Source organism: Saimiri boliviensis, chromosome X (genome assembly GCF_048565385.1).
Source record: "Saimiri boliviensis isolate mSaiBol1 chromosome X, mSaiBol1.pri, whole genome shotgun sequence".
Lineage (NCBI taxonomy): Eukaryota > Metazoa > Chordata > Mammalia > Primates > Cebidae > Saimiri > Saimiri boliviensis.
The window spans coordinates 48,417,035-48,538,930 of record NC_133470.1 but is presented as its reverse complement, the minus strand read 5'-3'; the positions used below and the strand labels follow the sequence as shown (position 1 = coordinate 48,538,930).

The following is a 121,896-nucleotide window of genomic DNA, read 5'->3' as shown; positions in this document are numbered from 1 at the left end:
CAGGTTCTACAAATGCCTGGGAACCTTTGCAACATCTCAAGTGTCGATTACTGCTTCAGCAATTCTCTAATGGCAAGCATTCATTATTTATCTCAGGTAAAGAAAGGCAAAGCAACAACTCCAAAAGACAGTAACATTTTGAAACTTGCCATTGCCGAGTACATTGTAAAGAAGGCCCAGGGAGGATCCAAGATGGCTGATTAGGAGCAGCTCAGGACTGTGGAATACTTGTGTGACCACAAGGTAGCAAAGGATATACAATGTCATGTTGTAAAATGGAAAGGATGGCCAGGTTCTACAAGTGCCTGGGAACCTTTGCAAAATCTCAAGTGTCAATTAGTGCTTCAGCAATTCTCTAATGCAGGCGTCCCCAAACTGCGGCCCCCTGAGGCCATTTATCCGGCCCCCCGCCACACTTCAGGAAGGGGCACCTCTTTCATTGGTGGTCAGTGAGAGGAGCACAGTATGTGGTGGCCCTCCAATGGTCTGAGGGACAGTGAACTGGCCCCATGTGTAAAATGTTTGGAGACGCCTACTCTAATGGCAAGCATTCATTATTTATCTCAGGTAAAGAAAGGCAAAGCAACAACCCCAAAAGACAGTAACAACATTTTGAAACTTGCCATTGCCAAGTACATTGTAAAGAAGGCCCAGGGAGGATCCAAGATGGCTGATTAGGAGCAGCTCAGGATTGTGGAATACTTGTGTGATCACAAGGTAGTAAAGGATATACAATGTCATCTCGTAAAATGGAAAGGATGGCCAGGTTCTACGAATGCCTGGGAACCTTTGCAACATCTCAAGTGTCAATTACTGCTTCAGCAATTCTCTAATGGCAAGCATTCATTATTTATCTCAGGTAAAGAAAGGCAAAGCAACAACTTCAAAAGACAGTAACAACATTTTGAAACTTGCCATTGCCGAGTACATTGCAAAGAAGGCCCAGGGAGGATCCAAGATGGCTGATTAAGAGCAGCTCAGGACTGTGGAATACTTGTGTGACCACAAGGTAGCAAAGGATATACAATGTCATCTTGTAAAATGGAAAGGATGGCCAGGTTCTACAAGTGCCTGGGAACCTTTGCAAAATCTCAAGTGTCAATTAGTGCTTCAGCAATTCTCTAATGCAGGCGTCCCCAAACTGCGGCCCTCTGAGGCCATTTATCTGGCCGCCCGCCGCACTTCAGGAAGGGGCACCTCTTTCATTGGTGGTCAGTGAGAGGAGCCCAGTATGTGGCGGCCCTCCAATGGTCTGAGGGACAGTGAACTGGCCCCACGTGTAAAATGTTTGGGGACGCCTACTCTAACCGCAAGCATTCATTATTTATCTCAGGTAAAGTAAGGCAAAGCAACAACTCCAAAAGACAATAACAACATTTTGAAACTTGCCATTGCCAAGTACATTGTAAAGAAGGCCCAGGGAGGATCCAAGATGGCTGATTAGGAGCAGCTCAGGATTGTGGAATACTTGTGTGACCACAAGGCAGTAAAGGATATACAATGTCATCTTGTAAAATGGAAAGGATGGCCAGGTTCTACAAGTGCCTGGGAACCTTTGCAAAATCTCAAGTGTCAATTAGTGCTTCAGCAATTCTCTAATGCAGACGTCCCCAAACTGCGGCCCCCTGAGGCCATTTATCTGGCCCCCCGCCACACTTCAGGAAGGGGCACCTCTTTCATTGGTGGCCAGTGAGAGGAGCCCAGTATGTGGCGGCCCTCCAATGGTCTGAGGGACAGTGAACTGGCCCCATGTGTAAAATGTTTGGAGACGCCTACTCTAATGGCAAGCATTCATTATTTATCTCAGGTAAAGAAAGGCAAAGCCACAACTCCAGAAGACAATAACAACATTTTGAAACTTGCCATTGCCAAGTACATTGTAAAGAAAGCCCGGGGAGGATCCAAGATGGCTGATTAGGAGCAGCTCAGGATTGTGGAATACTTGTGTGACCACAAGGTAGTAAAGGATATACAATGTCATCTTGTAAAATGGAAAGGATAGCCAGGTTCTACAAGTGCCTGGGAACCTTTGCAAAATCTCAAGTGTCGATTACTGCTTCAGCAATTCTCTAATGGCAAGCATTCATTATTTATCTCAGGTAAAGAAAGGCAAAGCAACAACTTCAAAAGACAGTAACAACATTTTGAAACTTGCCATTGCCGAGTATATTGCAAAGAAGGCCCAGGGAGGATCCAAGATGGCTGATTAAGAGCAGCTCAGGACTGTGGAATACTTGTGTGACCACAAAGTAGTAAAGGATATACAATGTTACCTTGTAAAATGGAAAGGATGGCCAGGTTCTACAAGTGCCTGGGAACCTTTGTGAAATCTCAAGTGTCAATTAGTGCTTCAGCAATTCTCTAATGCAGGCGTCCCCAAACTGCGGCCCCCTGAGGCCATTTATCTGGCCCCCCACCACACTTCAGGAAGGGGCACTTCTTTCATTGGTGGTCAGTGAGAGGAGCGCAGTATGTGGTGGCCCTCCAATGGTCTGAGGGACAGTGAACTGGCCCCATGTGTAAAAAGTTTGGGGACGCCTACTCTAATGGCAAGCATTCATTATTTATCTCAGGTAAAGAAAGGCAAAGCAACAACTCCAAAAGACAGTAACAACATTTTGAAACTTGCCATTGCCGAGTACATTGTAAAGAAGGCCAGGGGAGGATCCAAGATGGCTGATTAGGAGCAGCTCAGGATTGCAGCTTACAGCAAAAGCACGGAGGGTGAGTGGACAACGCATTTCCACATGGATTTTTATTACCCACCAACCAGGAGATTTCCAGGTGGAGGAGCCCCATGGGTGAGCAGCGTAGCTGTTTTGGCTGGCGTGGTGGGTCTCTGCAGAAAATACATTGGTCCGGATGCCATTTTCACTGGCGACTGGAGCTCGTGGGAGACCAGAGTCACCCATTCAACTGATGAAAACGGGACTGAAACAGGGAGCCAGGTGAGGAGATTCCCGGGTGAAAACGTGCCACAAATCGCCAGTGTGCCTGTTTCAGCCAGTGCAGGGGATTGCTGCTCGGGAAATTACACAGATCCAGGCACCTTTTCAACAGGTGACTGGGAAGCCTGGGAGATAAGAGTCATTCGTTCAACTGAAAAAAATGGACTGAGACAGGCAGCCTGGCCAGGAGATTCCCAGGCAGAAAAGCACCACAATCCCCCAGTGAAGCTGTTTCAGCTGGCTCAATGGGTCTCTGCGCAAAATCTCACACAAATCCGGGTGCCTTTGTAACTGGCGACTGGAACGCCTCGGAGACAGAGTCGCCCGTTCAACTGTAAAAAAGGGGACTGAAACAGGGAGCTAGGCCAGGAGATTCCCTGGCGAAAATGTGCCACAAGTCTCCAGCGGCTGTTTCAGCTGGCGAAGTGGGTCTATGCACAAGAAATCAGACAAATCTGGGCGCTGTTTCAACTGGTGACTGGGATGCCTGGGATACAGAGTTGCCTGTTCCAACTGGAAAAAAAAAAAAAAAAAAGGGGGGGTGTCTGAGGCAGGGAGCCAGATGATCAGGCTTGGCTGGTCCCATCCCCACAAAAAACAGCAATCTGAAACGCTCTGGATTGAGAGTTTCACAGCAAGCACAGCTGAACCTGGGACAGTCCAGCTCTGTGGGAGAGGGGTGTCCATTACCGAGGCAGTCTACCATTACTGAGGTAGTCTGCCATTGCTGAGGCAGCCTGCCATTGCCGAGGCAGTCCACCATTACAGAGAGTCTGCCATTACAGAGGTGGGCTGCCATTGCAAAGGCAGTTCTAACTATACCCCTATAAACAGGACTGCAGGGAAGATTACATGGCAGCTCGGCAGAGCCCACAGCAGCTCAGCAAAGCCTCTGCAGGCAGACTGTGACTAGGCTGCCTCCTTGCTGAGCAGGGCAGCCATGAAAAAAGGCAGCGGCATCAAAGAAACTGATAAATAAAGCCCTAACTCCCTGGGACAGAGCACCTGGGGGGAAAGAAAAGGCGTTTTTGAGTTCTGCTGCAGCAGACTTAAATGTACCTGCCCAGCAGCTCTGAATGAACAATGGAGCTCACAGCTCAGCACCTGAGCTCCTATAAAGGACAGACTATCTCCTCAAGCAGCTCCCTTACCCCCATATATCCAGAGTCACCTCATAAAGGAGAGCTCAGACTGACATCTGGCAGGTATCCTTCTGGGACAAAGATAACAGAAGAAGAAACTGGCAGCTACCCTTACTGTTCTGCAGCCACTGCAGGTGATCCCCAGGCAAGCAGGGCCTGGAGTGGACCTCAGCAGTCCCACAGCAGAGGGGCCTGCCTGGTAGAAGGCAAACTAAGAAACAGAAAGAAATAACTTCATCATCAACAAACTGGACGTCCACTCAGAGACCCCATCTAAAAGTCAACAACTACAAAGATGACAGGTGGATAAATCCACAAAGATGGGAAGAAACCAGCACAAAAAGGATGAAAATACCTGAAACCAGAACGCTTCTCCTCCTTCAAGGGATCACAACTCCACACCAGCAAGGGAACAAGCCTGGATGGAGAATGAGTCTGATGATTTGACAGGAACAGGCTTCAGAAGGTGGGTAATAAGAAACTTCTCTGAGCTAAAAGAACATGTTTTAACCCAATGCAAAGAAACTAAGAACCTTGAAAAAAGGTTTGATGAAATGCTAACAAGAATAAACAACTTAGAGAGGAATACAAGTGAATTGACGGAGCTGAAAAACAACACGAGAACTTCGTGAAGCATACACAAGTTTCAATAGCCAAACTGACCAAGCAGAAGAAAGGATATCAGAGGTTGAAGATCAACTCAATGAAAAAAAAAGGGGAGGCAAGATTAGAGAAAAAAGGGTAAAAAGAAACGAACAAAGTCTCTAAAAAATATGGGACTATGTGAAAAGACCTAATCTATGTTTGATAGGTGTACCTGAATGTGACAGAGAGAATCAATCCAAGTTGAAAAATACTCTTCAGGATATTATCCAGGAAAGGGCCCACCTGCAGACTTAGACTTCTACTATACTAATGAAGCCAAACTAATTCCTGGAATCAGCTTAGTCAAGGAAGCTGTCTTTGGTTGCTCATGCACAGATTGCTTCTTTGAAAAATGCTGTCCCGCTAAAGCTAGAGTTCTTTTGGCTTATAATAAAAAACCAACAAATTAAAATCCCATCTGGTATCATATATGAATGCAACTTAAGGTGTCAATGTGGACCTCATTGTCCCAAAAGGATTGTACAGAAAGGCATACAGTATTCACTTTGCATCTGTCAAAACAGCAATGGCTGTGGCTGGGGTGTAAAGACCCTTGTGAAGATTAAAAGAATGAGTTTTGCCTTGGAATATGTTGGAGGGGTAATCACAAGTGAAGAAGCTGAAAATGGGGACAGTTATATGATAACAAGGGAATCACATATCTCTTTGATCTGGACTATGAATCTGATGAATTCATGATGGATGCAGTTCAATACGGCAATATATCTCATTTGTGAATCACAGTTGTGACCCAATGCTGGGGTCCATTCCACAGACTCCAGCTGAACGACAGATGAATAATGTACTCAAACACTGATATTCAGTGAAAGAATGGACTAGGAGGCCAGGCCACTGACTGAAAGCATTGTAGTAGCCGCATCCCACCACCAGCCAAGCTCACATTTGTTTAGTACAGATTAAATGACAAAGGTTTAGAGTAAATACCACTAGAAGGTAATTAACAATGCTGACCCCTCAAGTAGAAAGCAATCATCCACCCGCAAATGGTCGAAGGATCACATGAGTAAACAAGATATTTAGATAAATTCCCTTACATTCCTTTGTTATTTACCCTTGCTATTAGCTCAAACAGGATTAGGCTGCCTTCAGCTATAACTCTATCCTGAGGCTTTTAGCAAACCTTCCAGCCTTCCAAGAAGATGTGTGCCTATTTTACAATTTCTCCTACCATCCTGACTGAACACTTACATCTCCCCCTTTTCTGTTTTCTGCATCAGGCCTTACTGATTAAAGAGTGCAGATGTGTGCAGCAGCAGGTCTGTCAGGCATGGCAGTCATTGCTCTTATTCCGGCTTTGTGTCCTAGAATTAGTAAATAAGACAATAATGAGTATAATTAGCAACATTCTTTTCCAGTCAAACAGTGACCTGTAATATTACTTGGCATCTCAGTTCACTGTATGCCCTTAATGAGGAACCCCACAGGGTTATGTTAATCACTCCTAGCCTAGCAGTCACGTCGTTAGAAGCTGGGAAGGGATGTAACAGGCAGAAAAAAAAGGCAGATTAGAAGATGGATTTGATAGAGTATAGCAGGTACAGGTTGTAGGCAGAGTGAGAGAATAAAAAAGGAACAAATTATCTGGAGTGAATGGTGTCTGCACCCAGAGCAGGATTTACTTTGCCTCTTGAGTTCTCTTCTTCAGCATCCCCCAGGTAACGTCCAGGGCTTGCGTTGTTCCTGGAAGCCACATTTTCCGGGGCTATGGGTCCTGTAGGGTCTTTCCTATTGTGGCTTGAGTTTTTTCTTCTTTCCATCCTTTGATGAGGACGTAGTCTCCAGGCTGGTGGTGGTGTACTGGAAATTCTAGGGGTGGTGCCTGTGCTAAGAGAACTGTTAATAGTCTTTGTTAAAGAGTCGGTTAGTGCTTTAAGAAAAACCTGTTGTGCTTTATGTTAATGTTTAGTTTACAGAAGAACTGGATAATATTTCTTTAACTTTAGTCAATATGTTTACACATAGAATTTCTCTAATATTTTAAAATTTGCTTAGACCTTAAAAACAAAAATTACACATTTCTTGAACATTTTTCATGACTTTCACAATCTTCAACATGCCTTTTCTTTGTTTTATAAACTTCCTTACTAAAGGTGCATTCTTATACCTCTAACTTTAATCTTTCTTTCTCTTCTTTCTACTTTCTCTCCTTTGTCTTACTTTTTGTCTCTCTCTCTCTCATCTCTGTCTCTTCTAGGCTGTCTCTTACTCATTCCCTCTATTTCTCTCTCCAATCTTTCTGTTTCTGTCTTATCTTGGAAGCTAAGCAGGGTCGAGCCTGGTTAGTACTTGGATGGGAGACCACCTGGGAATACCAGGTGCTCTCAGGTCAGTTTCTTCATTTCTGGTACCAGGCTGGGTCCTATGTGTGCCATGGCATGGTTTGATGCATCATGCTGGAATACAAAGAGGAACTGAGGGGGTCTGAACACAAGCATATCCTCCTCCCCATGTTAGTAAATAATTTGGACCACATCATACATTACTGTTTACATCTTTCCATAAAACTGAAGGTTTTATGTCTTCAGAGGTTTTAGCAAATTGCTTTTCTACAGCTGATTGAAATTTATCATCTAAATTTTAAAAATTAAAGGTATATAAGGCTTGTTCCAATAGTGTTGCAGGGTCCTTACCCATACTCCCCTTTTGTGTTTTGAGCATATTTTTAAGGGTGGAGTGGGCACATTCTACTATGGCCTGTCCTTAGGGGTCATATGGGATGCCTTGTGGAATGTTGGATATTCCATGTGTGACAAAATTGTTGAAATTGTGAGCTGGCATAGTAAGCTGGACCATTATCAGTTTTCATTTTTGTGGGCTGCCCCATAAATGCAAAAGTTAAAAGAAGATGCTTAATAACATATTGGATGGACTCTCCAGGAAAAGCATGAGTGCTAATTAAATGCGAATTGGTAGCAATGAATACATGTACATATCTTTCTAAATTCAGGGATGTCTGTAATACCTATTTGCCATAATTGATTAGGTTCTAGTCCTCAAGGGTTAACACCTGTTGAAGGAGGGAACGTGCCTGTTAGCTGGCAATCTGGGAACTGTAAGATAATTTGTGTAGCTATTCTTTGGGTATGTTGAAACTGTTTAGATAAGTTTCTCCAATTTTGGTGGAAAAACTGATGCAATTGGGTGGCTTGGTCAAGCAGTGATGTCATAACCTGAAGTTCTGCTTGTTCACTGCCATAAGCCAATGGGCCAGGCAGTGAGCTGTGGGCTCAAATATGTGTGATAAAAATAGGATGTGTGCGTTGATCCAGCAATTGCTGAAGTCGAAGAAAAAGTGCACACAGGGTGGGCTCGAGCGTAGAGTTTATGAGGGGTGTTTGAAGGTTCTGCAAAACAGAGTAAGCAGAGTCACTAACGATATTAATTGGCTGAGTGGAAAAAGTTTCCAAGGCCAATATCAGGGCCCCAATCTCAGCTGAGTCCAGATCAATGAGAAAATTATGTGGTCTCCACCAGACTGCAGCTTTTCCATGTTTACCCAAACCATCATTAAACAGTGTTAAAGCATTAGGTATGGGGGAGTGAACTATTTTTGTAGGTAAGATAACCAGAAATATGAGACAAGAACTAAAGGAGTTTATCAGCAGGAAGGGCATCCTCTATTTGACCTGTGTAATTGGAGAGTGCTATTTGCCAATCTAATGAGAGGGGCAAAGTTGCTTCGAATAGCTTTTTACTCAAAGGAATCCTGATGATATCAGGATCATAACCTAGAAACATTGCATCATCTGCAGCCTGAACACACGACTTTACTGATTAACTGGATATAGGGAGATAAATGTTTTAGTCCCGGTATGTGAGCAAAAAACTCATTCTAGAAAGAAGAGTTCTGGGGTCATCTATCCTATTAACTCTGTAAGGGAGTGTTTGGTGGGAAAATCAAACAATTGAATTGAATACAGTGGATCGATGTGATCTAGTTGCCTTTGAGAGATAGCTTGTTGTATTTCCTCCATTTCTCTTTGCTGCAGGGGTTAAATATTTGGGAGAATCCAGAGCTGTATTGCCCTTTAAGACAGAAAACAAGTTTTACAACTTATAAGCAGTTATGTCCTTAACTAACTCATGGGCTTGTTGTAATTTCTCTCCCTTTAGAGGCTATTTTTCTACCAAATTGGACTTTGAGAGAGCCATGTAGGGGTAGATTTGGAATAACAACAATGGCCATTGTTATAAAGGGGTCTTACAAATTCTAAAATTTTACTTAAATCTTAGCAGAGAATTATAATCTGGGACATTACTTGTAAACAAGGAACATACAAAATTTTGCTATGGGCCACCCACAAAGCCAGAGGGCAGCAGTTCTGGGATGGTGGCCACGTTGCACTTGCCTGGGAGCTGCCTTTTGTCTGTTCTGCTTTTTGTTTGCACCGCTCCCTCCTCCCTCCGCTGGGTAGCTGCTGCCAGCCTGGGCAGTTCCTATTGGCCTGGGGTGCCACGAGCTTCCTTGCCACTGAGCCTTGTCTTCTGCCCACTTGGCCATGCAGTTTTGGCCTCTAATGCCTTTTTTCTTATCTTTTTATAAGCGTACACCTGATTGTTTTGATCTTGCATTACCAGGCAAGCTAAAAGCTCCTCTTCTAATGCCTTAAGCCAAGGTCCCAGCTGTAGCGTATTCCTTGTCTTTTCTCCTATCTATTGGAGGAGGGGGCTCAGGCAAAACCTCTGTTTCCTCTTATTTTGGCCCAGTGATAGTAGGGCTGAGGGACTTGGGGGTGGTGAGGTAGGTGACGATTCTCCCTCTTTCCCCTTTTTAGGCTCTTCTGTGTGTAATGGGACCAGAGCTGCCCTCACTAAAGCCCACAGCATTAGAGATGATACTGGGGCCCATTGCCCTTGAGCATGATGTTGTTTAAGAGTTCTTCCCATTTGCTTCCAGAGCTTGATGTCTAGCATGCCTTCTACTGGGAATCATGGGTTATGGAAGACAACAGTTTGCATTAGGTCCCTTAATTGAGCCTGTGAAACCGAGGCTCCACTGGCTTTAAGCAGCTGTTTCAATACTTTTATGTACTGTTTCTGTTGAGCTGATTACTGTTGTCCCATGACGAAACCCTAGCCTGAACAATCCTCCCAAAGTTGGAAACCCCAAGTGGGTGCCAATGAAGTACTGACTCACTGACTGCACAGTCATTTTCACCTTCTTTTTTTCGGGGTTCCATGGCAATGCTTTGTAGCATTTATCACATCAGGGTCACCACCTGCCAGAGTCCATCCTGCAGACCCCAGCTGTACGACAGATTAATAATGTATGCAAACACCAGTATTCAGGTATGAATAACGTATGCAAACGCCGGTATTCCATGAAAGAGCGAACCAGGAGGCTAGGCTACTGACTGAAAGACTTGTAGCAAACGTGCCCGATCCACCAGCCAAGCATGCATTTATTTGGTACACATTAAATGACAAAGGTTTAAACACCACTAGAAGGTAATTAACGATGCAGACCCCTCCCACCCCCACTGCCCCACTGCCCAGTAGAAAGCAATCATGCACCCCCAGATGGTCAAAGGTTATTCTTAGGGCCACATGAATAAAGAAACTATTTAGAGATACTTCCTTACATTCCTTTGTTATTTACCCTTGCTATTAGCTCAAAGAGGATTAGGCTGCCTTTAGCCATAACTATTCTGAGGCTTTTGCAAAACATTTCAGCCTTCCAAGAAGCTTTGTGTCTATTTTACAATTTCTCCCACCATCCTGACTGAACCCCTACAACCCAATCTTCAGGTATTCAGTATTTTCATTGATACTGGTACGGCTCCTATGAGTGGAGGAACACAAGGATTCTTGGTCCTCGTGCCAGTTTAGATAAAATGACATGGACATATGTGGAGTTTTAAGGAGTGAAGAGTTTAATAGGCAAGAAGGGGCAAGAAGGGAGAAGGAAGCTCCCCTGTACAGAGACAGAGGGGGGCTCCAAAGCTGAGAGAGGGAACCCCACCTGTCACAGATACCAACTAGGTATACATACAGAGGCTGGAAGAGGTCATGTCTGATTTGCATAGGGCTCAGGGGATTGGTTTGACTAGGCATGTCATTCACATAGCCTGTGAAAAAGCTAGCCCTCCCACCCTGGCCTTTTAATGTGTAAATGCAGGGCACCATGATGTGCTACACACATGGGGATATATGGGGGTGGCCATGTTGCCAGGAACATGTGGGGACAGGGCAAGAAGGCCATGGAAATTGCCATGTTTGGGTGGACCCAGTTTCTAATGGCTTGTATTTGCATATCAAAGGTTGCAAGCCAGGCTCTAAGAGCCGGGGGCTTTACAAGAAAGTTTTTGGGAGATGCTTTAAAAAATGAAAACTTCCCAAGGCCCCCTTTTCCTCTCTATCTGCCTGAAATAATTTCTTAACTCCTACAACAATACTCGTCTTCTCTGAATTGCATTGTTTTCCACAAGAACCGTAATTGCTGGAGAAAAGCTGACTTATGATTATCAAATGAAAGTGTGACATGGTAAATGCCCCATAAACTGCATACCTCGACCATGCCTCGGATTTCCATTGAAACTGCTCTCTGTAACCCTAATGTGACAGGCAAGCAATCAAAAAACGCCATTTTGGCCCATTTTAAGACTTGTTATAAGTAACTAAAGGTCTTAATTTCCACCCTACCCAGACAATGTGTAAACTAACGCTTACGTTGACTTCTGTAAACGACTTAAGTAACAATCGGAATGTCCAAAGTCCCCTGGCCCTCAGAATGTCCAAAGCCCCTTGCCCCTGCCCCCACCCAGGAGGTGGTTTTATGGGCATAAAAGGTCTTGACACCCTCCTTTTAGGGCCACAGGTTAGAGAGACATGAGTCCTCCATGGCCGCTGGCAATAAAGAACTTGTAATTTGGCCTAGTCTTTGTCTCAGTGGTGATTTTGCGCTCACTCAGTTACAACATTTGAAGGCCCCAGCGAGATTTTCCATCATCACTCAGAGAAAATCCCTGGACTCTTGCCTGAGTGGCCGCTCCCACCATGGGGATCTCTAGGGGAGGTGCCCCCGAGACATTCCAAGGCCCCAGAGTTCCAGCCCCGTGATGGACCAGTGACTACTCAGCCGACATTCACCCGAAATTCCTCAGGGTTACGGGAACCTCGAGAGGTAAGTTAGGTCTGGAAATCGGGGGGGGCCAGTCCGTCAGGAGCCTAGGTCCGGAGACCGGACACGGTCATTAATCTCTGATGAGGCAAGCCTACAATGAGACATCACTGGAGGCTCGGGTAATTCAGTTTTCGGTTGTCTTCCATAACCTCTGTGTGAGTGTGAGAGTGAAAGTGTGTATGTGTGGTCCCACGGCCAGAGGGCTATGGGGCCTGTGTGGGCCTTCACCCACGGTTCCACGGAGGCATCATAGGGCATAATGGTGATTCACCTCTGTGCTGACCAGGCCCAGGGTTTATATGAGTACACCTTAGCCAAGATGCTCTGAAAAATCCCTTCGGGGATGTGGCCAAGCAGGCATCAGGCTGGTCTCCCACGGGGGACACTCACCCTGTGTCTGTCTTCCTTCCATAGTCTTGTCTTCCTTCTATGTGGTCCTGTCTTCTTTGTAGGTTTTCTGGTTTTTTAAGACATTTAGTGGCAGACCTACAGTGGTTTAAACCTGCCTCTCTAGGGCCAGATGATGTCCTTAACTGGTTAAATGATCACTGGCTTCAGGGAACTTTGGCCGAATTTTGGCCCCTAGAAATAACCCTGTTCTCCTCCTTCTTCTTCTTCTACCACTGAATGCCTATTCTCCTTTCCCGCTCCTCTTCTAACGTCTGAAAGAAATTCTGTCCTTGGCGGCTCGGATGTAGTTTTTTCTCTGTCCTTGGGAGCCAGGCACTAGGAAGGGAATTACTGAGACTTTGTGCCTGCCTAGGATGGAAAAGGAGTAATTACCTCTTTTGCCAAAAGGAGGTTTGGTGTTGCTACAGAACTTGTTCCGATACACACCCCAATTCGGTGTTCTGGCACCATACTGACTATTGGGAAGTGGGTTGCCACGGCACAATGCAAACTGACTGGCAAGAGTTCTGTGATCTTTTTAAGACATGGTGGATTCAAAATTCACATTCAGTGGACCTTCTGGTCCACCTGTTCTGCCATTTGCCAACATTCCCCAGGCCTCTCAATACCAGAGCACATCCCAGGGAGGACCACACCCAAGCTGCGTTTAGCCTCTACGAGGTCTATCATCAGCCCTTGTGATGTGGTTCAGGGGAATCCTATACCCTCCCTTGGCGCCTTCCACCTGCTCCCTTACCTCAGGCCAGGGACAGACCCATTAAGCTAGGCATCCCCTCATTACAAGATTTGGCGACTGAGGCCTGTTTAAAGCCAGTACTGGAAAGGGCGAAGTATGAGTATAGGGTCTTCCACAACTGGAAATATAAGAGCAGGAGAACCTGAGTGGCCACCACAAGTAGACTGAAAAAGAGGCAGAACAGATGGGGTCGTCTGGTTCCTGCACCCCACTCCAGTGCATGACGGTCAATTTCAAGGCTGGATATGGGGTAAAACTAACCCCCAAAAAACTCCACACCCTGTGTAAATTGGAGTGGCCATCATTTGGGATCACCCATTCTTTGTTCACATCCCCTTCTCATCAAGTGACTTACATAACTAAAGGCTCAACATCCCCCGTTCTCTGAGAAGCCCCAGGCTTTGACAGGGCTCTTGGAATCTGTACTCCAGACTCATCGCCCCACTTGGGACGACTGCCGACAATTATTACTGATTCTGTTCACCACAGAGGAAAGAGGCAGAATTAGACAGGAAGCCCTGAAAGCCATCATAGGTCCAGGGGGAGGAACAGTAGAAGAGAACCAGGACCGAATTGAAGAGGTTTTTCCCTCTACCCGATCCCAATGGGACTCCAACACCTTGGGGGGTCACTAGTCTGAACACTTTTCACTGGTATGTTTTAGCAGTGGTTAAGGGGGCGTCTAGGAGGCCCATCAACCTCTCCAAGTTAGGAACAGTGACTCAGGGCCCACAGGAGTTGCCAGCTGCTTTCCCGGAACACCTACAAGAGGCATACCGTACCTATACTCCTATAGACCCTGAGGCCCCAGAAAATCAACGGGCCATTAACTTGGCCTTTGTTTCCCAGTCAGCCCCATATATCAGGAAAAAGTTACAAAAACTAGATGGATTCCAGGGGATGAATTTGACCCAATTGCTAGAAATTGCCCAGAAGGTTTTTGATAGCAAGGATACTCCTGGAGCCACACAAGACAAAAAAGTTACTAAGGCAGTAACAGCAACCCTTCGGGAAACATGAGTCATTCCATGAGGGCAGGGGGCCTTGCAAAAGGGATCCCGGAGTCCTCCACCCCCATTATAGGAAGAAATCAATGTATGTACTGTAAACAAGAGGGACCCTGGAAAAATGAGTGCCCCAAGAGAAAAAGACAAGTAACCGCTCAGGAAAAACCACCGAGGACTATCCTCAATTTAGAAGGTCAGGATTGACAGGGCTGGGGCTCTTATCTGTGAAGCCCCCAGGAGCCCAGGGTTACTTTAAAGATTGGGGGCAAACTTATCAGTTTTTTAGCGGACAGTGGGGTGGCCCACTCAGTCCTTACTCAGCCTCTGGGACCAACTATCCAGTTATCCAGGGGGCCACAGGAAAGACCACGACAAGTTCATGGACCACAAATCGAATTGCTGACTTAGGAAATGGCACCGTTACTCATTCCTTCTTAGTTCTTCCAGAATGCCCTTACCCGCCATTAGGGCGGGACCTACTTCACGAACTTCAAGCAACCATCTCCTTCTGTGAAAATCAGGCCTGCCTCTCTATTCCTGCTTTGCCCTCTGTATCAAAAGCACCTCGGCAAATCCTCAACACTTGTGCTCTGTCAGATGAGTATCTGCTGCAGGAGCTTTATCACTGGAAACAAATCAAGCATCAACGTCAGACCTCCTCCGCCAATTCCAGAAGAGTGTACCTGGAGTATGGGCTGAGACCAATCCCCCAGGTCTGGCAGAACACCATATCCCGGTTGTGGTCCAACTGTTGGTGACAGCAGCTCCAGTCCGGGTATGGCAATACCCAATGAGTCAGGGAGCCAGGTGGGGAAATCGCTCTGCATATAACAAGACATAACAATTCCTGGAAGGAGGAATTCTCACCACCTGTAAGTCACGCTGGAACACCCCTCTGCTCCCTGTTCTAAAACCTAGCACAAAGGATTACCAGCCAGTACAGGACTTAAGGGAAGTAAATAAAAGAGTGGAAACTGTCCACCCCATGGTCCCAAATCCATATACCCTCCTAAGCCTCCTGAATCTGAACCACCATTACTATACTGTCCTGGACCTCAAGGATGCATTCTTTTGCAGCCCACTGGCCCCAGTCAGCAGACCCATATTCGCCTTTGAGTGGACAGACCTGGACACTGGGGTCCTGGGGCAACTCACGTGGACCTGGCTGCCTCAGGCATTCAAGAACTCTCCCACCCTATTTGATGAGGCACTTAGTCAGGTTCTTGCCACCTTCCGAGCTGAGTTTCCTGAATGTACTCTACTCTAATATGTAGATGACTTACTTCTAGCCTCAAGAACCCAAGAGGCCTGCAGGGAAGCCACCCAGTCATTACTGTTGACCCTACAAACTCTGGGATATCAAGTCTCAGCCAAAAAGGCCCAACTCTGTCAACAAAAGGTTACTTACCTGGGCTATATCATAAAAAAGGGCAACCGGGCGCTGGCATCCAGCCAAGTCTAAGCAGTACTACAGATACCCACCCCTACCACAAAACAGCAAGTTTGGGAGTTCCTGGGGGCGGTAGGGTACTGTAGGCTATGGATTTTAGGTTTTGCCGAAATAGCCAGGCCTCTGTATGCCTGCACAGGAGGGAATCAGCCCCTAATTTGGACAGTAGTAGAACAACCGGCTTTTGATAAACTTAAAGCTGCTCTGACCTCAGCCCCATTTCTGGCCTTGCCAGATATTTCTAAACCCTTCTGGTTGTTTGTATATGAAAAGGAATAGCAAAGGGGGTGCTCACCCAGACATTAGGACCATGGTCCAGGCCGGTCACCTACCTATCAAAAAGACGTGATCCTGTAGCCTCTGGGTGGCCAGGCTGTCTCCAGTACATGGCAGCAACAGCCCTGTTGGTAAAGGAGGCGGACAAACTGACTCTGGGGCAGACATTAAATCTAGTGGCACCCCATGCAGTAGAATCACTACTCCGCGGGGCTCCAGGAAGGTGGATGTCTAATGCCCGCATAGTACAGTATCAGGATCTACTCCTGGACCAGCCCGGCATCAAGTTCCTCATGACTACAGTCCTGAATCTGGCTACACTGCTGCCTAATAAGCAAGCCAGGAGGACCCATATATGACTGTCAACAAATAATAGATGTCATCCAAACCGCTCGACTGGACCTCACCGATATCCCCTTACGGAACCTGGAAGAGGTACTATATACGGATGGCAGCAGTTTTACAGTAAACGGAGTCAGGTATGCAGGGGCAGCTGTAGTAACCCAGAGCAGGTCATCTGGGCCCAGGCCCTTCCTCATGGGACTTCAGCCCAAAAAGCTGAACTTATAGCCCTGATAAAAGCCTTGAACTGAGCAGACAGAGAGAATGTCACTATTTATACTGACAGCCATTATGCCTTCACTACAGCTCATGTACATGGAGCAATATATAAAGAAAGAGGACTACCTACTTCAGAAGGAAAAGCTATTAAAAATAAGGAGAAAATTCTAGCCCTGTTGAAGGCTATATGGAAGCCCAAGACTGTGGCACTAGTCCATTGCAAGGGACACCAAAAGGGGGATTCACCAGATTCACCAGGGGAAACAAGGCTGCTGACTTACAGGCCAGGCAGGTAGCCATGGGGCCAGTGAAACCACTGACCCTCCTTGTAACCCTGCCTGCCCCAGTTCTGCCCCCTCCTCCCATGTACTCCTTAGGTAAGAAGGACTTTGCAAAGGACAGGGTGCCACACAGGACTCCACAGGATAGTGGATACTGCCAGACCAAAGGATTGTGGTCCCCGAGGCTCTAAGAAAGGCCCTAGTTAAGGACACACACTAGGCCACTCACTTAGGACAGACCAAACTAACTGAACTGCTAAGAGCCAAGTACTACATTCCCCATTTACATGAACTTATCAAGGAAATCACTACTCGGTGTAATGCATGTGCCCGAGTAAATCCGGGAGGGAACAGATCTAGCCAGGTAGAAGTGAAACTCAGAGGGACTAGCCCTGGGGAGCACCGGGAAGTAGATTTCACTGAAATAAAACCCCCAGTAAATCGCTATACATACCTCCTTGTGTTTATAGATACGTTCCCTGGATGGGTTGAGACCTTCCCCACTAAGTCCAAGACTGCTTTGGTGGTCACAAAAAAACTATTACAGGACTTTGTTCCTCAGTTCAGCCTCCCTCTAACGCTGGGGTCGGACAATGGGCCCGCCTTTACTGCACAAATTTCTCAGGGCCTACCCAAGGCCCTGGGTATATCCTGGAAATTATACTGTGCCTATTGTCCCCAGAGTTCAGGACAAGTTGAACGAATGAACCGGACCCTAAAGGAAACCCTGACAAAGTTTATCCTAGAGACCAGTGAAAACTGGGTCAGGCTGCTTCCTTTTGTCCTGCTCCGCGTCCGATGCACACCCTATCAGAAAGGCTTCTTCCCTTTGAAATCATGTTCGGCAGGCCCCCTCCTTTACTCCCCAGACCTGCGGATACCATGCATGTTGAAGTCCATTACTATACACTCCTTAAGTCCTTACAGGCGCTCCAGTCTGTTGAATCTCGGGTACACCAGCTCATTAAGGACATCCATGCAACCCCATTGGACCTCACAGACCAGCCGACACACTCCTTCCAGCCTGGAGACTCTGTCCTTGTTAAAAGATTTGCCACCTCTGGCCTCACTCCTCACCCCATTGGAAGGGACCCTACACGGTTATCCTGACCATGCCCACTGAACTCAAGGTGGACTGGATTCATCACACCCATGTCAAGACTGCCCAACTGTAAAGACAATAGAGCATCAACCATTCATTCCCCAATTCACTAAAGCTAAGACTTGTGCGCTCTTCGGGGTCACCGCCCTTGCCAGCCTAATCCATGCTATAAATCCCTATAGCAAACACCCCTTAGAACCCACCTACTACCAATGGGTCCTCACCGAGGGCGCCACTTGAGGATATGTTCGTTCCTTAACCGGAAAGGGATCCACCCTAGTCAACCTAACCCTGGAGTACACTCCGAAGACCCCCATTATCTTTTCCCTAGACCTCTGTGCCCTCCTGGGCCCGTTCCTGACCCCAAACATAAATCCTAGGACAAAAGATATTATAGCCAGGTGTGGCAGTGCAAGGGCAGAGCAACAACTTCAAACTTATGGATTATATCTGTGCCCAGGATCCACCCCACAAAAAAGATGGAACTGTGGAGACTTAAATGAATTCTTTTGCCCCCACTGGGGTGAAACTATCTCCACTATATCAGGGTACAGCAAAAACACAGACTCCCTCATCTCTTTTAACCAAGACTCTCCCCCATCCCCATGCTACACCAGGTCTTGTAACCCATTCGGGATAACTGTAACTACCCCAGATGGTAGATAGACAATGGGGCGAACCTGGGGTCTGAGGGTATATATGAGTCTCAGGGTGTGTGTGTACACACATATATATATATATATATGACATTTACCAACCAGCGCATAACCCTGCTCCGACCCAACCGCCCTATAGGACCCGTTGCCCAGGTCATACAACAAGAAGCACCCCCCCCCAAAATATCCCCTAAAAGCCCCCTCATCCAGACAAACAATACTCCCCCCTCAACAACCTTCCCCTACAACCCCAATTCTGCTCAAAGAAGACACACCCTGCTAACCTTGTTGTCCTCAGCTCACCACCTCCTCAACAAATCTAACCCAGATTTAGGGAAAGACTGTTGGCTCTGTCTAAACCCTCAACCACTGTTTTATGCCGAGTTGGCTTCCCAATTACCTGCCAACTTGTCCATTTCTTCATGTCCCCAATCCACACTCCATTTAAACCTGGGAGACACAGAAGGGTCTGGGCACTGCTACCACTCCCCAAATTACACTCTTGTAGGTTCTCCCTATGGACACTATTGTAATGTCTCCCACAATGGAACCTTTTTTTTTTTTTTTTTTGATACGGAGTTTCGCTCTTGTTACCCAGGCTGGAGTGTAACGGCGCGATCTCGGCTCACCGCAACCTCTGTCTCCTGGGTTCAGGCAATTCTCCTGCCTCAGCCTCCTGAGTAGCTAGGATTACAGGCACACGCCACCATGACCAGCTAATTTTTTGTATTTTTAGTAGAGACGGGGTTTCACCGTGTTGACCAGGATGGTCCCAATCTCCTGACCTCGTGATCCACCCGCCTCGGCCTCCCAAAGTGCTGGGATTACAGGCTTGAGCCACCGCACCTGGCGGAACCTTTAATGGTACAAACCTTTACTATCGGGCCCCAGATACCACTTGGTTAGCCTGCACCTTTGGTCTCCCCAACTGCATTTCCACATACCAATTCGACGGCTCTACTGCCATACTGTGCAGCCCGGTATACATCTGCCCAAGAGTAAACATTTATGATGGTCAAAAGGGACTTAACCTCCTGGCCCCCTCAGATGTTATTACTGCCTGATGGAAGCGAGTCCCTACTGTCATTCCTCTACTAGTTGGATTAGGTATTATTGGCTTCACTGCAGTTGGAACATCAGCTCTTCTAACTGGGGACCAAAATTTTAAAACTCTCTTAGCACATAGACAGTGATTTAAGCCACTTGGAAAACTCCATTTCCCAACTCACTGATCAGGTTGAGTCTTTGACTGAAATGGTCCTCCAAAACAGGCGAGGACTAGATTTGTTATTGTTAAAACAAGGCGAGTTATGTGCTGCCCTTAATGAACAATGTTGCTTCTATGCTAATAGGTCAGGTCTCATCTGAGAGAGCCTCTCCCTGGTCAGACAAAATCTCGAAATCAGAAAACAACTTCCAGAGGCTTCAGAAAGTTGGTATCAAAAAATGTTTTCCTGGTCCCCTTGGCTCACTTCCCTCCTCATGGGCCTGGTGGGACCTCTAGCCCTACTCTTACTGGGACTCATGTTTGGCTCCTGCCTCCTAAATCAACTGCTCAGGTTCATTAAATCTAGGGTAAACTCTGTAAAATTAATGATATTAAGGTCTCAATATGGACCCTTAGAACAAACAAACAATACTGACCTGCTGGAGGAATCAATATTATAGCCGGGTGTGGCAGTGTAAGGGCAGAGAGGGCAAAATTTATTTAATTTCTGTAAATAAAACAAGGGGGGAATGTGACATGGTAAATGCCCCATAAACTGCATACCTCGACCATACCTCGGCTTTCCATTGAAACTGCTCTCTGTAACCCTAATGTGACACGCAAGCAGTCCAAACCAATGCCATTTTGGCCCCTGTGCCATTTTAAGACTTGTAATAAGTAACTAAGGTCTGTAATTTCCACCCTAACCAGACAATGTGTAAACTAACGCTTATCTTGACTTCTGTAAACCACTTAAGTAACAATCAGAATGTCCAAAGTCCCCTGGCCCTCAGAATGTCCAAAGCCCCTCACCCTCAACCCTGCCCAGGAGGTGGTTTATGGAATGTCCAAAGTCCCCTGGCTCTTGGAATGTCTGAAGCCCCTTGACCCTACCCCCCTCAGGAGGTGGTTTACAGGCATAAAAGGTCTTGACACCCTCCTTTCGGGGCCACGTGTTAGAGAGACACGAGTCCTCTGTGGCTGCCAGCAATAAAGATCCTGTAATTTGGCCTAGTCTTTGTCTCAGTGGTGATTTCGCGCTCACTCAGTTACCAACAAAAGGTTCTGGTGATATATCTTCAGATTCTATTGACCACAACCCAGCCAAAAAGAAGGTCAGAACTGTATGTAAATGTGGAGCTGTGACTTGCAGAGGTCACCTCAACTGAATTTTCAAGAAATAGATCTGATGATAACTATAATTCATTTTTTTCCCCTAAAGTTAAATTTTTAAAAATACATATTTGGGACTCTTATTATCAAGACTGTACCTATGTCAATTTACAATTCATGATTCTAGATATTTGCCAAATGCATTACTGATTCCTCTGAAGAGAGGGCCACTGGATCACATAGGCTGACTTGAAGTCTAATTTTTTTATTTTTAATAGAGATGGAGTTTCACCATATTGGCCAGGCTGGTCTCGAACTCCTGACCTGTGATTCACCGACCTCAGCCTCCCAAAGTGCTGGGATTACAGGTGTGAGCCACCGTGTCCAGCCCTTATTTCTCTTTTAGTTCACCAATTTATCTTAGCAAAATAAATTTAGTTTGGTATTTGATGTTCTACTAAAAAAATTTCCAGTCTTGAGCTAGCTTAGAGACCGAGAACACCTTGAGTGAAGGGGAGAGTGAGTCTTCCTTAAGAACCCCAGAAAGGCTAGCTTAGAGACCAACCATGGAAGGCAGACTATTTACAGCTCAGTATTTACATACTTAAGACCATGTGAACAGAGAAATGCCTCCTGCAGTGCTGAGCTGATAATGTAACTAACAACTGCTGAGAGAACAAACATTCGACTTGCCATACACCTCAAATTTGGAGAAATAGAGTTAATTTGGGCATATCTACAAGTTTTTGTTACCATACTGTCATTCCTGTTTAATACTCACTGTACTTGTATTTCAGACAAACAGGTGATACTGAATTTTATACTCTATTTTCTACTTTTTCATTAAAACATTGGCATCTTAATGATATAGAAATTTAAGGCATAAAATGAAATAAAAACATTTCAGATTTATTTCATATTTTGAGGCAACTGAGACTGTTGTGGTGTATGTCTGAGCCTGTAATTCTTAAAGATTTATTACTCTTCTAGAAGAAAAATCTCCAAAGACCTCTCTCTAGAAGTTCAGAATGGTTGGCCATCATGCTTCTTTGAAAGGACAGGGCAGTGGGATCAGAACAGTTTTTTGGAGTACCAAGCAAGGGAAAGGGTGCCTTTTAGTAACATGAATTAGGAAATCTGTGTTGAGTACCTCTGGTCTAAACAGTAAAACAAGCTGCCTGTAGGGCAGCTGTACCTAATGATACTGTAATGTACATTAGGCAGGCTGGTCTCAAACTCTTGAGCTCAAATGATCTGCCTGCCTTGGCCTCCTCAATTGCAGGCAGGTGTAACGGTTCCTTTCTACCAGATTTAATTATTTTTGTATTTCCTGCACGTTCTTCTTAAAAAGTAATCTATATTTTTGAACCGATACTTGTTTTATACATGACTTTTTTTTTTAGATGTGATAAAGCTAAACTTGGCCAAAGTGTGTGCGTAAATTATGAGACCTTTTTATTAGTAGACCTATGAAGACTGAAATGGAATATACTGGTTTTCAGGGAGGTGGGGGGCGGGTTCCAGCATAGTATCGAATCTCAGTCAGGAAAAACTATGCTTTCATCTCTGATTCTGGGATTTTAAATCATGTTGTTCAAAACGAAGACAAATATAGCAAATAAATCTAGCTTTCAGTGTTCCTAATTAAGTTTTACCTGAGGTCATTGCTCTAGGCTTTGATTACCTAAAATAAGCTTGGGTAAAACGGAAATGACTTCAAGAATGCAGCACTACTTAGTCTTTAGCTCTTTCTTGGGAGAAGCTATACTTTATTGTTCATTATACTGCTGTCATGACTTTGTTCTTTCATAATACAGGATAAACTGTTGACATGTTTGAAGCCTCAGAGTCTGTTAACTAAGACTGCAGAGTGTGTCAAGGAAAAATACACTTTCTTAATGACATTTCTGTTTTATGAAAAATCAGTTACATAGTGTCAGTGTTAAGAAAGGATCGAAGGTTTATAGGCCGTCCCCAGTGGCCATACTTTGAATTATGATTCTCATGGGTTTAAAGATGTAACTTTTAGAAGTTAGTGCTTTACCACCTAGTTATTTGATCTTGTCCACTTTTTTGTGTTTTAAAAAAGTGTAAAACTGGAAGGCAAAGAAAAAAGACTATTTTTAGTAGATACGTAGTTTTGTTGACATTATTAATAGAACGCAATGGGCCTCTGGGATCTTAAGTACTTATGTTACCTTTGTTATTCAAATGCTGAACTTAAGCAACGAAAGGAAGTTATTAAGGGGTTTAACTATTTTAAGTCGACTTTTAGCTTTTTCATATTGGTTTCTTTTTTTTTTTTTAGAGACGGGGGTTTCTCCATGTTGGTCATGGCTGGTCTTGAACTCCCGACCTCAGGTGATCCACACACTCTGGCCTCCCAAAGTGGTGGGATTACAGGCGTGAGTCACCGAGCCTGGCCCATACTGGTTTCTTGAAGATGTCAGAATTTGTTTCCAGTGTAAGACAAATACTCAAAGGTAATAGATCAAGTTTAAAATGTAAATCCACTGTATGTATTATTATTGATACCATCATTTTCAGAATCTACATAAGAGGACTGTGATACACAATTAGTAATCTCAGGGTTTTTCCTCATATATCTAAAATTTAGACTGTACTTATTTATTATTATTATTATTTGAGACAGAGTCTCTGTTGCCCAGGCTGGAGTGGAGTGGAATGGCACAATCTCAGCTCACTGCAACCTCTGCCTCCTGGGTTCAAGCGATTCTCCTGCCTTAACTTCCTGAGTAGCTGGGACTATAGGTGTGCGCCACCACACCCAGCTAATTTTTTTATTTTTAGTAGAGATGGAGTTTCACCATATTGGCCAGGCTGGTCTCGAACTCCTGACCTGTGATTCACCGACCTCAGCCTCCCAAAGTGCTGGGATTACAGGTGTGAGCCACCGTGTCCAGCCCTTATTTCTCTTTTAGTTCATCAATTTATCTTAGCAAAATAAATTTAGTTTGGTATTTGATGTTCTACTAAAAAAATTTCCAGTCTTGAGCTAGCTTAGAGACCGAGAACACCTTGAGTGAAGGGGAGAGTGAGTCTTCCTTAAGAACCCCAGAAAACTATCTAATCTCTATACTGTATCTTTCAGTTTTCACCGAAGGGTCTATAGCCTTTAGGATAACTGCATTGAGGAAAAGGAAATAATCAGATCTTTTGGGAATTGCTGGACACTGGCTTTGACATTTACTCAATGAGACCCAAAATGTTACTGTAATCATGTCAGAATAGTGGCTTATGGAGGTCATAGAATCAATGGAATTTTAGCTTATGTCCATTTCACAGTGGACCTAGTGGGTACCCATGCCTATGTTGTGGTTATTTCCCCAGTTCTGAAATGTGTAATTGAAATAGATATACTTAGCAGCTGACAGAATCCCACATTAGTTCTCTGACCTGTGGAGTGAGGGCTACTGTGGTGAGAAAGGCCAAGTGGAAGTCACAAGAACTGCCTCTACTTAGAAAAATTATATATCAAAAGCAATACTATGTTCCTAGGGGACTGCAGAAATTAGTGCCAACGTTAAGGACTTGAAAGATACAGGAGTGGTTGACAGAGCAGGAGTACTGCCATCTTGAACAAGCACTGTCATTTTAAAATTCACCTTAATCAAAAAACACCGAAATCCAAACGGCATCAGCCTAATGGCTAAGGTCAGCACGACCATAAACCACAAACATCTCCAACCAGAAACATTCTGAACTCCTCCCTGACCAGAGACATGCTAACCTTGAGATAAAACCCTCTGGCTGGGAAGATGCCAGCCTCGAGATAACCCCACTTTGGCCAGAAAGATGACATACCCAGTATAACCTCCCCTCTGCCCAGAGACATTCCAACCCCACCATAAAACTTTTCCCCTCACACAGAAAAATTCCAGGCATGTAATAAGCCCCCTCACCCTAAAAGCAACATATACTCTTAGTCTGTAAGATAAAGTGCTCCTGGCCGGGCGCCGTGGCTCAAGCCTGTAATCCCAGCACTTTGGGAGGCCGAGGCGGGTGGATCACGAGGTCGAGAGATCGTGACCATCCTGGTCAACATGGTGAAACCCCGTCTCTACTAAAAATACAAAAAATTAGCTGGGCATGGTGGCGTGTGCCTGTAATCCCAGCTACTCAGGAGGCTGAGGCAGGAGAATTGCCTGAACCCAGGAGGCGGAGGTTGTGGTGAGCCGAGATCGTGCCATTGCACTCCAGCCTGGGTAACAAGAGCTAAACTCCATCTCAAAAAAAAAAAAAAAAAAAAAAAAAAGATAAAGTGCTCCTGACTGAAAATGGCCAGGAGCCCCTCAGATGTGTTTTCTCTAAATCTGTCTTTAACTATTAAGCCACATTTCGTCTTTCCTCTTTCTATAACTCTTACAGTGGTGATTCCCACCACATCCCCATTGAACCCTTCTATTTGTCCTGTGCAGAAGACAGATGGATCTTGGAGGATGACTGGATTACTGTAAGTTTAACTTGGTGGTGTCTCCAATTGCAGCCATTGTGCCAGATGCGGTTTCACTGCTTGAACAAATTAACCCATCCCCAGGTATCTGGTACAGCGACTGATCTGGCAAATGCCGTTTTCTCCATCCCTGTCCATAAAGTCCATCAGAACCAGTTTGCTTTCATTTGGAAAGCCCAGAAATACACCTTCACTGCCTACATTAGGGATACCTCAACTCTCCAACTCTATGTCATAATTTAGTTCACAGGGATCTTTTCTGTTTTTTGAGATGGGTCTCACTCTCTTGCCCAGGCTGAAGTGCAGTGGCATGGTCAAAACTCACTGCAGCCCCAACATCCCAAGCTCAAACAATCTTCCCACCTCAACCTCCCAAGTAGTTAGGACCCCAGGCATGTATCACAAGTGGCTAAGTTTTAAAATTTTTTTTTGTAGAGACAGGGTCTCACTACATTGCCCAGGCTGATCTTGAACTCCTGGGCTCAAGCGATCCTCCTGCATCGGCTTCCCAAAGTGCTGGGATTATAGGCATGAGCCACTGCACCCAATGGGATCTTGATCATTTTTCCCTTTCAAGAGATATCACAAACTGGTTCATAACATCAATGAGATTATACTGATTGGCTTTAGTGAGAGATAAATAGTACCTACTCTAGACATTGGTAAGACATGTGCATGACAGAGAGTGGAAAATAAATCTGAAAAAAAATCCAGGGGCCTTCTACCTCAGTGAAATTTCTAGGGCCTGAGTGGCGTAGGGCATATCAAGATATTCCATTTGACTTTTTTTTTTTTTTTTTTTTTTTTTTTTTGAGACAGAGTCTCGCTCTTGTCACTGGAGTATGGCACAATCTGGGCTCACTGCAATCTCTGCCTCTTGGGTTCAAGTGATTCTCCAGCCTTAGCCTCCCAAGTAGCTGGAACTACAGGCACATACCAACACGCCCAGATAATTTTTATATTTTTAGTAGAGATGGAGTTTTACCACACTGGCCAGGCTGACCTCGAACTCCTGACCTCAAGTGATCTGCAATGCCTCCACCTTCCAAAGTGCTGGGATTACAGGCGTGGGCCACTGTGCCCAGCCTGACTTTAAAAATTTTTTTTGAGACAGAGTCTCAGTATTTTGTGCAGGCTGGTCTTGAACTCCTAAGGTCAAGTGATCTGCCTGCCTCAGCCTTCCAAAGTGCTAAGATTACCGGCATGAGCCACTGCACCTGCTCAAAAATATTCCTTCTAAAATGAAGGGTAAGTTGTTTCTTCTGGCCTATCCTAAAACCAAAAAATGAGGCACAACAGCTAGTAGGGAGATATGGTTTGGCTGTGTCCCCACACAAATCTCACCTTGAATTATAATCATCTCCATGTGTCAAGAGTGGGGCCAGGTGGAGATAATTGAATCATCGGAGTAGTTTCCCTCATACTGTTCTCATAGTAGTGAATAAGTCTCACAAGATCGGATGGTTTTTGTTTGTTTTTTTGAGAAAGAGTCTAGCTCTGTCGTCCAGACTGGAGTGCAGTGGTGAAATCTCAGCTCACTGCAACCTCCGCCTCCCAGGTTCAAGTGATTCTCCTGCCTCAGCCTGCCAAGTAGCTAGGATTACAGATGCATGCCACCATGCCTGCATACTTTTTGTATTTTGTTTTTAGTAGAGACGGGGTTTCACCATGTTGGTCATGCTGGTCACGGATGCCTGACCTCGTGATCCTCCCGCCTCAGCCTCCTGAAGTGCTGGGATTATGGGTGTGAGCCACTATGCCCAAACCTGATCTGATGGTTTTATAAATGGGAGGTTCCCTGCACAAACTCTCTTACCTGCCTCTGTGTAAGACATAACTTTGCTTTTCATTCACTTTCCACTATGATTGTGAGGCCTCCCTAGCCATGTGGAACTGTGAGTCAATTAAATCTCTTTCCTTTATAAATTACCCAGTCTCGGGTATGTCTTTATGAGCAGCATGAGAACAGACATAGAACCTCCTTGGATTTTGGAGGCAACGTATTCCTCATATGGCTGTGTTACCCTGGCCCCTTTATGAAGTGACCTGAAAAACTGCTAGTTTTGAGTGGGGTCCAGAATAAGAGAAGGTTCTGAAACAGGTCCAGGCTCCTCTGCAAGCTGCTCTGCCACTTAGGCCATATGATCCAGCAGATCCAATGGCAGGGGTACTTGAAATGACAGTGGCATTTAGGGATGTTATTTGGAGCTCTTGGCGGCCCCCATAGGTGAACCAAAGCTCAGGCCCTTAGGATTTTAGAGCAAAGACTTGCCATCCCCTACAGATAACCACTCTCCTATTGAGAACAGTTCTTGATCTGCTACTGGGTTTTAACAGAAACGACACTTGACCATAAGCCACCAAGTTACCACATGACCTGAACTGCCCATCATGATCTGGGTGTTACCTGACCCACCAAGCCAAAAAGTTGGGTGTGCACACCAGTGCTCTATCACCAAATGGAAGTGATAAATATGTGATGGGCCTGAGCAGGCCCTGAAGACACAAGCTACATGAAGAAGTGGCCCACATGCTCATGGTCTCCACTCCTGATACACTGTCTTCTCTCCCCTAGCCTGCACCTGTGGCCTCATGGGGCATTCCCTACAGTCAGCTGACAGATGAAGACTCGGGCCTGGTTTACAGATGGTTCTGCATGATACGTAGGCACCACCCCAAAGTGGAGAGCTGTAGCACTATAACCCCATCCTAGGACGTCCCTGAAGGACAGTGAAAGGAAATCCTCCCAGTGGGTAGAACTCCCAAGCAGTGCACCTAGTTGTTCTTTGCTTGGAAGGAGAAATGGACAGATATGCAATCACATAAGGATACGTAGAGGGTGATGAATGGTTTGGTTAGATGGTCAGGGACTTGGGAGGAATATGTTGGAAAATTAGTGATAAGGAAATTTGGGGAAAAGGTATATGGATAGAATTCCTTAGATGGGTTTAAAAAGGTGAAGATATTTATGTCCCATGTGAAACCTCACCAAAAGTGACCTCAGCAGAGGAGGATTTTAATTTTAATAATCAAGTGGACAGAATAATCGTTTCTGTGGATACCAGTTAGCCTCTTTCCCCAGCTACCCCCTCATTGCCCGATGGATTAATGAACAAAGTGGCCATGGTGCCAGGGATGGAGGTTATGCATGGGCTCAGCAACATGGACTCCCACTCATGAAAGCTGACCTGACTCTGACCACTCCTGTGTGTCTAATCTACCAGCAGCAGAGACTATCACTGAGTCTCCAATATGGCATCATTCCTGGGGAGATCTGTCAGCTACCTGGTTGATTACTTTGGATTGCTTCCATCAGGGAAGAAGCAGCGTTTTGTCCTTACTGGAACAGACAATCTAGATACTGGGTTGCCTTCCATGCACACAAAGCTTCTGCCTAAACTATCATCCATGTCTTACAGAATTCCTTATCCACCATCATGGTATTAAATACAGCATCGCTTCTGGTTAAGGAACTAACTTCACAGCCAAAGAAGTACAGCAATGGGCCCAATCTCATGGAATTCACTGCTCTCATCATGTTCCCCACCATCCTGAAATAGCTGGCTTGAAAGAATGGTGGAATCGCCTTTGGAAGACTTAGTTACAGTGCCAACTAGGTTACAATACCTTGCAGGGCTAGGGTAAGATTCTCCAGAAGTCTGTATATACTCTGAATCTGTATCTAATATATGGTGCTATTTCTCCCACAGCCAGGATTCACAGATCCTTGAATCAATAGGTGGAAATCAATGGGTCACTATCACCCCTAGTGACCCACTAGCAAAATTTCTCCTCCTGTTACGGAGACCTTACGGTTTGCTAGCCTAGGGGTTTCAGTTCCAAAGGGAGGAATGCTTCCACCAGGAGACATGATTCCATTGACTAATCAATGTTAAGGCAAAGAAGGGAGTTGTGGTGTTGGCTGGAGTGACTGATTTTGTCTACCAAGGGAAAACTGGACTACTACTCCACAGTGGAGGGAAGGAGGAGTATTCTAGAATACAGGAAATCCTCTAGAAAATCTCTTAGTTAAAAAAATAAAATAAAATAAAGAAAAAAGAAAAATTAAAAAAAAAAAAAAAGGGCCGGATGCAGTGGCTCACGCCTGTAATCCTAGCCCTTTGGGAGGCTGAGGTGGGTGGATCACCTGAGGTCAGGAGTTCAAGACCAGCCTGGCCATCATGGTGAAACCCCATCTTTAACAAAAATAAATAAATAAATAAATAAAAGAAAATCTCTTAGTGTTACCATCCCGTATGATTACGGTCAATGGAAAACGACAACAACCCAATCCAGGCAGGACTAATGGCCCAGATTCTACCGGGTTACCCTACCAGTAAAGAACTGTGACTAGCAGAGTTGCTTGCTGAAGGCAAACAGAATATGAAATGGGTAGTAGTTATAAATATCAGTTATCATGTGACCAGTTACAGAAACAAGGGCTGCAATTGTCATATTTCCTCCTCATTTTGTTATGAATGTATTTGTGTGTATGTATCAAATACTTTTGTTTTTTTCCCTCTTATCCCCTTATTATGTAACATAAGATGTACTGGTTTTAAATAATAGTATTTAAGAATTGTTAACTTTACATCATACTATTTAAGTTACAAGGATATCAAAGAAAAGAGTAAACATCAGTGAAAAACTTTACCTCTTTTTCTGGGGAAATGGTGAGTGCGTTTTTGGTTGTAGGCAGAATAGTTTTATCATGTTAAGTGTTATGACATCATTATGGTCTTCATTCAAAGATTACACATGGTTTCAGGAGGAGTGTATGGGTGCCAAGTTCACAAGGTATGGATTTGTGATGATTAATTTTATGTGGCAACCTGACTGAGTCGTGGGGTGCCCAGATATTTGGTCAAACATTATTCTGGGGTTTCTTTGGGTATGTTACTGCGTGATAGGAACATTTAAATTGGTAGACTGAGTAAAGCAGATTGCCCTCCCTGATGTGGGTGGGCCTCACTCAATCAGCTGAAGGCCTGAATAGAACAAAAAGGATTACCCTCCCCAAAGTAACAGTGAATTCTCCTGCTCGACTGCCCTCAAACTAGAACATCAACTTTTTCTTCCCTTCAGACTCAAACTGAAACATTGGCTCTTCCTGGGTCTTGAGTCTGCCAGCCTTTGAACTGAACTACAACATTGGTACTCCTGGGTCTTCATCCTGATAACTCACCTTGCAGATATTGGGACTTGTCAACCTACACAATCATGTGAGCCAACGTCTTACAATGAACTTTTCTCTTTCTCTCTCTCCATACACACACACACACACACACACACACACACACACACACCCCTCCTATGATTCTGTTTCCCTGGAAAACCCTAATGCAGATTTGAAAATACGTATTTGTATAAATATACATTAAATCTATTTACATATGAAGTTCATATTAGTTATATTGCCTGGGCTTGAGTACAATGGCTATTCTTAGGCATAATCATCATACATCACATCCTCAAACTCCTAGACTCAAGCAATCCTCTTGCCTCAGCCTCCTAAGTACTTGGGACTACAGGTGTGGGCCACTGTGTTGGGCTCAAAAATTAATTTTGGCAAGGCTTGGTGGCTCATACCTATATCCCAGCACTTTGGGAGGCTGAGGTGGGAGGATCTCTTGAGGCCAGGAGTTCAATACTAGTTCTGGCAACACAGAGAGACTCAGTCTCTACTAAAAAGAAAAATTAATTTTAAATGTTAAAAAATCAATTTAAATTTTATTTTTATTAACCTTCCTCTCACCCCCTCAATTTAAATTTTAAATGCATTAAGAGTGCTTTAAAATAAATTGCATTGAAACATTTTTTTCAAAAACCCAGGTATAATCCTGAAATCTATAAATTCACCTATAGTTCTTTTTTTTTTTTTGTAGATGGAGCCTCCTTCTGTAGCCCAGGCTGGAGTGCAATGTCGTGATCTCGGCTCACTGCAACCTCCACTTCCTGGGTTCAAGCAATTCCCCTGCCTCAGCCTCCTGAGTAGCTAGGACTACAGGTGCATGCTACCATGCCTGGCTTTTTTTTTTTTTTTTTTTTTTTTGTATTTTTAGTAGAGATGGGGTTTCACTATGTTAGCCGGGCTGGCCTCAAATTCGTGACCTCATGATCTGCCCACCTCAGCCTCTCAAAGTGTTGGGATTACAGGAGTGAGCCAATGTGTTAGGCTAAATTCACCTATAGATCTATAGAATATATAGATCTTGAAATCTATAAATTTATCTTACTGTACAATATGGATTAAAAGTACCTGAGACATAGAGAGACTAAGAGATCAATAGGATAGAGACTAAGGCAGCTGCCTGGAGATTTGGATCCACTAAGTGGCTGAACTGAGATTTACATGGGAAAGATTAAATAGTAACTATCTCATATGAGAAAGATGAAAATGACATGAAATAAATTATGTAAGGAACACTGGTTTGAGACCAGCCTGGCCAACACAGTGAGACATCTCTACTAAAAATAAAAAATTAGTCAGGTGTAGTGGTGCACACCTGGGGTCCCAGCTACTAAGGAGACTGAGCCACTGTATTCCAGCTTGGGCAAGAGCAAGACCCTGTCTCAAAAAATATATATAAATATACACTACTATGATTCACCATATAATTGGTCTAAAGGAGAAAAGCTGTAAGATTATCTTAACTGATACAGAGAAAAGGCACTTGATATATTCCTTTTATGTTGAAGTTAGTATACTATCTTGATTTTTAAAAACTATGTGTGTACGTGGGTTCCATTACTACTGAATTCCATTGGGGCTGGGTGTAGTGGCTCACACTTGTAATCCCAGCACTTTGGGAGGCCAAGGTGGGCGGATTACCTGCTTTGGCAGTTGGGAGTTCGAGACCAGCATGACCAACATGAAGAAACCCTGTCTCTACTAAAAAAATACAAAATTAGCCGGGCGTGGTGGTGCATGTCAGCAGTCCCAGCTACTTGGGAGGCTGTAGCAGGAGAACTGCTTGAACCCAGGAGGCAGGGGTTTCAGTGAGCTGAGATAGCACCATTGCATTCCAGCCTGGGCAACAGAGTAAGGCCCGTCTCAAAAGAAAGAAGACACTGGGTTTGATGAGTTGAGAGATTTACTGCTCTCAGGTGACACTGCAACATCCTGAGGACTATCAGAACACTGTCTGTTTCCCTTAGAGACAGCGGGGCCTGAATACTGCTCTGTGAGTTGACCCACGGTTTGAGTGAGAAGCCCTGAGGCTGCTATGATCCAGTTCCCTAAGTAAATGAAGGGTGTTCTGTCACCGGGACTCAGTAGCCTCAGACACTGTGAGTAAACCAACTAATGCCCTACAAGCTCAGATTTCCTTGAAGGTAGTGTCATGAAGGTTGAAATACATTCTGACAGTCCATCTGCCCAGGGTGGGAAGAATCAATGTAACCTGGGAAGGGACAGTCCAAATTATCTGTTGTTAGCCGGGTGCAGTGGTTCACGCATGTAATTACAACACTTTGGGAGGCAAAGGTGGGGAGACTGCTTGAGCTTAGAAGTTAGACACCAGTCTGGGCAACATAGCAAGACCTCATTTCTGCTAAAAAAAAAAAAAAAAGAAAAAGAAAAAAGAAAAAAAAATTTGCTGGGCCTGGTGGCTCTCACCTGTAATCCCAGATACTCAAGAGGCTGAGGTGGGAAGATCCCTTGAGCCCAGGAGTTTTGAGGCTGCACTGAGCCATGATCACGCCACTGCACTCCAGCCTGAGCGACAGAGTGACACCCTGCCTCAAAATGGGGAAAAAAAACACCCCAAAACCAAACAAGCCGGGCACAGTGGTTCACACCTGTAATCCCAGCACTTTGGGAGGCTGAGGCAGGCAGATCACCTGAGGTAAGGAGTTCAGTACCAGCCTGACCAACATGGTGAAACCCCATTTCTAGTAAAAATACAAAAATTAGTCAGGCATGGTGATGTGCAGCTGTAATCCCAGCTACTCGGGAGGCTGAGGCAAGAGAATCGCTTGAATGCAGGAGGCAGAGGTTGCAGTGAGCTGAGATCACGCCATTACACTCTAGCCTGGGCACCAAGAGTGACAACTCCATCTCAAACAAACAGACGAAAAGAAACAAACTATCTGTTGCTAGTGGTGGGTAAAAACAGAGTTTTGGGGAAATGGGGTATCCTGAGACAGAGAAATAGTGTTGGTCAGGTCAACCCCAAAGAAGCCTGAACTGGATTCACAGAAAGGATGATGGTAGGTTCAGAAGTCTGGGATGAACAGGGGTGACATAGGTTAACTAATGTGGTATGAGTCCTAATCATGATGGTGGATCCATCTGCTCTTAGAAATAAATTTTGCTGACTTTCTTACTAGAAGGATAGGGATGTTGTATCAATTTCCACCTCCTGGGTTCAAGTGATTATAGACTCTGGGTTGGCATTAAGACACCCAGGTTGAGGAGGACATTGATGATGGGCTCATTTTCCTCTTCTGCCAGTAAGGAAAGTGGACACCGGGGCAAGAAGATGGCAATAGGTACTGTGTGATTTTGATTTTAATGGGAGCACCCTAAGCAGCTGCCCTCCTTTATTAAGGTCGGCTGTCCACAAGTTGGCTAGGACTTCTGTATGGGCTCAACCTATCAAGTCAGCTATTGTGGGTCGGACCAGGGTGATACAAATGGCATGGGGAGGTCCAGTTATAGTCCAACTGGCCTGCAGCACATTACTATGTTTAGTTTGCAAGAAATATGTCTACCCAGTACGTCCGTAGACATACAAGGTTAGGTAGGAAGGCACAGACCTCAATGAAGCATCCTATGGTGAAATTAGCTTCATTTCATAAGAGCTAATTGACATGATCTCAACTATAACTGCAGTCCACAGCAGATCTGGTGAGGCAACCTGAGTGCAGACACAAGGTAGAATAGGTGGTCTCAGTGTTGAGGGGAAATATCTATTTGCCCATCAGTGGAGATACGGACACTAGGATTGGGTGATAAAAGGAGAGAGAGTGTGGCTAGGGGTGACCAAGGCACATGTGACTTACTTTGGCCAAGGGCAGACTCAATATAACCCCCAGGATTTTTTTCTAGTCTCAGGATGGGTGAAATTCAATCAAGCACACATTTTTCCAATACCCAGGTTTTTGTTTGTGTTGAAACTACAGAGGGAATTTCCAAGACATGGTTCAACATGAGACTGTACTTCTAAGGTATGAAGGTTTTGTCTTTTGCTCCTGTAGGGACATGAGTTCAGTCCCCTGCTTTCTCCACTGCCTTTTAAGTTTTACTGTTAAATGGGCTAATGAGCCAAGGGCCACATTTGAAATCCTTCCGGAATGTCGGGAAGCAATCCCAAAAAAACTTTGGAGAAATGACCAGCTTCTGAAGGAGGCTTCAAAATCCTTCACCTCAGAAAACTTACTGTGGCAATGACTTAGTTGATTATAACAATCTTTTAGGTACTCAGGTGATTTAAGTTTGTACCTGTTGGTTTTGGATCGATCAGATTTAGTACGATCAGGTTTGTTGATCACATTCAATATTTATTTTTCCTTTGAATCTCAGGTGCAGAAGGTGGAGGAAACTATACTCCACTGGTCATGTTACATTGTTATCTTTGACCAATAAAATGTGTATCTTTTTATTTACTTATTCACTTATTTATTCCACTATATCTTCATTCCTCACTCCCATTTCTAACACCCACCCCATCATAGGCAGATATTGCAATGTGATTATTGTCATTCTCTTTGATTCTATGTGTTCTGATAAGTGCAAACGTAATTAGGTTTGAAATCTCTTTGTGTTCTTTTCAAACTTTTAAATGTTTTCAACATAGAGAAAGGTTTTGAAAACCTCCATGTACAGTTTAAAGACATGTAAGAAAACACCCATCTACCCACCAGCTGGCTTGAGAACTAGAACATTATAGTGTCTGAGAAGCCTCCTATGGATCCCTCACCTCCTTCCCTTGCCCAGAAGAAACCACTACTTTTGACTTTTATGTTCTCATTTCCTCGATTTTTGTGAAAACAAATTTTTTTTTTTTTTGAGACGGAGTTTCATTCTTGTTGCCCAGGCTGGAGTGCAGTAGCTCAATCTCAGCTCACAGCAATCTCCACTTCCTGGGTTCAAGTGATTCTCCTGCCTCAGTCTCCCACATAGCTGACATTACAGGCACACACCACCATGTCTGGCTAATTTTTGTATTTTTAGTAGAGACGGGGTTTCACCATGTTAGCCAGGCTAGTCTTGAACTCCTGACCTCAGGTGATCCACCCGCTTTGGCCTCCCAAAGTGATGGGATTACAGGTGTGAGCCACCATGCCTGGCCTGCTTTTTAGAAAACTTCACCTCGCATGTATGTATCGCTGAACAAGGTATTGTTTTGTTCTGAAAACGGAATGGCAAGCACGCACCTAGCTGGTTATGAAAAAAGGCAGTATTGGTACAATTAGTTGAAGAGGCCCAGGAGAGGATAAGCTGAAGAGAATTTCTCAGTCACAGTGAGTCTGGATTCAGTTTCCCTAAGAGTTTACAAGAGCTGCTTCTGGGGAAGTCAGAGGGTAAGGTTCTGAATGGGGCCAGGAAAATACACCCACGTCTCAGCACAGTCAGGGCACCGGCAGGGCTATTGTGCAAACCAGAAATTAGCTGTCTGGTTACCACATGGTTTGATGGGGAGTGGGTTGCTCTGACTCTCTGCTTCTCATCTCTCTATGACCAGCCCCCACCCTCAATAGTAGATCACAGCAGGCAACTTCTGTGGGGTGAAATGCATGTCCACACCTGCTCCAGGCAGCTGCAGTGCTGGTGGGAGGGTGTGCAGGAGCTGGGGCAGCACATACTCAAAACCAGCCAAGTACAGCCTGTCTGAGCCAGACTCACCTGGGCATTCTGGCCTCAGGTTAAGAGTATAGGTGTGGCTGTTTCCTCCTCAGTGAAGAGCAGGCTCTAAAGGATGAATGCCATGAGGAGTAGGTGACTAGGCCAAGGGAATAGACACTTTCTGCTATTTCTTCTCCTCCCCCTTTCTCTTTTTTTTTTTTTTTTTTTTGAAACAGGGTCTCACTCTGTCACTCAGGCTGGAGTGCAGTGGTGCAATCTTGGCTCGCTTCTGTGACTGCTGGGCTCAAGCAACCCCCCACCTCAGCCTCCCTGGTAGCTGGGACCACAGGCACATACCACCACGCTTGGCTAATTCTGTATTTTTTTTGTAGAGATGAGGTCTCGCTATGTTGCTCAGGCTGGTCTTGAACTCCTAGGCTCAAGTGATCTGCCTGCCTCGGCCTCCTGAAGTGCTGGGATTACAGGTGTGAGCCACTGTGCCTGGCAATTCTACCGCCTTCTTGTTTTATTTACTCCCTGTCATCCATGCTCCCATTCCTCCCAACTCCCCGACATAGGCATTTTTCAAATGTGTTTAACTTATATCCTTTTGTGTGCATTTCTGTAAGGTGTTTATTTGGTGTGAATGTGCATATATTTGTAATTTGTGAGTAGTATTGTTATATGGTTCATTCTTTTCCACTCAGTACTACGTGTCGAAGATCATAGTGTTGCCCTATGTACATCTAACTCACTGGCCTAAAGGTTAAGAGGTCCTCTTTGGAGTGCACCTGTCACTATTTCCCTGTGTAGTCCCCTGGTGATGGACATGCAACATGCCTTCAACTTCCCACTGCTGCAAACCACACCATAATGAACACTTACCTACATGACCCTTTATGGACCTGTGTGAGACTTTCTTTGGAGGGCCCATGGGGATAGTGAATTTGACTAAGTACTGCCACATTTATCTCTGGAATGGCTGCCAAAGTCCCTACTCTCAATGTATGAGGATCCCTATGTCCCCGTATCCCCACTAAAGGAGTTGGCATGATTGAGCTTTTTAAAATTTTGTCTGTCTGTGAGATCTAAAGTGAAATCTCATTGTAGTTTTATTTTAGACTTTTCTGTTAATACATATGAACATCTTTTATTATGCCTGTTAGCTTTTTGGGTTTTCCACTTCAGGAAATTGCTTGTTCCTATCCTCTGTAGACCTGTTTGCAACTGGAGGCGCTGCGACTATTTTTCCTCTCTATATGGGCTCCACTGATAATCCTAATCCTGTGGGAAGGCTGGACCCTACCCAGGGTTTTTACACAGCATACCAGGCTCTGTAGTACCTTTCCATATGAATTTTAGGAACAGTTTATCAATTTCTTCAAAAAGACTGCTGAGATTTTAATAGCAATTACACTTAAACTATAGATCAATTTGGGGAGAAGTGACATTATAACAGTACTAAGTTTTCCAATGCACGAATGCTTTTCATTAATTTTACTCCTCTCTTTCAACAATATAAGCATACAAGTCTTCCACATCTTTTGTCAGATTTATTCCTAAGTCACATTTTTAGACATTATTGTAAATGGTATTTAAAAATTTTCTGTATCCAACTGTTCATTGTTAGTATGTAGATATACAACTAATTGTTGTATATTGATCTTATAACCTGCAACTTGCTGAACTCACTTAGTTCTAGTAGGGTTTTATTTTTGGTGGACACAGTCGGATTTTCTACATAGCTGATCACATTGTCTGTAAATACAGTTTAACTTCTTCCTTTCCAATTTGGATGCCTTTTGCTTCTTTTTCTTGCCTGACTGCACTGCCTTCTACTTCAGTATAATGTTGAATAGAAGTGGTGAGAATGGACATCTCTGTTTTGTTTCTGATCTTGGGGGGAAAGCACTCAGTTTTTACCACTAAATATAATGTTAGCTGTGGGTTATTTTGCAGATGCCCTATATCAGATTGAAGAAGTTCCTTTCATTTCCAGTTTGCCAAGAGGTGTTTGTTTTTTAAAATCAGGAATAGATGTTAGATGTTGTCAAATGCTTTTTCTGCATTTATTGCAATAATCACATGGGTTTTCTTTTTTGGTTTCTTAATATATTGAATTACGTGATTGATTTTTTTTACTTTTACTTTAGGTTCTGGGGTACATATGCAGATCATGCAGGATTGTTGCATAGGTACATACGTGGCAAGGTGGTTTGTTGCCTCCATCCCCCTATTACCTATCTGGCACTTCTTCCCATGTTATCCCTCCCTAACCTCTCCACCCCCCACTGCCCCTCCCCTGGTCCCCCTCCCAACAGACCCCAGTGTGTGATGCTCCCCACCCTGTGTCCATGTGTTCTCACTGTTCAACACCTGCCCATGAGCATGATTGATTTTTTTTTTTTTTTTTTTTTGAGACAGAGTTTCGCTCTTGTTACCCAGGCTGGAGTGCAATGGCGCGATCTCGGCTCACCGCAACCTCCGCCTCCTGGGTTCAGGCAATTCTCCTGCCTCAGCCTCCTGAGTAGCTGGGATTACAGGCATGCGCCACCATGCCCAGCTAATTTTTTGTATTTTTAGTAGAGACGGGGTTTCACCGTGTTGACCGGGATGGTCTTGATCTCTCGACCTCGTGATCCACCCGCCTCGGCCTCTCAAAGTGCTGGGATTACAGGCTTGAGCCACCGCGCCCGGCCAAGCATGATTGATTTTTTAATGTCAAGCCAATCCTGCATTCCTGGAATAAATTCCATTCCATTTTGTTATGATACATTATCCTTTTAATACATTATTGGATTTGATTTGATAAAGCTTTGTTTAGAATTTTTGTATCTCTTGAGCTTTCCATTTTAATACTAATGGCTCCTCAAATTTGCCTCCCCACCACGCACCTGTTTTCCGTATGACCCACTCCGCCTGCTCATATCCTCTGGACTGTGTCTGGGATGGTTACTGAGGCTGAGACTTTCCCCAAACCTAGGGAGGGCCAAAGAAAATTTAGAACAAAGATTTGAAAGCATTTTTTACGTGGTCAATCCTACCTCTGAGAATGTGAATCAACTCCTGGCAGCAGTTTTGCCTCTTAACAAAGGCATGTCCCCAACCTGAAGAGCTATCTTCAAAGCCTCCCAGTACCTGACAGGTTAGTTCTTAAGAGAAAAGCATTATTAACTGCTTAGGAGATCCCCTGACCCTAGATTATCCCCTCTGTCACTGCTCCCCCATATGGTACTGCTCTGCTCCAAAAAGGAAATATCCAATTCTTCCCACTGAAGAATTCTATCCCATTCTGACTGCCTACTTGATAGCCCACACTCTAAGGGCCCAAATAACCCCTTCAAATTCCTGACCTTGTGTTTTTTTTGTGGATGGCTTTTGTTTCCAAGACATTAGAGGAACACACAGGGCAGGATATACTCTTTTCCCCATTGCACCATAGAAGCTCTTCTTCCTTCAATCCCCTCATTGCAAAAGTAACAATGGTAGTAACAGCAAACACATAAACAGTGCTTACTACATGCTGTGCATTATTCTAAATACTTTATGTAAGCTAACTCATTTAATACCCTCAATAATCCTATGAAGTGCATATTATTACTATCCCCATTTTTGTTTTATTTATTTTTTAAAGGGGCTTTATGGCAAAACCCAGAAAGCCTGCTAGGCAAATTCTAAAAGAGTTATAACACCACTATCCCCATTTTTACAAAAGAAACTACAGAAGATTGAGGTCAAGTGACTTGACCAGCTCTGGGATTTGAATTCAGGCAGTCTGGCTCAAGTCTACTGCACTATCATACTCGCAAGTGACAGAATTGTGGCACCGACCCATGTTTGCACACAGTAGAGGGGGGTCCCTCTGCCCACCATTCATACAAATTCTAAGGCTTTAGAATATGTCATACATGTGTTATCTCTGGTGCCTTTGGCCAAATCTGGTGTCAGTGAGTTTCTCACTGCTGCTGACAACCACATATATATGTTTGGAAACAAACATTATGTAGGGATGGGCGTGGTGGCTCATGCCTGTAATCCCAGCACTTTGGGAGGCCAAGGGGTGTGGATCATTTGAGGCCAGGAGTTTGAGACCAGCCTTACTGACATGGTGAAACCCTGTCTCTACTAAAAATATAAAAATTAGCTGGGTGTGATGGCAGGAACTTGTAGTCCCAGCTACGTGGAGGGTGAGGCAGAAGGATCACTTAAAACTCAGGAGGTGGAGGTTGAAGTGAGCTGAGATTGTTCTACTGCACTCCAGCCTGGGTGATAGAGTGAGCCTCTAAAAAAAAAAAAATGCAGGGAAAAGAACACTTTAAAAAAAGACATTATTATTTAATGTCATCAGAGCCACAAGAAGAAAAGAAGAAAACAATGCATTCATGAAGCAAGATTAGGAAGCTGTAAAAAGGAACACTTGCAAGACAACACCAACTAAAGAGATCTTAGAGTCATGCAATAATCAAAGGACCTTCAAAGCAGCCAGAGAAAAAGAACACCTACAAAAAAAACACAATTAGAGTACAGTAGACTTTGCAACAGTAATCATGGAAACCAGACAAGAGTGTCCTCTTAGTGTCAGTGTTTAATATCCTTCTAAAAAGATACTTTAGAACTGGGTACCTATCAAACCTATCTTAAGAAGAATAAAAGGAAAAAAAGGCATTTATAGATAAACACAGACTAAGACTTTCCAATTAAGTGATCTAACTAAAGGATCTTCTAAAGTTCTGTATATATTTCAAGAAGAAGAAAAATCACCCAAAAAACAACAGTTGAGGTAAAAGAAGGTAGGCAAATAAAAGGTAAATGAGTATTTAAATCTAAGCAAGCAATGTCTGCATAAAATAACGATATTGTTAGTGTTGTCCTTAATAAGGGAGGACAAAACAGTAGACATAATAACATGTAAATTGTGAGACATTAAAGATTTATAAAGTCTGTGAACTGTTTGGGTGGGGAGTAGGTTTAACTTTGGAATTTAGGTTAAATATACATGGTAAGCTTTCAAGGCCAAGGCCAATTGCTAAATAAATAAATAAATAAAAATAAAAAAATCTGTGCTTTTTTTTTTTTTTTTTTTTTTTGAGACAGAGCCTTGCTCTGTCACCAGGCTGGACTGGACTACAGGCAGTGGTGCTATCCCAGCTCACTGCAACCTCCACCTCTCGGGTTCAAGCGATTCTCCTGCCTCAGCCTCCCAAGTAGCTGGGACTACAGGCATGTGCCACCATGCCCAGCTAATTTTTGTATTTTTAGTAGAAACGGGGTTTCACCATGTTGCACGATGGTCTTGATCTCTTGACCTGATGATCCGCCTGACTTGGCCTCCCAAAGTGCTGGGATTACAGGTGTGAGCCACCATGCCTGGCCTTAAAAAAAAATTTTTGGAGGGACTAACAAAAAAAAACTCCACAAAACAGAAAAGGCACAAATATGAACAACATAAAAGATACTGCAAAAAAATTTAAAATAAGAATATAATTAATTTGAAAACTTAGATGAATTGGACCAATTCCTAGAAAACTCATGTATTTATTGAATGAGATCACTATAACCTTAACCAGTCAAATACAGATGGCTAAAGATGCAAAAATCCTAAACAATTTATTAGCAAACCACATCCAGAATGAATAAAATAAGATTTAATACAACATAAAAATATTGAGTTTAATCCCAGAAATGCAAGAGCAGTTTAACATTAGAAAATTCCCCTAAGGGCTGGGTGTGGTGGCTCACACCTGTAATCCCAGCACTTTGGGAGGCCGAGGCGGGAAGATCATGAGGTCAAGAGATCGAGACCATCCTGGCCAACATGGTGAAACCCTGACTCTACTAAAAATACAAAAATTAGCTGGGTGTGATGGCGCACATCTGTAGTCCCAGCTACTTGGGAGGCCGAGGTAGGAGAATCACTTGAACCCGGGAGGTGGAGGTTGCAGTAAGCTGAGATTGTGCCACTGCACTCTAGCCTGGTGACAGAGCAAGACTCTGTTCTCAAAAAAAAAAAGTTCCCTTAAGAAGGTGATTCTATGACTCTGAGGGGGCAGCTTGGTCCTCTTTGATAGACTTAGAAGAGGCTGAGGAAGAGGTAGGTCCCCGGGGGAGGTGTATTTGAAGAGGGCAGGCTGGGGAGGGGCCTGGGATCTGTGAAGGCCCCCACCTTGCATATTATACACTACTATAATCATACACAAATGATTCTAAGCTAGGTACATTCATCTCATTTCACAAATGATACAACTAAGGCTGAACAAGGCCAGGAAATTCAACCAAGGTCACAACACTAGTAAGTAGCTGAGCTGCAATCCAAATCCAGGTTGGTCTGGATCTACAGCTCATGCTCTCACCACTCTCCCTTTAATAGCGTCAGTAGTAGGTGTTCAATAAATGGTGGCCTAGGGCCAGGTACTTTACATATGCTTTAATATCCACAACAACTGTCCCACGTGGGCAGCCCCTTTTACTGATGAGGAAACTGATGCTCAAAGAGAACAGGTAACTTGGCTAAGGTCACAAAACCAAGATGTGGGGCCTCCCTACTTTAAAACTGGGCCTGCCAGACTCCACAATATACTTTTCCTGGATTAGTGTGGGTGTGAATGCAGCTCAAGGAGATGAACCCCGGTATCGAGGACAGGATGAGCAGGTCCTGTCCATTCCCTGAAAAATGAGGGTTTCTACTCCACAGCCAGTATCAGAAGTCAGGAAAACTCCTCTTCACAGTATCTCCACATATGGGGCCAAGGGAGACCTCATAACCACCAGGACAGTGGGAGTAACCGGAACCCCATAGGAGGTCTAGAGGAAGCCAGTCACATTAACTTCAGAGTCTAGGCAAGGAAACCAGGGACATGGGAAGCTGATATGGACAAGCTTGTGGACAGTCACGTCACACCAACTTTCTATTAATTTTATGAATAGTTATCATATTAGCATGTCAGGGAAGGTCCCAAACTCATGTCTGCATTTTAGTAGTCTCCTAGGATGGGGTCATGGAAGGACAGACAAACTGTGAGTGTCATTAGGCAGGTTGGCACACACCACGCTGCTTCTCATTTTTGGGCCTCTGCCCATGCTGTACTCTGTGTGTGATGGTTAATACTGAGTGTCAACTTGATTGAAGGATGCAAAGTCTTGTTCCTGGGTGTGTCTGTGAGGGTGCTGCCAAAGGAGATTAACATTTGAGTCAGTGGACTGGGAGAGGCAGACCCACCCTCAATCTGGGTGGGCACCAACTAATCAGCTGCCAGCACAGCTAGAATAAAGCAGGCAGAAGAACACGGAAGGACCTGACTTACTAAGCCTTCCAGCCTTCATCTTTCTCCCGTGCTGGATGCTACCTGCCCTTGAACATCAGACTGCAAGTTCTTCAGCTTTTGGACTCTCAGACTTAACATGAGTGGTTTGCCAGGGCCTCTCAGGCCTTTGGCCACAGACTGAAGGCTACACTGTTGGCTTCCCTACTTTTGAGGTATTAGGACTCAGAATGGCTTCCTTGATCCTCAACTTGCAGATGGCCTATCATGGGACTTCACCTTGTGATCGTGTGAGTCAATTCTCCTAATAAACTCCCCTTCATATAGACATCTATCCTATTAGTTCTGTCCCTTTAGAGAACCCTGACTAATAACACCTTGCCTGGATTGCCCTCTCTTCCCTTTGTTCATCTAGAAGATTCCTCCTAATCTTTTAAGATTTAGTTCATATGCCATCTCTTCGAAGAAACCTTCCTTGGTCCCCTGAGCTGGGTTGTATATTCCATAGGGGCTTTCACAATCTATTCTACCCACCAGTGTTACTGCACTGACCACACTGCCCTGAAATTATGGTTCTGTGTCTGGAAACACACCTTATTCATCTCTTTGTCTTCAGTGTACAACACAAGGCCTGACACACAGTTAGTGGTCAAATTTTGCTCAACTGAACTTATAGCTAGTTGGATGGTTAAACTCGGTGTGCTAATGATTAATAAACTGATGTTGGCCTAGATAGGAAGGTCTCTAGTGGCATGCCACAGGGATCTAATTATACATGGCACTCTATATAATTCTGATGGCATTCTGATGAAACTAGTGGGTGACAAAAACAGGAGAGTAGGTTACACATTAGATAACAGAATTAGTATACAGAGCCGTGAGCAGGCAGAAACACCGGAGCCAGGCTAGGCCCCAGTAGGGTTAGGGGCAAAGTCAGCACTAAAACTCCACACAGCCTGTTGTCACTTTGACAATGAGAAAAACTCTTTTTAAGCTGTAACTTACCCTCCCAGGTTGTCTCCCATTATAACAACACTTACTATGAGCCCAACATCATACCACCTTCCATGCTATCCCCTGCACTGCACTCCCCTGCACCAAGTACCACAGGTAAAGTATTATGAGTCAGCTCTGCTTGGCCAGGGGACCAGGAAACAGTTCCTCACAGTGCAAGAGAAAGGGGAATGATAGCTAGGATTAGAAAGCTCGATGACAGTTGGGGTTTTGTTGTTCACCAGCTTAATAGGCAGCATGACAACACAGCAGTTTGAGAGCTATTTGAATAAGAAGGCCTACCTTCAGGAGCCCTAGGATGTACAGCCAGTCAAAGAATATGGGGCTTTGCCACAACGCTACCAACTGATAACTTGCTTCCCAAAAGAACCCAGGAGCTATTCTCACTGCTTCTTCACAGCCCCCACCCTTCTAAAAAATGACATCCAAGTTCCTTAGCATGGCATTAAAGGCCTTCATGCCTAGCCTACTCCTCAAGGCATTTATCTCTATCTTCCACATTAATCAATTAAGTCATTCATCCATTCATTCAGTTTATTTCACAAACATTTATTAAGTACTATGCACTGTTCTCTTTTGGCACTGGCAATACAGCAGTGAATAAAACAGAAGTCCCTGCTTTGTGGAGCTTACAGTCTACTGGGGAGAGACAAACACTAACCACAATATATAAAATATACCAGGCAGTGATCAGTGCTTTGTAGAAAAACATATATAAAGTAGGATAAAGAGATAGAAAATGCATGGGATGGAGCAATGTTAGATATGTTGATCAGGAAACACTTCTCCAGGGAGGTGACATTTGAGCACACTGGAAGTACTAGGGCAACTCATCAGATTATTTGGGAGGAAGGGTGTTCCAGGCAGTGAGAAGAACAAGTACAAAGGCCCTGAAAAGGAAGGGTATCTAGCACGCTTGGGAAACAGCAGGGAGGCCAGTGTGGCCGGAGAAGAGTGAGTGATAGTTAGAGTGATAGGAAACAATGCAAGAGAGGTAAAGGGAACCAGATTATGTAGGAACTTTTGGGCCATGGTGAGGGCTTTGGCTTTTGTTGAGGGTGGTGGAAGCCATGGGAGAATTCTGAATAGTGAAAGGACATGATCTGATTTGGACTGTATAAAGAATTTCAGAGAAGAATAGTAGTAGGTACTAGAACATTAAGCAAAAGAAAACAAAATACACAATTATTAGCTCCAAGGAAAATAAAAGGGTAAACAACAAGGGATATGTAATCAGAATATACTATGTAGTTTAGATGTGAACAATATTTACAATGTCATACTCATGCAAGCAGTGACTGTTGGTTGAACAAAAATTATATAAAATGTTTTAAAGAAGTAATAACAGATTTACATAATCACGAAGATGACCAAACAATAAGAGTCTATTAGGGATGACTAGGCAGATTAGCAAGTAAAATATATGAGATTTGTACAAATGAAAAATGTAACTTTTGAAATAAAAAACTCAATGGACAGATTAAAGAGCAGATTAGACATAGTTGAAGAAAGAATCAGTAATCTGAAAGATATATCTAAAGAAATTATCCAGAATGAAGTGCAGAAAGGCAAGGAGATAGAAAATATCAGAGATGTTATGAGATACTGAGTATAGAATGAGGAGGTCCAAAATATGACTAACTCTATTCTGAGAAGGAAAAACTAGAAAAAATGAAAGAAAGGCAGTATGTGAAGAGATAATGGTTGAGAATTTCCCAGAAATTATGAAAAGCATGAACCTACCGAGCCATGAAGCATGATATTTCCAAAATATATATATAAAAAAAAACATATGTAAATGTGCTAGAGTAAAACTGCAGGAACCCCTGCACATTCTACTCCACACACACACTCTTACTCACCAAAACAAAAACAAAACCAGCAATTAGTTTGATAGTCAACTTCTTATTAGCAACAAAGTAGACTTCTCAAAGCCAAAAGAGAATGGAACCATATCTTCCAGGTGTTGAGTAAAACTACCTGTAACAAACTATCTTTTAAGAATAAGGATAAAATAAAGATATTTACATATAAGAAAGACTGGAAGAATTGAACATCAAGACACCCTTACTTAAAAAAAAAAAAAAAAAAAAAAAACCAAACAAACAAAAAAAACCTCTTAAACACTATCTTCATAATGAAAGAAAATAATCCCAGAAGGATGGTCTGAGATACAAGAATGTGTATGCATGTAAATCCAAACAAACACCGTCTATATAAAATAATACTGATAATGATGCATAATTGTGAGGTTAAAAAAAGGAACAAACTAACATATTTGAAAACAATAGTATGTGGTCAGAAGAGGAATGAGTAGAGTTTAAGGTTTCTAAGCTTCCTGCATTCTTCAAGAAGGGGACTAAAACGCTATTTAACTATATACTTTATAAGTTAAACATATATGGAAAATACCAAGAATAACCACAGTAAGAACAGAAAAAGAAATATGAAAAATAGGGAGAAAAAAATTGAGTAAGAAAACAAATCTCAAAACTAAAAAAGCAGATGACAAAAAAGAAAATGAAGCATAGAAAAGGTAGTGATGGTAAACAGAAATAAAAAAGTATGATGGCAGAAACAAGCCCAAATATATCACAGTAAATGTAAACAGACTAAACTTGCCAATTAAAAGAGATCATCAGATTAGATTTCTTTAAAGGTCCAGTTACATGTTGTTTCCTAGAGATATAATTAAAGTATAACAGTATGAAAATGCTCAAAAGCAAAAGGATGGAAAATTATATACTACATAAATCCCAACAAGAAAAGCTTGTGTTGTTACATTAAAATAGATTTGAAAGAAAAATGCATTATCAGGAATAGAGAGGGTCATTACATATTTATCAGGAAGATATAACAATTCGTAATTTGAATATTCCTAATGAAATACCCTCAATATATAAAGCAAGAAATGAGAAAGAATTATAGGGAGAAATTGCCAAATCCACCATCACAGTTGAATATGAACACACCTCTTTCAATTATTGGTAGATCATGACCAAAAAAATCAGTATAGATAAGTAAACGTTGAACAACAGTTGACAAACTTGATAATAGACATATGTAGATCTCTGTATTCAACAATTAGAGAACACACATTCTTATAAATTAGCACATAGGAAGCATTTGAAAATATTGGTCACATACTAAGCCATAAAACAAGTCTAAAAAATTTCAGAGTTGTTATCACGCGAACCACATCTTCTGACCATAATGCAATTAAGATAGATTTCAATAACAAAGAGATAAATTTTTAAATCCCCAAACATTTGGAAATCTACATTTCTATATAGCTTACAGGTCAAAGAAGTAACTTTGATGTAAATGAAGAACTCATAACTGAACAATAATGAAAATACTACATATCTAAACTCGTGAAGAAGCAGTATTTAGATGGAAATTATATCCTTAAATACACAAATTAGAAAATGGGCAATAATAAAAATTAATTAGCTCAATGTCCAGTTAAAGAAATTAGAAAAAGAACAACAGAATAAACCCAAAAAATGTAGATGGAAGGAGATCAAAAAAGATAAGAGCAGAAATTAAAGAAATAGAAAACAAAGATACAATAGAGAGGAGCAACAAAGCCAAAAGTTGGTTCTTTGAAAAGACTAATAAAATAGATAAACCTCTGGTGAGATTGATCAAGAAAAAAAGTGAGAAGGCACAAATAACCAATATTAGTAATGAAAAAGGAGACATCGTTACAGTTTATATACAGCAGAGAATAAAAAGGAAACTTTATGCCAATGAATTTGAAAACGTAGACAAAATAGACCAACTCCTAGAAAACTGTATCTTATCAAAATCGACTCAAGAAGAAAAGGAAATCCTCAACAGTTCCATAGCTACTAAAGGAATTACAGCAGTAGTTAAAACTCTTCCCACCAAAACAAACAAACAAAAAATAGCAGGCAGATTCTTCCACTTGTTATGTGGATTACAGGTAGGTGAAGAGATATTGATTCCCTCAGCCCTAGAAGTGCCGGGCAGGACCTGAGGCAGTGGAGACCCTAGGCAGACCACTTCTCTCTATGCTGACAAATCCCTCTGCAGTTCCTGCAGGTGGTGAGCACAAATAAGTAGCATCCAACTCTGCAGTAAATGCTAAGCAGGGCCAAGAAGGTGCTCTATCACTTGGACGGCCTCTTCAGTAGCCAGCTCCTGTAGTCTTCTGCTCATTGAGGACAAGGGACCTGTGGAGCTGCTGGAGGAGTCTGTGTTCCAGTTTCCAAGAAACACCACGCACAGCCCAACTTGTGACTGGTTGGGATGGGGCTGGGTGCAGGGAGACCAAGGAGGGGCTTCTAGAGGGTGTAGCTCCAGGTAGAGACCCTGAAACTGTCTTCCCGAGTATCAGATACTTTTATCCATTTGCAGCTTGCAGCTGATGAGCCCTTTTAATGGTATCCAAGCTAGCTGCAGGGTGATGGTTCTAATAATGATGCATGTTCTGCAAATAAGAGCTTCATCATTATTTTGAAATTGTTAATATGAAAGCGTTTAACTGGATTTGAAATCTATTCACATCATCATGAGAAGTTTTAACAATATACTTGTCAGTGAAACAAAAAGAAAAGCTGTTCGATATCATTCCAATTGTTAAACATCTTTGAAACATTTAAAAATTGGCTTTAAATATTTTATCACCTACTTATACAAAGAAAGACGTTTATGGATAGCAACTGTTAGAAATGTGAAGAACACATCATTAAAAAGTCTTGCTCAGGATTTGTGTGTAGCCATTTCAAGCATAAAGCCTTATAAAATAAACATGGAAGCAAATTTCAACTTTCTCATTTACAATTTTTTGAAAAAATTCTAATTTAGAAGTTTAATATTAACTCGATATTAAAAAGGAAAACACTAGACCAAGATGGTTTTACAGGAGTTCTACCAAACCAATCATTCCAAAGTTATACAGCATCTTCCAGAATATTGTAAAAGAAGGAACACTCTGACTCATTCTATACCAGCAGAACCTTAATGCCAAAAGCCAATAAGAACAGCCTGAGAAAGGAAAAGTAAAGACCAACTTTATTCATGGACACATGCAAAATTCCAAACTTTTGTCTACCAATCTGAGTCCTGCACTATATAAAAAAATAAAAGGCCATGACTAAGTCGTGTTTATACAAGAAATGCAAAGATGGTCTAACACGAGGAAAATCTATAAATGCATTTACCACATATCAGATTACTGGAGAAAAAAACAATCATCCTAAGAAACAGAAAAGGCATTTGGTAAAAATTCAACACCCTTTCATGATTAATAAAAGCCTCTCAGTACGGAGTAATAAGATAGAACTTGTTTAGTCTGATAAAACCTGTGGGAAATCTATAGCAAATACAGTATCATTCTTAATAGGGAAAAGTTAGTGGTGTTTCCTCTAAAATTCATAAGACATGGATGCATGCTGTCATCACTGTCCTGGTCATCTCAGTATGACAAGAAAAATAAAGGTATAATCATTGGAAAGGAAAAAGACAAAACTGTCATTATTTACAGCTGATATGGTTGTCACTACAGAAAACATAAAAGAACATACAGACACCTTAAAAGGAACCAGGGCTCCTTGGAGAAATGGCTGATTCCAGGACTAAGGGAGGAAAATACAAGATGAGTCTGGAGCATCTCCTTGTGCTGGCAAGCAAAGCAGTGCTCAAAACCAAAGGATGGGATTATGTAAAATGGACATAGGAGCCAACCTGCAAGAGTCCCCAGTGGCCAAAACTGGACTAATTTGGCAACAAAACAAAGAATACAGTATTAGATTTATAACTCAAATTTTAAAATAAATATGCATGATTTCATACGGATATAAATAAGTGACTGAATAAATAAAGGATAAGAGACAAAGCTTTACAGAAGAATTACAAATTATATATATAGATATACCCTCTTCCAGGAGCTGCAGCTCAATTCTTCCCATCTCCTTGAGGGTGGGCTATTTCTTCCAAAGAACAGACTATGAAAAGAGAAAAGCAGCCACTTGCCAGGGGAAAAACCTGGCAAACACCACCTTAACCAAGGGATGAAGGCTCACAAAACCAGGGATGCCAAGTGGATACCAGTACCTCCGATACAATCTGATAAGAAAGGCATTTAAACTCTGGTGTTCTTTCCAAAAACAATCCCAGTCTAAATATGAGCAAAACTTCAGACAAATAGAAATTGAGGAACATTCGACAGTATTCCTTAGAACTGTTAGCTCATAAAAAACAAGAACATTCTCAACTTAACAGACTTAAAAAAAACCACGACAGACTGAGAAACTGTTACAGACCAGGGGACACTATAGAGACATGACAACTAAATGCAATGTGATATTTTGAATTGGATCCTGGAAAAAAAAAAAAAAAAAAAAGAACACTAATGGAAAAACTGATAAATCCATGCATGCAAAGTCTGATGTTTAGGTAACCGTAATATATCAATGTTGCTTTCTTACTTTTGATAAATGTACTACAGTGAGGAATATACAGGAACTCTCTGTATATCTCTTAATCAACTTCTCTGTAAATCGAAAACTATTCCAAAATAAAAACTCGCTTAAAAATAAGTTTAGGGCCGGGCATGGTAACTCAATCCTGTAATCCCAGCACTTTGGGAGGCCAAGGTGAGAGGTTCACCTGAGGTCAGGAGTTCGAGACCAGCCTGGCCAACATCATAAAACCTCATCTCTATTAAAAATACAAAAACTTAGCCGGGTATGGTGGCACCCGCCTGTAATCCCAGCTACTGGGGAGGCTGAGGTAGGAGAATCACTTGAACCTGGGAGGCAGAGGTTGCAGTGAGCCAAAATTGCACCACTGCACTCCAGCCTGGGTGACAGAGCAAGACTGGACCTCAAAAAAAAAAAAAAGTGTAATAAGGCAAATGGTTATAATACTAATATACAAAAGCCAACTTCATTTCTATATGCCTGCAGAAGAGATTAAAAATACAATAAAAAGATTCCACTTATAACAGCAGCAAACCCATAAAGCACCAATAAATAAATCTAACACAAGATATGTAGCCCTTATGCAGAAAAATATAAAGGTCTGCCAGCTGGGTGCAGTGGCTCACGCCTGTAATCCCAACACTTTGGGAGGCTGAGGCAGGTGGATCATGAGGCCAGGAGTTCAAGACCAGCCTGTCCAAGATGGTGAAACCCTGTCTCTACTAAAAATACAAAAATTAGCCAGGCGTGGTGGTGGGTGCCTGTAATCCCAGTTGCTTGGGAGGCTGAGGCAGAGAATTGCTTGAACCCAGAAGGTGGAGGTTGCAGTGAGCTGAAATCATGCCACTGCACTCCAGACTGGATGACAGAGTGAGACTCCATCACAAAAAAAAAAAAAAGCTCTGCCAAAAGACATTCAAGAATTTATTTACAATAGAGAGCTATGTTATGCTCTTAGTGAGGAAGACTCAATACCATCAACATATCAATTCTCTTCAAAATGATCTACAGATGCATTGCAATTCCAACCTTTTTGTAGAATATGACAAGTTGATTTTGAAATGTTTTTTTTTTTTTTTTTTTAAAAAAAGTGGGGGCCAGGAGTGGTGGCCCCTACCTGTAATCCCAGCACTTTGGGAGGCCAAGGCGGGAGGATCACTTGAGGACAGAAGTTCAAGACCAGCCTGGGCAACATGGCAAAACCCTGTCTATACAAAAAATAGGAAAACTAGCTGGGTGTGGTGGCATGCCCCAATAGTCCCAGTTACTTGGGAGACGGAGGTGGGAGGACTGCTTGAGCCCTAAAAGGTTGAGGCTGCAGTGAGCTGACTGCACCACTGCACTCCAGCCTGTTTGACAGAGCAAGACCCTGCCTCAAGTAACTAATTAATAAAATAAAATAACAAAGGGGGGGCCAGGCGAGGTGGCTCATACCTGTCATCCCGGCACTTTGGGAGGCCAAGATGGGTGGACTGCTTGAGCCCTGGCATTCAAGGCCAGCCTGGTTAACATGGGGAGACCGTCTCTACAAAAAAATACAACAACTAGCTGGGCATGATGGCGTGCACCTGTAGTCTCAGCTACCCAGGAGGCTGAGGTGGGAGAACTGCTTGAGTCCAGGTCAAGGCTGATAAGAGCCAAGACCACAACACTGCACTCTAGCCTGGGCAACAGGGCAAAAACCTATCTCTAAATAAATAAATAAATTTAAACAACAAAGGGCTGAGAATATATGATACTTCTGATGAAAAATAAGATGGGAAGATTTTGCTTTACCAAATGTCAAGATTTATTATGAAGGCAAGGTAATTAAGGCAGTATAGTACTGGTTCAGGAACATAAGGTTGGCCAACAGCAAAGAGAGGCCAGAAACAGATCTATATGGATATGGAACTGATGCTCCAGGCCAGAGGTGGCTTCTCAGATTATGTTATCCATATGGAAAATAATAAAACCAGCTCCCTACCTTATACCACACAAAAACCAATTCCATTTGGACTTAAATGTGAAAGGCAAACTTTTAAAACTTTGAATAAAGAACATGTATATGACTGTAGGTTAGATAAGACAAAACAAAAAACTGCTGGCTATAATACAGAAAAGATGGATTTGTTCAACTCAAAAATAAGACTAGCTTGGGCAAAAGGGAGACCCTGTCTCTACAAAAAAATTTAAAAAATTAGCCAGGTATGGCTAATTTACAGGCATGGCACACGCCTGTAGACCCAGCTACTTGGGAGGTAGGAGGATCATCTGAGCCCAGGGAGGTCAAGGTTGCAGTCAGCTGTGATCCCAACACTGCACTCCAGCCTGGGTGACAGAGTGAGATCCCGTCTCAAATTAAAAACAAAAAATTAAAAATAAGAATTTCTGCTCATGCAAAGACACCATTTAAAAAGCCTCAAAATTACATAAACTATTTAACACACACAACTGACCAATGATGAGGATCCACATAAAGAATGCCTACAAATCAATAAAAAATGATTTAGGCACAGTGATACACATCCATAACCCTAGCTACTTGGGAGACTGAGGCAGGAGGATCCTTTGAGCCTAGGAGTTCCAGACCAGTCTGGGCAACGTAGTGAGAACCCATCTCAAAAAAAAAAAAAAAAAAAAAAAAAAAAGATTTAATTTTTAAGACAGAGTCTGGTTCTTCCACCTAGGCTGGTGTGCAGTAGCATGACGTCAGCTCATTGCAGCCACCACCTCCTGGGCTCAAGCCATCCTCCCACCTCAGCTTCCCAAGTAGCTGGAACCACAGGCAGGCACTACAACACCCAGCTAATTTTTATATTTTTTGTAGAGATGGGGTTTCATCATGTTGCCCAGACTAGTCTTAAATTCCTGGATTCAAGCGATCTGCTTGCCTTGGCCTCCCTAAGTGCTAGGATTACAGGCATGAGCCATTGTACCCAGCCAAAAAAATTTTAATATGCTAAAGACATGAATAGGCCTTTCACAGAAGAGGAAACGTGTGGCTAAGGACTATGAAAAAATGCTCGACCACATTAATGACTAGGAAAATGCTAATATGTCCACAGTGAAATATCATTTTACACTTAGCATAATAACAAAAATTAAGGAAGACAATATCAAGTATATGAAGATGTGGATCAATAGGATCTCTTATACATTTCTGAAAGTAGTATAAATTGGTACCATCAGTTTCGCATAATCCTGTGAAGTCAAATTTTTGGATGTTCTATTAACCAACAATTGCATTCCTAGGTCTGTATACCTTAGAAAAATGGGTGTGTGTGTGTCCCAGGAGACATGCCTAAGAATGCTCATAGCAGCAATGTCCATAAGAGCAAAAAGCTGGAAATGACCCAAATGTCCAACAACAGATGAATAGACAATTTGTCTTATGGTCACCCAAGGGTTGTACAGCACTGAGAATGAACAAACTCTAGCTACATGCAACAACATAGGTGAATCTTAGAAATGTAATAATATTCAATGAAAACAGTTAAGTCTCAGAAGACCACATACAGGGCTAGGCATGGTGGATCATGCCTGTAATCCCAGCACTTTGGGAGGCTGAGGCAGGTGGATCACCTGAGGTCAGGAGTTCAAGACCAGCCTGTCCAATGTGGTGAAACCCTGACTCTACTAAAAATACAAAATTAGCTGGGTGTGGTGATGCATGTCTGTAATCCCAGCTACTCGGGAGGTTGAGGCAGGAGAATCGCTTGAACCCAGGAGGCAGAGGATGCAGTAAGCCAAGATCATACCACTGCACTCCAGCTTGGGCGACGAGTGAAACTCTGTCTCAAAAAAAAAAAAAAAAAAAAGACCACATACAGTATGATACTATTTTTACAAGGCTCACAACTGAGTCAAATAAACAATGTATTGGTTAAGCATCCCCACAAATTTAAAAGAAATTCCATATATCAAAAAGGGTAAGGGAATGTTAAGCACAAGACTTAGGAAAGTAGTGATTTTAGGAGTGGAGTGGTAGGGAGGGTGAGGGATGTAACAGAAAATGACACATGGGTAGACACTATCATTAATGTTCTTGGGTGGGGTTGTGAGCTCTTGGGTTTTCATTATATTATTATAACTCATGTGTATAATGTATATACTCTGGAGGCTTTTGTTTGTTTTTGAGATGGAGTCTCGCTGTATCCCCCAAGCTGGAGTGCAGAGGCGTGATCTCGGCTCCCTGCAACCTCAGCCTCCTAGGTTCAAGTGATTCTCCTGACTCAGCCTTCTAAGTAGCTAGGATTACAGGTGCCCGCCACCACACCCAGCTAATTTTTATATTTTTAGTAGAGACAGGATTTCACCATGTTGGCCAGGCTGGTCTTGAACTCCTGACTTCAAGTGATCCGCTCACCTTGGCCTCCCAAAGTCCTGGGATTACAGGTGTGAGCCACCGCATCCGGACTATTCTTTTATCATATATCTAATATATGTCATATGAACAAATGGCAAATAGGAAAAGAGTAGAGAAAGTGAGGAATGAAAACTCTTGAAGAGTTTTGCTGTTAGGGGAATTGAGAAATTAAGTCATAACTGCAAGGGCTTGTGAGATAAAAAGGATTTAAAGGTTTTTTTTTAAAAGACAGGAATAACAGTAGATAGATGGAATGGTAGAGCAAGGACTTTGATGAATTCACTTTCCCTCTAAAACAGTGAAAAGATACAAACAAACTCAAATCAACCATTTTAGAACTCTGGAAATTAACCAAAGCCACAGAATGAAATGAAAATCATCTATCCAAAGAAACTATTCAATATTGGTAAGCCAGTGGGGTCTATGACATTTCACCTGTGTTCCCATCCTCCCTTCCTGTCCTTCCCTAGCTCAGTGGTACAGGATCCAAAAGGTGACCAAATTCCAGACAACAGAGATTTCACCGCCTTTCACTCCAGGCCTGCCTGGCAGTCTCAGTCTCTGGAGCCACCCCAGTGCCAGTCAGCCCCCACAGACTCAGGTACCAGGTTTCTTCCAGGCAGAGGCCAACCCAGTTGGCTGTGGGTCCCAGATCACCCTCAGCATGGGCTGGCCCCCATGGCCCAAGATTTCAGGCCCACTCTACCACCAGGCCAGTCCCTGAAGCACTAGGCCAGCCCCCACAGCACTAGTCATCAGGCCAGCACCTGCAGACCCAGCATCCAGCAAGAACCTGTGGACACAGGCTCCCGGCCCACCCAGTGCCAGGCCACAGGGCATGTGGTCCCAGGCTCCAGGACTACCTTAGGTTCCAGCCCAACCCAGAACCAGGTCGACGTACATAGTCCTGGTCCGCAGGCCTGTCCTAGCACCAGGAGAGCACTTCTAGATTCAAGTACCAGGCTGGCACCTGCAGACACAGACTCTGGGCCTGTCCAGTGGCAGGCTGTTCTCTGTGGCCCCACCCTTCAGGCTGGTCCCTGCAGCTCCATGCTCCAACAGATCCGGGGCCCAGGTACATCCCAGTAGATCCCTGTGCTAGCAAATCCAGGCTCCACACTGGCCCCAGCACCACACAGTTCCCAGGCTTGAGGCTGGTCTTCATGGCCCCAGGCTCCAGCCGACCCAGAGTTCGGGCCTACCCTAGTAATCTCTGGTGCCAAACCAACCCCTGTGGACTGAGGCTCCAGGACCACCCTTGCAGACTGAGGATCCAGGCCCCCATAGACCCAGACATGAAACTGGCTCCCACAGATCCAGGAACCAGCTGTGCCCTTGTGGACCTAGGCTCCAGGCCCACCGCCACATACCCAATGAACAGGTCCATCTGTTTGGATCCAGGCTCGATGCCAAGCCCCATGGACCCAGACGTCGGTCCACCCACCTGCTGACCCAGACACCAGACTAGCATGCCTGAGGACTCCATCAGCAAGCCCACCCACAGAACATGCCAGATGGCCAGTCCAGCATCTCTGGACAGGCTGACTGGTGAAGGGCTTTCCCAGACAAAGCCAGTCTGCAAAGACCAGAATGAGTCTTCACTTCTTCAGATGTGCAGACACCAATGCACAGCCACAAGGATCAAGAACAATCAGGGAGGCCAAGCACAGTGATTCATGCCAATAATCCCAAGCACTCTGGGAGGCCGAGGTGGGCACACTGCTTGAGCCCAGGAGTTTGAGACCAGCCTGGGCAACACAGTGAGACCCTGTCTCTATTTTTTTAAGGAAAAAAATTTAACTTGTCGTGGTGGCTCACGCCTATAATCCCAGCACTTTGAGAGGCTGAGACAGGTAGATCTCTTGAGCTCAGGAGTTCAAGACCAGCCTGGGCAACATGGCGAAACCCCATCTCTACAAAAAATTAGCTGGACGTAGTAGTGCACATCTGTGGTCCCAGCTACTTGAAAGGCTGAGGCAGGAGGATCGCCTGAAACCGGGAGGCAGAGGTTGCAGTGAGCCAAGATCATGCCACTGCACTCCAGCCTGGGTGACAGAGGGAGACTCTGTCTCAAAAAAAAATTTTTTTTTAAATAAAAACGATCGGCTGGGTGCAGGGGCTCACACCTGTAATCCCAGCACTTTGGGAGGCTGAGGCGGGTGGATCACTTAAGGTCAGGAGTTTGAAACCAGCCTGGCCAACATGGTAAAACCCTGTCTCTACTAAAAATACAAAAATTAGCCAGGCGGTGCACGCCTGTAATCACAGCTACTTGGGAGGCTGAGGCATGAGAATAGCTTGAACCTGGGAGGCAGTTGCAGTGAGCTGAGACTGCGCCACTGCACTCCAGCCTGGGCAGTGACAGAATGAGACTCTGCCTCAAAAAAAAAAAAAAAAAAAAAAAAAAAAAAAAAAAAAAAAAAAAAAAAAAAAAATCAGGGAAAGGAAAGGGAAACACACCACCACCAAAGGAACAAAAGAAAGTACCAGTAACTAACCCTAAAAAGAGGAGATTTATGAACTGGCTTACAAAGAATTCAAAATAATTATATAAAGGAAGCTCAGAACTTCAAGAAAATATGCAGAAACAATTCAAAAATATCATGAAAAAAATGACTAAAATGGAACATTTAACAGAGATTGAAATTATTTTAAAAATTAGGGGGTTTTTGTGTTTTTTGTGTTTTCTGCTGTAGGCTTAGTTGATTGCTGTTGAAATGGGAAAGTTCATGAAACCTGGGAAAGTGGTGCTGGTTCTGGCTGAATGCTTCTCTAGACAAAGCTGTCACCATCAAGAACACTGATAAGGGCACCTCAACCTTCCCCTACAGCCATGCTCTGGTGGCTGGAACTGACTGCTATCCCTGCAAATGACAGCTGCCCATGGGCAAGAAGAAGCTTGCCAAGATAAAGTCTTATTGAAGTCCATAATTATAATCATCTCATGCTCACAAGATACTCTGTGGATATCCCTTGAGTGGGATATCCCACTCAGAACTGATCAAGCAGAAAAAATAACCTATGAACCTGAAGACAGATTATTTGTAAATACACAGTCATAGGAGGAAAAAAAGGAATGAGAAGGAAATAAGACAGCTTATGGGATTTATAAGATAGCTTCAAAAGAGCAAATAAAAATTTCAAAAGAATTACAGAATTCATGAAGGAGAAGACAAAGACAAAGGAACAGAAAGTTTACTTAAAAAAGTAGTAACAGAAGGCTTTCCAAGTTTGGAGAAAGATACAAATATACAGGCATAGGTCAAAGTTCTACAATCAAATTAAATGCAAACAAGACTATACAAAAACATATAATCAAACCATCAAAAATCAAGGACAAGGAGAAGATCCTTGAAAGCATCAAAAGAAAAGCAGCAGAGACAACAGATGCTGGAGAGGATGTGGAGAAATAGGAACACTTTTACACTGTTGGTGGGAGTGTAAATAGTTGAACCATTGTGGAAGACAGTGTGGAGATTCCTCAAGGACCTAGAAATAGAAATCCCATTTGGCCCAGCAATCTCATTACTGGGTATATATCCAAAGGATTATTAATCGTTCTACTATAAGGACACATGCACATGAATGTTCACTGCAGCGCTGTTTACGATAGCAAAGACCTGGAACCAACCCAAATGCCCACTGATGATAGACTGGACAGGGAAAATGTGGCACATATACACCATGGAATACTATGCAGCCATAAAAAAATGATGAGCTCGAATCCTTTGTAGGGACACAGATGAACCTGGAAACCATCATTCTCAGCAAACTGACACAAGAACAGAAAATCAAACACCGTATATTCTCACTCATAGGTGGGTATTGAACAATGAGAACACATGGACACAGGGAGGGAAGCATCACACACTGGGGTCTGTCAGGGGGAAATAGGGGAGGGACAGCAGGGGATGAGGAGTTGGGGAGAGCGAGCATGGGGGGAATGCCAGATATAGGTAATGGGGAGGAAGGCAGCAAATCACACTGCCATGTGTGTACCTATGCAACAATCTTGCATGTTCTTCACATGTACCCCAAAACCTAAAATGCAATTTAAAAAAGAGAAAGAAAGGAAAAAACAGGTACAGGAGTTTTAATAAGGCTAGCAGCTGATTTCTCAGCAGAGACCTTTATAGGCCACGAAAAAGTAAAATCATGTATTCTGTGTGCTAAAGGAAAAAACTTCCAACCAAGAAGACTGTGCCAGCTAAGCCGCCCTTCAGAAATGAAGAAAAAAAGTCATTATACAAAAAAGACACTTACACATGCATGTTTATAGCAGCACAATTCACAACTGCAAAAACATGGAACCAGCCCAAATGCACATTGGTTAACAAGTGGATAGGGAAAGTGTGGTGTGTGTGTGCACACACACCCCACGGAATACTACTCAGCCATAAAAAGGAATGAAATAATGGCATCTGCAGCAACCTGGATGGAATTGGAGGCCATTATTTTAAGTGAATAACTGAGGAATGGAAAACCAAACATTGTATGTTCTCACTCATAAGTGGGAGCTAAGCTGTGAGGATGCAAAGGCGTAAGAATGATACAGTGGACTTTGGGGACTTGGGGGAAGGGTGGGAGGGGGTGAGGGATAAAAGACTACACCTTGGGTATAGTATACTGCTCAGGTGATAGGTTCACCAAAATCTCAGAAATCACCACTAAAGAATTTACTCATGTAATCAGCCATCACCTGTTCCCCTAAAACCAACTGAAATACAAAAAATAATTAAAAAACAAGAAATGAAGGAGAGACAAAAGACTTTCCAAGATAAACAAAAGCTGAGGGAGTTCATTGCCACCAGATCTGTCTTACAAGAAATGCTAAAGCTAGCTTGTCCAACCTGCCTCATTTTGTTGTTGTTGTTATTCTGTTCTGTTTTGTTTTAAGCTTTCCAAAGCCTGAAGCCATGGTTTTTAGTTTCTGTCTCTACTGGTAAGCAGTAAAGGAAGGGGCTTTATTGGCTCAACCAGAAAAAGAAACTAAGAACCCATGACCATATTCTCTCCCTTGGACACCCCTGTGCTAATTTTTCAAGCTGCAAGAAAAGTATGCTAATTAGTAACACGAAAAGATATGAATATAAAACTCACTGGTAAAAGCAAGTGTACAGTCAAATTCAGAATACTATAATACTGTAATAGTGTATAGACTGCTTACATAGTATAAAGGTTAAGAGGTAAAATTATTAAAATACTATCTACAATAATGTGTTAACAGATACACATTACAAAAAGACATAAATTGGGCCAGACACCATGGGTCACGCCTGTAATTCCAGCATTTAGAAAGCCCAGGTGTGTGGATCATGAGGTCAGGAGATTGAGACTATCCTGGTCAACACGGTGAAACCCCGTCTCTACTAAAAATACAAAAAATGGCCGGGCGTGGTGATGTGCGCCTGTAGTCCCAGCTACTCAGGAGGTTGAGGCAGGAGAATTGCTTGAACCTGGGAGGCAGAGGTTGCAGTGAGCTGAGATTGCATCACTGCATTCGAGCCTGGCAACAGAGCAAGACTGTCTCAAACAAAACAAAACAAAAACAAAAACATAAAACAACTGTGAACAAATAAATTCAGTAAAGTTGCAGGATATAAAATCAACATACAAAAATTAGTAGCGTTTCTACACACTAACAACAAACTATCTGCAAAATAAATCAAGAAAGCAATCTCATTTACAATAGCTATAGAAAAAAAGTAAAATACTTAGGAATAAATTTAATCAAGGAGGTAAAAGACCTGTACCCTAAAAACAATTAAGACATTGATGAATGAAACTGAAGATGATACAAATACATGGAAAGATACCCTGTGGTCATGAATTGGAAAAATTAATATTGTTAAAATGTCCATACTACTCCAAGTGATCTACAAATTTAATGCAATCCCTACAAAAATTCCATGATTGCTGGGCATGGTGGCTCACACCTGTAATCCCAGCACATTGGGAGGCAGAGGTGGGCAGATCACCTGAGGTCGGGAGGGAGACCAGCCTGATGAACATGGAGAAACCCCATCTCTACTAAAAATGCAAAATTAGCTGGGCGTGGTGGCACATGCCTGTAATCCCAGCTACTCAGGAGGCTGAGACAGGAGAATCACTTGAACCTGTGAGGCAGAGGTTGCGGTGAGCCGAGATCAAGCCATTGCACTCCAGCCTGGGCAACAAAAGCAAAACTCTGTCTCGAAAAAATAAATAAATAAATTCCATGACTTTTTTACAGAAAAAGGAAAAACAATACTAAAGTTTGTATAAACCACAAAAGACATCAAATGGTCAAAGTAATCTTGATCATTACCGGCAAAAAGAACAAAGCCGGTAATCCCAGCACTTTAGGAGGCCAAAGTAAAAGGACTGCTTGAATCTAGGAGTCTGAGACCAGCCTGGGCAACACAGTGAGACCTGTCTCTACAAAAAAAATTAAAAATTAGCCGGATGTGGTGGTGTGCACCTGTAGTCCTACATACTTGGGAGGCTGAGGTGGGAGGATTGCTTGAGCCCAAGAGTTTGAGGCTGCAGTGAGCTATGATCACAATGCTGTGCTCCAGCCTGGATTATAGATCAACACCCTGTCTCAAAAAAACAAAAGGAGCTCATGCCTGTAATTCCAGCACTTTGGGAGGCTGAGGCGGGGTGATCACCTGAGGTCCATAGTTCCAGACCAGCCTGGCCAACATCGTGAAACCCCATCTCTAGTAAAAATACAAAAATTAGCCGGGCATGCTGGTGGGTGCTTGTAATCCCAGCTACTTGGGAGACTGAGGCAGGAGAATTGCTTGAACCCAGGAGGTGGAGGTTGCAGTGAGCTAGGATTGCGCCACTGCACTCCAGCCTGGATGACAGAGCAAGACTCCATCTTAAACAAACAAAAAAGGCATTCAGATAGGAAAGAAAAAAGTGAAACTGTCTCTATGTAGAGATAACATGATCTTACATATTAAAAAATTCCAAGGAATCCACCAAAAAATGATTTGAACTAATAAACAAGTTCAGCAATGTCATATGATAGAGGATCAATAAACAAAAATCAATTGTGTTTCTATACACTAGCAATGAACAATCAAAAAATGAAATAAAGGGCTGGGCACGGTGGCGCTTGCCTGTAATCCCAGCACTTTGGGAGGCTGAGGTCCAGTGGACCACCTGAGGCCAGGAGTTCAAGACCAGCCTGGCCAATATGGCGAAAACTCATCTCTACTAAAAATACAAAAATTAGGTGGGTGTGGTGGCACACGCCTGTAGTCCCAGGTACTTGGGAGGCTGAGGCACAAAAACTGCTTGAACCCAGGAGGGAGAGGTTGCAGTGAGCCAAGATCGGGCCACTGCACTCCAGTCTGGGTGATAGAGTGGGACTCTGCCCCCACCCCTCAAAAAAAGAAAATTAAGAAAAAAATCCAGCCAGGTGCAGTGGTTCACAGCTATAATCCCATGAATGGGCTGCAGTGGGCTATGATGGAGCCACTGCACTCTAGTCTGGGCAACAGAGCAAGACTTTGTCTCTATAAAACAAAGCCCTGCCTCTGAGATAAAAGCATGAAGAAGTTAAAAAAAAAATTTTTTTTTGAGATGGAATCTTATTTTGTTGCCAGGCTGGAGTGCAGTGGCGCGATCCCAGCTCACTGCAACCTCCGTCTCCCAGGTTCAAGTGATTCCCCTGCCTCAGCCTCCTGAGTAGCTGGGATAATGGGCTCGCACCACTGGCTAATTTTATGTATTTTAGTAGAGAAGGCGTTTCACCATGTGGCCAGGATGGTCTTGATCTCCTGACCTCATGATCCGCCCACCTCGGCCTCCCAAAGTGCTGGGATTACAGGCATGAGTCACCGTGCCTGGCCTAAAATTTTTTATAAATTAAAAAAATCAAAATTTAAAGCAGTATCAAAAAGAATAAAATGCCCAGGGATAAATTTAACAAAGGAACTACAAGACTTGTAGTGAAAACTATAAAACACTCCTGAAAGAAATTAAAGATCTAAAAAAAATCCCATGTTCACAAACTATTAAGACAATATTGTTAAGTGGCAATACTCCCCAAGTTGATATATAGAGATTCAACATAATCTCTATGAGAATTCCAGTTGTCCCCTTTTCTTTTTTTTAAAAAAGAAATTGACAAACTGCTGAGTGTGGTAGATCATGCCTGTAATCCCAGCACTTTGGGAGGACGAGGCAGGAGGATTGTTTGAAGCCAGGAGTTTGATACCAGCCTGGGCTAAAAAGCAAGACCCTTTCTCTTAAAAAAAAAAAAAAAAAAAAAAAAAAAAAGAGCAAAGAGGATCACTTGAGCCTAGGAGTTCAAGGCTGCAGTGAAGTATGATCATACCATTGCACTCCAGCCTGGGCAACAGAGAAAGATTCTACGTGTAAAGGAAAACAAAAGAAAGGAAAAGAAAAAAAGAAAGAAATTGGAAAGCTGATCCTAAAATTCATATGAAAATTCAAGGACAGCCAAAATAATCTTGAAAAAGAACGAAGTTAGAGGACTCTCACTTCCTGATTTCAAAACTTACTACAATTACAGTAATTAGTAAGACAGTGTGATCTAGCATAGTGACAGACATACAAATCAATGGAATAGGAGTCCAGAAGTAAACCTTTATGTTTATGTTTTTTTTGTTTTGTTTTTGTTTTTGTTTTTTTTGAGACGGAGTTTCGCTCTTGTTATACAGGCTGGAGTGCAATGGCGCGATCTCGGCTCATCGCCACCTCCACCTCCTGGGCTCAGGCAATTCTCCTGCCTCAGCCTCCTAAGTAGCTGGGATTACAGGCACGCGCCACCACGCCCAGCTATTTTTTTGTATTTTTAGTAGAGACGGGGTTTCACCATGTTGACCAGGATGGTCTCGATCTCTCGACCTCGTGATCCACCCGCCTCGGCCTCCCAAAGTGCTGGGATTACAGGCTTGAGCCACCGCGCCCGTCCTCTATGTTTATGTTTTATGGTTAATTCTTTATTTTTTTTTTTTTCAGAGATGGGGTGTCACTATGTTGCCCAGGCTGGCCCTGAACTCCTAGGCTAAACTGATTCTCCTGCTTCATCCTCTACTAGCTGGGACTACAGATGGGTATCACCATGCCTGGTCTATGGTCAATTGATTTTTGATAAGGTTGCCAAGACAAACCAATGGTAAAAAGAGTATTTTTCAACAAAAGGTGCTGAGAAAACTAGATATCCCTGTCCGAAGAATAAACTTGTACCCCTATTCTCACACGATACATAAAAGTTACCTCAAAATGGACTGAGTACAGTGGTTCATGCCTGTACTCCCAGCCCTTTGGGAGGCTGAGGTGGGAGGATCACTTGAGCTCATGAGTTTGAGACCAGCATGAGCAATACTGGGAGATCTCATCTCTACAAAAAATACAAAAGTTAGTTGGGTGTGATGGCTCACACCTGTAGTGTCAGTTACTCGGGAGGCTGAGGTCGGGGGATCACTTGAGCCTAGGAGGTCAAGGCTGTAGTGAGCTGTGATCACGTTACTGCACTCCAGCCTGGGTGACAGAATGAGACCCTGTCTTGAAACAAAAATAACTCAAAATGGATCACTGTCCTAAATGTAAGAGCTAAAATAATAAAATTCCTAGAAGAAAAGATAGGAATAAACTTCTGTTACCTTGAGTTAGACAGTGATTTACTGGATATAACATCCAATGCCCAAGTGACAAAAAAATAGGTAAGCTGGACATCACTGAAAGTAAAAACTACTGTACATCAAAAGATACCATCAATAAAACAAAAAGACAACCCACGGAATGGGAGAAAATACTTGCAATTCATATTATCTGACAAAGAACTTATATTATATCCAGACATATAAAGAAATCCTGGCTGGGTGCGGTGGCTCACACCTGTAATCCCAGCTCTTTGGGAGGCTGATGCGGGCAGACTGCCCGAGCTCAGGAGTTGGAGACCAGCTGGGCAACACAGTGAAACCCCATCTCTACTAAAATAAAATAAAATAAAAAATTGACCAGGCATGGTGGTATATGCCTGTAGTCCCAGCTACTTGGGAGGCCGAGGCAGGAGAATTGTTTGAACTCAGGAGAGGCAGAGGTTACAGCGAGCCGAGATCACACCACTGTACTTTAGCTTGGGCGACAGAGCAAGACTCCATCCCCCACAAAAAAAGAAAGAAAAAAAAGAAGTCCTGCAACTCGGTAATAAAAAGACACATAATCCAATTAAAAATGGGCTACGAATTTGAATAGACATTTCTCCAAAGATATACAAACACATAAAAGAACATTCAGTATCATGAATTATTAGGGAAATGAAAATTAAAAGTATAATGAGACACCATTTTCATACTCACTAGGATGGCTATAATAAAAAAGACAAAACAAAAGGCGTTTATGAGGATATGGAGAAACTGAAACCTTCATACATTGCTGGTAGGAATGTAAAATGGCATAGCCACTTTTGCAAACAGTTTGATAGTTCCTCAAAAAGTAAAACGTAACACCAGGCACCATGGCTCACACCTATAATCCCAGTAGTTTGGGAGGCCAAGTAGGGCAGATCACTTGAGCCCAGAAGTTCGAGACCAGTTCGGGCAACATGGCAAAATTCCATCTCTACAAAAAAAATACAAAAATTAGCCAGGTGTCGTGGCACATGTCCATGGTCCCAGCCACTCAGGAGGCTCAAGTGGGAGATCACTTGAGTCCAGGAGGCGGAGGTTGCAGTGAGCCAAGATCGAGCCACTGCATTGCAGTCTGGACGACAGAATGAGACCTTTTCTCAAAAAGAAAAAAAAAGTTAAACACAGAGCCACCATATGACAGCAATTCTACTCCTAGCTATCCACCCAAGAGAAAACAAAACATATATCCACATAAAAACTTACACACAAATGTTCAGAGAAACATGAGTCATATTGGCCAGACATGAAAGCAACTGAACTGACCAACTGAGGAATGGATAAACAAAATGTGGTAGATCCATACAACAGAATATTATTTGGCATTAGGAAGGAATGATACATGCAACAGCATGGATGGACTTCAAAACATTATGCTAAGTGAAAGAAGCCAGCCATCAAGACCAGTATCTTGTATAATCGCATTTAGATGGAATATCTAGAATAGACAAATCTCTAGATAGAGACAGAAAGCATATTAGTGGGTGGCTAAGACTGGGGAGAAGACTAACAGGAAGTGACTGCTAATGAGTATGAAGCTTCTTTGGTGGGGGAGGGGGACGAAAATGTTCTAAAATTGATCATGTTTGGGAGGCAGAGGCGGGTGGAACACTTGAGGTCAGTAGTTTGAGACCAGACTGGTCAAAATGGCAAAATCCTGTCTCTACTGAAAATACAAAAATTAGCCGTGTGTGGTGGTGCCCGCCTGTAATCCCAGCTACTTGGGAGGCTGAGGCAGGAGAATCACTTGAACCGGGAGGCAGAAGTTGCAGTGAGTCAAGATTGCACCACTGCACTCCAGCCTGGGTCACAGAGTGAGACTCTGTCTCAAAAAATAAAAATAAATAAAGCTACTAAACAGTATACTTTTATTTATTTATAACAGTATTTATTATTTTTAACAGTACCCTTTAAAAGGGTGAATTTTACTCAGGAGGTTGAGGCCAGAGGATCACTTGAGCCCAGGAGTTCAAGTCCAGCCTGGGCAATATAATAAGACCCTGTCTCAAAAATAAATAAATAAAAGGTGAACTGAATGATATGTGACATATATCTCAATGAAGTTGCAACGAAAAGATGGAAGAAGTAACAGAATGTCTATGTGCTAATGAGAATGATCTTGCAGAGAGAGGGGAAAACTGGTGGAACCATGTCCTCAAGTAGGTCAGAGACAATGGGATCAAGTGGCAAAGTAGAGACAGACAAGATTTTTTTTTTTTTTTTGAGACGGAGTTTCACTCGTGTTACCCAGGCTGGAGTGCAATGGTGCGATCTCGGCTCACCACAACCTCCGTTTCCTGGGTTCAGGCAATTCTCCTGCCTCAGCCTCCTGAGTAGCTGGGATTACAGGTACGCACCACCATGCCCAGCTAATTTTTTGTATTTTTAGTAGAGTTGGGGTTTCACCATGTTGACCAGGATGGTCTCGATCTCTTGACCTCGTGATCCACCTGCCTTGGCCTCCCAAAGTGCTGGGATTACAGGCTTGAGCCACTGCTCCCGGCCTGAGACAGGCTAGATTTTGATGACAGTAGGAGCAGCTTATCTAGAACAGAGACGAAGGCAGAGTATATGTATGTGTACAGATGCTGTGTGGTGGTTGGATGTCATGGTGGGAATCGGTAGATGTTTTATTCCAATGGTTTTCATTTTTTTTTCAGTCAAGTAAGAAGCCTGAGTGTAAGGATGGGAGAGGAGATGTTGAAGATGTCAGGAGAGAAGGTATGAAACAATCTAGGAGGGCAGGAGAAGAAATGCAATGGAGCAAACAGAGAGCTGGATTTAACCAAGGCTGAGGCTACGCTCTGTAAAGTGGATGGTAAGTACACTGAAGTGACAGAAGGCAAAGGGAAGTGAGACTGTCTGTCCAGGAATGACTGTAACAGTGGGCCGTGGAATCTAAGCTGATTAAAGGAGGAACATGGGAGCATGGGGGAAGTAAAGGAAGTGAAAACGTTCAGTCCCAGTGGGGTTGAAGGACTGCTGGAGCTGGAGTACTAGCTGAGGTGGGCTAGAAAAATAGGAGGTACTGGCTAGAGAGCAGGATGCCTGAAACCGAGAATATGGAAACAATGCAGTCACAGGTACTGATAAGATCAAGGGTCAGGCCCGATGTGGTGGCTCACGCCTGTAATCCCAGCACTTTGGGAGGCTGAGTAGGGTGATCACTTGAGGTCAGGAGTTCGAGACCAGCCTGGCCAACATGGTGAAATGCCGTCTCTACAAAAATATAAAAATTAGCTGGGTGTGGTGGCAGGCACCTGTAATCTTAGCTACTCTGGAGGCTGAGGCAGGAAAATCACTTGAACCTGGAAGGCAGAGGCTGCAGTGAGCTGATATCGTACCACTGCACTCCAGCCTGGGTGACAGAGTGAGACTCTGTCTCAAAAAAAAAAAAAAGTCAGACTATTGGAGTAGGTAGCTGAGGTGGGAATGAAAGGCAAGATCATTGTGGGGTAGCAAATCACAGAACTGATAGATGAAAATACTGGAAGGATCAGCTATAAAGATATTAAAATCACCAAGAATTAGGACTGGACCAGTTTTAAAAAGAATGACAGTGAGATCATAGCTAATGTAGAAATGGTAATGACAGGGGCAGATATGTGTGTATGTATATGATGATACAGAGTAGTAGTTGATGGTATATTCTGATGATTTGAGATTTACAACAGGGTGGTTGATATTTATATAATCTCAAAGTATTAAATCACTTATTAATCATGAAGAAAAAAAGAGGAACTACAGTGGAAAAACCTGACAGACACCACCTTAAACAAGGACTCAAAGTGAACAAAACCAGTATCAGGACAAAATGATATCACGTGCCTCCCGATAGGAAGCGCTGAAAACATAACTTCTCTTCTGCAGTATTCTCACCGAAATTACATAACTTGAATATAATCACAGTGAAACTTGAGACAAATCCAAATTCTATGAAATAACTGCCCAGGACTCTTATAAATGGTCAAAATCATAAAAGACAAAGAAAGACTAAAGAACTGCTCCATATTGTTAAAGCCTAAGGAAGCATGATGACTAAATGTAATGTGGGAGTCTGAAAGGAAACCTTGAAAAGAAAACTGGCACTAGTGGAAAAACTGATGTAATCTAAATAAACCCTGCAGTTTCATTAAGAGTACAAGCAATAGCTCATTTATTATGTTGCACTTTATTGCACTTTACAGATACTATGTCTTTCACTAATTGAAGGTTTGTGGCAATGTTATACTGAGCAAATCTATTGGTACCATTTTTCCAACAGCATGTATTCACTTAGTGTCTCTGTCTTACATTTTGGTAATTTTCACATTTCAAACCTTTTCTTGTATCTGTTATGGTAATCTGTGATCAGTGCTTTTTTTTTGAGACAGGCTTTCAAGACTGTTGCCCAGGCTGGAGTACAGTCGTGTGATCCCAGCTCACTGTAGCCTTTGCCTCCTGGGCTCAAGTGATTCTCCTGCCTCAGCCTCCCCGAGTCGCTGGGACTAGAGGCACATGTCATGACGCCCAGCTTAATTTTTGTATTTTTTTGCAGAGACAGAGTTTCACCATCTTTCCCATGCTGGTCTTGAACTACTGAGTTCAAGCAATCTGCCCACCTCAGCCTCCCAAAGTGCTAGGATTATAGGCGTGAGCTACCACACCCTGCCTAGATCAGTGATCTTTGGTGTTAACTATTGTAATTGTTTCAGGGTACCATGAACCGAACCCATATAAGATGGCAAACGGGGCTGGACGCGGTGGCTCACGCCTGTAATCCCAGCACTTTGGGAGGCCGAGGTGGATGGATCACAAGGTCAAGAGATCGAGACCATTCTGGCTAACACGGTGAAATGCTGTCTCTATTAAGAATACAGCCGGGCGCGGTGGCTCAAGCCTGTAATCCCAGCACTTTGGGAGGCCGAGGCGGGTGGATCACGAGGTCCAGAGATCGAGACCATCCTGGTCAACATGGTGAAACCCCGTCTCTACTAAAAAATACAAAAAACTAGCTGGGCGTGGTGGCGCGTGCCTGTAATCCCAGCTACTTAGGAGGCTGAGGCAGGAGAATTGCCTGAGCCCAGGAGGCGGAGGTTGCGGTGAGCCGAGATTGCGCCATTGCACTCCAGCCCGGGTAACAAGAGCGAAACTCCGTCTCAAAAAAAAAAAAAGAATACAAAAATTAGCTGGGCATGGTGGCGCATGCTCCTGAGCTACTCGGGAGGCTAAGGCAGGAGAACTGCTTGAACCCGGGAGGCAGAGGTTGCAGTGAGCCAAGATGGCGCCACTGCACTCCAGCCTGACAACAGAGCGAGACTCTGTCTCAAACAAACAAACAGAAAAACAAAACAAAAAAACCAAGATGGCAAACTGAACTGAAATATATGTATGTTCTGACTACTCCACTGACGGGCTATTCCTCTGTCTCTCTCCCTCTCCTCAGGCCTCCTTATTCTGAGACACAACAATATTGAAATTAGGCCAATTAATAATCCCACAATGGCTTCTAAGTATTCAAGTGAAAGGAAGAGTCTCAACGTCTCTTATTTTTTATTTTTATTTTTTAGAGATGGGGTCTTGCCATCTTGCCCAGGCTGGTCTGGAACTCCTGGACTCAGACAATCCTCCCGCTTCAACCTCCCAAACAGCCAGGATTACAGGCATGAGCCATTGTACTCAGACTTCAACATCTCTCACTTTAAATCAAAGACTGGAAATGATTAAGCTTTGTGAGGAAGGCATGTTGAAAGCCAAGAGAGGCCAAAGGCTAGGCTTCTCATGCCAAACAGTTAGCCAAGTTGTGAATGCAAAGGAAAAGTTTTTGAAGGAAATTAAAAGTGCTATTCCAGTGAACACATGCTGATAAGACAGTGAAACAGTGTTATTGTGGATATAGAGAAAGTTTTGGTGGTCTGGCTAGACATCAGACCAGCCACAAAATTTCCTTAAGCCAAAGCTTAAATCAGAGCAAGGCCCTAACTCTCTTCAATTCTAATGAAGGCTGAGAAAGGTGAGGAAGCTTCAGAAGAAAAGTTGAAAGCTAGCAAAAGTTGATTCATGAGGTTTAAGGAAAGACGCCATCTCCATAACATAAAAGAGCAAGGTAAAGCAACAAGTGCTGATGTAGAAGCTGCAGGAAGTTATGTAGAAAAATCTAGCCAAGACGGTTGATGAACCACAGATTTTATTTTTACTATTATTATTATTATTATTTTTTGAGACGGAGTTTCGCTCTTGCTACCCAGGCTGGAATGCAATGGCGCGATCTCGGCTCACCGCAACCTCCGCCTCCTGGGTTCAGGCAATTCTCCTGCCTCAGCCTCCTGAGTAGCTGGGATTACAGGCACGTGCTACCATGCCCAGCTAATTTTTTGTATTTTTAGTAGAGACGGGGTTTCACCATGTTGACCAGGATGGTCTCGATCTCTCGACCTCGTGATCCACCCGCCTCGGCCTCCCAAAGTGCTGGGATTACAGGCGTGAGCCACTGTGCCCGGCCTATTATTATTTTTTTAAGACAGAGTTTCTCTTGTTGCCCAGGCTGGAGTGCAGTGGTGCGATCTCGGCTCACTGCAACCTCCGCCTTCCAGTTTCAAGTGATTCTCCTGCCTCAGCCTCCTGAGTAGCTGGGATTACAGGCACCCGCCACCACGACTGGCTAATTTTTCTATTTTTAGTAGAGATAGGGTTTCACCATGTTGGCCAGGCTGGTCTCAAACTCCAGACCTCGTGATCCACCCGCCTCAGCCTCCTAAAGTGCTGGGATTACAGACGTGAGCCACTGCACCTGGCCAACAGATTTTCAATGTAGATTAAACAGCCTTATGTTGGGAGAAGATGCCATCTAGGACTTTCATAGCTAGAGAGAAGTCAATGCCTGGCTTCAAAGTTTCAAAGGATAGGATGAATCTCTATTAGAGGCTCATGCAGCTGGTGACTTTTAACTTGAAGCCAGTGTTCATTTACCATTCTGAAAATCCTAGGATCCTTAAAACTATGCTAAATGTACTCTGTCTGTGCTCTATAAATGGAACAACAAAGCCTGGATGACAGCAAATCTGTTTACAGCATAGTTTACTAAATACTTTAAGCCCATTGCTGAGACCTGGTACTCAGATAAAAAGATTCCATTCAAAATATTACTGCTCATTGACAATGTACCTGAACACCTAAGAGCTCTGATGGAAATGTACAAGGAGATTCACGCTGTTTTCATGCCTGCTAACACAACACCCATTCTGCAGCCCATGTATCAAGAAGTAATACTGACTTTCAGGTCTTATTATTTAGAAAATACATTTTGTAAGGCTATAGCTGCCAAAGACAGTGATTCCTTTGATGGATCTGGGAAAAGTAAATCGAAAATATTCTGGAAAGGACTCACCATTCTAGATGTCATTAAGAACACTTCTGATGCATGAGAGGAGGTCAAAATATCAACATTAACAGGAGGGTAGAAGAAGTTAACTCCAACCCTCAGGGATGACTTTCAGGGGTTCAAGACTTCAGCAGAGGAAGTAACTGCAGAGATGGTGGAAATAACAAGAGAATCAGAATTAGAAGTGGAGTCTGAAGAAGTGACTGAACTGCTGCCATCTCACGACAAAACTTTTTTTTTTCTTTTTGAGATAGAGTCTTGCTCTGTCGCCCAGGCTGGAGTACAGCGGTGCGGTCTCAACTCACTGCAATTTCCACCTCCTGGGTTCAAGAGATTCTCCTGCCTCAGCCTCCTGAACAGCTGGGACTACAGGTGCCCACCACCACACCTGGCTAATTTTTTTTGGTATATTTAGTAGAGACAGGGTTTCACCATGTTGGCCAGGCTGGTCTTGAACTCTTGACATCGGTGATCTACCCGCCTCGGCCTCCCAAAGTGCTGAGATTACAGATGTGAGCCACTGCACCTGGCCCATGATTAAACTTTAATAGAGCCTGGGTAACAAAGTGAGACCCTGTCTCCACAAAAAATTTTTGAAAAATTCCTGGGCATGGTGGCACATACCTGTAGTCCCAGCTACTCCAGAGGCTAAGGCAGGAAGATTGCTTGAGGCCAGGAGTTAGAGATTAGCCTGGACAACATAACAGGACTCCACCTCTGCAAAATTTTAAAAATTGGCTGGGCGTGGTGGCACGCACCCATAGTTCCAGCTACTTGGGAGGCTGAGGCAGGAAGATTGCTTGAGCCTGGGAGAGCTAGAGTGAGCCATGACTGCGCCACTACACTCTAGCCTGGGTGATAGAGGTGAGATCCTGTCTCAGAAAAGAAGTTAGTAGATGAGGAGTTGCTTCTTATGGGTGAGCAAAACAGTGATTTCCTGGGATGGAATCTACTCCTGGTGAAGAAGCTGGGAATACTGTGGAAATGACAACAAAGGATTTAGAGTATTACATAATCCTAACAAAGCAGTAGCAGGGTTTGAGAGGACTGACTACAGTTTTGAAAAAAGTTCTACTGTGGATAAAATGGTATTAAACAGCATCACATGCTACAGAGAAACTTTTTGTGAAAGCAAGAGTCAATGCAGCAAACTTTATTAATGTCTTATTTTAAGAATTTGCCATAGCCACCCCAACCAGCAACCCCCACCCTGATCAGTCAGCAGCCATCAACATTGAGGTAAGACCCTTCACCAGCAAAAAATTACAACTTGCTGAGGGCTCAGATGATCATTAGCATTTTTTAGGAATATAGTATTTTTAAATTAAGGTATATACTTTTTTGATACAATGCTATTATACACTTAATAGACTATAGTACAATGTAAACATAACTTTTATATGCACTAAGAAACCAAAAAATTCATCGGACTTGCTTTATTGTGTTGGTTTGGAACTCAACCTGTGATATGCCTGTATGTACCAATGTTAATTTTGTAGTTAAACTGTAATTACATAATTTCTTTTTTTTTTTTTTTTTTGAGATAGAGTCTCACTATGTCGTCCAGGCTAGAGTGCAGTGGTGTGACCTCATGTGATCTCAGCTCAAGAGTTTCTCCTACCTCAGCCTCCCAAGTAGCTGGGACTACAGGCACATACCACCAAGTCTGGCTAATTTTTGTATTATTAGTAGAGATGGAGTTTTACTATGTTGGCCAGGCTGGTCTTGAACTCTTGACCTCAGGTGATCCACCCGCCTTGGCCTCCCAAAGTGATGGGATTACAGACGTGAGCCACAATGCCTGACCCAGTTTTTTTGTTGTTGTTTTTTTAAGACAAGGTCTGTATGTCACCCAGGCTGGACAGAAGTGGTGTGATCTCAACTCACTGCAACCTCCTCCTCCCAGGCTTAAGTAGTCCTCCCATCTCAACTGCCCAAGTAGCTGGGACCGCAGGTGTGTGCCACAACACCCAGCTAATTTTTGTATTTTTTGTAGAGACAGGGTTTCATGTTGCCCAGGCTGGTCTCGAACTCCTGGACTCAAGCGATCTACCTGCCTTGGCCTCCTAAAGTCCTGGCATTACAGGCATGAGCCATCACACTTGGCCCTGTTTGGGGTGCACTTTTGACTGTGACAATAACTGGAGATCATCAGTGACAACCCGGGCTACAGATCAGGGATGCTCAACCCTCTGCAGTGTAAAGGATAGCTTCACGCCACAAAGAATCATATCACATCCCATACACCTTTAGACTATCTCACCAGACAGTCATGTAGGTGAAAAACCTGTTCATTTATGTTTTTATTCATTCAACAAACGTTCACTGAGAGAAAGTCTACCAGGTGTCAAGCACTATTTCAGGTAATAGGTTTATATCAGAGAACACAAAACACAAAAATCCCTGCCCTTCTGGAGCTTACAATTGAGTGGGAGAGTCAGACAATTAACAGCAAACATACTAAGCAGTTAATGCTACACTGTGAAGAAGGTGTAGAATGCCACAGAACAGATAGAGCAGGGGCATGATAAGAGACAGCTGCGATTTTAAACAGGATGGTCAGAGGGGCTCTCTGAGAAACTGACAGCTGAGTAGAGAGGCCTGAAGGAAGTGAGGGCCTGCGCCTTGTGGATATTTGAGGAAAGAGCATTTCAAGTACACAAAACCCTCGAGGTGTAAGCGTCCCTAAGGTGTTCAAATAATAATAAGGAGGTCAGCATGAGTGGACAGAGTGAGCAAGGTGAGCAGAGTGAGCAGAGTGGTGGGAGATAAGGTCAGAGAGGTTAAGAGGGTCTAACCATGGATATTAATATATACTGATTTTTCCAGAAATTCAACAACCATATAAATTGAGAAACTATTCCACATTGTTTTGTTTAGAACTTTGTGAAGAATGTTCATCATTTAGGAAATGAACATTGGTGGCTTCTGAGCCACCAATCAACACACACGTAGCTGTCACTATCATTAAGTGTAAGACCATTTCATTATGTCTTCTAGTGGAGTCATATCCCAGTCTTTAAATACATATTATGTAATATGCAGTAATGTATATGTGATATTATATAATAATTTTATATATTACTCCTCCTTTACTACTCCCTATATTACAATTAGGGCATTGCATTGGTTTTCAGGGAATTATGTGTGTAGATAGATTCTATTTTCCATGCACTTCAATTTAGAATAGTGAAGCATTCCAAAATATACCATATATATATATACATATATATATATATATGTAAGCAATGTTGGGTCCAACAGGTATGAGAACAACCAAAACACAGCAAGAAAATAAAGGGAGTATTCAGAAGCCAGGATGAGAATGGAGGGAATTTTGCTGATAACTGAAGGTGAGTTCCTTAAGGCCTGGTCAAAGGATTTCAGGATGGAAATAGAAAATAGGATGTCCAGGGCTGTATGGAGATGTAACCAGGAGATCTGTGGGCTTCTTGTGGTGACTAACATTATATAAGGGGCCATTAAAAAGTGGTTTTTAATCTAAGTTGCTGCCCAGTTTGGGTGTCTTTACCTGTTTAACAGAGTAGGCTGGGGAGCAAAGAGAGTTCTCTCCTCAATGAGACCTGAGGTAACCCAAAGCCAGGCTCCATTTTTCACCCACAGCACAGGTTGGAGCCCCGGGCTAAGCTCATGTCCTCGGGCCAAACTTATTGCTATAAACTATGCACCTGTAGCCTCTTTAGGGTTAAGAAAGAAACAGGTAAAAAGAGGAAAAACAGTAACAGAGAAAGACAAGCATTCAGAAAGATCCAATGGAGGACAGATCAGAGACAGAAAAGACAGAGATTAAGAGAGACAATATGCTTTTGAATCAAGATAGTCATTATTTATTGAAAATTTTCTAGGGACTGGGTGCTGGGCAAAGTAACGCACATGCATTGTCTCAGGTACAGATTATCAGATCCCCATATAACAGATGAGGAAACTGAGGCCCAGGTGGGTGAAGGAGATGGCTCAAGGTCTCATAGCTGGTTTAAACTGGTCAGGTCAGCGTCTTATGTCTACTATGTCTCAAAAAGGGAGACAGACAGAAAGAGACAGAAATGGGATAGGATATGCAGACAGACACGAACGCAGACGATCATGTGAGCGGCAGGCCCGCACGGAATCATTTCGAAAGACACTGAGGGTAGCAGGTGGGGCCGCGGAGGACAGCATCGGGCACCGAGTGTTCTGCAGGGTACTCACTTGGTTGCCGTCTGGGAGCCGCAGGACTACTTGGCATCTCTGCCACCCGCACGATCCTCCGCAACCAATTGACCTAGGGTTTAGACACCGCCCAGTTAAACGCTTGCGCAGGCCCCATCCCTCGCGCGCTCCAGCCGGCCTCTTCCCGCTGCTACTCCCCCCAACCGCCAAGATGCCAGGATGAGAATAAACAGAATTTTGCCGATAACCGAAGGTTGAGTTCTTTAAGGCCTAGTCAAACGAGCTCAGAATGGAAAGAGAAAATAAGACGTCCAGAGTTTCTCACCTTACACCTCCAGCCGTCAGCGTCGGTACAAACGCTCCGGACGCCGCCGACGCCGACGCGGGCCGCCGCCGACGCCGCCGACGCCGCCGACGCCGCGCGCGCATTGATACGACAGACTTGCAGCATTAACTGGCAGATAGACCCTTCCGCGGGCTGGAGCGCGAGCAGGGGCACGGACCTACGCCGCTACGAACGGCTCCCTGGCTCCCATTGGAGGATTGCCCTTCTGCCTTTCCTGGGATTGGCTGGGGATGGAAGCACTTTATTTTTGTCCCCGAGGCTTAGATGCAAACTGAGGAAAACTCTGCCCCTTCGGAGGACTTTGGTTGGTTTAAGAGCCAAGCCCACCCTTTAACAGGATTGGCCAGGAAAGGAGTTCTTGTCTTTGGCCGTTTCCGGTCTATTTGACAGAGTTGGTGGGGGGCTAGTTGGGAATACGCAGGCGCGAAGCCGGAAGCCAAGCCAGGCGCGAGTCACCAAACAATCGAGATGCTTGGCTTCTTTGACGTCTTACTCTCCATAAGCCACCTTGCACTGCCTCCGTTCTGTTAAGAGACGCGATTCGCACCCAGTTTCCCACGGCTCCGCACCCAGTTTCTCACGGCTCCACACCCACCTTCAGGGATCCCTAAGCCAATTTTCTCTCTCTCAAAGTGAGCAGAGTTCCTAATTCCACATGTGTGGAGGATGAGGTGGTTATAGGGATGTGGCGCGGCACCCACCGGTCCCTGATACTGAGACACTGGTCAAGTGACAACCTTGCTAGGCGTCTCAGTTTAACCATCTGGAAATGGAAAAATGTTTTGAAATTTTCCTCGGAATGTGTGAGGATAAAATGAGAGGGCATATATAAATCAGTTGCCTGGGGGATAAATAATTAAGTTCTCTCCTCCCAGTTCTTTCCCAGTGCTCAGGCGGACAGAACTTTCGACCCAGAGAGGCAGACTAACTTATTTGAAGTCACACAGCAGGCCCCACCCCTTGCGCACTCTGGCCCTGTCTCTTCCCATTGTCACTCACAACCAACGACCAGTCTTTAAGGCGTCTCACCATACACCGCCAGCAGTCGGCGCAATAAGACCCAGAATAAAACCCAGGCCTTTCGTCTTCCAAAGAAAGCTGTTTAAGGAAGGAAAGAAGGGACGGACCCTCCGATTTGCAATAGTTCTTAATTTGGATTCTACAGACCTCTAATCGAGTCTGGGGACACGGTTTGGAGAAGTCCTTGAATTTGAATGGGAACAAATTTACATCTTTATTTTACCTCTCCTCTAACGGAAATTTAGCATTTTTTCAAAAAAGAATGTAACTAGCCATAGTAGCAGTAGTAGTAACAGTACTGATTGTCACTGATAGAAACCAGAGATTTTCATATCACATTGTAGATGTTGCAGATCTCTTGAAAATCATAATCTCGGCCGGGCGCGGTGGCTCAAGCCTGTAATCCCAGCACTTTGGGAGGCCGAGGCGGCTGGATCACGAGGTCAAGAGATCGAGACCATCTTGGTCAACATAGTGAAACCCCGTCTCTACTTAGAATACAAAAAATGAGCTGGGCATGGTGGAGCGTGCCTGTAATCCCAGCTACTCAGGAGGCTGAGGCAGGAGAATTGCCTGAGCCCAGGAGGCGGAGGTTGCATTACACTCCAGCCTGGGTAACAAGAGCGAAACTCCGTCTCAAAAAAAAAAAAAAGAAAAAGAAAAAGAAAATCATAATCTCTATTATTTAAAAATCATGATAGTCATTAGACCCTCCATTAAATCTTATGATTTAATGGATGAATGGGGAGTACATATACAATTATACTATAGTACATATATGCTTTTTCCATATTTTAATAACTAAACTTCAATATAACCAATTTCTTTTGTAATCTAGATATTTTATTCTATGAACTTAAACGCTTTTTTTTTTTCTGTGAAAAGGTCCAGCTGGGCGCAGTGGCTCATGCCTGTAATCCCAGCACTTTGGGATATAGAGGTGGGCAAATCACCTGAGGTCGGGAGTTCCAGACCAGCCGGGCCAACATGGTGAAACCCTGTCTCTACTAAAAATACAAAAATTAGCCTGGTGTGGCGGCAGGTGCCTGTAATCCCACTTACTTGGGAGGCTGAGGCAGGAGAATCACTTGAACCCAGGAGGCAGAGGTTGCAGTGAGCCAAGACCACCCCATTGCACTCCACCCCAGGTGACAAGAGCAAGACTCCATCGAAAGAAAGAAAGAAAAAGAAAGAAACAAAGAGCCAGGCGCGGTGGCTCAAGCCTGTAATCCCAGTACTTTGGGAGACTGAGGCGGGTGGATCACGAGGTCAAGAGATCGAGACCATCCTGGTCAACATGGTGAAACCCCAACTCTACTAAAAATACAAAAAATTAGCTGAGCGTGGTGGCACGTGCCCGTAATCCCAGATACTCAGGAGGCTGAGGCAGGAGAATTGCCTGAACCCAGGAAACGGAGGTTGTGGTGAGCCGAGATTGCGTCATTGCACTCCAGCCTGGGTAACAACAGCGAAACTCTGTCTCAAAAAAAAAAAAAAAAAGAAAGAAAGAAAGAAAAGAAAGAAAGGCAGGAAGGCAGGAAGGCAGGAAGGCAGGAAGGAAGGAAGAAAAGGTCCATAGGCTTCACTAGATCACCAAAGGGGTCCATGGCACAAAAAATATTAAGAATATTTGTCTTGAACCCTAGGCTCCAGGAGGACAAAGACTTGCCCTATCTTCTTTCCTTTCTATATCCCTTTCACCCAGTTCAGTACTTCAGGCACACAGTAGGTACTCATAAGTGTTTACTGAATGAATAATAGGATTCCTTCTCAAACATTCTGCACACCCCCAATTGGGGAGCCTGTGCTGGTCCTTTGGATCACCTAAGAATGGGGGACATTCTTGAATCTGGTTTTGTCCCTGCCAATCTGATTCTGCTCACAGAAGTGGATGGCAATTTAAAGGTCTGGTCCCGGGAAATCCCAGGAACCTCCCACCCAGGAGCAAGGCCCTCTGCTGCAAAGGACTGAGGGTAAGCTAGAAAGAATATGAAGAAGTAGTTTCAACATGGGAACAGGCCCTAGGGCACATCTGGCCCATGACTCTTTATCCTCCTGGTTTCTGTTTAAGGTCTTAGCCAATAGGTCTTGTCTTCTCTGGCCTTCAGCGAAGACAAAATCTTGGAGCTAGATGTGACCTTAAAGACCTAGAACAGTCCTCCCTTTCAGAGGTCCAGACTGAAGAGTGAGGGCACAGGGAACAAGATGTTACTCTGGGCAAAGAACATCCTGTCCTCCCATGCCTCAGCCAAGGACATGAGCACCCTGGCCAACAATATTAGACTCCTACGATTGACTCTTAAGAGCATCCCTGAAGAGGAAGACCAGAGGCCATCTCTAACAGGGTGGGTGAAGAAGAGTCTCAAATGCCAGGATGAAGGGCTGGGGATTTAATTGGGGAGACAGAGAGGAACCAGGGAAGAGCACAGTGAAAGCCAGACTTCAGAGACCCACTTCAAGGCTAGACTCTGTCTTGAGAATTTAGGCAGGTTGCTTCTCCTGGACTCATCCCCTAGCATGATAAGCCTCAGTTTACAGAGGGAAAACTGAGGCCCTCTAGAGAGGACAAGGAGAGTCATGTTGTGAGGTAGGGCCAACTGAGGCAAGAGTAACCAGGCTGGCTACTCTGGCTCTGATTGGCTAGGATCCTTTGGCAGGCTGACCTCTTCCTGGCCTACTCCAATGCCTTTGCCCCTGCTGCTTTCCCCTCCGCTCCTCTTCATCGCATGCTCATTGGGGTTGGCTCCAGATATTGCATGTAGATGTCTCTTTTCTCCACACAAGATGCTTTGACTTAGGATCCTGCACTTTCATCTCTGGCCTTGAGGTATTGCATTACTTTGCGCAAGACATTCCCCTTTCTGAGCCTCAGTCCTCCCTACCCACCTCTGACAGCGCATCGAAACCTCCATCTTGTCCCCAAAACATTTATTAGAATCATGGAGAGATATGTCCAGGATCTGGTATTCCAACCATCTCACAGAGGAGACCCAGAGAGGGAATGGGCCTTGCCAAAGGTCTCACACCAACCTGGCAGTCATCTTGACTCCTCTCCTTCCATATCTAAAGCCTGTCGAGTCCAACATCTTGAAAGCTCTCATGGAATAGACAAACTGCTCATGTGGAAGAATTCCAACTAATTTATACCCATACTTCCTTCTTAAGGAAATGGAGCATAACTCCTCATTCCCTAAGCATGGGCTGTGCTTAGCTTGCTTCCTTCCAAAGAGTACAGCTTGGAAAAAGGGAAAGAGGAGTAGCTTTACAGTGGAGAAACCTGATGGACACTGCCTCCTCCAGGTGATCAAAGTTAACATCAACAGTGATAAATCATATTGATAGTACATGCCCTTGATGTGATCTAGTGAAAATGGCATTTGACTTCTGTGGTCTTCCTTCGCCAAACCATATTCCCAGTTAGTCATGAAAGAAAACATCAGACTAATCGTGATTAAGGGACATTCTGCAAAATACCTGACCAGTACTCCTCAAATGACTCCAGGTCATCAAAAAAAAAAAAAAAAAAAAAAAGGAAAGCCTGAGAAAGTGTCATAGCCAAGAAGAGCTTAAGGAGACGAGATGACTAAATGTAGTATGCTATTCTGGATGGGATTTTGGAGCAGAAAAAGGACATTAAGTTAAAACTAAGGAAATCGGAATAAAGTATGGACCTTAGTTAATAATAATGTACTGATATTGCTTCATTAACTGTGACGAATGTATCACACTAATGTAAACTGTTAATAAGGAAAACTTGCTGTGGGGTATACGGAATTTCTCTGTTATCTTCACAATAATTCTGTAAATTTAAAACTGTTCTGAAATTAAGTTTATTTTAAAAACCTCCCATATCTGCCCCCATCTTATCAATCTCACCTGAGGTCTAGCGTCTATTTCCTTACTGTTCTCCTTCCTTCCAGTCCGTTCTCCTGGCAGCCAGCAGAGGGCCTTCTCTAAAACGCAAATCTAACCATATCTGAAGCCTTCCAGCAAAATAAAGGCGTTGGATGGAAAGTTCGGGAGGCATAGTATGAAAGACCGACTCGGAAGTCTCAATAAAAGTTATTGTGATCCAGAACAAATCTGGGAAATATTTCTGGCGCCCACTGAGATAAAATTTATGTACCTAAACTTAATATAACGCAGCCTTTCCAAGGTCTCCCGGATAAAGCTTTTCAGATGTCCAATTCCCTGCGTTTCCATCCCTTCGCACAGTTACGCAGTTAATTTCCCTTTGTTCTTCCTTTATCTCTACGGACACTCCTCTGCCTGAGCTATCTTTTCCTGTCTTCTCCCCCAAGCCCAGCTCCAGGGACTCTACCCGCTCCTAAAGACAAGAGAGCGCTCCTGCATAATTGGGTTGTGATATCCGGACCGAAGTCGTTTATTTTTATTAAACACGAATGAGGAAAATGGATTCCTTTGGCTCCGCACGGCCCTATCACTCTAGGCCCGAGGAAAGGTTTGACGCACTATAAATTAAAAGATGAATCACTGATAAATGATGTTCTACGGTGCAGGGTGTCTTCTATGCGCATGCGCCTGAGAGGAAGGCGTGGGAAGCCCTTTGCTACCTGGCTGGGTCCTTTGCGGGCGCCAGGAGAGGGAGGGGCTTCCTCAGCCTCGCCCTGCTATTGGCCAGGATGGTCCGCATTGGTCTGACGCAACGTCTCTGCGGCCTGGCGGAGCCCGACCCCCACCCGCCGGAGCCCGACCCCCACCCGCCGAACCCCCGCAACTACCACGTTGCAGGTTACTGCGTAGGCCAGGCGGCTCCGTGTGGGCCTGGGGGAAACTGACCGGTGGGGCCGGCGCCCCTGGCAAAACAAAAGACTCGATGCGACACTTTTGAATTTGCTCGGAATTTTATTAGGGTTAACAGGGTCCAGGGAGAGAAGCGGGCCTTCTGGGGGAGGGGGACAAGAATACCGCAAAGATTACCGCAAAGAATACCGCAATGGCGAAGCGGCCTTGCATAGACACCGAGGCGGGCTAGCGGCGCGGCGGGAAGAGAAAAGGGACGGAGAGAGAACTTGGGAGAGCAGGGTGGCAACAGTGCCTCCAAGGGCACTGCGCAGCTGTGACCAAGGCCACAGCGGCCCTCCCCGCTTCAGGGTCAGGGTGTCCACTCCACACAGCACAGGGATTGGGGCTGAGGCCAACACTGACTGGGAGAAGAGGGGCAGAGGGGCCCTGACCAAGGCATCACGATAAATACAGTTAGCAGCACACAGAAGCCTGCAGGGGTGGAGGGCCAAAAGAAGGGGGCTAGCCCCCTTTTCCTCCCCCCAAAATAAGAACTCTGCAATGACTAAACCATAAAAATAAACTTTAAACCCGTGTACGAAGTCGGTCACCCCCCAGAAGTGCAATGTGGGGCCGCGTGGCCCTAGCTGAGGGGGAGGGCAAATGGGGTAAGGGGTGGGGGATACAGAGAGGTGATCCCTGAAAGGGCAAAACCTTTACCCGGTTTTCCCCCTTTTCCCAGGGTTGGCCCAACCGTTTGGGACCTGAACCACCTCCTCCACATCAGAGTCGTCTGAATCTTCCCCTTCTTCCCAGACAGCTTCAATTCCTTCCTCCTCATAGATGTCATCTTGCTGGATGCCTGCATAGGGGAAAAGCAACGAAGGGGAAATGGAGTTAGGCAGTTAGATGAACAGGTAGGTGTCCCTCTAAAAGGGAACAGAGTCCATAGCCTGGGACAATTTGCCAAGCGCCTCTGCTTGAACAGCCAAGAGTGTGTGCCGGTGTACTCAAGCAAGCCCATATGAGGGAGTTGGAGGGAGGGAGGCAGGCAGGCAGTGTGGGCTTCCTGCCTCTGTCCAGTCAAAACTTATCTCTGATATTAGATATGTCTTCTTGAGCTCTGACCTCAGCTGAATAAACCTATTCATCTCTAGGCATCTTCCTTGCTCCTCTCCCCAAGTTTGATCCAAACAGGCCCCAGTCTATCTTCAACCCAATTCCCCACCCCCACTCCTACCCTCAGGGCTGGGCAGGCAGCTCTGCCTCCCCTTCTCTGAGAGAAGAGATGCCATCAAGTGGCAAGGGAAAAGGACTGAGAATCCCTGTTTCCCGGTCTTACCTGAACATGTCTAGATTGAAGCTCCACATTCATTCAATACCTCTTCCCATGGCACCCTGGCCCCAGTGGAAGTTTCCCAGGGACCCCATGGCGAAAAAACCCCTAAGAGCGGTTGATTTTCCTGCCCCTTCTACCTGCCATTGAATACTTCTCAGAGCTTTAGTAATTCCAAAGTTATTCTCAGAGCTCTTAGGTGCTAATGTGACTGTACAAGAGGGTATTATTATATGCAGTACTTGCCCAACATATACAACCATGTAAACCTTTTGTGAGAAGCAGCTGTTAGATCTGGTGAAGGATCCTCAGGACCTAATTTTGGAAACCCTGACCGACATACCATGCATTTTCACCCTTCCAGGTCCTTGTTCAGATTATCTACTCCATGGAGAATGCTCCATAATGATCCTCAGTGTGAATGCAGCCTCCAATTCAAATGTCACCTTCTTCCTCTAGCTCTCCCCTGCCCGCCTCCCCCTGACTCTTGAGGTAGAACTCGCTGCACCCTTCTCTGGGCTCAGAGAGCACACTGTTCACTTCACGCTCTGCTCCCAGCACAAGCCTGGGAATTTGCCAAAGGCCAAGGCTGGGTACAGAGTGTGCTGAAATGCAATGTTTTGCCACTCCCCCACCTCGATGTGAAATGTCCTTTTAGTTTTCCACCCACTGTTTCCTATCTCTGTGTACTCTCCATCTTTTGTTCTGTTACAACCGTCTACCCATCACCTAGAAATAAAATGATTTTTTGGGGGTTGTTACATTTTTTAAGTTAAATGTTCTCTGGGCTTCCTTTGTTTAAAAAGTTGCTCAGAATGCTTTTTGTTTCCTCCATAAACGCAGATTGTATTCATGCCTTGACACTGTCCTTGGCCAGGCTTGCTCTGAAAGAAAAGAGGGAAGACAAGCGGGGGTGGGGGGGTGAGGGTGGGTTAGCTCACCTTCCTCAATGCCGTCCTCTTCCTCCGCTGATTCGTCTGAGATGATCTCTATCACATCTGCGTAGCCATCCTGCTCCCTGTCAAGGTCTTCAATAACCTTCTGATAGTACTCAAAGTCTCTGTCGTCATCGTCGCTGCCTTCATTGTCACCTTCATTGCCATCATCATCACTGCCCTCATTGTCTCCTTCGTTGCCATCATTATCTTCATCATCACTGTCCTCATCTGCTTCATTGTCACTGTCGCTGCTGTCCTGGTTGTTGCCATGGCGGCCCCAGATGCTACCTTTGAAGAAGTTGTTGCCATAAGTGTTCTTGTTGTCGTCAGCATTCTCTTTGTTGTCATAGGTGTTCTTGTTATTGTCTTCAGGGTTCTCATTGTTGTCATCGGCACTCTCATTGTTGTCAGTGGTTTCGTTGTCATCAGCACTCTCATTGTTATCGGTGGTCTCGTTGTTGGGGGCCTCATTATGGTCTGGGCTCTCGCTGTCGAAGATGTTCTCATTGATGTCAGTTATCTCGTTGTCAGTGGTCTCAAAGTAGTCGGTGGTCTCCATGAAGTCAGAGATTTTGATGTCATGAATTGTCTCATCAATGTCTGAGATGTCGCTGAAAATGTCTTCCACTGCATAATAGTCGGGGGCGTCTTCCATGATCACCACCTCACATCTGTCCTTGGTTCTACTGTAGGGAAAGCTGGGGCTGAGTATGGGGTTGGTGGGAAGGGGTGTACTCATAGCACTCAAAGGTGGAAAGTAACTGGAGAAGCAGTAGGCTTTAAGGGATCCCAGGGATGGGGCTTGGGTGGATAAAGTCCCATTTCTGCCCCTGACTGTGTAACCTCAGGCCATTTCTGGGCATGATTCCCCACTTCTAAAACAATATTCCACTGGGACTATCTCGAAGGTCCCTTTTGGCTCTATAAATCCTGTGTTACACTAGTCTTTGCCCCATCCCCAACAAACCCCTTCTCAGCCACCAAACCCCCATTACCGTTTCTTCATTTCTTGCCTCTTTCTCTTTGTCCTGGAGCCCCTTTCTCTCAGGTAGTAGCGTAGAGGGTTAACCCACAGATCATTCTTGATAATCTGTTGAAAAGAGGAGAGAAGGGATAAGAGCACCATGAGTACAAGCCCCAGATCCTACTCTTAATTCCCCACACACCCAGCAACAAGCCTAGTAAGGCCTTCTCTGGTGATGCCAGGAAGGGGCCCACCTCAGCAATCCTGTCAGCCTCTGGGAGGCTGTGGTTTGAGAACCAGCTGAAGAAGCTGTGGCTCGCATCCTGGTTCCCATGACGGCGGGCCTGGGGTTCCTGGCCACGGTGCCAGCGAATTGGGGTTGAGTGAGACACCAGTCGGCCTAGGGAGAGAGGAGACTATAGAGATGGGACAGAACAAGGACAGATTGGGTGGGAGGGAACATGGATTTACGCTGGGGCTGCTTCTTACCTGAGCGGTTGCGCTGGAACTCCTTGACAATCACCATGTTTGTGAAGTAGGGGTTTGTCTGGAAGTACAGCTTCATTTTGTAGCCCATGGAGATATGTCTGAGATCCTGTACCTGCTCCAGGTGGGGGTGATGGTGGAATCTGTCTCCCCCCACACACCATGGCCCTTCCCACCCACCTCCCCTCACCTCCAAGAACCAGATTCGTTGCCCGATCCTACTAAAAAATATCTCTCTGGCCTGACCTGCAGATTGGTCAAGTAGCGGAAAATGTCTTCATCACGTCGGTTGATCAAAATTGAAATTCTGGGGTGGTTGAGGAACTGATGAGTGGAGCAGTTTAGGTCAAGGATTGACTATCCAGTGAAAGGGGGGGGGAGGAAAGGCCAGGGAGGGCACAGTAAGAGAGGCTGGAGCAGGATTCCTTTTATGTTCATGTGGTTTGTATGAAACAGGTGAGTCATGGGACATAACCCATACTTATTCCCATGATAAACCTCTGTTAGGTGGCCCTGCAGGATGCTGAGTCTGTGTCCATGTGGTATATGTCACTGGGTGCTGAAGGCCCATGTCCAAGTGATGCTGTATCTGATTGCTGAGGGCCTGTGGTCACATGGTGTTTTATGTATGGGTGATGAAGGTCCATGTCCACACGTGTGAATGGCTTGTGGTCAAGTGATGCCCTTTGTCTACATGCTGAGGACCTGTGGTCATATGATACTGTGTCTAGGAGCTAAAATCCTATGTCTAGATAATATCGTATGCCTGGGTGCTAAGGGCCTCTATGTGCTGTTTTGTATGAGGGTGCTAAGGGTCTGTATCCACATAATTCTACTAAGATGTTAAACTCATGGTCCTAACATGTTGTGTGTGTGTGTATATATATATATATATATATGTATCCCCCATCTACTCTTCCCTATCCTTCATTTAACTCCTTTTTGTCATACCTAGACACTCCCTCTCCCGACCCTTCAGGGGCTCCAGCCCCTCTCTAGCCCCTTTCCCTCCAATGAAACGCACTCCAGCCAAGATTGGGGTCTCAGTATCCTAAGCAAAGAGCTAGGTTTAGAGAGCCTTGTATGGCTCAGGCACCCTTTCTAGGCAGTTACTCTGCTGTGTGCCTTTCCCCTCCCCCTCTTCAAGGTCTCTGAGTCAGTTCATCTTCTACGTGATCCTCCCCTCCTCCTTTCACCATCTCTGGTCCAATTTTTCTGCTACATGTCCGTTTACTACCCCCCTCTTTTATCATCTGTGATCCTTTTTTTAATGCTATGTTCCTCCTCTTCCCCCTTTCCTATCTGTGTTCCAGTTTTTATGCCCGCCCCTTCGTCATCTCCAGTGCAGCTCCTCTGCTGTTTTGCCCTCCTTCCATCCCTCTTCCACCCAGTCTAGTCTGTCTTCCGACAGGGGGCTCACGCCCATCTCTAGCTCTCCTCCACCCACTTTACCTTTTCTGTCCCTCCCCCACCTTCCCCTTCCCTGCCATGGTTATCTGGCCCTTGAGTATAGAAGAGAAGGATACTGCTTTGACCCAGAAGCCAGGGATGTGCTGGATGATGAGGTCTCTGCGCTCCAGGAAGGGTCTTCGCATCTGGATGAACTTGCGCTTGAGACGCAGGAAGGCCTTGCCTGCCTTGATGTTCACCGCCTCCAGGTCCAGCTGAACATCCTCCAGTGCCTGCAGGATGCTCTCCATCCTCTCAGCATCTCTCTCTATGCCTTCTCTCTTCACCTTCCTCTGCTTCCTCCTCCTCCTCCGCCGCCGCCGCCTCCTGCTGCTCCTCTTACTCTCCTGCTCATCCTCATCGTCATCTTCCACTATGATGATCGCTTCTTCCTTGCTCTTTGGGTCAATTAATCTCTGGGCCCCCCACCCCACTGCGCTACAGGTTTCTAGGGCCCCCTCTTCACCAAAACTGCTGGACTCCACAACCTGAAAATCAATTTCCACGCTCCCCCCGGGGACCTCAGGACTGGGGAGCACTTCCAGGCTCTCTGTGGGCGGGGGCGCCTCCCCGTACCCTGACTCGATGGTAGAATCCCAGCCGGGACACTCGGCACCGAGCGCGTAGTATGCGCGGATCCCTCCCTCCTCGAGAATGACATAGGGAGGTGGCGGGGGCAGCGCGGGGCCCAGTCCCAACCCCCTCATATCGGCCAGCACCTGTGCTGCCTCCGTTTCCTCCTGGGGCCTCGGGCGCTGCTCGGGTGGAGGCAGGGGGAGTCGGAGGAGCGGCGGCGGCGGCGGCGGCGGCGGCGGGGGCTGGTCGCGCTCCGGAGGCTCGGAGCTGCTCAGGCGGCGGGTCTTGGCCGGAGGCCCCTCGTCTGGGCGGTCCATGGCGACCGCGCTCGTACAGCTCAGGGGACTAGCACTTGCCCCTTCGCTCTCAGCCGCGTCGCCGCAGCGAGTCGCACCGGGAAGCAGAGCTGCGAGGACTCACGCAGCCAGCTCCCCTCACCGTCTCGCTCTGGCGTTCCCTCCCACAGCGCCCGCTCTACTCCCTCCGCGCCAATCGCTGAAACCCCGCCCCCTCCTGACGCAAGGGTCCGCTCGGCCTTGTCATTGGCTGCCGGCCGCCGCGGCGGCGCTCGCGCACCCGCGACCCCTGCCCGGTTTCACGCAATCAGCTTGCCAACACCACACATCATCAGTTTCCAATTGGCTGCCCTCGGGCCCGCCAATCAAGGGGCTAATTCCCTCAGCGACGGGAGCGAAACTGCAGGGCGATTGGCTGCGACAAAGCTCGGGAAGAAGCCCCTGTCCCTCACCCTTTCAGCGTTTTATCCAATGGGAAAAGTACCAGTGGTTCTGAAGACGAAAAAAACCAGACGAAAAACAAACGCAGGCGCTGAGCAGGATGTGCTCACACGAAATTGGGAGAGCCTCGTTATCATTTCCCCCGCCCCCCTCCCCTCAGCAACTACGCACTTTTAAAAGCGGCCCCTTCCCCCATTTCCTTCAGCTCCTTCCCCAACTCCCCGCTTCTGCCCCTTCCCCCACCCCCGCTTCTCCCGTTTCCCATCCCTCCTTTCTGCCCCTTCCCCCATCCCCCGCTTCTGCCCCTTCCCCATTCCCCATTTCTGACCTGCATCCCCCCACTTCTGCCCCTTCCCTCACCCCCACCCCCCGCTTCTGCCCCTTCCTCCATCCCCCCCACTTCCCTTTCCCTCACCCCAGGACCCCCGCTTCTGTCCCTTCCACATACCCTGACTTCTGCCCCTTCCCTCACCCCCCCGCCCCACCGCTTCTGCCTCTTCCCCCGCCCCCCCTTCTGCCTCTTCCCCCACCTCCCCCCCGCCCCACCGCTTCTGCCTCTTTCCCCACCCCGCCGCCCTCCCCCCGCCCCACCGCTTCTGCCTGTTCCCCCAACCCCCGCGTCTGCCCTTTGGGTGAACTCTGCTGTCGCTCCTCGGGGCTCGGGCTGCCCTACCGCCCGCGCCTGCAATTTAGGCACCCAGGGTGTTTGGTTTGGGGGCCAGGTTTTGACGTGGCGTTTTCCATCTCTGCAGAATGGCTCTAGAAATAATAATCACACACACAAAAAAGTAACTTCCTCTGCGTCATAAAAGTGATTGTGATTCAGCTCATCTGCTAGAATTTTCTAGCACTTTCTATCTCTTCATTTCTGCCCCTTTCCATCCTTTCCTCTCCCTTTCCCCAGTGTATGCGGTATTTTCAGATTTTTCTTTTTAAACCAGAGGTAGATGGTCTTTAGTGAGGCATGGTGGTGGAGGGCTAGCTTTGATGCTGGGATTCACATTATGAGTGTGCCCCTCATTTTGTAACCTTAACCGAATCACTGCCCCTCTCTGAGCTTCAGTTTTCTCTCCCTTAAATTAAGCATCCCTAAAGAAAGGTGTAGGTAACTTCCCATTGTAGCCTTGTCGCGGAGCAGAGAAAAGGAGGAGACCTAGGGATCCATCATCAGGGGAATGGGTAAGAAAAATGTGATATATGTTTAAGATGGACCACTAGAATGAATTAGATCTATATACGGCAACATGGCTGGATCTCTCAAAGACAGATGTTGAGTGAAAAAAGAAACAGAACAAGATTTATAGTACAATACTGTTTATGTAAATTAAAACACACAGCAATACCATATATTTTTCACAGATACACATATATGTAAATAAACACATGAACGGTGGATTGGAAGGACATATGTTAAATACACGAGAGTGGGTGCCTATGTAGGGGGCGGGGAGGATGGGATCAGGAATGGGTGATGAAGGGGACAAAACTGAAAGAAACAAAGAATAAAAGGGTCTCACATGGACTAATGATGACACAGTGTGCCAAGAACTGAGGAGTATGGTCAACTCAATTCTGTGCACCTGAGAGATTAAATAGGTAGTAAATTAACTGAGTGTCTAGGGAGCAGGCTGGCTGGGTAGATTTCCGGGCATGGTTTTTTCCCCCGTGACATCCGTACCTGTAAATTTGGTCAAAGATGACCAAAGTCCTAGCTGCATAAGTGGCCCCTAGGAAGGGCTCCCACCCCAGACGGAGCAGTCCCTCCAGAAGCCATTACTTGGTTGGGGGCATTTCCTAACTGCATCAGTTTCCCTCACATTTCATCTCCAATTTCCAGTCCCCATTCTCCATGGTGATCCAATTTTAGGAACACCTTGTTTGAGTTTGGAAAGGAGACTGAAACAGAGCTGAGATGGGGCTACAGGCTTGTGAGGAGATGAGGTTCTCAAGTACCCTGGCCCCAGCCCTCCCGTGCTCAGAGCCTGGGCCAATGGAGGCCCAACTTGTGAGATGGGAGTCGACCCTCTTACTACCTACCTATGTATGGTTTTTAAGATCCATCTCTTGACCACTCTACTTCCTACCACGGGCACATACTCTAGTTTGTCTCCTCAACTGTGTGTGATGTGTTTTGTTTGTGTGTGTGCATGCACATGCTGTATATGTCCCCACATACAGGCATTTGCCTACATGTGTGTACCAGGCAAGTTTTCCTCAGGAGTGCCTCCCCACACAAAGTCACACAAACATACAGTGTCACTCAATCATGTCTCTCCACCTGTGGTCACACAGGACGCATGCACACAGACAGAAAACACACACACACACACACACACACACACACACACACACACAGAAAGAGAAAACATCCAATATAGCATTGTTCATTTCAGTTTTTCCATTTACAAAATCCAATGGTGAATCCAGGCAGTTAGAAAAAAGAAATGGAGGAAAACCCTCCTGAATGTACCCTATTTACCCCCCACCCCCTTGGTCTTCCCACCCCACCCCCTTGGAAAGGCACCCCCATCACTATCGCTGAGAGAACAGGCTCCCCCACTCCTGGCCTCTCAGCCACTCTGGCCTGCCTTTCCAGGGTCACTCTGCTGCCAGGCTCATTAATGTCTCTCCTGCCTAGAGTGCCCTCCACATTCTGTATGGACCAGGCTTCCCCAGTTCTGGGACTCTCTTGGGGTAGGGAGGGAGTTTAGGACAGGGACTTCTATAAAGAAGGGAAAGAGGGGTGGATAAATACAGATTCCGGCCCCACGGAAAGTGAGAGGGGGGCAGAGAGCCTGGGTAAGACCAGGTCAAAGAGTGCCAGCTTGGCTCACCAATCCACAGAACAGGCCTCGAAGTAAGCCCAAAATGGACTCCACCCCAGGGAGGGAGGCTTGGATCTCCCGCCCGGAGAATCTGGCTGCAGTCTGCTCCACTTTGGGTGTAGGTAAGGGTGGCGGAAGGAAGGGGAAGGAGGGTTGTTGGGAAGAAGTATGTTTGGGGCTCAGGGCCCAGTAGGCCAAGGGTTACTAAGGAGGGGCTTGAGGCCCCTGAGGCTTGAGGGGGATAAAAAGAGGTCAGATAGGAATGGACTCAAGTCCACAGTGCCTTGGAGTTCGTATCACTATTGGTCACCAAGGCCCCAAACAAATTTTCATCTTCAGAAGAGTAGGGTAAGCCCAAGAGACAATTCTGGGGTTGAATTCGGCTCTGAGCCGTCTCTGTGGTCCAGCTACTCTGGGGAATTCAGCTCCTTCCCTACACTTCCCTGGGGGGGCTGCTCCTGCCTGTGTGGCACCCACGTCAGTCCTAGTGGGGCTGGAGTGGATTTCCATCCTCAGGAAGAAGAGTTGGGGGCTGGGGATCCTGAAGGCAGCGTGAGAGAATGTGACCAGCATGAGAGAATGTGACCAAGTGTGACCATTCTCTTCAGCTCAAAGAGTTCAGCTCACATCCTACTCTTCACCTAACCTGGGGCCATCCTTGGGTCCCTTCTCCCTACTCCCCTGGCTTCTCCAACAGATGCACAAGAACCATTTGGGACGTCTGGACATGGTGGGGAGGGGGAGAAAACTGGGCCGGTGGCCAGGGTTGGCCTAAAACAACATTGCACACGACATAGCAATTAAACATCCCTGCTCCCTGGGAAGCCAGCACCCGCTTTGGTCCATCTTGTCAGCAGCCTTGGACCACTTTCTCCCTAAACATCTAGGCCTTGCTAAAGGACTTGGAAGGGAGGGTGCATGGGAGCAGAGGGGGCAATAAGAGCTCTGGAAGTCTATTTTACAGGACAAATTTCCCCCTTCTGGACAGTGTCAGAAGGAGAGACATTAAAGTAAGAAAGCCTGTCTCCTCAACTGCTAGTAGAAAAACCTGCATTCTCAGTTTTCCTTTCTTTTTCTGAATTGTCACTTCTGAGAGAGAGAGAGAGAGAGAATGAGATTGTAGAAGTGGAGAAGGAGTCAGTGGAGACAGGCCCCACAAAACTAAATATGCCTCTTTCCCAGTCCCTCACCCAGTCCTCCATCCTTGGGAGGTGTTGGCAAAGGTGCCCAGATTCTACAGGTGGTGTCAGGGGCTGGGGCTGGAGCTCAGAAAGGAGGGCTCCCATGTGGGCCCCTACCCCTCCTTGCTGTTGGGCCCCATCATGGTGGCCATGACCTTCTCTCTGCCTGTCTGCCTACCAGCCTGCTTCACATGACACAGTAGGGTTCTCTGGGAGCTGGGGCACCTCCTGTGCTCCAGCAGGGGGCATGAGTCCTCAGGCACTTCTTGAGGTCCTTGTTGAGCAGGAAGCAGACAATCGGGTTGACGGCAGCTTGGGCGAAGCTCATCCAAACAGCAGTGGCCAGGTAGCGGTGGGGCACGGCACAGGCTTTCACAAACACTCGCCAGTAGCAGGCCACGATGTAAGGTGACCAGAGGAGCAGAAAGAGCAGTGTGATCGCGTAGAACATGCGGCCCAGCTGCTTTTCACCCTTGACCTCGTCCATGCCCAGCAGCCGCCGGCTGGCTGCATGCCCATTCTGCCGGATACCCAGCAGGGTTGGTGGCATGGGCCCACGGCCAAAGCCAGCGATCCAGTTGGCAGCAGCCTGGCCGGTGGCCCCGGGACCATGGAATGTCCAGTTCTGGCTAATGGCTGGCACCATCTGCACTGGCTTCATCTTGCGGTGACGATACTCGAAGAGGAGCAGCTTGCCATAGACAGCATGTGTAGCTGCCATGAGCACAGCCAACATAAGCATGAAGCCCAGCGTGTCATTGGCCTTGAAGTAGCGATGCTCAAAGATGCACTGGTCCTCCTCCCGAATAAACTTGTAGGTGCCCACGTCGAAGACAGGTGGGAAGGCCATGGCCACAGACAGGGTCCAGGCCATGCAGATGACAGCTGCGCATGTCCAGAGTGTCATGCGCTTGGCGTAGAAGCGGTGGTGGGCGATGGCCATGTAGCGGGTGACGCTGATGCAGAACAGCATGAAGGCCGCATGGAAGCAAAAGAGCACAGCCATAAAGGCCACAATCTTGCAGCTGAGTGCACTGAAGGTCCACGAAGAGCCGTGGCGCACAGAAGCCAGCACAAAAGGGAAGCAGACGGCAGAGCGTATGCCATCGGCCAGGCACAGGTCCAGCAGAAAGTAGTAAGGAGCCTTGTGCAGGGCACGCTCCTTGAGCACCAGCAGGGACAAGATGGCGTTGCCCGCCAGGCTGACACACATAATCAGTCCTAGCAGTACCAGCTTCACGTAAGCCGATGCGGATGGCGGGGACAGAGCACCGCTCACCTCCTCAGGCTCTCCAGTGGTGTTGGCCATACTGAGGGCCAAGGCCTACTGCCAACCCTATGGGATCAGCCAGTCTAGTACTCGATGGGCCCGGGGGGGCTCCATGAGTTGTCCTGCTACACTGCACCTGCAAATGGGGATGAGGGGGGAGACACAGACACAGAGAGACAGAGAGATGAGTGCAGGAGAGAGACAGAGAGGGAGAAAAACACACAGGTGTGCAGAGACAAAGTGGCAGAGAGAGAGAACAAAGAGGTGACAAAAATAAATGGATAGAGATTGACACAGAAACGGAGGGGATGAGAAAGAGTGAGGAGAAAGAGAGGAGAGAGAGACAGACAAACAGACAGGAGAGAGACCGTGAGAAACAGATGGAAAAAAGAGGAAGAAACAGAAAGGGCAGGGTTAGTGTATCAACGAGCCCTCCCCACTTACGCCCTGGCTGGTGCCAGGCCCTGCCCCTGGACCACTCCTGCTCCTACCCACTCCTTGTTGGTGGGTGAGGATGCTGCATTTCTCTAGATGTCCTTGGTTACCTGTTTCCTCCAATGGTGGGTCTGTGGGGCGGGGATGTTGGTGCGGCTCTTCTCCCCCTTTCCAAAGCGCTAAGGTTGTGTTCAGACTTTTTCTACTGCCACCCATAGTCAAAAAATACATTTTACATCCCAACCCACTCCACATACATGCACGCACACACAAACAGCTCAACCAAAAGTTTCACAAAACAATACTGATCCTGTATGCAACGTACCCCATTTGTTTTTATTCTATTTCATGGGTTCTTAAAATGCTGGTACTACTCATTTAATTGATTTCTTTATTCCTGATCAGGAATGTGTTTAGTATGCTCGAGGAATGGCAGGAAGACGAGTGCGGCAGGACAGTGAGAGCAAGGGAGACAGTGGTGGGAGGTGAGGTCGCACAGGTGTCTTGGGGCCAGATTGTGTAGGGCTGTGGGCCACCATGAGGACTTTGATTTTTATTTTAGGTGAGGAGGCAAGTATATGTGAATATAAAGTGCATATTCATTCATATACTGAAAAAATATTTATCAAGCATCTACTATGTGCCAGGCACTTTTCTAGGTATGGGGGATACAGCTGTAAACTAGACAGATAAAGATCCCGGCCCTTGTGAAACCAACATTCTGGACAATAAAAAAGAGACACGGGTGAAGTACAGTATGTCAGACGATGACAAGTTCCTAAGAATAAACATAAAGGAGGGAAGGAAGATAGGAAGTGCTAGGGGTGGGGACGGTGCTGCGTTTTAGATGAGGTGGACAGGGGAGGCTTCACGAAGGCGGTGTCATCTGAGCAAAGACCTAAGGGAGGTGAGAGAGTGAGTCATGTGGATATCTGGGGGAAGAGAAGTCCAGGCAGGGGGAACAGCCAGAGCAAAGGCCCCGACGAGGTGGGACTCTACATGGCATGTTTGAGGAAGAGCAAGCAGGCCACCGTGGGTGGAACACAGTGAGTCAGGGGAGCATGGTGGGAGGTGAGGTCAGAAAGGTGGTGAGGCCAGATCAAGGAGGCTATGGTGAGGGCTTTTTCCTCTGAATGAGATGGGAATCATGGGAAGATTCTGAGCAGCGGCTAGATGTGGTATGAAGTAGGATGGAACAGAATCCCACCTGCCGTTGTGAAGAGCAGAGGTCATGTGGGGTGCAGGTAGAAGTAGGGAGACTACTCAGAGGCCCCTCTAGGGGACATTTTGGAAATTTGTATAGGAGCATTTTTGATGGCCACAATGCTGGGGTGTAGGGTGTCCTTCTGACATTTAGGAGTCAGGGGGAGGATGTTGGCTATCCAGTGATATGGGGGACAGTCCCATATAGCCAACATGTCCTGCATCCTCTAGAGCTTTGGACTTTTAGGTAAGTGAACCTAGAATCATTATCTGTCACCTGCAGCAATCCAGGTGACAGATAATGCCGCCCCATCCCTCTCTCCCTATTTTGCTTCCTATAATTTCTCTCTTCTAACACACTATATAATTTACTTTTAAATTTTGGTTTATTGCCTGCCTCATCCTATCAGAATGAAAATTCCACAAGGGCAGGAGTTACAGACTCACGGACTCTCCTCTGAAAGAACACTACATAGCACATCATGGTAGGCTCTCAGTGACAATCTATCAAATGAATTGATTGAGGGATCAAATGGGCTGGGGCTGTGGGTCAGAGAGGGCGCCCTGGAGACAACCAGGCAGGATTCCCTGCAAGAGCAGCCTGGGGAGTGTATCTGGCGGTGAGAGCAGCGAAGCAAAGCTGAAGGGAAAGAGGAAAGCCCCGGGAGTGTGGGGATGTGTGGAGGTAACAGTGTAGGTCCCAGAGGGAAGGCGGTGAGGCAACCGGGCAGAAACTGGGGAAACTCAGGATGATTGTTGGAGCTGGGGCTGGGCTGGGATTGTGGGGTGGAACTTGAGTGGATATCTTCCTACTCCTTCCCTCCCAGGAAAAATCTCCCCTCTGCACGGTTTTCCAGCTCAATCCAGCCTGGCCTGCCACAGCCACCTAGGACTCGGCTCTTTTTGCTTGTTTGTTTTTTTTAAAATAGAGTCTCGCTCTGTCGCCCAGGCTGAAGTGCAGTGGCACAGTCTCAGCTCACTGCAACCTCCGTCTTCTGGATTCAAGTGATTCTCATGCTTCAGCCTTCCAGCTAGCTGGGATTACAGGCACATGTGCCACCATGCCCGGCTGCTTTTTAGTAGAGATGAGGTTTTGTCATGTTGGCCAGGCTGGTCTCCAACTTGTAACCTCAAATGATTTGACTGCCTCGGCCTCCCAAATTGTTGGGATTACAGGCATGAGCCACTGCACCTGAGCCAGACTTTTTGATGGCACCCTGAAATCTCAGAACTGTGAGACAGCCTGCGGGTGACAGACAACTCTCTCTCTCTCTCTCTCTCTCTCTCTCTCTCTCTCTCTCTCTCTCTCTCCTTTACCTTGAGCGGAGGCAGGGGGAAAGGGATAGAGACAGAGAGACTGAATGTAAGAGAGAGGCAAGAGAGAGAGAGAAGGAGAGAGAGGTGTGTGTGACAGAGACGGAGACATAGGAGGGAGAAAGACAGAGAGACAACCCGAGAAAGGGGAGAGAGCCTTACACACAGAGAGGAAGAGAGAGAGAGAGAAAGTGAAGGAAGGGTGAAAATGAGAGTGAGAAAAAAGAGGCAGAGACACACACAGAAACCAGCACGCCAGAAATAGAGACAGAGAGAGCGCAAGAGAGAGAAAAGGAGAGCAGGGAGAGACAGAGGGAGGGGGCTAATGCCAGGAAAGAAAGAAAAATAGAGACGGGGTGAGCTGGGGCAGAGGTAAGAGAGGGGAGCTGGAGAGAGACAGAGACAGAAATAAAGATGGAGACAGAGAGGGAGACACGGAGAGCTACACTAAGACCGAGAAGGTGGAGAATGTGTAGCCCTGAGTCTCAGTGAAAACAGCTAAAGATAAAACAAAAATTCCCACATTCCCCCAAACAATAGCAGCAAAAAAACAAAACCCTCGTGGCTCGGGGAAAGCTCGAGAGATTTAACAAACAAGTGAGGAGTGGGTTCTCCTTGGCAGACTGGCAGCCTCAGCTAGGGCCCAGCTGAGACTCAGGACGCGTGTGAACACAGAACACACGCACACCTGCTCGAGCTCGGACACCTGCACACCCCCCTACCCCCACAAACGGTCTACTGCTGTGGACACCCGTGGATAGCAACCCGCTCTTGCATGAGGAACGCGTGCGCACGAATGTAACACACACACGTACGCACACACGCTTGCGCGCGCGCACACACACATAGGCACACACGCACACGGAGGCGGAGGTACATCTAGTACTCTGCCGCTTTCACACAGGTATACAGTGTACCTTCTCCAAGCGCCCGTGCTTCGTCCTCAACAAAGACGTTACTGCCCTCTAGGGGACATTTTGGAAACTTGTGTAGGAACATTTTTGACGGCCACAATGCTGGGGTTTACGGTGTCCTTCCGACATTTAGGGGCCAGGGGGAGGATGTTGGCCGTCCAGTGACATGGGGAACAGTCCCACGCAGCCAACATGTCCTGCATCCTCTAGGACTTTGGACTTTTAGGTAAGTGAACCTAGAATCTAACTATTTCACAGATAAAAACCATGTTTTTCCTCTTGATTTTTAACATACCCCGAATTATCCAGGAACATGGCTGTCATGTAAGTAAAGAGGAGGCTGTACTTTGGTTTGGGATGAGCTTTCCTCAGAGTTGTTGACCATTTCAGAAAATCTCACCCCTAAGGCCTGTGCCTGTCATTTTCCTGCACATCCTGCCTTTGATGGGTCCCCTTCTCCTAAATCCATATTACCCAGTATAAGACATTGGGAGCCTCTAATTACTTCCTTGAATCTCCTGGGGAGTATCATGCCCAAGCATTTACATATTGAAATACAAATTGTTTTCTTATAAATAATTTTCCTTTTATTTCTTATTTGTACTATAGTTAATACAAAATGGATATTGTATAAAACACTATATGGATTTTCTTTTTAAATTACATGTGCAGAGGGCTGGGCATGGTGGCTCATGCCAGTAATCCCAGCACTTTGGGAGGCCGAGGCAGGTGGACCACCTGAGGTCAGGAGTTCAAGACCAGCCTGGCCAACATGGTGAAAGGCTGTCTCTACTAAAAATACAAAATTAGCTGGGTGTGGTGGCACGCATCTGTAATCTCAGCTACTCGGGAGGCTGAGGCAGGAGAATCACTTGAACCTGGGATGCGGAGGTTGCAGTGAGCCGAGATCGAACCATTGCACTCCAGCCTGGGCAAAAAGAGTGAAACTCCATCTTAAAAAAAAAAACATATGCAGAGAGATTATATTATCTAAAAACTTCATTTCCAGACACTAAAAGGGTGTTACAAAATATCTGTTACACAAAAGAGGGCACTGGGTATGAGAGGGCTGATAATTGTTCACATACACAGACACACTCAGACACACTCATTCACACACACACACACACGCAATAGCCCACAAAACCACCTTTATAACTCCCCTAACACACACATAGATGAACGAGATCTCAAACACTGACAGAAAGGTACACACAAGCAAGCTTACATATACTTTCACTCACACAGACATATATATACTCATTGACCCAATATAGCTGATTATTCAAATCCTCTCACATATTCAGACAGAACACAGATATGCGTAAAGCTGTATATTGATATTTTTACATATATAAACACTGTCACAATATTAACACTCAGATTCAAAGTTACTTGCATATGCCAGCAGGCTGATATGCACTTGAACCCTACCACGCGTGTGTGTATACACACACACACACACACACACACACACACAAGTATAGTACATAGAATCCCCCTCAGAGACCTATGGATATATATGCACCGAGAAAAAAGCAGGCAAGTAAAAAACTGCTCACATATACACACACGCTCTAATACAAAGACAGATTCAAACTCTCTCACATAGATTAGGTGTGTTCACCAACACAAGTATGTATATCCTGGTATATGTACACACACACACACCCATGAACAGACTTATAACAGCTCCAACACACACACACACAGAAGCACACTCATACACTTTAGCAATATGCAAACAAACACAAAGATAAAAATTCCATATTGTACATATACAGACACACTCTTGCACACAAAGCCTAGCACACATGGGCAAACATATGCACACATATAAACTTGCTCACACACCAGCTGAGGTCGAGAAGTCCTCCTGCCTCAGCCTCCCAAAGTCTTGGGATTACAGGCATGAGCCACTGCACCCCGCCTGTTTTTCTTTTAATTTGTTCTTATTTTTCCACACTTAACTGATATACACATCCTGCAACAGGTATACCCCTAGAGCCAAACCTGTTCATATACAGAGACCAGCTAACTCTTGCACTTATAGGTGGACAAATGAGCAGAGCTGCCCAGCTGATAGGTGCCTGCCACAGCAGAGGGCTGGAGCAAGAATGGCTCCAGAGCAGCCATGTGCAAAGGGAAGTGGTAACTTTTCATCACTTCCCCTTGAAACATCCCAAACAGTATGATTATTACTTTGCTAGTTGTTTATCGTCAGTGGTTTTGGGGTTTGACCTGTACCTATATGGACGATATTTGTTTTTCTTTTCTGTTTTAAGAGACAAGGTTGGTCGGGCACCGTAGCTCATGCCTGTAATCCTAGCACTTTGGGAGGCCGAAGCAGATGGATTGCTTGAGGCCAGGAGTTCAAGACCAGCCTGGCCAACATGGTGAAACCCTGTCACTAATAAAAATACAAAAATTAGTTGGGTGTGGTGGTGGGTGCCTGTAATCCCAGCTGCTCTGGAGGCTGAGGCAGGAGAATTGCTTGAACCTGGGGCGTGGAGATTGCAGTGAGCTGAGATCATGCCACTGCACTCCAGCCTGGGCAACAGAGTGAGACTGTGTCTCAAAAAACAAAACAAAACAACAAAGACAAGTTCTCACCCAGTCACCCAGGCTGGAGTGCAGTGGTGTAATCACAGCTCACTGCAGCCTTGAACTCCTGGGCTCGAGCAATCCTGCCTCAGCCTCTCAAGGTGCTGGGATTACAAGCCTGAGCCACCACACCTAGACTTCATTTTTGAAATTTATTTATTTATACAGGGTCTCGCTCTGTCACCCAGGCTGGAGTGCAGTGGCATGAACTCAACCTGGGCTCAGCCAATCCTCCTGCCTCAGCTTCCAGAGTAGCTGGGACATGTGCCACCATGCCCAGCTAGTTTTTAAAGTTTTTTTGTAGAGATGCAGTCTCACTATGTTGCCTAGGCTAGTCTCAAACTTTTGGGGTCAAGAATTCCTCCTGCCTCAGCCTCCCAAAATCTTGAGATTACAGGCATGAGCCACTGCACCCCGCCTGTTTTTCTTTTAATTTGATTTTGTTCTTATTTTTCCACAATTTTTTCTTCTACAAAAATAGAAGGGCTGGCCAGGTACAGTGGCTTATGCCTGTAATCCCAGCATTTTGGGAGGCTGAGGCGGGTGGATCACGAGGTCAGGAGTTTGAGACCAGCCTGACCAACATGATGAAACCCCATCTCTACTAAAAATACAAAAATTAGCTGGGCATGGTGGCGGGAGCCTCTAGTCCCAGCTACTCAGGAGGCTGAGGCAGGAAAATCGCTTGAACCTGGGAGGCGGAGGACACAGTGAGCTGGGATCGTGCACTGCACTACAGCCTAGGCAAGAGAGTGAGACTCCATCTCAAAATAAAAATAGGAGGCGTGTCTCATCACAAAGAAATAGAGAAAAAAATAAAAGCGTTGTATGATTGTTGCTATGTGGACTGTTATATAGCATCAGGTGTTTCTAAAGAGAATAGAATTATTTGATTTTCCTGATTGTTATTTCTTTATAATAAAAAAAAAAAGCCTTTTTATCATAGAGCATTTCAAACATTAAAAAGTAGAGAGAATACTGTAATGAACCTCAGTGGATCCATTGCCCAGACTCATCAATTACCAACTCATAGCTTGTCTCATTCTGCCTCTAACCCTACCCACTTCCCTCACTCCCAGTATTCTGAAGCGTATCTATTATACCATTTCATCCTTAAGTATTTCAGTATCTACTCCTAAAAGATCAGGACTCTTTTAAAAAGATTACAACAATATAATTTTTATCATTTATTGGTTTATTTATTGATTTACTTGTAATTGGTATTTGACACTAAAAGTCAGCCAAATCTGATTCTTGGTGGGATTCCATACTTATTATTTTTACATAAAAATATTTGTCAATAAATGAATGAAGCCTAACAATAGTTTAATTGTATTGGTTTATGGCTTTGTTTTAGAGTGTTACTTTCTTAAGAAAGCAGAGAAAAATCAGTTTTCAGAAGTCACAGACGTCTGCTGACCCCTTCAATAGAAAGATATGGAATTTTTAAAGCATCTGGCTGTGCAAATTGAGAAACTGGGATCTTTGTTTTGTTTTGTTTTTGAGACAGAGTCTTACTCTGTTGCCCAGGCTGGAGTGCAGTGGCATGATCTCAGCTCACTGCAACTTCTGAGTCCCTGGTTCATGCAATTCTCCTGCCTCAGCCTCCCCAGTAGCTGGGGTTACAGGCGTGAGCCGCCATGCCCACCTAATATTTGTATTTTTAGTTGAGACAGGATTTTACCATGTTGGCCAGGATGGTTTCCATCTTCTGACCTTGTGGTCCATCCACCTCGGCCTCTCAAAGTGCTGGGATTACAGGCATGACCCACCGCGCTCGGCCAAACTGGGATCTTTTATGAGATGGACTGGAACATTTTAAGCTGGAGCTCAACCAGCTAGTGACAGGATTACATGATTAACAAGTAAAGCTAAGATGCCCCCCGCCCCAGGAGAATCTCACAGGTTAGCAGTGTGCAGGGAAATTATCCACACTATTTTTGGGACCAGTGAGGTAAAGGGAATAGGAAAGGGGCCATTTTCAAGTACTGCTGTTAGGAGACACACTGATGACAGGTCAAAGGACATTGAGATGACACTAACTTAGATGTTCAATCAGAAGGGTTTTCTTTTCTTTTTTTCTTTCCTTTTTTTTTTTTTCTTCTTTTTTTTTGAGACAGAGTCTTGCTTTGTCCCCAGGTATCAGGCTGGAGTGCAGTGGTGCGATCTTGGCTCACTGCAACCTCTGCCTCCTGGGTTCAAGCAATTCTCCTGCCTCAGCCTCCCAAGTAACTGGGACTACAGGCGCACACCACCATGCCGAGCTAATTTTTGTATTTTTAGTAGAGACAGGGTTTCACCATGTTACCCAGGATGGTCTTGATCTCTTGAGCTCATGATCCTCCTGCCTCAGCCTCCCAAAGTGCTGGGATTACAGGCATGAGCCACCGCGCCTGGCCCAGAAGGGTTTTATTTTCTAGCCATGCATTATGGATGTTGACACTGCATAGTTTACAGTACTAGTTAGAAACTTGAAGAGAAGTACAAGAAGCACCCACATAAACTAAGGCTGAAATATTCACAGTGATACATGAATATTTTGAAACACTGTGGAAACTCTGTGTAAGTCTGTGGACAGATGCTGCTGTTCACAACAGCAGTTTGTTCAGAAAACGCTGAGATTCATTTGCTGAGGAGCCCTCACCTGCAAGTTTATCTGTAGGTCTTATTTCCACACTAAATTATGCCAGATGAATGTAATTAAATCTAAGACATTTCCCACCTGCCTTTTGGCTTTCTGTAAAGAACTGGGATCACACCCTTCCCTGTTGTTTTAAATCTAAGTGTTTAGAGTTTTGGTTTAAAAAAAAGTATGAGGCAAAAGAAACATGGCAACATTTCTTTGTGAGTCCTTCTCATTTTTCAGATTTGATGTTTACTGGCTTCAACAAATGGCTTTTTTTTTTTGCACATTAATAAAGTTGCATCAAAAAATTTAAAGACACTAAGAATAGATTGGAGTGTACTGATAGAGTTTATGGATTCGAAGCAAAACTTCAACTTAGGGGATGAGAAGTCAAGTATGGTTCCCTGGGTGATGTTTACTTGGTGTTGCAGTTTGAATACTAAAGACGACTTATTAGGGTAAGTAGAGCAATGCCTGCATTCACTCAGGGGAAAAGCTTCATCATTATTTTAAGATACTCAACATGAAAATTTTCTATTGCATTTGGTGAGCATTTATTTATTTATTTAGGAAACAGGGTCTCGCTCTGTCACCCAGGCTGGAGTGCAGTGAGGTGATCATGGTTCATTGCAGCCTCGACCTCCCAGGCTCAAGCAATCCTCCCACCTCAGCCCTCCTGAGTAGCTGAGATCACAGGCACACACCACCATGCCCAACTAATTTTTGGTAGAGAAGAGGTTTCGCCATGTTGCCCAGGTTTGTCTCAAACTCCTAGGCTCAAGCAATCCTCCCACCTCAGCCTCCCAAAGTGCTGGGATTACAGGCGTGAGCCACCGCAACTGGCCTGCATTTGTTACAAGAAATTTCAACATCATATTTGACTGAAAGAAAAGAAAGAGGGCCGGGTGCAGTGGCTCATGCCTGTAATTCCAGCACTTTGGGAGGCCGAGGCAGGCAGATCACAAGGCCAGGAGTTCGAGACCAGTCTGTCCAATATGGTGAAACCCCGTCTCTACTAAAAATACAAAAATTAGCTGGATGTGGTGGCGCATGCCTGTAGTCTCAGTTACTCGGGAGGCTGAGGTAGGAGAATCGCTTGAACCCAGGAGCAGAGGTTGCAGTGAGCCGAGATCATGCCACGGCAATCCAGCCTGGGCAACAGCAGAGTGAAACTGTCTCAAAAAAAGAAAGAAAGAAAGAAAGAAAAAAGAAAGAAAGAAAGAGAAAGAAAGAAAGAAAAGGAAGGAAGGAAGGAAGGAAAGAAAGAAAAAAGGTGCTGGATTTAAAAAAGAATCCTCCCTTTGAAGCACAAAATTCAAACACTGCAAATAATCCAAATTCTGATTATTTGTTGAGAAAAGAGTTTTTAACCCAATAAAAACTCTGTGACCATTTGCTGCAACCTACTTATGCCAGCAGTTTCCTGTTGATGGTGACTACCAAAAGATAGAAAAGATCATGTAGCTATTTCAAGCACAAAACCTTAGTCTCCGCCTGGCTATGGCAAGAACAAGAGAATTACACAAGGCAGGTGGAAAAGGAAGGCACGAATAAGCAGTTGTTCCATTTCTTAAGAAAAGTTGGTATGGTGTGAAAGCACCAGCCATACTTAACACTAGAAACTGCACCTGATACTTCTGAGAAACCAAAATGTTATCTGATGACCCCAAAGCCTGTGTTTTTGAGGTCAGCTCTGCTGACCTGTAGAAACATGCAGCTACATTTGATACATTCAAGCTAATTGCTGAGGACATTAGGTCAAACATCATGCTGCGCCTGAACAATCTCTGTGGAATGTGTCTTACCTTCAACAACATGCTTTCGGAGATCAAAAAGTGGCAGGCCACAATGCAAATTTATATCTGTGTCAAAATTACCAATTTTTACTTGCTTCATTTCTTTTGTTTGAGCTTTCACCAATAACTTGATGTAGAAGATCTATGCTCAGCACCAGTGGATTTACCAAATCAAGATTAAAATGACCATAAATGAATCAAAGAATCATAAAATCAAAGCAATCATGACGTGATCGGAAGTGGGCATGGATACTGACCACTACAAATTCACATTAGTGAATTTAAGTTATGGTCTGCTGTGGTTTGATTGTGTCCCCTAAAGTTCATGTGTTAAAAACTTAATCCCCAAAGCAACAGGGTTGAGGGATGGGACCTTTCAGGGGTAATGAGGTTATGAGGGCTCTTCCTTCATAAATGGATTAATACTCTTATCACAGGAGTGGGTTGGCTGTCACAGAAATGGGTTCCCGATAAAAGGATGAGTTCTACCCACTTCCCTTCTCTCTCTGTCGTGTGCACATGCTCCCTTGCCCTTTTGCCTTCCACCATGGGAAGATGCAGCAAAAAGGCTCTCACCAGATGTAGCCACATGATCGTGGACATCCCGCCTCCAAAATGATAACAAATAAATAAAATCTGGGTTTGTTTGTTTGTTTGTTTGTTTGTTTGTTTTTGAGACAGAGTCTTGCTCTGTCTCCCAGGCTGGAGTGCAGTGGGGTAATCTAGGCTTGCTGCAACCTCTGCCTCCCGGGTTCAAGTGATTCTTGTGCCTCAGCTTCTCAAGTACCTGGGACTACAGGTGCCTGCCACCAGGATGCCCAGCTAACTTTTGTATTTTTAGTAGAGATGCGGTTTTACCATGTTGGCCAGGCTGGTCTTGAACTCCCGACCTCAAGCAATCCTCCCGCCTTGGCCTACCAAAGTGCTGGGATTACAGGCATGAGCCACTGCGCCTGGCCTAAAATCTCTGTTCTTTATTAATTACCCAGTCACAGATAAATTACTCAGTAGCAGAAAATGGACAAAGAAGACAGGTGCCAAGAATGGGGCTATTGCTATAATGCCTGAAAATGTGGAAGTGGCTTTGGAACTGGGTAATGGGTAGAGGTAGAAAGAATATGGAGGAGCAAGCTAGAAAAAGCCTGTAATGCCATTAATAGAGGGTTAAGGGTGATTTTGATGAGGTCTCAGAAGACAAGTGCTACAGGGAGAGCCTAAACCTCCTTAGGGATTACTTAAGTGGCCATGATCAGTTCTGAAGTTCATGTGTTAAAAATGTAACCCCCAAGTGGTTCTGATCATGACCCCTTAAGTAATCTCTAAGGAGATTTACACTCCTTAGCTTTATTTCTAATCCCATGATCAGAAATATGGATGGTAAAGGCCATTTTGATGAGTTCTCAGATGGAAATGAGAAATGGTATTGGAAACTGAAATAAGAGCCACCTTTGTTAAATGTGTGCAAAGATTTGGCAGAATTGTGTCCATGTCCTAGGACTTTGTGGAAGGCAGAATTTAAGAGTCATGAACTAGGAAATATAGCAGAAAAAATAAGCAGCAACGTGTTTAAGCTGCTGCATTACTACTTTTGGCTATGTATAGCAAAATGAGAGAAAAATGATTTTAAAACAGAATTTATAATTAAAAGAGAAGCTGAACACAAAGATTTGGAAAACTCTCAGCCTGACCATGTAAAAAATTCAAAAGCATATTGGGGAGAGAATACTAAGGGTGTGGCCAAGAGACTGCTAAAGAGACTTATAGGGATAGAAGGAAACCAGGTTCTATTCAGAGGCCTTTGAGGCAAGCTAGGAGCTTGAGGGCAAGGTTTCTAGAGAGGTACCTCTAGGACTTCAGTATTTGCTGCTCTGTGCCACCTTGGGGCTCTGCTCCTTCCGTTTTGGAGCAGCACCCCTCAGCTGCCCCTGCTGTGGCTCAAGCAGGCGCAGGTACAGCTCGACTTGCTGCTCCAGAAGATATAACCTGTAAACCCTTCCACATGGTGCTAATTCTGCAGGCTCACAGAATGCAAGAGTTGTGGAACCATGGATTCCTTTGTCTAGATTTCAAAGAACCAGGCAGAGACTTGTGATAGGGATGGAGCCACTGCAGAGGGACCCCACTAAAGCAATGCTTAGTGGAACCGTGGGAGTGGGGCAGTCCCAAGACCACAGAAATATAGGACCATAAATATGCAACTCCAGTCTGGAAAGGCTGGAGGTATGAGACTTCAACCCATGAGAGCTGCTGGGTGGACTGAGCCTAGCAAAGCCATAGGGGCAGGGCTGCTCGAGGCCTTGGGGGCCCAGCCCAGCCCTAGTGTGCCCAGTATGCATGACACAGAGTCAAAGGAGATCATTTTCCAGCTTTAAGACTTAATGTTGGCTGGGCATGGTAATCCCAGCACTTTGAGAGGCTGAGGTGGGTGGATCGCTTAAGCCCAGGAGTTCGAGACCAGACTGGGCAACATGGCGAAATCTCATCTCTACAAAAACTTGGGGGGCTGAGGTGAAAGGATAGCTTAAGCCCAGGAGATTGAGGCTGCAGTGAGCTGTGGTGCTGTGATCACGTCACTGCACTCAAGCCTGGGTGACAGAGATTGAGAGCTTAACTTAAAAAAAAAAAAAAAAAAGACAATGTCGTTTTCCCTGTTGGGTTTTGAACTTACTTGGGACCAGTTACCGCTTTCTTCTTGCCTACTTCTCCTTTTTGGAATGGGAATGTCTATCCTATGCCTGTTCTACCATTGTATTTTGGAAGGACGTAATTTGCTAATTTCATAGGCTCACATCTGGAGAGAAATTTGCCTCAGGATGAATTGCATCTGGAGTCTCTCCTGTCTGATTCAGGTGGGACTCTGGACTTTGGATTTTTGAGTTGGTGCTGGAATGAGTCAAGGCTTTGGGGCTATTGGAATGAAACAGCCCCAAAGCCTTGACTTTGAGACGTGAGAAAGACACGGATTTTGGGAGTCAAGGAAGAATGCTAAGGCTTGAATGTGTCTCCCAAAGTTCGTGTGTTGGAAACCTAATCCCCAATGCAGCAGTGTTGAGAAGTGAGGCCTTTAAGAGGTGATGAGGTAATGAGATCTCTGCCCTTATAAACGGATTAATCCTGTTTTCGTGGGAGTGGGTTACTATCGTAGGAAGGGTTCCTGATAAACAGATGACTTCAGTTCCCTTCTCTCTCTCTTTTTTTCTCTCTCATGTGAAAGAGTGTTATCTTGCCCTTCTGCCCTCCACTATGGGATGACGCAGGAAGGAGGCCCTTGCTAGATGCATGCCCTTCAACCTTGGACTTCCTAGCCTCCAGAACTGTAAGAAAGAAATCTCTGCTTGTTAAAAATTACCCAGTCTCAAGTATTATGTTAGAGAAGCACAAAGCAGACTAAGACATGTTTCTAGAAGTGAGCTCAAGTGTGTCATAAAAAAACTGAAAAGATTTCATTTGAAAGTTGTATACAAATTCAATATTTAATAACTCCCTTAAAACTGTGCATTTTAATTTTTCTTTCCATCATTGTATAATATGAAGAAAATGTAAGAAATTCTTTTTCACCCAACTCTAGTACCCCTAAACCATCTTCAGTTTACTCCATTGTGCCAGAAAATATTTCACTTTCTCTGTGTGCCAGGTCGTGAATGCCCTAACACATTTACATCTAGTCACATTACATAGAAACACTAGCACATACAGACAGATATGGGGACATGTGTACATGGAAATTCAAATTTGCACTCACATTCAGACCAACCAATAAGCACAATGAGACATTCATATACAGACACATACATCCGTCCTCAATTGCACAGAAACAGCTAGGCATGCATGTAGATACCCACACACCAGCAAATTGCTCAAAGATATACACATATACAATAGACAGATGTAACTATGTAACGGCCTTTCTATAGAAATACAGGCCTACAGTCTCAGACTGTATAGACACTTCCAGAGGAGAATGGTGACATTTTTGCTCCCTTTTTGGGGCTAACCATATGCCATTTTGTACATCAGTTATGTGCAGCCAGAGAGGGGTGGGAGGGCATGGGGCAGCGGTGAAGGGCTGTAGGGGCACCCCAGCAAGAAATTTCTAACTTTTTGTTAATAATTAATCCCCTTTCCAGCCAGTGGCTCATGCCTGTAATCTTAGCACTTTGGGAGCGTGAGGCGGGCAGATCACCTGAGGTCAGGAGTTCGACTCCAGCCTGACGAACATGGAGAAACCCCATCTCTACTAAAAATACAAAATTAGCTGGGCGTGGTGGTACATGCTTGTAATCCCAGCTACTCCAGAGGCTGAGGCAGGAGAATCGCTTGAACCTGGGAGGTAGAGGTTGCAGTGAGCCAAGATCATGCCATTGCACTCCAGCCCGGGTGATGAGAGCAAAATTCCATCTCAAAAAAAAAAAAAAAAAAAAAAAAAAAAAGTTAATCCCCTTCCCACTGTGGTTTCTGTTGTCTTTTTTTTTTTTTTTTTTTGAGATGGAGTCTCGCTCTTGTCACTCAGGCTGGAGTGCAATGGTGCAACCTCGGCTAACTGCAACTTCCACCTCCTGGGTTCAAGCTTCCCTCCACACACACACAGGGGACTTCTCTAGGCCTCATTATCCTTAATGCCTCTGTCAGGGATCATGAGTAGCTCCATGGGTGTGGTTTGAAAATCTCTGGATGAACCTACACATAGGATGATAAAATGTTTCATTTTACAAAGTTGCTGGAGGGAGAAAGAGAGAAAAGAGCCATGATTATGCTGGCCAGGTGTCAGTTGACGTTTCCAGAATCTTCATATTTCTTTTTTCTTTTCTTTTCTTTTCTTTTCTTTTTTTTTTTTTTTTGAGAGGGAGTCTTGCTCTGTCGCCCAGGCTGGAGGGCAGTGGAGCAATCTTAGCTCACTGCAACTTCTGCCTCCTGGGTTCAAGTGATTCTCCTCCCTCAACCTCCCAAGTAGCTGGGATTACAGGCACCTGCCATCTTGCCCAGCTAATTTTCTGTATTTTTAGTAGAAATGGGATTTCGCCATGTTGGCCAGGCTGGTCTCAAACTCCCAACCTCAGGTGATTTGCTTGCCTCGGCCTCCCAAAGTGCTTGAATTACAGGTGTGAGCCACCACGCCAGGCCGTCATTTTTACAATTAAAAAAAATTTTTTTTGGATGAGCGTGGTGGCTCACGCCTGTAATCCCAGCACTTTGGGAAGCCGAGGTGGGTGAATCACTTGAGGCCAGGAATTCGAGAACAGCCTGGCCAACATGGCAAAACCCCGTCTCTACTGAAAATAAAAGAATTAGCCAGGCATGGAGGTGCACACCTGTAATCCCAGCTACTCAGGAGGCTGAAGCACGAGAATAGCTTGAACCTGGGAGGCAGAGGTTTCGGTGAGGTGAGATTGTGCCACTGCACTCCAGCCTGAGTGACAAGAGCAAGACTTTCTCATTTTTATTTTTTTACTTTTTATTTCTTGTGTATATGTAGGGAGTTTATAGAGAAATATGTAAATATGTACTTTTTGGAATAAATTTTAAGAACTATATGTGTGTGTGTGTATATATATATACATATATATATACATATATATATACATATATATATATATATATATATATATATACATACATACTTTTTTTTTTTTTTTCCTGAGACAGGGACTTGCTCTGTCATCCAGGCTGGAGTACAGTGGTGAAATCTTGGTTCACTGCAGCCTTGAACTCCCGGGCTCAAGGGATCCTCCCACTTCAGCCTCCCAAGTAGTTGGGACTACAGGCATGTGCCACCATGCCTGGCTAATTTTTCTATTTTTTTGTAGAGATAGGTTCTGGGTTTTTTGGTTTTTTTTTTTTTTTTGGAGGCATAGTCTCACTCTGTCACCCAGCAGGCTGGAGTATAGTCGTGTGATCATGGCTCACTGCAGCCTCAAACGCCTGGGCTCAAATGATCTTCCCACCTCAGCTTCCCAAATAGCTGGGACTATAGATGCACTCATCACACCTGGCTAATTTTTCTATTTTTTTAGAGATGGGGTTTCTCCATGTTGCCCAGGCTAGTCTCAAACTCCTGGGTTCAAGCAATCTGCCCACTTTGACTTCTCAAAATGCTAAGATTACAGGTGTGAGTCACCACACCTGTCCTAAAACATATTTTATTTTAAATAAAGTAATGGACCTTTAATCTTACACAGCTGAATTACTGATTATATATTTGTTGAGCTGATTTAAGAGTTAAAAAAATTGTATTTAACAAAAATTAGCCAGGTGTGGAGGCGGAGGTTGCAGTGAGTTAAGATCGTGCTACTGCACTCCAGCTTGGGCAGCAGAGCGAAACCCTGTCTCACAAAGAAAAAAATTGTATTGAGAGTTTTAGTTTTAAAATTCAAAGCCTTCTTAATAGTTTTTCTTCTACAAAAAAAAAAAAAGAAATACAGGCCTAGACAGAGATGCATTCACCATTCACATAGGCACTTATAGTCATACATACATACGAACCAAATTACATGATCCTACACACTTACAGATACAGTCTTACATGCACAGACGTAAGAAGACACAGGTCAAGTCCTACTCACATCCTGTAAATCCAGGCCCTCCCATGCCCCACCCCACTGGCTTTTACACTAAGAGATTAAAACTCACTATATTATTACACAAAGTCACTCTCACAAATCTGCCCTGGAACACATTCATATACAGACATGCTCACACATACAAGCACATGGCTCAGCCTCACTGCTACACACACACAAAGGCAAGCAGGCATGTAGAGCAATGCAGACTCATGAATACACACCCACGTAGCCACTGAGGTTTATGAATACAGAAAGACCCTCAGATGCACACATCCATTCACACCTACAGATATACCCACGCATCCCAGATACACATATCCTGATACATGGCCATATAGACACTAGCCCTTTACACACACAGACACACACATGCACCTGGATCATCACACATAAACCTGGATACCAACTTTCTGACATTTATAGGCACTCCCAACAGAGATTCACATACATACATTTACATGCGACCTTTAGAAACCTGTTTACATGTGCAGATAAAAACACACTGGCATGCACACAGACAGAAGCATGCTTACATGTGCAGACACACCAGCAATGCAGGTCACACCCACACTCACAGACACTACACTACCACAGATACAGGCATATGCACTCATACACCCAGATGTGTGTGCAGTGGGAAATATACACACAGGACCAACCCCCTCCATTCACGCCCGGGACACATGCTATACACAGAAGTACAAACTCACTTTCATGTACAAACACACTCAGATACACAAAGGATATGCTCATTCTCTCACACATACATATAGACAGAGGTAATGGGGCAAACATGCACATAGAAACCCCACTCATACTTACAGATGGACACATACTGTTACACACTGGCATGGCTAATAATTATGGTAATACATGATGGTTTATATGGAGCAGGGGACTCATTACATGCCAGGCACTGTTCTAAGTCCTTTCCCTTCCTTTTTCCTTTCCTTTCCTTCTCTCTCTCTCTCTCTCTCTCTCTCTTTCTCTCTTGACGGAGTTTTGCTCTTGTCACCTAGGCGTAATCTTGGCTCACTGCAACCTCCACCTCCTGGGTTCAAGTGAGTCTCCTGCCTCAGCCTCCCGAGTAGCTGGGATTACAAGCGTGTGCCACCATGCCTGGCTAATTTTTGTATTTTTAGTAGAGACAAGATTTCACCACGTTGGTCAGGCTGGTCTCAAACTCCTGACCTCAGGTGATCCGCCTGCCTAGGCCTCCTGAAGTGCTGGGATTACAGGTGTGAGCCACCGTGTCTGGCCTCTAAGTGCCTTTCATATAATTCACTCAATCCTCATCCTATGAGATAGGTAATAGTACTCCCACTTTTACAGATAAGACACTGGGGCATTTTTGGTTTTGAGACAGAGTTTCGCTCTTGTTGCCCAAGCTGGAGTGAAATCGCGTGACCTCAACTCACTGCAACCTCCACCCCCAGGTTCAAGTGATTCTCCTGCCTCAGCCTCCCAAGTAGGTGGATTATAGGCATGTGCCACCATGCCCAGCTAATTTTGTATTTTAAGTAGAGATGGGGTTTCTCCATGTTGGTCAGGCTGGTCTCGAACTCCCAACCTCAGGTGATCTGCCCGCCTCGGCCTCCCAAAGTGCTGGGATTACAGGCATGAGCCACCATGCCCGGCAATGACCTGGGGCTTTGTTGAACTTAGGTGACTTGCCCAAAGCCATACAGCTAATACATGGCAGAACTAGGATTAGAACACAAAGGCTGCCTCCAGAGACCTTGCAGATCCAATTTACATGTAGAAATACACTCACCTCCTGCACAAGTACAGATACACACCACTCTAGCACAAGCATGTGCACACTCAATCCAGCTGATACACTCAGGTACAAATGGCCACATGCACCTAGTCACATACATAGACAAATATGGACATGTTCACATTTACAGACATTTCAGCAGAGATACATATGCCCTGGGAAGTACATACACATTCATACACATGCCCACAATCACACACCCTACCCAGACACACCCACACTATCTAACACACAAAACCACCAGATATACTACCTAGACACTCACACACAGATACACCCACATTCTCAGACATGCTCCTCACCCAAATACTCACACATGCTATCCTCATACTCACATGCTGGCCACATTCACATTCCCCAGATTCACTCACACTCACACACACTCCAACACACTCTCACACCACCCAGAGATGACACATCCTATTTAGATATACACATCTGATTCAGAGCCAAGTAGACGTTCAGAGATAGACTGAGCCCTGCTCACATCCTGCAGGTCTCTGTGGTCTCAGATATACCCCACACTCTCACATGCTCCAACTCAGATGTGCCTACATTCTCCTTGAACACATCTACTTTCAAACATATACCCAACACTGATACACCCACACCCTCTCACACAAATCCCGTCTAAATACACCCATCCTCATATACACACATCTCAAATGCACTAACACGCACAGGCCATCCACACTTACACAAACTCCCAATTCAGTACACTCACACTCTCACATATATCACACAGATACACTCAAACTTGTACCCCACTCCAACTCAGAGCCCTCATAACTGAACCAGGCGCATCTGCAATCTCTCTCTCACACACAGTGTTAAGACACACCCACAATGACACACATACCTTCCAAAGGCACTACACTTACACCGCACCCAAGTACTCACACAAATTCCCAAGCCAAATACATCCACACACAGACACACACATCACTCTCATACACACACACACACACACACACACACACTCTCTCTCTCTCTCTCTCAAATAAATTCCCACTCTTAAAGCCCCACCCAGACACATCCACCCTCTCATATATCATCATCCAGATTCATCCCATATAGACCATGGAGATCCATTCAAAGCCATATGCACTACCCAGGTACAACTACATCCACACACACATCCCACCTGGACATATCCAACTCTCACACATGCCATCCAGGTGCACCTCTGCACACGCCCCACTCCTCAGATCCATCCATGCTCTCATCTCCTCCACACCACCCACAGGTGCCCACACTCCATACACGCACTTCCCACTCAGCTGTGCCCCCAACTCTCTTTCACACATCCCATCCAGTTATACACATTCACACCCACACCCAAGTACATACACGCCCACGCTCTCCACCCAGATACAACCAAAGCTCTCACCACACACCATCCAGACATACCTTTCTACACACTGCATCCTCCAAAGATACCCGTGCTCTCACTCACCCACTATCCGGATATACCCACATTCAAACCCACTCCACCCCCAACACATCCACACACTGTTTTACACACAGCCCAAATGTACCTACACACTTTCTCTTCACACACCAGCCCAATACACCCACACCTCATATGCACCTATATTCTGATACACTGCCCCACTACATCCACACTCACCTCCAATCCAGTTAAACCCAAATTATCACACCCCATCCAGATACACATACATGCTCTTCCCACAGGAGGCATTCATGCTCACACCCCTACCACACTCAGAAACACCCCCACTCTCTCTTATACACAAACACAATCTAGACCCCCAATTCTCTCTTAATCACCAGCAGTCAGATCTACCCACACCCTACACACACAATGCAGATACATCCATACTGTCTCACACACACCACCCATACACACACTCCATAGACACCCCCGATTGCATATGTCCCACCCTCACCGAGATGTGCCCAGATTCTCTTTCTCATGCACACCATCACTATACACCCTATCACACACTTCCATTGCCTCGATACACTTGTGCTCTCACTTATTGATACATCATTCAGATACAACCATGCTTAGGTCTCCCTGACCCCAATACACCCATACTCCCTCATATACATAATCCACCCAGAAAACACCCACACTCTCTTACGCACATAATACAGATACAGCCACATCAGCAAACACATACACCACCCAGATACCCCCACCCTATCTCACCATCCAGGTAAACCCATTCTCACACACCCCTCAAATATACACATCTTCACATATATCCCCAACCCAACTCTCACTCATACCATCCTCCATTCACACAGGCCACTTTACATGCAACCACACTCACCACCCACTCCCAAACACACCCAAATGCCTCACATGCACATCTTACCCAGAAACGCCCATACACCCATGCGCTCTCTCTCTCTCTCTCTCTCTCTCTCTATATATATATATATATATATATATATACACACACACATATATACACATATATATTTTTGAGATGGATTCTTGCTCTGTCACCCAGGCTGGAGTGCAGTGGGGTGATCTTGGCTCACTACAACCTCCTCCTGGGTTCAAGCAATTCTCCTGTCTCAGCCTCCTGAGTAGCTGGGACTATAGGCATGCACCACCATGCCCAATTAATTTTTAGTACAATGGGGTTTCACCGTATTGGTCAGGCTGGTTTTGAACTCCTGACCTTGGGTGATCCACCTGCATTGGCCTCCCAAAGGGCTGGGATTACAGGCATGAGCCACCGCACCTGGCCCATGCTCTCTTTTACACACATGCAGACCACATCCTTTCTCTCTCACCAGATATACCCCCCCCACACACACACTCTACTAAGATATACTTTCACTTTTTTTTTGAGACGGAATTTTCACTGTGCTGCCCAGGCTGCAGTGCAATGGCACGATCTCAGCTCACTGCAACCTCCACCTCCTGGATTCAAGCAATTCTCTTGCCTCAGCCTCTCGAGTAGTTGGGATTACAGGTGCGTGCCACCACACCCAGCTAATTTTTGTATTTTCAGTAGAGATGGGGTTTCACCACGCTGCCCAGGCTGGTCTCAAACTCCTGACCTCAGGTGATCCGCCCGCCTCAGCCTCCTAAAGTGCTGGGATTACAGGCGTGAGTCACCGCACCCGGCACTTTCAGTTTTATATATACACATTAACATCTAGATTTCTGCCTGTATGGCATAATTTGGGTCCTGCCAGTGAAAACTATTTACCAACCCTATATACCATACAATGCCACTCTACTCTGGGCCTGTGATGGTCGGGGGGATGAGAAGGGAGGTCTTTGTGTTTCAAGGAAGCTTTTTCTTAACAGGCCTCTTTTCCCCAGTAGGACATCGGCCACAATTGGTTCCCACTTCTTGAGTGTGAAAAATGACAGGAATTATCCTGAGACCCTCCGCAAAAGCCCATCACATGGTCAAGGCCAGAGAAGCCCCAGAATGGGGGTCACAGGCTGCTCAGGTGTCATAGCTTGCCAATCTGCAAGATGTCTACACACTTACAGACAGACATGGTCCTGCAGGGTGCCACTGACTCTCAGTCATACACAAAAATATATACTGAGATACACAGACTTGTAAGTATCCTCTGTTTTCATCCCCTTACCAATAAGGCCCAATCTGCACAGGACTGAGGCCAAGTATCTCTCTGTCACACCAACTGACAGGCACATGCACAAATACACTCATTCATACACATGGACACACTCACACTGTAGTCACATGTGTACATCCGTTTACTCTTAAATATACACATGCATGCATGACATACATTCACATGACATAATGCCCACGAATGACATACATTCACTCACAGTGGGGTACACACAGGCATACTTTCACATGTCCACAGGCAGACTTTGTATCACACCCAAGGAGATGATGAAAACACATGGACACAGAGAGGCAAGCTCCCAAATGTGTGCACCCCCCCCCAGACATGACCACATATATTTACACACACACACCTGTGTGGGTGTACTCACACACATAAACACCTAGATATGCACATGCTTGTAAATGACATTATGTATAGATATGCAGATATTCCTAACACAGACTTGTGCACACAACTGGGCATGTTCACATGCACATAGACTTGTTCATTAATTCATTCCCATGTGCATAGACTCAGACATGGAAATACAAATGTATTCACAAAACACACTCACACTAGCACAGCCAGATATGTACACCATGTATATTCCTACATGTTCATACACCCATATGAGAAGTACACAATACAGAGGAATCATTTACACCTACATTCTCACAGATGGACTTGGACACAAAGGTATATTCACATGCATACACGTATGGAAGTACACTCACATACACACAACTGTACATCCACACAAAAAAGACTAATCCACACTCATCACAGACACACATATTCTCACACACACACACACACACACTTTAATACACTTACAGGCTTAGAGTGGCATGCGTGCACATTTCCTTACATTGTTCCAGAACAAAGATGTATAAACACAAATGTATAGATGCAAATAATTAGAACTGTACAAACTGGCACGTTCACACATTGTATGTGTGTATGCCTGTACATTCAGACAGGCATACACACAGGCAAATTCACGCACACACACAGATGTGTATGAACAGGCAAGCATATACGGACATGTTCAATGAAACACACACAGCCAGATGTTCACACATACTAGCATATACACCCACATATACACTCACAGTCACTCACAGGCATATTCAAATACACATGCACACTCACATACTCAGAAATTCAGACAAAACACATAATGAGACATGCACACCCAAGTAGCTACTCATGCATGCCATAATCAGACATGTACTCACACATAACAGTGTACACACAAATACAATTAAACATATAGACAGTGCATTAATTCACCTATGCACACAGCCTTTTGTGTGTGTGTGTTTGTGTGCAGACAGGCATACATTCCTCCACACAGCCATACTCACATACATAATCAAATGTGCACATGTAGGCATACCCACAAAATAGATTTTCATTCACACACTCTACCCACACAATTAGTTCTCCTTATACTAGTGTGCCCACCTACACTAACATTTCCCTAATCGGATGTGAACATAAAGGTTTGTCTACAGGTGATATACACTGGAACATGCACACATGGACATCTATATAATCTAAAATGCTGGAGAAGCCACATATAGATATTCACAGAAAGTCACAAGCCTACTCACACAAATGCAGGACAGACACACTCATATATACACACACATACACACCCTCTCATACATGCATGGACATGCACATATATGTCCTTACACTCACAAACACACCCTTTAGATGCACCTACACTCATGATCACACACCAGCATGCACAGTCAGATGCACATGTGAGCACATATACAACTAGGCATTCATCTAATTGGATATGCATACTCAGGAATTCCGAAGCCCACACACCCATCCATACACATACAACCAGACACGTACACTCAAAGAAAAACTGATGCCACACAAATATACAACCAGACATTCAACAGGCCCACTGGCTTAGAGAAAACACACCCAAACTCAGGCTCAAAATCAAACATGCCCATTTGCTCACCCAGACAGACATGCAAAGTCATGCCCACCCCATGGTACACACACACATGCATGCCACACACTCACATGCATGCCATCGCATGGCCTGCTCACACACACAGGTTCACACACAGCCACAGTGCCCATGAGCAGACACACACACAGACTACACACTCAGCCACACATTTTCAGTAGCATATATACAGCCACACTCGGGCCCAGGGGCCTCTGGACCACAGACCAGGTCCGCTCCCACACCAAATGCTTCTTCAGAAAAGTATACTTTATAACTCAAAGCCCCCCTCCCTGCCTCCACAGAGAGGGTCTCCTGGGCCTCAGTCTTTCCCCCTCCTCCTTTTCCTTTGACCACCGACCCCATAGTCTGTATCCCATCATATCTCCACACCCCAAAATCAGCCAGGAGACCTCAGTCTTCCACCACCCCAGGCTCTAAGTGAGCAGCTCCCCGGGACGCATGCCTTACAGGTCTGGCTGCTGCATGGGCCACACCCCAGCCCTACCCAAAGCCCCATGATCTCAGGAGCTTCAGTCTCATCTCCAGGCCCTGCCAACCACTGACCACAGGCTAAACTCTTGCCAAGTCTCCCCTCAACAGGGAGACGCATACATCACCAGGGCCAGGAAGGCTGCAGGCTGCAAGCCAGGCCTCTGCTGGCTCATGGGGGCTCAAGCCTCTGTGTGTGTGTGTGTGTGTGTGTGTGTGTGTGTGTGTGCATGCGTGAACAAACAGGCAAGTGCAGGGAAAGAAGCCTGGAGTGGGGTGGGGGAGGGAGGTTCTGCCCATAACCACTTATCATTCTCTACAAATGAGAAGTATCAACACAGGGCTTTTCCTGCCTCCCTTCCACTCCCCTCTATTTGCCCACTTGCTGCCCTCCCCAGATCCCTACTGAGACCCTGGAGAAGAACGACCAGCCCCTCCTCCAAGTAATCAATAGCACTATTAATCATGAATAATCAGCAACAATGTTGACCATGAGCTTTGCCGACATTGCTTCAGTACCACCTCGATGCGCATCCCTTACTGACATGCACCAACTCATTCAGTCCCTACACATACCCATCAGGGAAGGGTTGCCGGCCTCTTTGACAGATGGGAAAACTGAGGTTCAGTAGGTGGCATGCTTCCACTAAAGTTGCAGAGCTAGTAGTAGGGGGAAGTGTCCCTGGGAGGATCCATGTTCTCCATGTACCAGACTTTCCTGCCCTTCCAGATACATGGACCTCTGGCTACTGGGCACAAGGCCACAAGATCCAGGGGATCCCAGACACAACATGGGCATCTGAAACAGAGACAGAGAGCCTTGTGGTGGAGGCTGGGGCCCACACTGTGGGGACAACCATGTTGTTCCTGGCCCCTGCAGGTTGTCATGGGGCTTGGTCTTTGCCCCCACAGAACCATCAGGCAGCCTACGGCCTGGAAGTGCTCCCCGCCACCACCTCACCTTCCTTCAGCCCTACAGTGGCTTCCTCCCCCTAGCTGGAATCGGCAACATCTTCAGTGGTGAGTGAGCAAAAGTCTGCTACCTGTAGGGAGAGATGGGGCGGGGTGGCGGGGTGGTGGAAGGAAGGAAGGAAAGGAGGAAAGAAGGAGTGGGGGGTGGTCTGGTCTGGGAGCAACTTCTCTGTCATGTCTACCCACCTGCTTGCTACCCAGGTGCACACACACACACACACACACACACACACCCTGCCAGCAGGCCAAGGATCCTGGAGGAGAGTGGAGGAGGAGGGAGAGGAAGAGGAGCAGCCGCAAGAGGCTGAGCCTGCCCAGGGTGCAGGCATTGTGAAGGGAACACAGCCGGGCTCCCAGGCATCCCTTCCACAGCCAGCACACAAGGAAAGATTAACACAGCCTCATGCCCGAACGTGACCATGATGATAAAAACAGACCCTGTGAGGGGAAACAGGTGGTGGTTCCCTTTCTCATGGGACATTTGGGATTAGGGAAGATGGGGAAGATGAGGAGCCTCTAGGCTTGGGTGCCAAGGAGCCCCTGTGATGGAGCAGAAAGAGACTAACAGAGTCAGAGAGAGACAGAGAGCATGGCAGTGATGGAGACTCTGAAATATGTGTGGGGAGACAGAACAGAAGTCCCAGCCCCCCTATCCTTGGTGGAGGGATGCTGACTGCTTACCTGGGCTCTCTCAGGAGGGATGTCTTGGAATCCACGATGGGGGCTCAAGCTGTCTCACCCAGGATAAATCACAGCCCGGGCCACATTGTGGGACCCTCAGTGATCTGGCGGCCAGTGACACTCCCGCTTCTGTTGCCGTGGATACAGCCGGGCTGGTCTAAATCGCAGGCATCAGGGAAAGCAGGCACCGGAGGGGTGCACTGGGCAGGGCTGGGGATGTTGGGGAACACCAGGTGGGCAGCACACAGCCTTGGGGTGCCCAACTAGCTGGCAGGTGGGGGTCCCAGTAGGTGCTTCCTCCACTATACACTCCCACCCCCATCTTCATGCCACTGCCGAGCTGGGAGGGGGGCCAGTGCTGGCCCCTGCTACCCGTCTGCCTGCCTGGCTGCTGGTCCCCTTGTCCCCCCGCCCCCCACCCCCCCTCCGTCTGCCTGCTGCCCGCCGCCTTTTGTCCTCAGAAGACACGGTCCCTGCGGGACCTCTGCCAAGCCTCCAGCAGATGCTCAGGGTCCGGGGCTCCTCCCTGGGAGCACACGGGCCATGGCCTGGGAGAGCCCCAGGTTGTGGGGGCTCTCATCCAGGCTCACCCCGCTCCCCGGGCCTGGCGGGGAGGGGGAAGAGGTGCAGGTCCACAGCCAGAGGCAGCAGCAGAGGTGGTGTTGGGGAGGGGATGGACGCCAGAAAGAGGGGGTGGGGTGGAGAGAGAGGCTGGCCTGATAGCTGTGTCCCGGGTTTTAGATCCGGGTTGAGGAGGGTGGCTCAGAGCATCCGAGGGGGGTCCTCATGCAAAACGAGGGCACCAAGGGCCTGCCGGAGGGACCCTCCTGGCCTGGGAACCACCCCGGTGCACACAAATCCAGGTCCCACGATGCTGAGGACACCCAGCCTGGATA

At 45.2% G+C, this 121,896-nt stretch overlaps 2 protein-coding genes, 1 long non-coding RNA gene, 1 other non-coding gene and 1 pseudogene across 9 annotated transcripts; 1 reads left to right on the top strand and 4 right to left on the bottom strand.

The window, feature by feature from the left end:
* The first annotated feature begins 3,334 nt into the window (after positions 1 to 3,334).
* LOC101047782 (histone-lysine N-methyltransferase SUV39H2 pseudogene) lies at positions 3,335 to 5,945 on the top strand (annotated as a pseudogene).
* A 425-nt stretch (positions 5,946 to 6,370) lies between these two features.
* On the bottom strand, positions 6,371 to 76,603 carry LOC120366547 (uncharacterized). The gene is made up of 5 exons (XR_005581178.2): positions 76,518 to 76,603; positions 76,232 to 76,304; positions 72,029 to 72,165; positions 38,837 to 38,921; positions 6,371 to 6,589 (listed from the first exon to the last, which is right to left on the bottom strand). It is a non-coding gene; the product is annotated as an uncharacterized LOC120366547 (long non-coding RNA).
* Positions 39,575 to 39,636, bottom strand: LOC120366685 (U7 small nuclear RNA). Its single transcript, XR_005581265.1, has one exon. It is a non-coding gene; the product is annotated as a U7 small nuclear RNA (small nuclear RNA).
* A 5,801-nt stretch (positions 76,604 to 82,404) lies between the features above and the next one.
* TSPYL2 (TSPY like 2) lies at positions 82,405 to 88,982 on the bottom strand. The gene is made up of 7 exons (XM_010331583.3): positions 87,555 to 88,982; positions 86,275 to 86,352; positions 86,032 to 86,143; positions 85,797 to 85,942; positions 85,574 to 85,668; positions 84,582 to 85,264; positions 82,405 to 83,166 (listed from the first exon to the last, which is right to left on the bottom strand). The coding sequence occupies exons 1-7, from the start codon at positions 88,368 to 88,370 to the stop codon at positions 83,021 to 83,023; spliced, it is 2,076 nt and encodes a 691-aa protein (XP_010329885.2). The 5' UTR covers positions 88,371 to 88,982; the 3' UTR covers positions 82,405 to 83,020.
* A 985-nt stretch (positions 88,983 to 89,967) lies between these two features.
* On the bottom strand, positions 89,968 to 121,429 carry GPR173 (G protein-coupled receptor 173). 6 transcript variants are annotated; one of them, XM_074392297.1, is made up of 4 exons: positions 121,001 to 121,428; positions 120,309 to 120,390; positions 119,924 to 120,146; positions 89,968 to 94,202 (listed from the first exon to the last, which is right to left on the bottom strand). In XM_074392297.1, exon 4 carries the CDS (start codon positions 94,103 to 94,105, stop codon positions 92,984 to 92,986), a length of 1,122 nt encoding a protein of 373 aa, XP_074248398.1. In that variant the 5' UTR covers positions 94,106 to 94,202; positions 119,924 to 120,146; positions 120,309 to 120,390; positions 121,001 to 121,428; the 3' UTR covers positions 89,968 to 92,983. The 6 variants fall into 6 exon arrangements, 4 of the variants coding, with proteins under 4 accessions (XP_074248398.1, XP_074248397.1, XP_003943768.1 ...); XM_074392296.1 differs by having other exon boundaries at positions 119,924 to 120,390; XR_012515791.1 differs by lacking the exon at positions 89,968 to 94,202 and adding an exon at positions 97,023 to 98,885 and having other exon boundaries at positions 119,924 to 120,390; positions 121,001 to 121,429.
* Positions 121,430 to 121,896: the final 467 nt, after the last annotated feature.

Coding starts and splice junctions, on each gene's coding strand:
- TSPYL2 (XM_010331583.3), bottom strand. CDS start 88,370: ATGGACCGCCCAGACGAGGGGCCTCCGGCCAAGACCCGCCGCCTGAGC. Junction 86,353..87,554: donor CTGGCTTCTGGGTCAAAGCA/GTATCCTTCTCT, acceptor TCCACTCATCAG/TTCCTCAACCACCCCAGAAT. Junction 85,943..86,031: donor GTTCCAGCGCAACCGCTCAG/GTAAGAAGCAGC, acceptor CTCTCTCCCTAG/GCCGACTGGTGTCTCACTCA.
- GPR173 (XM_074392296.1), bottom strand. CDS start 94,105: ATGGCCAACACCACTGGAGAGCCTGAGGAGGTGAGCGGTGCTCTGTCC.